The sequence below is a fragment of the Heterocephalus glaber genome, unplaced genomic scaffold, assembly GCF_053883595.1.
Source record: "Heterocephalus glaber isolate CG9 unplaced genomic scaffold, H.glaber_assembly_v1.0 deba00001523, whole genome shotgun sequence".
NCBI classification, from domain to species: Eukaryota; Metazoa; Chordata; class Mammalia; order Rodentia; family Bathyergidae; genus Heterocephalus; species Heterocephalus glaber.
Window position 1 is genome coordinate 23,753,265 of NW_028258327.1, and position 144,179 is coordinate 23,897,443.

At 37.3% G+C, this 144,179-nt stretch overlaps 2 protein-coding genes and 1 pseudogene across 10 annotated transcripts; 1 reads left to right on the forward strand and 2 right to left on the reverse strand.

The window, feature by feature from the left end:
* Positions 1–6,104: 6,104 nt before the first annotated feature.
* On the reverse strand, positions 6,105–100,437 carry Cyb5r4 (cytochrome b5 reductase 4). 9 transcript variants are annotated; one of them, XR_015441560.1, is made up of 19 exons: positions 100,203–100,437; positions 97,401–97,510; positions 93,805–93,958; positions 77,172–77,272; positions 71,571–71,652; positions 49,362–49,391; positions 46,228–46,288; positions 45,038–45,095; positions 43,427–43,520; positions 41,794–41,826; positions 40,178–40,300; positions 30,724–30,864; positions 29,024–29,176; positions 19,404–19,554; positions 18,927–19,013; positions 12,267–12,431; positions 10,913–11,099; positions 10,533–10,640; positions 6,105–6,830 (listed from the first exon to the last, which is right to left on the reverse strand). XR_015441560.1 is itself a non-coding variant. In XM_021240738.2 (17 exons), the coding sequence occupies exons 1-17, from the start codon at positions 100,275–100,277 to the stop codon at positions 6,776–6,778; spliced, it is 1,671 nt and encodes a 556-aa protein (XP_021096397.2). In that variant the 5' UTR covers positions 100,278–100,436; the 3' UTR covers positions 6,105–6,775. The 9 variants fall into 9 exon arrangements, 4 of the variants coding, with proteins under 4 accessions (XP_021096397.2, XP_021096396.2, XP_004860309.2 ...); XR_002388013.2 differs by lacking the exon at positions 97,401–97,510 and having other exon boundaries at positions 100,203–100,435; XR_015441561.1 differs by lacking the exons at positions 97,401–97,510; positions 100,203–100,437 and adding an exon at positions 88,995–89,037 and having other exon boundaries at positions 93,805–93,943.
* A 1,509-nt stretch (positions 100,438–101,946) lies between these two features.
* Positions 101,947–107,471, reverse strand: Ripply2 (ripply transcriptional repressor 2). Its single transcript, XM_013077953.3, has 5 exons — positions 107,089–107,471; positions 106,849–106,924; positions 106,475–106,539; positions 105,249–105,321; positions 101,947–102,836 (listed from the first exon to the last, which is right to left on the reverse strand). The coding sequence occupies exons 1-5, from the start codon at positions 107,469–107,471 to the stop codon at positions 102,807–102,809; spliced, it is 627 nt and encodes a 208-aa protein (XP_012933407.1). The 3' UTR covers positions 101,947–102,806.
* A 9,158-nt stretch (positions 107,472–116,629) lies between these two features.
* On the forward strand, positions 116,630–118,550 carry LOC101709680 (E3 ubiquitin-protein ligase RLIM pseudogene; annotated as a pseudogene).
* The last annotated feature ends 25,629 nt before the right edge of the window (positions 118,551–144,179 follow it).

Here is a 144,179-nt window from a genome sequence, read left to right on the forward strand (position 1 = left end):
GAGTACAAAATATATTAAGCAGGTACTATGTGCAAAGCACAATGTTAGCTGTACTAGAAATTTTTAAAAAGATAAACAACCAGTTTAACGATTATGATTATGGATTTGGACTCAGACAAAATTAAGTTCTAACTGAGCACTAGAGAAATATATTAAACTGTAAGGCTACCAGAAACCTGCCAGTAAATTCCATTTAGGTAATTGATAACAGGGATGAATTTGTTATGGGGTATCTGATTCATCAGAAGGCACACTTCTCTGCATTTAGCCATGTATTTTGTGTTCTCTCTTATAGATTTACCATTTTATTTTTATTTTTTTCAACCAAGGCATAGCACTATAGTTTTTAGTTTTTGCTTTTCTTCCTCTCTAATGTTTTCTGCAAGTGTTCATATATTGAATTGGAAAGTTCAAGTATTGGCTTAAAATGAAAACTACCTTTAAAAGCAAAACAAATTCTGAAGTACTAGGTGAGTAAATGCAGTTTTCTAAAGCAACACTGATTATGACTAAAAAAGAAAAGGGCAACAAAATGTTATCTGCCATTTGAAAAGAGGTGACTAGTTGTTAAAAGAAGTTTCCTAAAAGTATCACTATCTTTAAAGTGCATTTATTTCTCTGCTAATTTTCAGCCCCTTCTGTCTGCCAAGCTTCCCAAATGACAATACCTCTGTTGATGGTCAAATCATCAAGAAGAAAGAACAAGACACTTCTCATTTACACTGGTGACCTAATCACAACTTGAAGGCTGGTGTCCCCAGAAAAGCCTGGTCTTATAGAGGCTTCATTTTCATACTGTATGGGTATTGATTAAGGCTGTATCTTGAGACACATCACACACAGTTTGAATTCAAAATTTGATTAGATAGCAGTGATATGTTAGTCACATTTTGTGTAGTGCTGAGCATTCTTGCAGATGCCTGAAATTGACCCATCCCTTAGTTATTGCAAGAAATGGAAAAATAACTGTGTTCAGAAAAGAGCAATGTGGTTAAGCCAAGTATTGATTTGTATTGGGTGGTTATAAAGATGGTAAATTAAGTCATTTAGGAGAGCTGGCCTAAGGAATGAGAAGGTTGTGGACGTCTGTCTTGACCCCATATTCTAGGATAAATGTGTGGGACTTTTAAAGTTTACTTAGTTTTGAATGAGGAGCAACTGGTCTAGATCTGGTGCTTTTTAACAGACATGAGGTATGAACTGTCTTTGGCTCTATTTTTTGCTTGACTGCTACTCAAATTCCTCCTGAGATTAACATCTAGAGCGGTGGTGACAAATCTATGGCACATGTGCCTCAGCCAGCTGTTTGTTATCATTGAAATATCTACAAGGTTCACCATCACTGACCTACAGGGTTCATGTGCTTAACTCCCAATTCAATTCCCACTGTTTACTTGGATTTTAGTTTTGAACAGATTACCTGTCATAGTACAGTATTTTCTCAAGCCTGGTTCTCTCTCTCTCTCACACGCACACAAAACAAAACAAAACAAAATGTGAAGGTATGAACATTGGAAATTAACTCCCAATTCAATTCCCACTGTTTACTTGGATTTTAGTTTTGAACAGATTACCTGTCATAGTACAGTATTTTCTCAAGCCTGGTTCTCTCTCTCTCTCACACGCACACAAAACAAAATGTGAAGGTATGAACATTGGAAATTAACTCCCAATTCAATTCCCACTGTTTACTTGGATTTTAGTTTTGAACAGATTACCTGTCATAGTACAGTATTTTCTCAAGCCTGGTTCTCTCTCTCTCTCACATGCACACAAAACAAAACAAAACAAAATGTGAAGGTATGAACATTGGAAACCTTAACGTGCACTGCTAACAGGACCCCTTATTTCCATTGCCCTTTGTAAAACTTTACTCATGGGAGACACACTTTGCAGGATGCACTTGACCACTCAAAACCTCCCCTGGTTCAGATACAATTATTTTTGGAGAGTTAGCAGTCTTTAGGCATAAAGGGAAGTACTAGTGGATAAGAAAGAAAAAGAACTGTGACTGTCCCAAAGGGCAGTCCCACAAAATTATCAAGTTTTCTCCTTGGAAAAGATCTTGCTTGGTTTGAACCACAAGGGAGGTAGTACTGTGGACTTTGACTTTATTTTATAGACAGTTCTTTCAGATTTTTAGTGAAAAGTCTTCTCAAAGTCTAATTTGATTACAAGGATAGTTTTAATCCACTTCATTACAAAAGTGTTTAAATCAGAAATAGAAGCCAAAGATCAGAAGATATTTTATTTCTTTACTATATAGTTAACGCACTTAAGTGTACAATAGTTTTTAGTATATTCACAAGTATATGCAACCATAACCACCACCAACTTTAGAACATTTTCATCAAAAGGCAAAAATAAAAACCATACCCTTTTGCTATCATGCTACTCCATATCATTCCCTACTTCTGTAACCCATAAGCAACCACTACTTTCTGTATTTACAGATCTCCCTTTCTAGACATTCAATATGAATGACTCAGGTGTGATATTTTATAAGCAGCTTCTTTTACATCATCTACCTTATAGCACGTATCAGTACTTTACTCCTTTTTATGGCCAGATATTCCATTATATGGGTATATCACACTTTGCAAGGATGAATATTTGGGATGTTTCCATCTTTCAGCTTTATAAATAACACTGTGCCTAAGAGCCTCTGTTCCTTGAGAGAGGGCTGGACATTAGAGGGAATTTTAACTAAGAAAGGATTTTTAAATTTTAAATTTTAGATAATCACTCTGGCATTATTTTGAGGTCTGCTAAACTGGTAAACCTAGAAGAAGAGGACCGCATCATAAAACCCAAGCTGAAAGATACTATGAGACTGGGACTGGTTAGAGTTTCACTTTCTAACCTATTGGCAACAATTCTAAATAGTGTAGTAAACCACCCAGAGTCTGGCTCATCTGCACAAAGGCACTCTGTGACTACCAACAAATTCCACCCCAAGCTGGTTCAGGACTAAATTATGGGGCTGAGAAGGCAGACCACAGAGGTTATAATCCAAACCTTTGCCAGCATAAAGAAGTTGGGTATTCTGGAGTGTTAACAGTTTTTTTCACGCTCTGTTTATTAAGGCAAAAACTGAAGGCCTATAGTGAGATCTAAACAAAATCTAATCATCTTACTTTGAAGAAATTTGTTTTCTTTTTAGACTGTGATGAGACAACGTGGCCAAATATTTCAACTCCATAACGCACACAAACTTTTTGTATGTTAGATGGAAAAAGGGATTTTGCAGCCATAATTAAGATTACATATCCGAAAATAGGTAGATTACCTTGTATATCCGAGAATCTGATCTAACCATATGAACCCATAAAAACAGTGAACATTCTCTAGCTGAAGCAGGAAAGATGTGGCAGAAGAATTCAGAGAGCTTCCAAGTGTGAGAGGGACTTGATCTACCAATTTTTGAAAGGAGCCATACAGAAAGCAAGAGAAAGATGTGGGCAGCTTCTAGAAACAAAGATTATCTCCCTGCTGATAGCTGTCCAGGAAATGGGAACTCAGTCCTCAACTGCAAGGAGCTGACTTCTACCAACAACTTAAATGAGGCTTTAAAAACAGTCTTTGTCAGAGTGCCTAGAGTCCACGCAGCTGACAAGGGACTTCAGCCTTGTGAGGCCTTCTGCAAAGGACTCAGTTGAGTCATACATTGCTCACACTTTTGAGCCACAGACTGTGAGATATTTTTATTGTTGTTGTTGTTGCTGTTGCTTATGGCATCGGGGTTGAATTCAGGGCCTCTGCACTGAGCTACATCCCCAGTCTTTTTTATTTTTTATTTTGAAAAGTTCTTGTTAAGTTCTCCTGGCAGGACTCAAACATGTGATCCTCTTAAGTGCTAGGATGACAGGCATGCACAACCATTCCCAGATTAATGGGTGTTAAACCACTAAGTTTGTAGCAAATTGTTCTGTCAGTAATAGAAAATTAATAGGCATTTATAAAGAAAGCAAGCAGACTTCTCAAGCAATGGGACTTTGAGCATAAATCTCTTTCCTCATTGCAAATATGTTTTGATGCATCTTAAGAATTCTTTGCTCAAGAATAATAGTTAACATCTACATAGCCTTTGTACCCCATAGTATATAGCTATATTCAAAGGAAGACTGAAGCCCTTTTTCTCTCCAAGTCCTTCTCTTCTTGGAAAACAGTGGAATGGAGAATGGATTTCAGTGAGATCAAGACTAGGAGACGATGACTTCACCATAAAATCCAAGCTAAAAGATACCAAGAGACTGGGACTGATTGAGGTTTCATTTTTCTAACCTATTAGCAACAAATCCAAATAGTGTAAACTACACAAAAGGAAAACCAATTATCAGGCCACTGTATTAACTAGTTGACAGATGATAGGGCAGGGTTAGCTGGTGTGGAGTGAGTCAGACTAGACAGTGAGAGATATTAATGTTGACTCTTGAGAGCTCTAGAAAAGCTGAGTAGGAAGAATATAGAATTCCAGAAGAAGTATAGACTCGGGAAGAGATGATCATGGAGAAAGTTTAGTCTGGGACACGTTGAGGTTGAGGGGCTTCTGGAATATTGATTTGTAGGAGGTAACTGGATATTAAAAGTGAATCAAGAAGTTCAGTGGATTCTCAAATTAGAGACTAGTACTTGGGAATTATTAACATGTAACTAGTAATTGATAATCTTATGTGAGCAAAGATTAACCAAAAGATGCTTATGGGTTTTTGTTTTGTTTTGCTTTAAAATACAATAAGCTTAGTGGTAGAGTGCTTGCCTAGCATGCATGAGACCCTGGGTTTGAGCCTCAGCACTGCAAAAAAAAAAAAAATAAGCAAAATACACTAAACAAAATGCAGAAAGATATATACAGAGAATAACAAGAGAGTGCGGTAACTAGAAAAGGATTGGAGAAAAGAGAAAAAAGTTAGAAAGGCTGACAAAGAAAGATGGTTAAAGTAGAGCTAATTGATATACTACTAATAATTACAAAAAAAGAAAAATATTTTGGCACATGATCTCTTTTAGAGGGAAAAAAGAAGACGGTAGAGGGGCATGAAGCTAGGTGGCTCCTGTTAGCCACCAGAAAGAGATGCCAGCCTGAGACAGCTAAATTGCTGCCGGGCAAATGACATTAAGGGTGGAACTGGCTACAGAAGAGGGAAGCCCAGGAAACAGTGACTGTTTTCATCCAGCCATTTGCACACAGGGAACTTCATAAGATGGGTGTTTGTAATTTGGGGAATGTTAATACTGTGTTCCTCTTGAGTACATCATTATTTAGTGAAGCTTTAGCAATTTACAAAATCAGTTACAGGGAAATTGGAGATTCCTCCCATCTTCTACTTCTTGAAAACATTGCTGCTGCCTTAAAATGAAAAATCTGTTAGCTTATGTAGTAGCCACCGGTGTATTCAACAGTTTCTTCATGGAAAGCTCACAATGACTTTGCTTACACCTTTTGCTGAATCCCAGTCTGTGAAAGGATGTGAAGGTTGTCACAGCAGCAATGGGAGAAAGTAAGCTGCCCAACACACCAAAGCCTAGGAGGGCTCCCTGCTGAACAGCCAGCTGTGGGGAGAGCAGCCAGCCAGGGAAAGAATCTAAATTTAAGACTGAATAGTTTTCCTTTCCCAGGTGTTTTGGATGGGCTGAAAAAGAATTAAAATTTGATTTATTCCAAAGCACCAAATGATTTTAGGCCATGCTACACTTTCATTCTCTTTCTTGATGCCTTTGGTTTTGACTAAGAATCAAAAAGATCAAAAAATCAAAAAGATCAAAAAATCAAAAAGGATCAAAATTGATATGTGAAATAGGAAGAAAAAATCTAAAGGGGTAGGGGAAGTGGGAGGGATAGGGGAAAGGAAAGAAGGGAAAGGAATAAATATGAGAAAATGAAAAAATGGAAACAAAGTCTCTGTAAATAGGGAGGGCATGGGAATGGGGAAAAAATAAGAACCAAGATACATCATGTACAGGTACAAGATCCCAATGATGAATGTAACTGTATTGTATACCTAAAATGTACCAATGAACTTAATGAAAACAAAAAAAAGCATAAAAAAAAGCTGTCAAGTTTCTTTTAAGCTCTCTAACAGACCTAGTCCAAAACAACAGCATGTATGAAATGTCTCCAATATCTTTTATTAGTACCTTTTAAAATTCTCTTTTTAAGTCATTGGCCCAATATTGTTGCATTCAGCCACATTTTTACCACAAGGATTAAAAAGTACTTAATAATAGTATAATAATAGAATAATTTTATTCTACTGATTCAATGCCAAATGTATACACAAAATTATCTGGATAATTCAATAAGTTACAGCATTCCATGTCTTAACAATAACAAGGACATAAATGATCATTTCCTGAGTTAAAAGTGCAATGTAAAATTTAATCTGTATTGCTAATAATTTATAGCATAGAAATGTGATCAAAGTGATCATTTTCTTTATCATGTCATACAACATAGCTGCTTATTTTAAAACAGTGATACAATTTCAATAATAAGGAAATCTGTAATTCATAACAAAGAATATTTTATGTATTTGTTACTTATTATGATTGTTTTTCCAGGTCAAATATTAGTAGTAAAATAAGTTATGGTACAAAATAAAGCCAACAAGTTACCTGTACTCACAGAATATTTGATTTCATTTAAGAAAGTAAAGACTGGATTGTAGTTAACATTGTAATACATACAAAAATTTTCTCTTAAAAATTTCTAAGCAATCACAAATTTAGGTGAATAAAGGAAACTAGCTGAATAAAGGAAAACGACAGTTCTTCATTATGCTGTAAAACTGTGGATCTCGTCTTTGGAAAAGTAAAGATCATGCAGCAACCTGAAAAACAAAAAACACATGATTTGTAGGGGAAATGTTTGAAAGTAAATAAGATCAAGATTTACCATCATATCACTGTATCTTCCATTTTCTCCATTTCATATATATTTAAAAAACTCACATTGATCACTTCTAAAAATCTGAGAATTCTTAAAATCATCGAATATCTAGTCAGTGTTCAAATTTGTACAATTTACTTATTGTAGTAGGCTGAGTCTTTTAAGTATATTTCAATCTACAAGATATTTCCTCATTCTCAACTATTTGTGTTCTGTAATTTATACACTGGGAAAAAGATCAGATTTTTATCTGTTAAGTCTCCTACAGTCCTCATTTTGCTGCATCTCTGTGGGATTCCTTAATAACATGCTCCTATGTCCACTTAATTCCCATAATTTAATAACTGAATCTAGAAGCTTGATCAGATAGAGATTTAATTCTTTTTGGCAAGACTATTTCATAGGTTGTGTTCTTCCAGCCAGTGGCACACAATACATGATTACTTCTCTTGCTGGATGCTAGGAATCATTGATGATGCAAATATAGGCCCATTAGTTCACTAGGGACTAAAACTGGTAACATTCTATTTCTATTATTCTTTCTTCTTTAATCAGCTAAGAAATTCTATGTAGACAAAGGTCCACTCATTTATTATGTGGTTATCTAGTAGTATGGCTCATACAGAAAAGGCAGAACAAATGTTTTACTGTATTCTTCCCCTTTATTCATCAGTTTCAAATTGAGGAATTAATTCCCCTAGCATTTTATTTTCATTCTCTCACTGGACAGAAAAGCATATATACAGTACAGCTGAAATACAATTCAACTTGGGAAATAGTATAAAGTGAGACTGAAACCTCAGAAGTCACTCTGTTTAAAATGCTGCTGAAATAATAACCATTTATTTAGTACTTACTATAATAATACATGTAGTCACTGTCCTAAGCATTTCATATGTGTAAGTATTATTACTTATTCCTGTTTACAGGTAAGTGCACTAATACTTAGAAAGGTTAAGCAGCTGACCCTAGGACACCCAGCAAGTTACTGTAAGATGATTATACATGGTAGGGATGGGATTAAAACCCCAAATGACACTTTTTTAGAGCACACACATATTCATCCAAAGGGCCAGTAGAGTACAAAAGTTCTGATGCAACAGTCAAGCCTCTGACTATCTGAGCCCATCCTATCTTTCCAGCTATGCACTGTCTCCACGGGAAAGGGGCTGCATTCTAGCCAAGCCTGTGTAGTCTTTTGAATACTTCTATCCTTAATGCATTTGTTCCTTCTTTCTCACTGCCTGTACTACCTCTTTCTATCTCTTCTAACTGGTAACATTTTAGTCATCTTTCAATAGGTCTTTCCTGACCCCACTGTTCCTGTCTTTCCAATACACACACCCCTAGGTAAAAGTAATTTGTCTCTCTCTGAATTTCCTTAACATCTGGATTTTATCCTACTAGGAGTACTTATGAACTGAGTCATATTTTACTTACTAGTATGTGTATCAGTTTCCACCACTAGACAGTTGTAGACTTGCAAAGCTCAAGGTCTATTTAGACAGTGGATCAAAGGATCATTATTGTGTTTTTTAAAAAATAAGCTTCTGACTCTTACCTATTTTTTAAAAAACATGCTTCTGAGTTTTCCTCTGTTACTATATCATACAAATTGCCAGATGTTCACCAAATATGGAAAGTTTTTTTGTTTTTGTTTTTTTTTGGTACCAGGGATTGAATTTGGGACCTTGTGCTTGGCAAGGCAAGTGGTGGAACCACTGAGCTAAATCCCCGGCCCTATGGAGAGTATTTTTGCAGTGACTATATATTTGTTTCTCAACACTGAGGAGTGGGTCTAGGCCCACCCATGATCCAGTTCTTTATATAAAAGGGCAGAACATTATGCATTCTTCCATATACTTTAAATCATTTCTAGATTACTTGAGATTAACTTAAGGCCCTAGGAACAAGTATGTTAGAGAACAAGTCTTTTTACAGAAAAACAATAAAATGATACCATAAGAAATCCATGTAATTTTCAATTTAAGAAAGACATATTATATCCATCAAGATGGTAAGGACAAGGAAATCAAAGATATGAGTTCCAAACTAAAATTCACAATGTAGATGCTATGAATTTCAAGTACTGATTTGAAACAAGTTACACCTCAAAAGACAACTCTATGCAGCCCGTTCAAGGGTAATACCAGGAATCCCTACATAATGATTAATGACATTCCTTCCTGGGTAAATCAGCTAGCACAACATTAAAAAGTTAGCTCAGGGGCTGGGGTTTAGCTCAGTGGTACCACCGCCTGCACTGCAAGTGCAAGGTCCCAAGTTCGATCCCCGTTACCTCCCCCCAAAAAATTAGCTCAGAGGCAAAACTGAGAAAAGAGCTATACAGATTAAAGTTGATTAAAAAAATAAAAAAATAATAAGGTCATGACTACCTTCTTTTAGGTATAAAGCACAGCATGATGTTAAGCCAATTTAGCTTTTGGACATATGTGCTGCACTTCTGGCTGATAATGGAGAAAAATTCGCAGTTTACACTTTTAATCTATGTAAGTTGCACCCATCCTTTTAAATGGCATCAACATTAATGTCATCATCCTTAATGTGAAACTTCAGTTTCAACTTTTGGTACACTGGCAATCTGTTAATCTATCAACTCAATGTTCTCATCTTCATCTTCTTCACCACTATCAGAAGATTCTTCCTTTCCTTCAACCATTTTATAAATGGTTCTGCTGTGACATGAATCTCTTTGGCAAGTTCTTTTGAAACATTCTTCTTAGATGCCTCTTCTGACCACCTTGTGATGATCTCCTCTTCCAAATGGATTGGATCATTCATCTCCTTCAAGATATGTGGGATTGTGGAGAGGAGCTGAGCTTGATGCTTTGCTACCACACACTCCAAACCATGAAGAAGGACCACTAAGCTTTGTGGTTATTGTGATAGAATCTTAGGAAATGGCGCTTATATTTCTTAATTTGTTCTCTAATATTAAAAAGAACTTCAGTTAGAACAAAAGTCCATGGCTTTTACATCTAGCCTTTCTGCTTGAGCAACAATTTGTCAGATGATCCAATAATGTCGTATTCTCTCTTTTCCTTAACAAAATCAAACAGGATATTCACACACTCTTCTATGGTTCTTTCCAAATCATCACTGAGTGCCAGGCTTTTGCAAGGTCATTGATTTACTTCATCCATTCTGTACCTTTGAGCTTCAATTGTATCCTCCTCCTATCATCCTCCTCTTCTTCTTCCATAGCAGTGGAGGACTGATTTCATTTGGTAGTGACGGAGGTGGTGGTGATGTCTTCACTGCTGGATATGGAGCCATTTTCCTTGTCTTTGCCCTTTCTATTTTTCTTTTTTTCCTGTACCACTGTCACTATTTTCAGGTGAATTTTTTTGTCAAGCATGCCTTGATACTCACAGGCTTTATAAGAATTACCCATTTTTTGCTTCTTTGGATTCACATGCAGATCTGTTTTTAGGGTTCTCACACTAGAACAGAGAACCAATTTGTAAATGAATACATCTAACATGTCTTCCAGGTGATTTGCATCATAAGATCCACTGGCAATGTAACGGTCAATCATCCTTTATCTCAAACTGCATCTGTGCTCCCAGATCACAATCAAAGTACTATATTTTGTGGGATATATTGGAAGCCAATTAAGTACCTCTGCAAGTCCACCATGTTGACTATTACTGCCTTGATTCCATTTCCTTTGCCCTCAACCTTGGCAAACAGGGGCGGCATCTTGTAGTGACAGAACTGGTTGGAAACGCTGCAGTTGACAATGACAGACATTTTGGCTTATTAGTGGCTTATCAAGATAAAGAGATCATTAATTGTAACTTTTTAGTATCTTCTATGTGGAGAAGGGATGACATAAATGACTAAGGGTTCTTAGTCTCTGACATGAGAAAATTTTTGCCACTGAGGCTGTATCCTTGCTTGTGTGCTATGTTTTCCAAACACAGGTATCAGTGTCTGTGAAACAGCTCATTTTCATTAAAAAAAAAAAAAAAAAAAAGACATAAACTCAATGTGGCTCACCTGGGTCTGGGAGGAAGGTATAATGGAAACTGGTCCAGAGCAGGGGGGCAGGCAGCAAGCTAGGGGGGTCAAGCAGTGGGACCAGCTGTCCCAGTGACATCCATGTCCACACTGGTAGCACCAAGCCTGGCAAACTGCTGGGGATACAGCTGTAAGCTCCACAGGCTCCTGGGGAGCACCTGCCCTGCTGTAGAGTGGAGGGATGGGAGTGCTGAGCAGGGGTTCTCAAACTCATGATCCTTCTGGCTCAGCCTCCCAAGTGCTGGGATTACAGATGTGTGCCACCACACCTTGCAGACTACTGAGTGCACAGATACTGAGGTGCCAGTATACAAGGAGAGTACTATAACTTCCAGGGAACTACAATGAATTAAGACAGTACCAGCTTAGAAGCCCATCATTCATAGAAGAAAAAAAAAATCTAGTAATACTGATGCTTCCAAAAGAGATTCCTCCTCAGCTAGTCTTTCAATGCTGAAAGGTTTATGATTTTAATCATATAAAAGTATTATTATACTGCAATCTACAAAGTACTCATTGAGATACATTACTTCTAAGAAAGCAGTGTCACACTGTAGAAGACAATGTAGTTCTTAGCTTTTTTCTTCATAAAAAATTAAATTCTTCTATTTTTTGATTAGGGTCAATCTTTTTATAATTAAAAATAAAACAGCAAGCTAAATCTAGGAATTGTTAGGTTCAGTTTCATACTAACAAGATAAAATACGAAATTTAAGACAATAATATTTTAAAAACATCTAGTACTTCAATAACGGCTGTATTCAAACAAATATTCTAAAGTGTCATTTTAGAGTTAAATCATATCAAGGTGAATTTCAGGTACAGTAGCCACTACTATTGAGTTTTTCATTATCCAGGGCTCAACTGTTAGTCTTGCCTTACTTACTTTCCTTTATATCTTGTTGCCTGGTTTTGAATCACTGTTTTTATTATTTACTGATTTTTACCCAGTTGCAAAAAAAGAAGATTGAAAGCTACAATGAGACTAACACTGCTTATTAATTACTATTTATATTATCAAGCTCTGGTGGAAGAGGTTCAGCTTAATGTCCCAAATAAGATTGTGGCACCAATCTTATGACTGTCCATACTGCCAGTCATTGGCAGAGAACACTGACTGCTGGCTGTATGTGGCTATTGAGTCCCTATCTTAACACTATGCATAATCCTGGCCTCCAACCCTTTACCTGTATAAAGATTTAAAACTTTGTTAACAGATTATTAAAGTATAAGTTCATATGATCAGGAAGACCCAAGAGATAAATGAACCACTTTTATTGAAGATCCTCATTTCAGGGTATAGTGGATTGTTTCCTATCACAGTACTACTCACATTATTCCTTGTTCTATAAATGGCGTTGGTCCACAAATGCAGAGAAGGACTCTGGATTTTTCAAAACTTCGTTTCAGAAATCCAGAAAGAAGAGCTGGTGAAATGTGTCCCTGCTTGCTATTCCATTCAGATGTTGGTGCTGAGAGAACATATTCAACATCAAATCTAGGCAAAGAAAAATTTTAAAAGACTATTATTTTAGACATATTATTAGCATGTTTCAAGTTCAATGAAACACCTCCCCCAAAGAACAATTTAATATATCAAAACTGACACATTTGCCAGAAAATCCCTGGCATACAGGTAAACACATTAACTAAGGAATAGCTTTTGCTATAGACAAGGAAAGTAATTCAGTACTTTTTTTTTTTTTTTTTTTTTTGGTACCAGGGATCGAACTTGGGACCTTGTGCTTGTGAGGCAGGTACCAGAAACACCGACCTAAATCCCTGGCCCAATTCAGTATTTTTTATTGAACTCACTGAAAGAGAATTTCAAGGGATCTCAGAGAAATTCACATTTCTACTAATAATCTGCTTGTATAAATCACAGTAAAGAGTAATTTTCAGTGACATGTATTTTAATGTCTGGCTCAAAAATCTCCAATTCCAAACCCTTACAACCAATTTGACTAAGAAGCCTATTTGCTTGCTGTTGCTGTCTCCAAGACCAACAGCCTCAATTGTGCTCTCCCTTCTGCCTACCTGATGTTAACTCTGTGTTCACACAGAGTTCAGCACCACAGTCCACTAGATCACACAAGCCAGAAATCTAGGATTTATCCTGGGAATCTTGCTGTGCCTCACCACCCATATCCAATGTATTACCAAGTCGTAGTGCCTAATTCTTTGCTTTTCTCAATCTTTATTGCCATTGCACTGCCCATTCTTTATCTTCTTTCTGTAATGCTTCTACTACCCTCCACTCATCTGTTCTTAGTTCAAACATCATGTCCACAGGGAGGTGCTGCAGCCCCACTAGTCTAGGGTCCTTAATTACACATATTATAGAAATATTTTCCTTTTCTTCATGGCATTTATTTCAGGTTGTAAGTATGTAGTTCTATAATGATTATTTTATTGTCTAACTTCCTCATCAGACTACAGACCCAATGAGAGCAGGAATCATGTCTGCTTGTGCCTAGTGGTCAACACACAGGAACACTCAAATACTATGAATAAAACTGGCTGAAGAAAGTGTACAAAATTAATATGGGAAAGAATATCAATCTAAATCTCATAATGTAATTACAGACTATATCTTCCCACAGGCTTAGTAAACTATTAAGTAAACTGCTACTGAAAAGCTATAATAAATTCACAATTCTGTTGCACCTGTTCTGTTTGCTCCATTTTAGCAAACAAAATTATTACCATTTTCAGCAGCATCAAATCAAACACATTTCTGCATGTTCTAGTGAATAACTGAGATATTTCCTGAAGAGCAGTATTGTAAATATTGGTTATCCACTAATTTAAATCTTAAGAAAGAGTTGATGTGAACAGCTGCTTGTTTGAAAGGACAAGGGAACCAAATAAAAACACAAAAAGAAAATGTGTCTGCCTTCATATCACTGTGCCTCAGCTGGGTTAAGTTTCCCTAAAACTGGCATAGACCAACTAAGAACACCAACCAGGTCTAGAGAACTATCCTGGCTCTGCACAGCCTCTTAAGTCTTAGAGATCTACTTGTGGAAGAAGGGAGGAAAACTATGTAATTTCCTGCAATTGTAATATTTCCTGATTTTAAATTCAGAATACCTGCAGAACTATGCTTTATTTCTACCTTTGAGGTTCCGATTTAGTATTAGTATTAATCTACTCTATAGAGAACAGCTTTCCCAAATACAGGTTGAGCATCCCTAATCTGAAAATCTGAAATCAGAAGTGCTTCAAAATTTGAAACTTTTTGAGCATCATGTCAATGCTCGAAAAGTTCTGGGTTGTGGAGCATTTCAGATTTCAGATTTTCAGATTAGAGATGCTCCACAGTAAAGTCTATGCAAATATTTCCAAACCTCCAAAATCTAACGCTTCTGGTCACAAGCATTTTGGATAAGTGATAGTCAACCAGTACTTTCTTTCACTAACTTTTTTCTTCCTAGTCCTTAAAATTTGAATAATGTTAGAAAATCACAGAATGTGTGCTTGCTTAGGCAGCAGAAATACTAGAAAAGTACAGCATGTGGTATTTCCTTACTGCTCCATAAGGGGATAGTTCTTATTTATCTTGTTCAATAGTCTATACAGGCCTGGCTCAACAAAAGAGCACAAAAAATAAATTTGTTGAGGGAATAAAGGAATTTATTTACAAAGAAGCCATACTGGCTAAAATTTAAAATTGTACTTGGAAAAATAAGATTATGTGCTTTCATATATGAAATTACATACATAAATGTGAATTAATAAGTACATTTTTCTGGAAAGAAGATTTATAGTTTTTCATTAGCATAACAAGAGGAGTCCCAAAGCAGTTGTAGAGCTACTGTCTAAGAAATTTCTAATTATATATACATATTGGGATAAAGACGGTGCACGGTTACATTACAAGAGAACAGTGGTCTCCTATGGCTCTATTTTTAATGAGTGTACCACTGGAATAAAATGAGATATATACATTAATGCTGAAATCTATGTAATCTGTAATAAGTACCTATTCACAATTTTTATTTGCTGAGATGCTTTTTTTTTAAAAAAATGTCTAATCAATGACCTACTTTCTGCAGGCATCTACTAGGTGCATGGTAAGTAACTAGGATCTTTATATAAATGGTATACATTTCCTATGCATTTTGTATTTATTCACATAATGGTTCCTTGGTTACAATTTTAGGTACCTCATGGAAAAAGTGAAGAGATGGCATGAATACAATTTAAGGATATTGCAAAGAGGCTGCTATCCTGCATATCACCTTCACTGGATGAGAAAATAGCTTAAACTGGAGCAAGAATAAATCTAAGTTAAAATAAAGAATTCCTTAATGAAGGATTTCTTATATCAAGATATAGATCTTCTCTTGGAATTTTCTGAACAAAGGGCAACTTACTGTCTGAAATAATTACAGCACTGAGTGTGATGGAAAGAGCATATCAATAAACATCCTGAAATTCCTCTCTGCCCTATGATTTCAAAAGAGCCAGAAAAGACTAGGACTCTTGAGAAGGTTACCCAAAAATAAATTCAGAAAACCATAAAATGCCAAAAAAAGAAAAAAAGTCATGGGGGAAGAGGGGGTAAGAGACCTTCTGCTAAATGCCTCTGTGTTCTCAAATGCCAATGAAAATAAATCGCTTGTTAGCCCAGTGGTTCTGGTGCCTGCCTCACCAAGCTCAAGGTCCTGAGTTCGATCCCCAGTACCAAAAAAAAAAAAAAAAAAAATTTTTTTTGTTTTAAAGTAGACCTACAGTGATCTCAGATAAAAGTCTTGAAATACAAATCTATTCATTCTAAATCATATGCAGATCCTGCATATCCAGCAACTCATTTCCCCCTCCTTCTGCTTTAGCCATTCAGCTTCCAATATCTACCTCCTTCATATTGTTCACAGACCTACCCTGCTTCCTCATTTTTACTGCTACCATGCTAAATTGGGCCCTTACTTTCTATCTAAAATACCACTCTTAATAGTCTTCACCATAATCTGTCTGATACTGCACTGCCGTATTAGTTTTCCTAAAAACGCAGATCCAACCTTCCAACTTCTTTGTTTAAAAAACTGCAGTGATTCCGCATTGCGCTCAGATTAACATCTCACAGTACTTGGCTTACCTAGCTTTTCCTACTTTATCTAATGAAAAGTACTAAGGACAAAACTGAACTCTGCTCTGTCACTGAAATACTACAACATTCTGACCCTTGTGTTACTTGTGTACTACCAACACTTCTTTTCCTATTCACAAAAATGCCAATTTGTTCCCCAAAGCCCAGCTCAAAGCCCTTTCTTCCACGCAGCTCTGATATCCCCATTCTCACAAAAATACAATTACCCTTTCTTATCCCTAGACCTCCATGACATATCATATGTTCCTCTGAAGACATAGCTTCTATAATTACTGATATACGATTCCACTCTCCTAGGACAGAGAAGGTGAGCCAGTCCCAGCACCCAGAAGGAGGCTCCCCCACCACCATTACTGATATACTTCAGAACTCCACCACCAAGACTGAGTGAAAGGATGAGATCTAATTCTAAAGAGTGTTTCAGTGTTTTAACTATAAAATTTCAGAGAATTTATATATGCATAATTCAGTAATAATTTAATAACAATTACGATTTGACTGAAGAGCATTACCCACTCATCTATAAGCCTTTAAGGCTAGGGTTCTCCTATTCCCACTTAAAGCCGCAGTCTATGGCACAATTCTTGACAGTGTTCTAAAGCCATCTGTGTAAGCAGGGCCTTTTTCTTTCTAGCGAGTGCTTGAACTAACCTCACTCAAAAAAGGCCAGGAGTCTGCAGAGATCCTAAATCAAACAATGTCCATCTAGCACCTCAAGCAAGGAATGCTAAGTCTCCAGAAAAAGGAAAAAGAAAGTGGAGGAGGGAGGGAACACAAATAAACAAGCACAAGTGACCAAGAGGAGAAAGAGAAGGAGCAGAAGAGGGAAGATTAAAGGCAGGCCAGAATCACTTCTCTCAGCAAGCTGGAAAGTACCACTCACCTGGTGAGTGCTGTTAGAGCCAGGCATCCAGAAGTGAAAAAAAAGGGGTCTTTCCTCATCCTCAATACTCCAGCCTATGTACTGTCATCAAACCCAATTACATAGATCAAAACAAAACACACACACAGCTTTAAGACACTTTATGTTCAGAAGCTGTCAACACATTCCTTTTTACCTGTCAATTTGTAAATTATATTTTACTCCTATTAATAAATTGAAATTACAATGTCTATTCATTAAAATAGTAAGTTTCTTTTAAAATTTTATAAATGTCTCTTTAGGAGATATATCTTAAATAATACTTCTGTCAAAAACCTACCAGAAATATATTTTTTAAAACCTCGCTTAAAAAGTCTACCATTGTCTAAATATATATATTTATTTATTTATTGGCAGTGAAGATTGAACATAGTGCCTCTGTGCTGAGCAATAGTTTTAGCCTTTTTTCATTTTTAAATTTTGAGACAGTCTCGCTAAGTTGCTAAGTTATCCAGGCTGGACTCCAACTTTCAATACTAGTGCTTCAACCTCCCAAAGTGCTGGAATTAATGTTTGGGGAAATAGGAGCTCTAACAGTTGAGATAGAAACCACACATTTAGAGATCCTCTGTAACCACAACCCAAACATCTGAGCAAAGGCTTCACAGTTCTCAAAGCATTTACATTTTCTTCTTCAAACCTCACATTTCTTAATGAAATAAACAGGAAAGATGTCATTATTTTTTTGGAAGATAAAAAAGGCAAGCCCATAGAGCAAGGTAATTTTGAATAGTCTCCAGTTATAAAGCTTAAGAATGAGTACAATGGAAACTTGAATTTAGGTTTTAGGCTTAATAAAAGCTTCTGAGTGTAAAAAATTCATGGAAACCTAAGAACTAGTATTTCGTTAAGTCATTCTTTAAATTGCCATACAGTTACCAAAATATAGCAAATACTCTTAAATTTATGCTTTAAGTAGGTAAATAACAGTAACTATTCAGTAGGGATAAATGAGTTCAGGTTAGCCTTTGTGAAAATAATGTATTAAAAGAGAACAGGGAGGATGATGGGAGGTAACAGAGACTAAAAAAAAAAATAGAAAAGGTCACTGCATTACCTTATTATAGATATTCAGAAAGCATTTAGAAGAACTGGGAACCCCTTTGACAGATAAGTTCCTAAGGGCTTTAACTATAAAAAGGACTAGGATTTTACTTACATCAGACTATTGTTTTTACTTCAGATACTTTGTGCAACTTATAAAGCCCTGAATTCTCGCTTTTAATGATTATAAAAATGCTTTGAAAGTCTGATAGCATGTCCGATTCATTCTTGTAAAAGAAATTTATTATTGAGTTTCTTACTATTTTCAACACTTTCAGGGGAAGTTGTTGCATATGCTTACTTAAATTATCTTATTTTAGTTGATGGTTCTGGACTCTTTTTCAATACAACAAATTCTCAATTTGCTATCCTTTCTGTCTCTGAGCTCAGTTTCACTAGAATTGTTTTCTATGGACTACAGCAGTATTTCACAAGGTGTACACCAGTAATAGGGCTACATATAAATGTTAATGCAAACAAACAAAAATGAAGAAAATCTTGCTAAACAATAAAACTCCTTCTAGAAAAAAAATCACTAAGAAATCTTCTTCTAGGGGAGCCACTAAGAAAGGCTCTAAGAAATCCTGTAATATCTTTAATTTTGTTTAATCTCATCAGATTTATTTTATCTGCACCATTATACAAGAAAATCTTGAATTAGCAAACTGATTATACAGAACATTTTCAATGAAACCCAATTCAGTACAATATAAATTTACATATTACATACCTAGATTTTTCTCAGACAGTATTTCTTTGGGTGTAGGGGCACTGATGTTATTTACATTTCTAGAAGGGTGAATTAACTTAATATTTTTCTTTGAAGAGCTTCCTTGTCAATTCAAAACTTAGAGAGCCAAAGCCTAGACTCAGTACACAGGTATGATTATTTAGAGTTAACACCAGTGTGATACCTTTTATCCTTAAATGCTAATTTTTCCAATTGGTTTCTCCAGATTATATCATCCTCTGTTTTATTGAAGAACATCAACTTCAACTTCCTTAAAAGAAAAAAATGTATTAAATGTAACTAGTTACATTTAAAATATATATTACAAGTGGAACATCTAAGGTGAACTAGGGTGAATGCTTTTAGTGATTAGGTAACCAAAAATATCAAAAACTGAAATGAGATAAAAGAACCAAGTTAATAAAATAGCTATGACTACAGGAGGCAGAGTAAGAAATGACAAATGAGAGAACAAGAACAAATCTAATAAGGTCCAAGTAATAATCATTTAAAAATACCTTTCCAGTGATGGCAAACCTTTTAGAGCTTTCAATGTTAACAAACAGCTGGCTGCAGCACACATGCCATAGGTTCACCACCAGTGCCTTACACTAATTAAACAGCCTCACAAACAATAGTAATTAAAGGTAAAATTACATACCTGAGACTGGGTATGTTACTCAAAGCATAATTCAGTATTTTAACCATTGGTGTGAAGCCTGTTCCAGCTGCCACTAAAAAGAGATCTTCTAATTCCTGGAGTCTGGATTTTTTAAAATTGCCTTCGGGACCACTTACAGAAACAAAATCTCCTAAATAATGAAACATAAACTAAATCAGAAAAATAATTGAGCAGAGAAATTGAGAAAGCTGAATTTAGAACACTAATGATTAACAGAATAAATATTTAATCTGCTGACTACATATCAGTCTTTAATGTATGTAAAAGCAGTTTTAGAGATAATCATTAGGCTTCTAGTATGCCTGGATTATATCATTATAATCAAATTAAAAACAAGCTTTAATTATATCATTTCCCACCATTATTTCCACAATCTGTAAAGTCTGTAATTTATAAACTACTGCAAAGTACTTATTCACAAATGATCAATAAAGGGTTGACTATTAAATTTTAACCACCTCAAAAGCAGAGTCCAGGTATACCTGTCCTGCACAATAAATGGTACAGAATAGATACTGGCTATTCATATACTGATTATAGTGACTGGATTAATAGGAAAGAAGATTGAAATAGAAACATTTTCTAAATCTTACATCAGTAAATGTGCTAATTTCTCCTCCATCAAATTTTTGAAATACCTATGAATTAAAATAAGAAGAGCTATTCTGAGTTTAACTGAGTCAAAAGCAATGAGCTATACTTTGAGCATGCTTGTTTCTGATCTAGAATCAACACAGGTGAAAAATCAGTACCCAGCCTCTACAGTGCAGCTGATATCACCACCATGAAGCATTCACAAAAGAAAACTGTTGTCAAGGTCTACATTTGGAGATTTCCAATTTAACTTTAAAAATGAAAAAAATAATAGATACCCATTATTTTTAAATAATTTAAAATATTCTGGTTTATTTTAAAATACTTGGATGGTCAGAATGTTTCCTTTGTTTTCCATTGCAGAATAGTAAAAAAAAAAACCAAAACCCCATAGTAATCAATGAACCCAGTATTGGAAAGTAATAGAAACTCCTTGGTACAATTTGAAAGGGACCATAAGATCAGAATGCCCCTGGGAAAAAGCCAATAGATGACTGTTTACTAAACAAGTTTCACAGGTTGATAATAACTTGGTAACTTTTACCAACAGTTCAGTCCTTCCAATGGCACAAAATTGATTAGATTTAGTCAGGATAACTGATTTTAATCAACTTCACAAGAGTACACATGACAAGTACACATGACAAAATGACAACTGACTTCTTATAGGTGGCATCTAGTACACTGAACTTAGTATAGATATTTAGCACCCTAAACATTAAATGTCCCAGGCAGAGATCTTGTTTCTGTTGTACCCAGTGAGAGAGAACCAACCAGAGACTGATATTAAATCCACACAGGAGTTTATTACCAGCTGGGACCCGAGCCGAGCATGGGATGTGAGCCTCGACTGGGGGTTGACAAACATGTTTTATACACCTTTGAGGCCAACAGTTTCTAGGCCCCCCTATGAGATAGAACTAGTAAAGCAAGCAAAAGGTACAGAAGCAGAACGTCCTGCTGTTAGAACATTTGTAAAACAATAGTTGATTAATATGAGAAAATGGAAAAATAGGAACAAAATCTTTGTAAATAGGGAGGAATGGAGGGGTTGAAGGGAGGGCTGGGCAAGGGTGAAAAATAAGAACCAAGAGAGACTATGTAAAGGTGCAAATTTCCAATGATGAATGTCATTATATTGTATATCTAAAATGTACCAATGATTAGAATGAATAATCGATAATGCGAAATAGGAAGAAAAGGTCCAAAGGGGTAGGGGTAGTGGGAGGGGCAGGGGAAAGGAAAGAAGGGAAAGGAAAAATGATGAGAAATGGAAAAAATGGAAATAAAGTCTTTGTAAATAGGGAAGGGTGGAGGGCGTGAAGGGAGGGCTAGGAATGGGGAACAAAGAACCAAGATGCATTATGTAAAGGTACAATTCCCAATGAGAAATGTAATTGTGTTGTATACCTACAATGTACCAATAAAAGAATTTAATTTAAAAAACCTTGTTACAAAGCTAAAGTAATAGAAACAATATGGTCTATGTGTCTGTTTTGATTATTATAGCTTTGTAGTATATTTTTATAACTGTTAATGTGATCCCTTTAGCTTTGTTCCTTTTTCCTTAAAATTACTTTTGCTCTTTGGGAATTTTTGTTGTTCCATATATGAATTTTAGGACTTTTTTCTATTTCTGGAGAAAATGTCATTGGAATTTTGATGGAGATTGCACAGATCTGTAGATCACTTTGGGTAGTATGGTCATTGTTAGTTGAATTTATGACAAAGGTGCTAATCCAATGTAGCAGTACCATTCAACAAATGCTGCCATGCAACTATATAGCCACAATGAAAGTAATGAAGTTACACCTCTACCTCACACCATATACAAAAATTAATTCAAATTTAACCAAATACCTAAGTATAAAATCTAATACTATAACACTTTTTAAAGAAAACATGTATTACTCCTTATGACCTTGGGTTAAGCAACAAATTCTGAGATACAATACTAAACATATAAGCAATAAAATTAAAAAACAAAAAAAAAACAATAGTTGATTAATTGTTGTTTCTAAGAGACTCTCTAAGGGGAGGAAGTTTCTAAGCTTCCTCCTTCTGAGTTCATCTAAAGGGCAGGCAGGTGGGTCAAGCAGCAATATGGAGTCTGTCTTGCTAACAAGGGTCCTTCAGTTTCCATTATTAGAATATTTAAAAGGCTACATTACTCTTATTACAGGTTGCTGGTGAACATGGGATTAAAACAAAAAGATGAGGAAACCTCCAGATTGGCGCAAGATGGCTCTGAGCCCAGAGGAGGTGAGCCATGTGGGCACCAGGAACACACACCCACCCAACCCCCCCACCTCCACCTACTCCCGCATCAAAATGAGAAGACAGGTAAACAAGCCCCAGAACCAAACTTCCAGATCACCTACAGCAACCCCAAAGGGAAACAAGATGGAACACTCTGATACTCAACAACCTGGACTCCCTGAACTACCAACGAAAGAAGATCTGGAAGAAATGAAATCAGAAATAATTTCTCACATAACAGCAAAGATTGTGCCCATAGTGCAAGACATGATTAATCTAGAGAGGACACAGATAAAAAAAATAGAGGAGCTGAGAAACATGATGGAATGCTAACATGGGAAACCAATTGAATCCATAAAACAGATGCAAACAGATTCCAGGAGATTAAAAACTCCATTGAAAGTCTATGCAGCAGAATGAGCCAATGTGAGGACAGTATTTCAGATATAGAAGATAAGATTGCAATTAGTGACCAGGAAAAGAAAAAATTCTTTAAAATTTTAAGGGACCATGAGAAATCAATCAAGTAGCTGCTAGATGATGCAAAGAAAAATAACATAAGACTGATTGGAGTCAATGAAGAAACAGGAGGGAGTGCAGATAACATAAAAATCTGTTTACAAAAGTGATGTCAGAAAATTTCCCAAGCAGGGGAAAAGAACTTGACATACAGATAAGTGAGGCATATAGGACTCCAAATAGCCTTGATCAAAAGAAATCTACACAGAGGCATATAATTGTTAATATTCCATAAACCCAACAGAAGAACAAAATTCTACAAGTAGTCAGAGAAAAGAAACAAATCAAATGCAAATGAAAGCCAATCAGAATCACAGCAGACTTCTCAGTGCAAACCCTCAAGGCAAGAAGAGCTTGGAGTGATGTATTCCAAGCCCTAAAGGAAAACAGCCTCCAACCCAGATTGATGCACCCTGCAAAACTATCTTTCAAAATTGATGGAGAAATAAGATACTTTCATGACAAACAGCACTTTAGGAACTTCATGAATATCAAACCAGCACTCCAAAAAATTTTACAAACCATCCTAGGAAAAGACAATGGGGATCACAACCACAGGAAGCCCAGCAAAATGAATCCATCAGGCATGACAAGAAATTAAGGCAAAGGGGGAGAAGACAACAAAAAGAAAAAGTCATGACAATGATAAGTCAATACGTTTCAGTTATAACCGTCAATGTTAATGGTCTCAACTCAACAGTCAAAAGAAATAGACTGGCAGAATGGGTCAAGAAGCAAGATCTGACAATATGCTGCATATAAGAAACACACTCAATTGAAAAAGAAACTCATAGACTGAAAGTTAAAGGGTGGAAAACAGACTCCGTGCTACAGGAACCTGAGAAAAAGCAGGAGTAGCTATCATATTTGGAGATCAAGTGGACTTCAAACCAACACTGATTAAGAGGGACAAAGAAGGACACTACATCCTCATGAAGGGAACAATCCAAGAGGAAGAGATGACAATCACAAATATCTATGCACCAAACACTAGTGAGCCCAACTATATAAAGCGAACACTAACGGACATGAAAAATCAAATAAGTACTAATACAATAGTAGTGGGGGACCTCAATACTCCACTGTCAGAAATAGGTAGAACAGCTAGACAAAAAAACAAGCAATGAAATACTGGAACTCAATCAAACTCTTGAGCAAATGAACTTAACAGATGTTTACAGTGTGTTCCACCCCACAAAATCAGAATACACATTCTTTTCAGCCGCACATGGGTCGTTCTCCAAAATAGACCACATACTTGCTCATAGAACATATTTAAGTAAGTGCAAAGTAAGTGAAGTTATTCCCCTTATATTATCAGATCATAGTGGGATGAAATTGGAGAGCAATAGCAAAAGAATTTCATAAACATGTGGAAATTAAACAACACACTTCTGAATAACCAATGGGCCACAGAGGAAATTAAAGAAGAAATCAGACAGTTCCTACAATTAAATGACAATAACAATGTAACATATCGGAATCTATGGGACACAATGAAAGCAGTCTTATGAGGGAAATTCATAGCAGTGAATATGCATATTAGGAAAACAGAGAGAGCCCAATTAAACAAACGATGCTGTACTTCAAGCTTCTAGAAAAAGAGGAGCAGGACAAACACAAACCTCATACAAGGGAGGAAATTATAAAGATCAGGGCAGAAATCAATGCAACGGAGACTAAGAGACCAATACAAAAAATCAATGAAGCCAAGAGTTGGTTCTTCACAAGGATAAACAAAATTGACAAACCCTTAGCCAATCTTATCCAAAAAAGGGAAGAAAAGCCCCAAATCCATACATTTAGGAATGAAAAGGATGAAATTACAATGGACCCAGCAGAAATCCAGAGGATCATCAATACCTACTTCGAGGACCTATACACCAATAACATGGAAAACACAGAAGAAATGGACAGATTCCTAGACACGTATGAATTACCAAAGTTGAATGAAGAAGACCTAAAAATTCTAAACAACCCAATATCAATCAATGAAATTGAAATTATATTAAAAACGTACCAACCAAGAAAAGCCTGGGTCCTGATGGCTTCACCACTGAATTCTATAAGACATCTAGAGAGGAACTACTGCCACTACTGTTTAAATTGTTCAACGAAATCAAAAGGGAAGCAATACTCCCAAATTCATTCCTGGAAGCAAACATCACCTTGATCCCCAAAGCAGAGAAAGACCCAATTGAAAAACAGAACTATAGGCCAATCTCACTCATGAACATAAATGCAAAAATCCTTAATAAGACACTGGCAAACAGAATTGAGAAGATCATCAAGAAGATCATACACCCTGATCAAGTGGGATTCATTCTAGGGATGCAGGGATGGTTCAACATACACAAATCAATCAATGTAATACATTATACCAATAGAGCCAGGGACAAAAACCATACGATTATCTCAATAGATGCAGAAAAAGCATTTGACAAAATCCAACATGCATTAATGATAAAAACCCTACAAAAAATTGGAATAGATGGTCTCTACCTCAATTTGATAAGAGCCATCTATGAAAAACCAACAGCCAATATCATATTAAATGGTCAAAAACTGAAATCCTTCACCTTAAAATCAGGAACAAGACAAGGATGTCCACTATCACCACTCTTGTTCAATATAGTTCTGGAAACATTAGCCATGGCAATTAAACAAGAGAAAGAAATAAAAGGAATAAAGATAGGAAATGAAGAAGTGAAATTGTCATTATTTGCAGATGACGTGATACTCTACATAGAAGACCCCAAGAACTCCACCAAAAGTCTTCTAGACTTAATAACCAAATTCAGTCAAGTAGCTGGATACAAAGTCAACACACAAAAATCAATAGCTTTCCTCTACACAAACAACAGACTCACTGAGAGAGAAATAGGGCAAACAATTCCATTCACAATAGCATCCAAAAAACTGAAATACCTAGGACTCAACCTAATGAAAGAAATCAAAGACCTCTTCTCTGAAAACTATAGCATTTTGAAAAAAGATATTGAAGGGGATATCATAAAATGGAAAGACATCCCTTGCTCCTGGGTAGGAAGGATCAACATAGTGAAAAAGGCTACATTTCCAAAATTGCTATATAGATTCAATGTGATCCCAATTGAAATCCCAGTAGCATATTTCATAAACATTGAGAAAACAATCCAAAAATTCACTTGGAACAAGAGACCCAGAATAGCAAAACCAATTCTAGGTAACAGAGACATGGCAGGGGGTATCACAACCCCCAACTTGAAACTATACTACAAAGCTACTGTGATAAAAACAGCATGGTACTGACAAAGAAACAGATTTGAAGACCAGTGGAACACATTAGAAGATGCAGTAATAACTCCAGACACACTCAGCCATCTCATCTTTGACAAAGGAGCCAAACACCCTCACTGGAGGAAAGATAGTCTCTTTAATAAATGGTGCTGGAAAAATTGGGTTTCAACTTGCCAAAGACTAAAACTAGACCTATATCTTTCACCATGCACTAAATTAAAATTGAAATGGATTAAAGATCTAAATATAAAAACAGAAATGCTGAACTGGCTGGAACAGCAGTTAGGTAGAACTCAACTCTTCAAGACATTGGGGTAGGAAAAGATTTTTTGAACAAAACCTCAGTTGCCCGTGAACTAGCACAAACAATAAACAAGTGGGATCTCTTTTTACTAAAAAGCTTCTGCACAGCAAGAGAAACCATCAGCAGTATGAAGAAACAACCCACAATGAGGGAAAAAGTTTTCGCCAGCAGTCCCTCAGACAAAGGTCTACTATCTAGAATCTATAAAGAACTTACAAAAATCGGACCGCCCAAATTTAAAGAGCCAATCCAAAAATGGGCATCTGAAACGAACAGACATTTCTCACAGAAAGAAGTAGACATGGCAAATAAACATATGAAAAAATGTTCAACATCACTGGTCATTCAAGAGATGCAAATGAAAACAATGCTGAGATTCCACCTCACTCCAGAAAGAATGGTTGCTATCATGAAATCAACCAACAACAAATGCTGGCTAGGCTGTGGAGCAAGAGGAACACTGCTCCACTGCTGGTGGAAGTGTAGACTGGTGCAACCACTGTGGAAATCAGTATGATGATACCTCAAAGAACTAGGACTGGAAGTCCCATTTGACACAGCTATTCCCCTGCTGGGGATCTTCCCCAAAGAATTAAAAGAATCATACCACAGTGATATATGTGCACCCATGTTCATAGCAGCACAATTTGTAATAGCTAAAAGTTGGAAACAGCCCAAATGCCCATCAACTGGAGACTGGATAAAGAAAATGTGGCTTTTTAATAAAATGGAGTACTACTCAGCCATCAACAATGAGAAATTAGAAACATTTATTGCTAAATGGATGCACACTGAGGTGATACTCTTAAGTGAAATAAATAGGACACAAATGTGTAAATACCAAATAGTTTCTCTAGTGTGAGAAACTGAAAGTGTAAATAAGGACTAAAAGGTATAATAGGTAATGTGAAATAGGAAGAAAAGGGGCAAAGGGGAAAGGGAAGTGGGAAGGGTAGGGGAAAGGAAAGAAGGGAATGGAATTAATGTGAGAAAATGAAAAAATGGAAAGAAGGTCTTTGTAAATAGGGAGGGATGGAGGGGTTGAAGGGAGGGCAGGGGAAGGGGGAAAAAATAAGAACCAAGAGAGTATGTAAAGGTGCATATCTCCAATGATGAATGTCATTATATTGTACACCTAAAATGTACCAATAAAAAGATATACAAAAAAATAAAATAAAGCTTAACTATCCTAAACTAAATGTAAAAAAAACCCCCAAAAAACCCAAAAAGATGAATAATTTTATAGGACCATTCATTTAGGCCAAGATGAGGTTTTGTATAAATGTACAATTCTAAGTGACAGAAGTATTTGTGACATGTCTATAGTCCTTGGATGAAGTTGAAATAACACTTCATTTTATTCTCTGAAGAGTAACTCTCCACTCTGCTGTGTTCACAAAATCTTTATAAATAGTTTACAATACCATTCAGTAAGTTTCCACTTACTCTATTATAATCTGTATCAGCCCTTCACAAGGTGATAGCCTTCCGACTAGATCTGTGTGTATTTCAAACTACTTCAAGTTCACATTTATATATAGTATTTTGGTTTATGTACACTGATGACTAATCACATCTGCTATGGGTGGATTTCTGAAGTTTAATTTTCAGAAAGTAGCATTAGTTTCTTTGGTTCCAAATTTTGGTGATGCTCTTCACTGTTACCCCAGTATAATGCTAATGCTGCCTTATAACACTTTGAAAGTAGATAAAAAGCAGTGAAAAGGTGATACAGAAAAACAATTAGAGGCAAGAAGAAAAGTTTTAAAATCTTAACAAATCTCATTATAGTTCTTTTATTCAGACTTTCAAGGTACATCACCTGATAGCCTCGTATGTGTGAACTATCATGCCAAATGTGGAATACAAATATAAGATAATTTTCCTTAAATGCAAATCTTACAAAGAAGAAATGTATTTATCCTTAGAGCTGTAGATAAATTGTTACTAAGTGCTTTAGAGGAGGAAGGAGGCTTCAAAAAGGAAATGACATCTTGTCTGAGTCTTTTAAAAAAGGCACCTGACAGAGGGTTAATGAACATCCTGAATCAGGTATCTGTTTATATCTATGAATGCAGATGACAAACTAGTGAAACTGAGTAGCAGTATTTTTGTATAGCAAGAGATGAAACTGGATAAATCATCAAAGTCTTTATAGACCATGCAAAAGATTTAAGCAGTATAGGTAACAGGGACCCATCAGAGGTTTCAAAGTTGTGGACCAACATGATTAAATCTGTTCTCAGGGCAATATGTAGAAACAATTGGAAAATGCAAATGAACAGGAAGAGAAAGAGATCAGTTAAAAGTCAAATGTGAACAACCAGTTAGAGGTCATGCTTTTAGGGGGATAGGAAGGAATGATTAAAAATTCACATACACACACGCAAAATTCACTGGGAGGCCGACTCAATAGAATTTAGGACTGGACTGGGGAGATGCAAGGCTGAACCAAGTCTCTAGATTAGGTCAAGGGCACACAACAATGACAAGGGACATGGAGGATAGGACAAAGAGCAGATGACTTTGGTTACAGACATGTTGAGTTTAAGATAGTTAATAGACTCCCATATGGATCTAAGTAGAGAGTATTTGATCCAACCTAGAGCACAAATGAGGTTTAAAAAAATGTAAAATTACTAACCAATCTGAAGATGATCAAGCTCTGGTGTAAGGAGTCCAGCAGGATAGATTTTGATCAAAAAGTAGATGTATTTATTATTAGGAAGATCTGGTTCTTTGAACTCTGAGAATAAGGAATAAGATACAGGTGTATATGGCTTTACTATTTCTGTACCTAGAAAAAAGTTCAAAACAAAGAAAATGAATTTTAAAAACTTAAGCTCTTAAAGATGAAATATACAAATTTTATGCTATCAATAGTTAAAACTAATATGCATATAATTCTAATTATATGCTCCATATCTATTAACATATGATTGATATATATCTCAAGCCTGCAAGTGCTGTAATAATTTTACCAAATCAATACTTTAACCATAATACAGGCAATCTATTTTTATTAAAAGTGTAGCTTAAACTTGTAAGGATACACATTAACAAATGTATCTATTCCCTCAGCATATGAACTCTGTAATGGACCAACACAAAAGTGACACCAAAAATTTCCCGTGGAGATATTAGACGGTATTTACATAATCATTTTAATTATATACCAAATACTTAAAAATAGTTAGTGAAGGCTATGAGATCATTTTCAGAGAGAAAGGGAGGGATTTCACTTTTCATTTTATATATTTTGAATTATTTTAATGTTTTCACATATTGTATGTCATTTTGGTAAGTGAATGAAAGGAATATTAATCCAACTACTTCAAAGAACACATTATTTTTAAAAGGTAAAAGAAGAATTCATGCTATAGTTTTAGTTAGCCAACTTCCAAAGAGAAAAATCATCACACATCTTAAAGACCAATATTTAATACACTGTCCTTAACATATACATAATTTATATGTAAATTAAAATACAATGGCAATAAGTGCACTGAGGAAGAATCAGCTTTTGAGTGGTAATCTGGAATTAGTGACAATGAAGAGAAAAATTTAAAGGTACCATTGTGATATACCTTATCCACTAAAACCTAGCTAGTAATGTTAAGACTAGTTGGTGGAAAAACTATGATTAACATCAGAATTTACCTTTTGCAACCTCAAAAGGCCAAGAAAATGTTGGATATCAAAACAAGGGTATTTGGGGCCAGGGATTTAGCTCAGTGGTTTCACTGCCTGCTGCACAAGCACAAGGACCGGAGTTCGATCCCTGGTACCAAACAAAACAAAACAAAAAACAAAAGAAGGGTATTTAAAGCAATTAAGTGAGGGTAATCTGGGATGAAACTGAAGGAAAAAGAATTCACACGAGAAAGAATATAATATATTTTAAAGCTTCTTATACTGGTGGAACATGTAAAAAATAATGCATAATCAGCCACTTGTTTTGAATTTTAAGAATTCAACTTCATAAGCGATAAAGCCATAAGTACCAAGTAAGAGATACTACTATGAGTTTCTAGTAGTCTTCAGGAGGACCATTATAAATCTTGCCTTTTTCTTCAGGGTTTTCTCAGTAATAAATTACAATGCTGATGGAATCATCTCTCCACCTAGGGCAATTTCTCTCTTCCATATGATAATGGGACACAACCATAGTTCCAACATGTAGGAGACACTGCATCCACAAACCAAGATTGTGGCTAATGCTAAATTCAGCTGCCCACCAACATTTATTAATCACTTAAATGAATGTTTACAAAATAGACTGGTACTCTTTTGAACTGCTTGTAAAGGAAGAAAATGTTCCCCCAAAGCCAGTAATTGCCTTACCTGTGATAGTTACCTTGAGGTAAACATGGTGCCCAACTGGCACCTGGAGATGAGTGCTTGGTGGCAGCATCAAACAGAAAAGCTTTGTATCATGAGTGACATCTTCCTTGGAAACTAACTGGCACTTTCTGTAGTATAAACCTAGAAAGTAATGCATCCTCTTATTGATACATAAATTAATAAAAAGTAATAATAGACAACTAAGTGAAGCACATACTTAGTTTTTGTCACTAAAAGGTTTTAAAAATGCCACTAAAATGCCTATACATTTTAAAAGTTCATCAAAATTATAAGGCTATTTTTTCATTTTATTTCCTGAAATACTTCTATAATCTAAAAAATGAATTAATAAAATAAGCATTATTTTATGTCTCTTACCATAGCATGCCAAAACCATTATATTCTAAGAAATTAAAACATAATTTTTTGTAAATTTACTTTTTAGATAATTCCATCCTTTAAACTTTATGTTTACAATTAAATTAATTGTATATATGAAAACTATCTGGTAATTTAATGTACAATTTGCATTCTAAAGTCTTACACAGTAGAGAAGCTTTAAAACTGAAGTATTTAAAGCTTAACATTGGCACAATTAAATCATTTTAGAAATTAATTAAATTAATTAAATAATTTTAGAAATACCTTTGATAAAGGCAAGAAAAATATTCATTGTATCTATGTATGTATTTATGTATATAAATTTTAAATATCAAATTTAAATGTCAAAATTATTTTTTAAAAAATTAACTTATTTGTGGTACTACACTGAACCAATCTTTGCACTGAGCTACATCCCAACCTTTTTAAAATTTTGTTTTCATTTTTTAAAATATTTTTTGAGGCAAGGTCCTGCTAATTCCGGCTGGCCTTGAACTCACTATGTAGCCCAGGCTGGCCTTGAATTCACAGCAATCTTCTTGCCTCAGCCCCCCAAGTGCTAGGATGTATGCACTACCACACCAGACTAAATTTTATTTTAATCATTGAGACAGGGTAACACAAAGTTGCTAAATTGCCCAGGCAACTTACAATTTACAATCCTGCCTCAGCCTCCCAGAGTGCTGGGATTCCAAGTATGAGTCACCACATCAAGCTCAAAAAATAAACTTTTAAACTTAAGGGTATATGTTTTGGCATCTCAAAAACTAAGTGAAGTGAAAAACAAAAGATTCTGGTTTGTAGCACCAATATACATTAACTTCAATAAAATAATTAAGTATTTCTATAAATATTGAAAATCTCTAAAATTAATATCCTAAGCTCAGAAAAATGTTATCTATATACAAAGCAAAATAATACTATTTACATTAGAATAATTTAGTATAGAATTTATAAAAAGCACTAATATTTTGACTTATAAATTCTCTTTGGACATAAGTGGCATTTTAAATAGGTGATATTGATTTATTTATTTTCTCTCTCAAAAACCAGTATTTACAGAAATGTAAAGGAATTAATCTTGATAATAATTTCTTATCCTCATTATAGTCTCTCTCTCACTCTCACCTAAAAATATTTAAGTAGGTAGAAAAAAAGATTTACTCTAGATTTTGAAAAAAGCCCAAAGGTGACAATCATTAGCTGAAAACTGAAAATCACATATAATCCTAAGAAAACATTTTAGCCACAGTTGAATGAAAAAATTCCTTTTTTGTGTGTCCTCAAAAGACCTGAGTCATCCAATCTTTCCACTTGTTACCATGGTAGCTCAACAAGTACATATGTTTGGATGCACCTTTGCACATAAAAACCAGGAAGCATCACTTTAGGTTACCTCACGCTGATGCCAGGGCACAGGCTTGGATTAGAGTACAGCTAAGAGTACCACCTTAAAGTTATTGTAAAGGTCAACCAGTACTGAACTAACTACAGGGTCAAATGACAAGGCCCATCCATAGGGAAAAATGAAAGTTCAAATGAACTTCTTATACCTTCTCCAAACCCTTGCTGGGCCCTATGTTAAGAATACAACTAAAGACTCATGCTATATGTCTAAATAGTTATAAATCAGAAAAGTAACTATCAAATACAATATGTTCTATGCTGCACTGTGAAATATACACTTTCATAATGTCCTAGAAAGCTGAGTTCAAATTTAGGATTCTTAATGTTATCACACAGTAAGATGGCAGAGGGAGAGCAGTACCTCTACTGCCTGCCTGCTTTTTTCTTTTCTCACCTTCACCTCTGTAGAACACTGCATGGGGAATTTCACAGAGGTGGACACAGCAGCCCATACCTACTGCCTTCCAAGGGAGGAACCCAGGGAAGGTACCCTTTTTGCCCAGGTCGAAGGGCCATAGTGCTTTCCTCTAATCAAATCTTGTATGCATGTTTTTCTGACAACTTTACTGCTACATGAAACTGTTCATCTTTTGACTTGGCATTTTTTATTCTAGCATTTGCTAGAAAATATTTGCTAGAAAGGATTAGTATGCATCACTATACTCCCAGGATATCCTTGTTACAGTGATTTACTGACTTTCCTTGTTAGAGAGTTGACATGGCACTCTTGCCACTTAACACTACTGAGATAATTTCAATGTTTTCCTACAAAAGGCTAACATAATTTCAAACGAGCATCCTAACTATAGGTTCCAAAACTTCTAAGAAAAATTTAAGAGTATTTTCATCTTCAATTTTACTGAGGAGCAAGATGGTGCAGATAGCTGGGAACCGCAGCATATGAGGAAAGAGTGGCATAAAGCAGATGATGCTGGATATTTTTCTTCATAGGAAGTCAGTTTTCTAGGGAGAAATTGGCATCTGGAGTTTTCATAGTGATTCTAGGTGGGGCTGAATTATCAGTTCATCAAACTTCAATCAATCAGAGAGCAAGGTTCTAATCCCCAGAAAAACCTCAAAAAGTGAGAAATCCTCTTAATGAGCTTTGTGTGGTGCCCAGGTGAAACCGTGACCTCGAAATGGTGTCGCAGTCATATGAATCTCCTTCTCCCTCTCCTCTTTCCCTTTCTCTCCCTCTCCCACTCAACCCCCTCTTTCTACAGTACTGAAGGCTGAATCCAAGGTCTTCATGCTGAGTTGCATCCCCAGCAATTCATTCATGCATTCATTTATTCATTTAAAAATTTTGAGACAGGGTCTGGCTAAGTTGCCCAGGTGAGGCTCAAACTTTTGATCCTCCTTTCTTAGTCTTCTAGAGTGCTGGGATTACAGGCATAAACCACCATACCATGCTCTTAATACACCTTTAAATCTTTTAATCACCCTATTTTTCCTACTAGAAATATAGGCTTATTGAAGCTGAGAAGCTCACTCAAGATTACAGGGCTGCTGAAGATGTAAGACAGAGTAAGAAGTTATTAAGGATTCAGCTCAACAATTCAAGATTCCTGGTAGGTACCTCTCTTCTTTAATATTCCCATTCTCATAGTTCTGATCAATTGTATTTTTTCACAACATTCTTTACTATTTTCAGTTATTTAAATATCTACTAATTTACAATCTACTTTTCTCCTTTATTCCTATAAGAACTTCCTGAGTATATGCAGGACTTCCAATTAATGAGATTACACTTAAAAATGCAATCTACAGAAAAGATATAACTCAAAATACACTAAATAAAGTACTTAAAATCATAAATACCTAGACAAATCCACACAGAAAAAAAAAAACCCACATCCTGCAACTATGCAGTAGAAAAGACATCCAAAAAGACATCCCATTTAGATTTTGTCAGGCTGCAGTCAGGATAAGTTGGCTGACTTTGCCTTGCTGTTTCTAAGACAGTGACTTAGATAAGCAGTGAATATGATTACAAGAAAGATGTTCAGAACACCTGAGAAGAAACTATTTTTGATAACGTTAAAAATGTTTATGAACATTTTAAATACTGACAAAAATAAGTCAAATTCATGAAGTCATTAGGACACCTTTAAGCAACAGTTTCAAGTACTGTATACTTTTAAAAGTATTAAATAATGGCATGTATTTTGGGTTTTTATTTTGTTTAATTTTGAGACTGTCTCTGTAAGTTGCCCAGGCTGTCTAAGAACCTGCAATTTTGCCTCAGTCTCTTGAGTAGATAGGATCCACATTGCCAGGGTGTATTTTGTTTCTAACTATTCAGCCTTTTCATTAATAGCCTTTCACTTAATCTCCAGTAGTATAGTTTTATTATCTTCAACTCTCCTTTAAAGGAATATATTCACAACACATCTTCAAACAGTAAAGACGTAAGACACAATAAAGCAGAATGCTCAAAGACTGAGGATGATTTTTAAATTAGTATTATTCAGTTGACAAAAAAAGCACGGATCCCTTTTTATCTAAGATTGTTAAAAATATTCCTAAAGTGTATTAAGATGTTTTACTACTCCAAGTGGACAGATATAAACAGAATCATTCTTTCCAACTAATGATTTTGGAGAGTTAAACATCAAGCTTAAATTAAAAGGAACCTCTTTCTCAAAGACTATATTCAACAGAGCCTTTAAGATAACAAAACCATTTGGCAAGATTGTCACAAATTTGAACACTTATATGCTTAATACCTTACCTCTCATGTTCTAGAACTAATAATTCAAGCAATTTTGTAAACTAAAGTGCTTGAATCACTTGAATTCAAAGTTTCTAAACTTTTCTTTCATCTTTTAATATAATAAAGAATTTCTTATTCAGTTATTGCTCCATCTACTTTGTGTTTCTTCAGATTTCATATTCAGGCCATTACAATAAAAATGAATATAAGACAGTAGATATCAAAGCATCTTACAGTTACCATCTAAGCAACAACTTTATGCCACCTGGGCAGAATAGGCAATTTGAGGAGAAAACAAAGCACAGTGAAACTTTTATCTGCTATCCACAATATTTCTTCATTTGTAATAATTATGAATGCTTATTGAAGGTAGCAAAGAAATATGGCAGCACAGGCAAGAGCTGGGAGAGGTGAAAGCTATTCTTCTTATACCTGTAAGGTCTGTACAATATGAAGACAAGCAGGATCACATGCCCTCCAGAAAATCTGAGTCAAGCACTAATTACAGTGTGCAAAGAAGCACTGTGACAAGTATAAGCAGGAGTCCATCATGTGTGTGTGTGGTGTCAGTAGCTAAGAAGCCCTGATGAAAGTACAGGTCAAAAAATAGGAAACTGTCATTTTATTAGGTAAAAAATTGAAATATAAGCAATGTTGTACAGTTCAACTTGAATGTAAAAGAATGATATGAGGTGTGACTGACATAAATGATGAATGCTTAAGTTTTCAATCACATCTCATAGACTGCATGTATTAACCTAAAGGCTCATAAATGGTTATTGACTTATCAAAATTATGACACAATTAAAAAAACTTGTCTCCCAAGACTACTTTATTATTTATTGAGTTGTTTGTTGACAAATCTTTAAAACAACCCTTGCTTGGTGATTAAAAGCTCCATTTTAAAGGCAAAAGCAATTAAATAAAAGGTTGAGTATAAAAACAGCAACCCAATTTCCATTGGTTAGTGGTTTCTGATCCTTAATGGGTTTGTGAGCCCCCACCCTGGCGCCCCCACTACCACATAGAGTCACTCACAATCCTCACCTCTAGGGAGGAAAGAAATAATTGGAAGCATTATAAATAGTAGTCTGCTTCCATTCATGCAACTAAAGTATTACCTCTACATTTGAATTAAGGGTAAAAAAATGAAATAGTAGTTTCTATTTTCTGATTGATGCTCTTTTTTATAGTTGAATCTTTCACAGAATTCTAGATTTGTCATAAGACACTGTATTACTGTAAACGTTTTCAATTCACATGCTTATTTTCAAATTAAAATTCAGCTAAGAAACATTAATAAGATGAAGTCAGTACACTAATCTTTAAAAGTCAATAATTTTAGTAGTATATATATTGAGAACCCAGGAACCACATTATGGGCTGTAAATCTTCAAGGCTACTAGCAAAAAGTGAATTGAATACTTATTTTGATGATGTAAGTATCAGCTTTGCTACTAAATAAAATAACTAAAGTTTTTCTCATAAGTTAAAGACAAGAAAAAAGAAGAAATTATCCTTACAATTCAGTCAAATAAAAATAGCACTTAAACTGAGTCCTTTTCCAAAGCAGAAGACCTACCTCACTGAAAAATATACCTATGGCTCCAATTTCACATAAGAAAGCTAAAGCTTTTTCACTTGATTTTTCTCTTTCTTTTCTTTTTCTAAGGTCCAGATGTCTTTCTCTTTTTTCTTTCTCATGGTGGTTTAGAAGTAAGAGAAATTTATAGCAAGAGGGGGAAAAAAAAGTTCATGGAAACCTTCAGGAAATTACAGAGTCAAATACTTGAGCAATGGTCATTCTATTTCCAAATGGAGATCCACTTGGATTTTTGAGCTTGGCTTTTACCTAGTTTGCTAGGACTTTTTAATCATTAGATAAGTTAAATTAATTTCAGGGCAATAAATTTTGTTCTGTTAGTATCTCTCTTCATTTCCATTATCCTTTTCTTATTCTCTTCTGATTTGCTAGGTCACACCATGGCTTTCACCATCTTCTCTTCTTACCTAATACCACACAATTCATACCTCCTGTTTTGGTAAAATTAATCTACTTTAATTACCCACTATAATGCTTACATTTTTCTACCTCTATAACCACCACAATGTCAAGCACAGTATGTCCCAGTAACTATACGTAGCTCTACCTGGAAAGTTCTTCAGTTTTGTTTTTGTAGTTTTAGAAAGCCATAGACCCCATTTTCATAATACTTGAAATTTTTCTCCTTCAGGTAGTCATTCAAGATCAAATTCGTCCATGTCTGTTCACTTAAGCCTACCTCAAAAAGGGACTATATAACTCATCCTTACTGGCTTGTTTCTTTATGAAAAGTATTCTTCAATCTCATGTTTGTGTATGATCTTTTTTCCCCTGAGGAAATAATTTCTTACACTCTTTTTGTTTCATACCACAGTACGTAAAATAGCATTCAACACATAATGTATGCTCAAAATAAGTTTGACTTATACAAACATCTACAAATTATACACAAAGATTTTTATCATTGTGAAATAAGAAATATATACTAGTTTCTGCCTCTAGCTATGGACAAGGAACTCCTAAAACCCTGGTAGATAAAGGTGCTAAGAAAATCTTTTGTTCAAATATTTGGTCTTTGAACCCAATTCCTGATACAGAGTTCTTAAAACTTTTGTAATTTCCTATGTATAAGGTACGTATGACACAGAACTCCTAAATTCTCTGAATCTTCTGGTTGATAGGGTTATCTTCTGTTCTAATGAGGCAACTGCTGGTAGGCTAGAAGTATAGACAGCCAAAAGTGAACCCTTTAGTTTTTAACACAAAATCCGTTTAAGATTCAGAAACTGGCAGGACTGGGTACATCTGATGTCAGAGTCAAGTTTGAACTAAAACCACTTTCTGAGTGAAAGTTCATTTAAGAAGCTTGCCTATTCCCCCACACCCTGGAGTCCTCCCCTGCTTAGCAAAGCCATGAGACTGACCTGCTCTCATCCTCACAGAATAGTAGAACTTTACTCTCTAGGGAAGGTAAAACACAGGGTCTCTGGATTGGATATATGTTACAGACTGATTCACAAGATGAAGTCATAATACCTACTACCTCACAATGTGTCTGTACTTGAAGTGTCTTTTGAAAGGTAATTAAGAAATGAAATCACTAGGGTGGCCCTAACCTAATATTACTGGTGTCTTTAAAAGAGAGGAAATGAGGACACAGAGGAAAATCATGTGAAAATATAGAAAGAGGGCCATCTACAAAAGCCAAAGAGAGAGGCCTCAGAAGAGACTGACCCTGCCAACACCTTGATGTTAGACTTCCAGGCTCTAGTACCACAAAGAAAATAAATTTATATTGTAAGCCATTCAGTCTGAAGTAATTTGTTATGATTCTCTAGCAAACTAATGTATTTTAATTGTAAAAAAGGAAATTATGTATACCTCAACCTTTTTTCCCCACACAGCTTCCAAAAGGCTGGATGCAAGGAAAGAGATTGCAAGCTTGACAAAGTACTGGAATCACATATTTCCCAAAGATACGATCCAACTACATAGTAGTTGTTTCTGCCAAAGCCATCTCCACACATACAATTTCCAATCAGCTGAACACATAATTGAGAACTAGCAAACACTCAAAGAAAGCACCTAACATGAAAGACACCAAAACTAATACAACAAACAAAATTGGGGCCCATGGAGATCATATAGGAGAAGAAAACTCTAAAACACTATCAGTAATTCTTAATGAAATAAGAGAAGCTCATAAGAACGAGACAGTAGAACAATGGAACAGAAATTAAGAGTTCTTAGAAATTAAAAATATTAATAGTAATGAGTAAATTGGACAGCTAAAAGGTACAGCTGAAGAAATGTAGAAAAAGGTAGGGAAAAAAGACAAAATTAAAAAGTAAATAATTACATGACTGGCTATGGACATTCAGTTCAAAAATATGTCTGGAAAGCAAAAACAGAACTTGGAAGGAAGAAAAATCAATGATTTTTTTCAGAACTAAAGGCCCTAAATTTCTATAATGAAACATTGGGACAAAGGATGAGGACACAGCAACAAGGATTAAAAACAAATCCATATTATTATGGCCATATTATTATTTCATTGAGAAATTTCAAAACATCTGAAACAAGGAACAAATCCTCGTGAAATTGTATCAAATTTTGCAAAACTCTATCAAATAGACCACTTACACTATATATACCATGCTTCAATTGTGATTTAAAGCTTTTAAAAAAGGAGGCCCAGGGATTTAGCTCAGTGGTTCTGGTGCCTGCCTTGCAAGTGCAAAGTCCCGAGTTCAATCCCTGGTACGATCCCCCCCAAAAAAAGCTTAAAAAAGGAAATTAATATTATTACCCTTTAGGAGTAAACTGAAAACTGGCTTGCTTGTGCAGAAAAATATTAAACATATTTTTAAAAGAAAAAAAATCAGATGTGCACACAAGGAAAAAATTTGTCTATCTTGTTTTCATAAAAGGTCCTGTAGGAGTGGTAAATGGTTGAACAACAGTCTAAGCACAAGTGGGCTTCTTCTTTCAAAGTATTATTACCTGATGACTTGTTATACCTAAACATAGACAATAGAATCTGAAATTTACCTTTTTTTTTTTTTGTTTTGAGACAGGGTCTTGCTATGTAGTTCAGGCTGGCCTTGAACTCACTATGTAGCTCAGTCTAGCCTCAAACTTATGGCGACCCTCCTGCCTCAGCATCCCAAGTGCTGGGATTATAGGTGTGAGCCACCATGACCAGCTGAAATCTAATCTTTTGGAAACAAACAAATAAGCAAAAAAAAAAGATAACAGATACAGTATCTCTTTCAAACTTCCTAGAGGGAAATACAAGAAGCTTTCAAGCTCATCCCAAAGAAACCTTCCAAACTGATAGAATTCTGCCGCTAATACAACAATTTTACAAATATACATATAACACAAAAAGTAACAGCACAGCATACCTGTATCTTTCTTTAGAATAAGTAAATTATGCTTCTCCAGGGGATGTCCAAGGCATTTCCAAGAAATATTTTCCTTTTTTTTAAGGACAATCTCTATTTTTCCCACATTCTCAACAACTCTCACTGAAAGGAAGATAAATTACAGTTGTGTACTTGATATTACTTATAAAATTTTATTTTAAGACCAATTTTTCTCAGTCAAATAATCCTGATCTTTTATAATGACACTGATTACTAGCAGGAAAAATAAAAACTTGCCCATATATTTATTAAAATGATTGATGCCATATATGATGTTAAACCCAACTTAATTTGTTTAGATTCAGAACTCCTTCCAAAATAATTTAGATCAAGGGCAAAACTAATACTGTATGTTTTGCTAGTTCTCACACAATCTCAAATACAGCTCTAACAACTAATCAACATACAACCAAAAATGTGGGGGTGGGAGCCAGGCATATACAAATTACCACTGAATAAACCAACAAAAGCAAATTTAATTTTCTCCCCTTTTAATATTTCTTAGTTGGAATCTGAGGGGTTCTTAAAGAGTAATTTCAGTGGAAAAATACTGATCCTAAGAATACAAGATTAGCTTCAGGTTCGTCATAAGTCTCCAGAGAATATGGAATTAAGGAATAAAGCACCTGTGAATGTTTGATAGTTAATTAAAAACCTTTTAGATTATCTTTTTCCTTTTTGAATGACTAAAACAGTTCAGACTATGTGGGCATATTAAAAAATATATTGATTTATTTAAATTGATTTAAATTTTGTGAATTGAACATTAAGGATACAAAACAGATTTCATTTTTTAGAAACACGATATCTGTTCCTCCACAGAATCCAAAAACAATTTAACAACTTTAAAAATACATTAGTCAAATGAATTCAATTCTTTGATCACTGTTCTGAAGCATAACCAAAATAAAAACATGATCCTTGATTTTACAGAGTTTACTACATTATATAGAAAAGGAGAGATATTGAACCAGTGTAACTTATTGTGAGGATACTAGAAATAATAAACTCCTGTTCTATGAAGAGTCTTCTATTTTTTTTTTTGTTACCAGGTATCGAACTCAGGACCTTGTGCTTGCGAGGCAGGCACCAGAACCACTGACCTAAATTCCTGGCCGAGGCTTCGATTGTTAAAGAGCTGTGTAAAATCCACACTGCAAAGATATATGCAGCAACTGTCATAGTTTCAGTATGCTCTGTTAACATTAACCATTTAAATAAACACACCTAGGAAAAAACTGTGTGGTGTAGTGTATATCTAAAGGCTGCATATGATGAGGAGGGCTTAAGTGAAGGAGGAAGGAAAAATGGAAAAGATACAGGAATCTTTAGTTTCATTTTTGTAAGAAGAGAAAAAGGAAAATAAAGGGCTGAAAAGAACGAAAAGAAAGAAAAAAAGGGGAAAAAGCAGAAACCAGGAGTATATTTTGAAATTAATGTATTTGTTTATATAGAAAATATCCCACTTTTTTTTGTAACATGAAAACATACATATGAAAAATAAGACAAATGCTGAGTTCTTTCTGCCTGTGTGCGTGTGTGTGTATGCGCATGTATTTGAGTGTACCCACATATATGAAGTTTTGGAAGCTTACCAGAAAAATCTTCCTCAACCTCGTGGCTTAGCCCTGAAATAGAAAAAAAAGTATTTTGTTAAAAATTTAAAATTAGTCCATACAGTTTATGAATACCATATAAGATCATTTTTATGCACTATTTCAAATCCTTCAAGTCAACAGAAACATTCTGAGAGACTAAAAGAAATTATATATAAATGAAATTGAGTCAGATTATTTAAATATGTATTTTTCTATTTTTCTATTTATCTGCTTATCAACTGAAGAGTAAATACTGAACTACCCATAGGCCAATAACTCATACCAGTCCAGCCATGGTCCCATACTGACAGTGTTACAAAGCAAGAACTGAGTAGGCCAGAGTGGAAGGCAGCAGCACCTGAAACATGCACACCCAGTGCGTTTTCATATGAACATAGATCAGGCCTAAGTCTAGACTATTTCTTTTCTTATTGTTCTCTTAAGCTAAATGCCCAGTTATTTAAAAAATTTTGTCTTGAGAATCTAGACAATAATACCAGTTACTTTCCAGGTATTATAAATACAAAGATTAATAAGAGAATAATATGACTCTGTCTTTATGGAACTTACATTCTAGAAATGGGAGATGTAAGAAATATTTTTACAAATATTTGCTCTGGCCAGGGGTGGTGGAGCATGCCTGCAATCCCAGCACTTAGGAGGCTGAGGCAAGAGGATCATGGCAAGTCTGAGGCCAGCCTGTGTTCCATAGTGAATTCAAGGTCAGCTTACACAGTGAGACCTTGTTTCAAAAAGAAAAAAGGTTTGAGGTTGGTGAAACTGACAAATGGGGATGGAGGGAGGTGGGAATCAGCTCTGACCAAATTCAGAACTAAAGACACTTCATTAATGTTGCAAAGTGGTAAGCAGAAACCTAAGTCAACTGGGGTATGGAGAATTTCAGCCTATGTTTTGCAAATTAACCAAAATTTCCTTTACGTAAAAATGCATGCTTAAAGCACCGTGACTTTTTTGTTTGTGTTTTTGAGTGTGTGCTATTTCTATCTTACTAAAAAATTCATCATCATATCATAAAAGGAAAAAACAGTGAAAACCTTAAGTGCAGTTCATTACAGGTGAGAAGTGGATTAAAATGTCCTATCTTGGACTCTAGATTTTAGCTCTGATTGCTTTCTTCTGATAGATCTGTAATTTTTCAAAATTGACAGAAGTGAATAATATGGGTGGCTCAGATCATAAGGAGACAAGAGGCTGAGGGAAACAGTACAAACTTGAAGCCCAGGCTGTTTTGTCGCAGCCTCAGACTTCCTATGGCAAAGCTGGCAAGATACAGGCCAGTGGAATGGGTCACCTAGTGATGACTACTCAGGAGGAGCATGTGACCACCATGCCACCAAAGACTTGCTAAGTGTCAAGTACTGGAAAGTTATGAAAACTGGTCCAACTAATTTATTATTGATTCCAACTGCATCTAATTGCTTTAACATGAAAAGGTAAGATCACACTGTCATTTGCTAGCACTTGTACTAGTATAAAGAAATTAATATAAAAAATTGATCAAAAATGACAAATCAAAATAAAAACAGTAGATAAAATATTATAGCTACATAGACTATAGAAAAAGTGATTGCCATAATCATAGACAATAGGAGCTCAATAAGGTACTCACCAATATGGATAAAATACGAATAATCCTTGATAAGTGTTTCTGCTCTAAAGGAGTCATCTTGATGATCAACTATTACTGAATCTAAACCCATTTCCTTAAACAGAAAGCAAAGCAAAGTTAGAAAAATTAAAAGTAAGTTTTCCCCTAAACTTCCACAACTCCTCCTTTAAGGTGAAGTGTAAGCTCAAATGGTACTATTTTATAGAACCCTGAATTTGAATAGATGTTAATCCTGTTTTGATTTTTTTCTGTCATACAAATTAGTTCTTCTTCAAAATACTTACCACAATTTTAATTATATATATATATATATATATATATCTGTTTAATATCACCTTATCCAGTAGCCTAAGTTATAAGTTAAGGGAATACCTTTAAAGCATTGTTTGGCATCTAGGAGATACTCAATAAATATTTGGAGAGTAAGCAATATGGCAAAAAAGTAGAATCAGACCAAAACCCAAGATTTTTGTGTTTAATTATTTTAATTATTCCTCTATTATGTGATGCTGGGGAAACTGAATAACCGTTCAACCTCAGCTTACAAAAAATTAATTCACTAACAAATTTTAGATGTTTCTAATTTCTACATTGTCTTGATGCAAGACATTTCAGTACCTATTATTTACAAAATATATTAAATACATTATTCTCTATGGAAACCTTTCCTCTTCCCTTAGCCAGATACCTATGCATCCCCCCATATTATCAGTGAGAACGGACTCCAACCTCCTGGACCCTGCCATCTTCCTTATGGATGTTTGATGAGGAGACAATAATGAGGAGTAGGAGGTGGGCCAAGTACTTTCTCTGGCTCTCTTGGTTATTTCAGGCAAAGGCTGGTCACTTCTACAGAATGGTCAAATCATGCTGCAAGTCATAGGAACTCATGGGCTCAGATGTGGTTCTGCTACCACAGAAGCAGGATACTCTAAATTCCTAGCTGTCAAAACTTGTCTTTTAATCTACATGTAGGAACCTCAATAGTCACTGGAAAATGTGTTTGAAGATTTTAAGTTATCTGCTTATTTATCCAATTCTCCAGCTCAACTGTGATCTCTGTGAAAGCCAGTTCTCCATATATCTGGTCCATTACTAGATCCTGACAGTACCTTATATAAAAGAGGTATTACGATAAAGACTTACTTTAGTTTAAAAAGGGCATCTGAACACCATTAGTGGTTTAAAAATGCTAAGGCACAGTGGTGCAGTCTTTCTTATCCACGTTTATGTTCCAGAAAATTTATTCTTATGAACTTAACTATGATTCACTTTTGTCATCCATGTTTTTTAAAAAAATCACAGAGAAGCATATAAAATACTTTCTAGTCTAGTTTAAGAGTCCATAGCATGGTTGATAGGAACATATGAGGCAGGAGCCAGACTGCCCTGGTTCCAACACTAGATCAGCTATCTAGTGTGTAATTTTGGGTAAATTATTTAATCTTCCTGCTTAATGTGTAAAAGAGTGAGAACACTATCTACCTCACAGAGTTGTAAGGAATAAATAATGTAAGAAAAGTGCTTAGAAAAGGACTTGGCACATGAATAACATTTTATTAACATTTATTAAGTGTTTACTTTTTTCCTGATTTTTAATGATATATTTACCTTTTGTTTAGTATATATGACAATGGTGACTAAAAAGTCTGTTTGGAACCAGTCATAGCTGCAAAATATTAAGAGAACAAATAATTATATTGATGATGGTGTCCATTAACACATAACATCATTACATGTTTAAAATTTACAGTGAGAAATACATTTCTCTAAGCTTAAACTTTTTCTAAATAAACAATTACCATAGCATTTTACATGCTTTATTAAATAGCTGAAATTATTTCTAAATATACTTCCAAGTTTTTGAGTAAAAACAATATAGTTAAGACACTTTCTTTTTTTTTTTTTTTTGGTACCAGGGATCGAACTTGGGAACTTGAACTTGCGAGGCAGGCGCTGGAACCACTGAGCTAAATCCCTGGCCCTAAGACACTTTCTTGTGAAAAGTTAAACATCTTCCTACTAAAACCTTCTTTTATTAGAGCAATAACAATATATTATGTTTTGCGAAGAACAGAATAATCTATACTGGTGGAGAAAGGCAGTAAGAGAAAGAACTATAAAGAAAACGTACAACTCTGAAGGTATTTATCATTAGCAAAAATATATATGCATTATTAAATTTGGTGTTAACTACTTAAGATAATTGGTGTCCAATACACTTTGAAAGAGTTTCATTAAAATTTATATAAATGAACCAGATATACAAAAATTGAATAAAGTTAAATGAAATTTATACACTGGTCATATGATGAAATGCAAAAAAATGCTTTCACAGAATATGTAGTAAAACAAAAATTCCTCAAAGAAGAGTATAGTATAATATCAATATTATAAAAATAGTATAATGTAGACACATTGTATGACAAACTAGATGGAATAAGTCAAATATTAAGAGTATATATCTAAGGTTAGTGAGCCACATGCATTTATCACATGCTTTTGTATTTCTTTGTATTTTCTAAGTTTTCTATGATGAATGTTTATTTAAACAGAAAAAAATTTCAAATAAATTTTTAAAATGCTGTAAAATGGATCAAACTTCAGTTACATTTTCAATTCACATTTTTAGAACAGCTCATTCACCAACATCTAATAAATAAAGCACTGTATAATGCAGTTGATGTGTTAAAAAAGAATGATTAATAATAATCAAACCTAGAGATCCTTTCTTCTTTAAATGCGTGTAATTTTTGTGTAGAACTGATTTAGCTTTAAAAAAGTAAAACAAGAATATATACCTTGGAGAATTAGGACCTTCTTTGGCAAGTGTACCTGCTACTTGGGTCTTGGGAAGCATACCTTCACAGAGAAAACAACAAAATACCAACAATTCAACTACAAAGCACTTAAAAACGTTTTTATCTTTTCAGTTAACTTCTTGAGCTATTATATACATATGTAAAAGTACATAATTATAAATGTAGTTCACAATGAATTTTCATAAATTCAAACACACTCACTCATGTAACCAATACCCTCTGTGTCCCTCCAGTAGTGCCCCTCTCCAAAGAGTATCCACTATTGTGACTTTCAACACCATGATTAGTTTTTGCCTACATATAACCTTCATATGAAATAAATAAAATGTGTCCCTTTTGATCTGGCCTTTTTGGCCAACATTATAGATATTACAAGCTTTTGGCAAATAAGCATTGTTGATAGTAAGCAATAAACCAAACCAAGAACTTTCTGAGATTTTATCAATGCTTTTGAATGGATCACGAGTTTGTTGCTTTTTATTACTGAATAGCATTAAATCATATAAGTACATACTTTATTCATTATATTGATGGGCATCTGGACTCTTCCAGTTTCAGGCTATTATGCATAATGCTATTATAAATATTCTTGTATATGCACGTGTACATTCCTATATGTACATTTCTGGTGGGTATATAGGGTGTTAGCTTTAGTACATACTCTTCAAAGTGGTAGTACTAATTTATACTTTTGAGTTCCAGTTGCTCTATTACCTCACCAACATGTGGTGTTTCTCTGTACATTTTACTCATTCTTGTGGGTCTGCATCAACATAGCATTTTAAGAGTACACTGAAACTGATTTTAAAATCATTTCAGAAAGCTCAGAGACATGGATGAACTCTGAAACATCAATGTCTGAAATATTAATTTCCTCCCATCACAGAAGTGCATTGTTTTTAAATGCAAGATTCAGTTTGGAAAAAAACTATTGCTACTAAATAACTTTTGTAAGTCAATACATTAATTATATTATTTCCCAAACTGCAGAAAAAAATTAATGGTTAGTATAGTGGGTGTTAAGAGTTCTCAAATTAGGCCAGTGATTTAGCTCAGTGATTCTGCCACCTGCCACGCAAGGGCAAGGATCCGAGTTCATCCCCGGTACCAAAAATAAATAAATAAATAAGTAGATAAATAAATAAATAAATAAATATTTTTTAAAAAGAGTTCTCAAAGTAATTATATAAAGTTAGAGTTGGGAGACACCATAGAGACAAGCTAGGTTAGCGGTTCTCCAGTCTTTAGCCACAGAAGCCTTTGCTTACACACAAGCTTAGATGCAGTCACAGGTGTATTTTTCAAAATGAGGCTGAGGGTGAGGTTTGAGCCTAGGCCTTATCCATTCCCAGTAACTGTAGAGCACACTAAATTTTCAGACAAACAAAGGACGCCTCAGAGATGTCACAACAGGACAAAAGGCGTGAATTAACTAGGTGTGGACCCTAAAAGAACAATGTTTACTACAAACTATAGGTATAAGAAACCAAAGACTAAAAGAATTCTTTCTCCAAAAATGGTAATAGCAAGAAAGATGGCTACTGAATTATTTGAGAAATACTGAAAAATATTTTATTAAGAGAATAACGTCATTTCTCTTTTGGACATGTGCAAAGTATATAAATAACACATGCATCACAGTCTAAAAATTTCTGTGAGAAAAAGTCATCAACTGAATTCATAAATTTTAAGTCAATTTTGATCTTGTATGACTTGATTAGGACTAAAATATCTGGATTTAAGCTCAAGTGTTCACACTATGAACTTATGTAAAGCACTATTTCCTCTTCAAACCTTATGAAATCACAAATGAGATAACTTCCAGATATCTTTTATTAAAAAACTATACTGTACCATAAAATATAACTTATTAGAACAAAATAATGTCATATGCCATAGAATGTGTCTTAATTTCATCATTTATAGAAAGAAAACCAAAGAAACAAACCTTATATAATATTCTTCTGGATAAGATAAAAGAATATGGGGTAAATATGAGATGGAGAAAAACAAGTAAAGTGGACTGAATGAATGTTCTTCTTCCAAAAGTACAGACTAACCAACTGATACCAATTTGAAAGGATCAGGTTTCTAATGGAATACAAAAGTAGTCTATCCCACTCAGTATTTAAAGCAGCTTTTGGAATAATGAAAGAAGCCAGACAGATCACATTTGAAAACAGACTTAGCACATAGACATAAATGACTCAAATGTAAGCTGCTGCAAACAATACATAATATTCCAATCTTTTAGGGCCCAAGTTCCAGAAAGTGCTAGCCAGATCAATGTGGTGTGCTAAAATCCATTTTTAACTCCACCTCTGACTGTGACATTAGTTAAATACAACGCATTCAAAGGAAGATGAACAGAAGAGTAAAGCCACATGTGGTGGGAAAGAAGGTTCATTAATAATAAGCAATGATTGTTTTCATAGTATCACAAAAGAATCAATCACCAGGTGAAACCTGAGCTCAGTCTTTTGGTTAACACAGTGTTAATCAGATAACAGCTTCAGGTATCATAAATTACAACACAAACCATTTCTTTAATCAAAAAAGACACTAACTCATCTGGTAATCTGTGAACTGCACTTCTATAGCTTTCTTTTACAAATGGGAAAAAATCTATTTCTAAATGGACAATAATATAGTTCAGTCAGAGAAGCTGCAAGCATTTCATGAGTCAGTAATGATCAGCACTTCAAATTCTGGGAGAAGGGGAACAATGTCAGTCACAATACCAAGTCACACTGAATGGCTGGGGAAGCCAGGGCTGCTCAGCTCAGAAGAGTACATTAACACGCTATTCAGCATTTACGTACCAACACTGGAGGTGAGCTCACATGCCTGAGAGAGATGACCTGTTCAGTCTTGTTTTAATCATTAGAATTATTCAAGCTTTGGGCAGATGAACATGTGCTTAGCAATGCCACAGAAGGAATTATTTTAAGAGTAATGGATGATCCAAGGGGCCCATAAAGTTCTGTCATTCTCTATGCTTGGGTAAATAAAGATATATCTTTTGTACTGAAAAAATCTAAATACCCCAGATAATTCTGTAAAGAAATTTTTATTAAAAATTAATATGACTTAAAAAGATTAATGTGACTTACCATTTAAGACTCTCTTTTCCTCATGATAGTCTGTATAGTGATTTGGGGGAAAAAATCAGTTAAGAATACTATAATGTCAAAGAGAATATCAGCACATTTTACTGGTTTAACCATATTAGCCCTTTTTTGAAGGGCTTCTAATGTCTGAAGATACAACCGATGGCCTTTGATTCAAATAAGGAAGGTTCACCTCTGAAAATTCCCATGCTATTTCTCTAGATGTTTGTCTCTTATTTCAGTGGGATTTTTCTACTTCTTCAGTCTACTTCTTTGGTATTTTTTTCTAATGTTTTGGTTACTCTCTCCCACTCTCACCCCAGTATTGAGAATTAAACACAGGGTCTCAGGAATGCTACATAAGAGCTTACCATTGAGCTACAGACCCCCAGTTATTTTCTTTGAGAACATATAAACCCTAAGTTTTGTCCAGGATATCATATTCTAAATTAATCTAAACAGAATTTATTAGACTATACTCTCTATAAAACAGAACACACATGTCAATAACCCAACTAAAGACTTTATTATCTTCCTTTTTATTGATAACAGTACTTAAAAATAAATATTGTTACTACAAGTTTAAGATGGCTAAAATGATGAAAATATGTTAATAGGCTCATATGCAAGTATCAGTTAAGGCCCAGAAAAAAAAATTTTTTTCTTTCAGGATGGCAGCAAATTCACAAAGTTATGCTATATTTAAAAATCACAAATATTATACCACTATGGTCAAGATAAGCCCTTAGCAACTTGTTAGAATTTTTAAAAACCTTAAAAAGGATAATAAGTTAACATAAAGTATCTAAGTAGTTAAATTGAAAGACATTAATTGTTAACATTAATCACCATGTTTTATAGAAAAAGAAAGTAACATACTCAAAGCTTTTAAATGTTTTGTATTCTATTTTCTAATCACTAGAAATTTCATAATTACCTCTACTTCACTCATCTGTCACAAAATAATCACAAGGAGCCCAGATGACCATTCTTTTTCATTTTCCCCATTATACCAAAATTTAATAATTAAAAGGGATCTTAACACAGAGCAAATTATCATCCAATCCTCTAACTTAAGAATAAAAATTACAAGATCCCATCATGTAATGTAGAGACAGCAGTATTTCCCCTGAAGGTGCACCCTGGGAAGCATTGGTACTTGGAAATGGGGGGATGAAGAAAGACCCGAATATGGGAAGGCAATTTGAAGAAGCCTCCCAGATGAATTCCAGGATCAAGGATATTTAGAATAAGAAGCAGGGCCAACCCTTGATATATGGAATTTACACCAGGTCTAGAAAACAAGCCATCTTGGAAAAATATCTAACTGAGGGGCAAAGCCTAGTATAGCAGCAGCAACCAGGCTGCTGCAACTTGAACCTAGCCCAGCAGCCACTGTCCAGTGCTCTTCTGTCCTAACTCCCTCCTCACTGGGTCAGGGAGCCTGGCAAAGGAGATATTCGCAGATCAGGGCACTAGAGAAACTGAGAGCCAGGAAATCTGGACCCTCAAGCCTCTCCATTCACTGGCAAGCAAGAGAAGAAATCCTAAGAGGGGAACAGCTCAAGCACAAACAAACACACTTAACTTCCATGACTTAATCCCTAGACTTCAGGCCCTCCAAACTGCTGTAAGTCAAAGTTTCTCCATTTGTGAACACAGTGGGTATAGGACACTGGTCAAATTCTGACTGTAGTATGGGGAGGATTGAAAGGATTCTTTGTATATGTGTGGTTCTGTCTCTCCCTCTCTCTTCCTCCCTCCCTCCCTTTCTCTCTCCCTTCTTCCTCCCTCCCTCCCTTCCTCTCACTCCCTCCCTCTTTTATTTTTTTACCCGTATAGGTGTTTGCATATGTGAAAAGGGGAATAACAATTAGTGTTTTAGTTTAAATAGTAACTTCATTGGCAGGTCAGGTTACTTCTCACAAAAAATTGTGTACAGAGGATTCAAACACAAGCTTTCTATAGCACATTAATTGGTTCAGACCTTCTCACAACTTCCCTTCATCTCCAATTATACTTGACTCCCTCTTCTTTTTCTTCCCCCTGCAAGTAACCTCTCAAACTCCCTCTCCACCAGTCCTGCACTCCAGATATAAAAATATCAACAAAGTCCTATCTCTTTTATTTCTTTCATTTATTATTCTTTTTTCTACTCTCCTACTTTCTGAACTATTCTCTTCCTTTCCTTCATCCTCTATATTCCACCATACTTGTCATTAATACTGTATAACACAGACTCTTTGGGTTATTGAAAAAGTGGTGTGATTGTTAAATTTTAAATTACTTGATTGATATATGGTTCATTCTGTAGATGCTGAAATAGCCTACAGTGATTCTCTCTTTACCACACAGCAACTGTGACTGATTTGATTACACTGAGTAGGTTAACAAGGTATATAAACACCAAAACATAACCAAAGACAAGGTCACACAACAGGAAAATATATACTAACAAAAGAGATTGCCACAGTAGTGACAGAATTTTCCTACTCTAATAGATCCTCAAGCCTCAGCACAAAAACAACAGAAATATGAGAAAATAAAAGCTGTTCTCACAGAAACCAAAGTGGAGGAAGTCACAGGCAAAGAACTGTTAAAAAGCCAAATGGTTAAATATTTGAAGAGATCAAAGAAGAAACAAATAAATCTATAAGATGTTCAGTCACCTTAAAGATGTAAAGAGATAAAGGATTTAATTAATAAAATATGATCTTAAAGAAGATACAAAGGCTGACTGAATTACACAAGATATGAATGACTATTTTAGTAAAGAATCAGAGATTATGAAAAGAAATTAAGCAGAAACCCAGGATATAAAAAGCAGGATATAAAGAAGTAGAAATGGCTAAAGTGAGCAGAAAGTATAAGAACTAGAAGATAAGGTTGATATAACAGATCATGTACTTAGTAATACCATAAAAATAACAAAATACCATGGAAACTTGAGCTAACAGTTGCAATATCACTCAAAAAACCAAGCTAGGAATTGTACAAATTAAGGAAAGCTTAGAAGATAACACAAAAGGTATAATATCATAGCAAAAGATTTCTAACTCTAAGGAAAGGATTCAACTTCCAAATAAGTGAGACATATAAACCACAAATAGTCATTATCAAATAGTTAAAATCTCAGAAAGAAAAGATAACAGCCTATATTACAGAAAAATACCAAGTAGCTTATAAAAACAAGCCTATTAACTTTACAGTTGATTTCTCAGAACAAAATTTAAAGGCCAGGAGAGCTTAGAAGTTGTCAACCCCTTAAAAACAAACAAACAGACAGACAAACAACTGCCAACCTATATTAATATTTCATGAAAAATTACCTTTCAAAATTTATGGAGACATATAATAAAGGCTTTTGATGAAAATAGCATGTAAAGAAATTTATAACCAAGTCAGCATTGTAAAAATACTCAAGAGAATCCTACACAAAGACAATGAGACCAACATCACCAAAGAGCCGAAAGAAAAGAATACATGTTACTGGGAGAGTAAACAAAAGGGAAAAATAAAGCAATCAGGAATGGAAAAACAATGCAATGAAAGGATTTAGTAAATACGTTTCAGTAATAACTCTCAATGCAAATGGTCTTTATGCCCCAATCAAAAGATACAGACTAGAAGATTAGATCATAAAACAAAGCCCAACTATATGTTCCCTACAAGAGATACACATCATCAAAAACAAAACAAAACCAAACCCCATTTAGATTGAAGTGAAAAGATAGAAAATGATACTCTATGCAACAGAAGCCCAGAAGCAAGCAGGAATAACTATCCTATTTTAGATAAAGTGCTTTAAACCATATTTTTCTCAGCAGCACATGGAACTTTCTCCAAAACAGACCACATTTTAGATCATAAACCATGCTCAAATAAAAAAGAATTGAAATAATAGCATAGTACAATGAAAGTAGTAATCAATAGCAAAAGAAACTACAGAAACTTTGCAAACACTTAGAGATTCAGTAATTCACACTTGAAATCAATGGAACACACACACACACAAAAGAAATCAAAGAAGAAATTAAAAAGTTCCTAGAGGGCCAGGGATTTGGCTCAGTGGTGCCACCATCTGCCTTGCAAGTGCAAGATCCTGAGTTCGATCTCTGGTACCAGAAAAAAAGTTCCTAGAATCCAATGGCAAAATGTACATAGAAGGCGTTATAGGAGCACAGAGAAGTACCTCTACTTGGAAGAAATTTAAAAGGACTCCATTGAGGAAGTAATATTTTAGCTAAGGTTTGAAAATACACTATGTAGATATTTGTTAGAATGTCTTGAAAAAAAGCATTCTAGAAAGAAGATCCTGAGAATTTATATTTGAATGTTTTATGTTTAACTTGTAGCTACATATCTCATCTCCTGTTCTTATTCTAAAAAGTTAGTATCATTTAACTATCAGATAAGCTCAGTCTTAACATGAGGGATCTTATTCAAAACATCGAAAATTTACCAGGTTGTAGATTCCTTTTTTCATCCTTGCTAGAAGGTTCCTTGGTTCTCTACAAGGTGTTTAATAAGCATTTTTTCCTTTATAAATTCTTTCATATCTTTAAACAGAACCCCTAATAACCCAATGTAGGTTTCATTCTTGTTTTTGTTTAAAATTAGTGTATTTATTCCTTAATCCATTTTTCTTTTGTTTTGTTTGGTTTTGGTTTTTTGAGACAGTATTGCAGATTAATTAGATATCTTAGGGACAATCAAGACACATTCACTGAAGGCCAGAATTGTAAAAGGAGAGAAACTACTATACCACTGTGCTCCCTCTGGGGATAAATAGCAGTGATTGATATTCTAAATAGGTATCAATCACCTGCTGGTGGGCCAAGGTCTTAGCCCAGCCTTTCCAGGAAATATCTCTTAACCCCACCCTTACCAAAAATCCTTGTATGCTTGCTGTGTGACTTGCTCCCCCATTTGATCCCCATTTAATCAATATTACCTGGGTGACTGTACTTACAATCTTATTGACTGGTCATGGCTTTGTCCCACCTCATGCTCACCTTGTTAATTTCCATTGGGTCTTATAGTTTTGTCCCACTTTGTACCCACCTCACCACATGGCTTTGCTGTATAAAATATCTTTGAAAAGTGGAGTGAGCGGGCAACCCACTTTCCGGTCCCTCTTCTGTCTCTCTTAGGCAGAAGCTTTCTTTCTCCCAATAAATTTTTCCTACTCTTAACCTCTGTTGTTCCTAGAATTCATTCTTCGATTTTAGAGAGCATGAACTCGTGTTTTGTATATTTAGCAGGTTCGGGAGTTACATCTCTTCCCCTATATCAACAGGGTCTCGCCACATAGTCCAGGCTAGCCTCCAACTCTCCGAGATGCTCCTGCCTCAGGCTCCCAAGTGCTGGGATCATAGGCATGGGCCACCATGCCCAGCTTTCTTAATTCTGATAAAATTGATTAATTTCTATATTTTAAACTATCTTTTTTTTTCCAGTACGGGGATCAAACTCAGGACCTTGCACTTGCAAGGCAAGCACGGTGCCACTTGTTAGGTATTTCAGAGCCCCCACAGAGCAAGCCCCTCTCCTTTCCCCCTGCCCCACTCCGGCCACAGGGAACAGGGAACTTCCACATAACTAAGGCATGACCTCCCTTTGTTAGTGACTCTCTGCCTAGATAAGGTCTTTCTGCCCCACTGGTTCTGTGGTCAGATGTTCCAGTAAGATAGGGGCTTCCTGAAAGCAATTACTCCATCCCCTAGACCGAAACCTGTTGCTACATACCCCAGCCCCAATCACCCTCCCCCACCAATGGACTAGTGCTCTCCCACCTGCAAGATCCCTATATAAGCTTCCAGCTCAGCCCAAGCAGTTGCTGGTCTCCATTCTGTGAGTCAGTGTGGCAGGCTGCAGACTGCTGCCCCAATAAAGCTTGCTTGAACATCCGTGTGTGCCCTCCTTCTTTGGCGACCCTTACACCACTGAGCTAAATCCCTGGCTTATTAAAAGCTATCTTTAACTTCTTACTTTGTTCTATTCATCTTTATAACCATTTTCTAATATCCTTTAAATTTTATACATCTTCCAAACTTCAAAAACTCAGACTTACTCATTCTCCTAGAAGCAATCTAGTAATAGAATTAAAACAAAGGTTTAACAGTTCAAACATATACTCTAAAAAGTCTCAAGATTAAAACTTTAAAAGTACTGGAGTACTTATTTAGGGCCAGTTTCTCCTCCACTGCTCATTCACCTATCATGACATATACTGCATTTTCAGGAGTTTGTTTTTTCCCTAAGTTGGCTATACTTGTCATTTTTAGAGAATTCTCCACTTCACTATTTTCTATTCCTAGCCTATCATTTGAGGTACTAATGATTATGTATTTGGAATTGCCTGCACATGAATATATACATGTTCAGGAATCACCTTTGTATGAAAACAAAACAAATGTTAATCCAAACAGAACAAGTCACACCAATACTGTGAGACACATTTCCTATTCAGGTATGCTTCTGCCTCTTAGCCAGGGATTTATCACCACTACTTTCATAGCCAGGGATTTATCACCACTACTTTCAATTACCCTTCTCTTACATGTTCCTGGCAAAAATTACCTGGAAAATGGACTATACAGCAGCAAATGCAAATTACAGCAGCCAGACTGAGACAGCAAGTTTGCTCATCCAATAAAGTCCACTTCACTATGAACACCTTCCCCTCTTGCTCCACTAGTAACTGTTGTGCCCAGATTGCAAAGTCCCCAAAGACCACCAGGAAGCCGTTTCCGATGCAAGCGCATGAGGGTCATTTATTCAAGCTTGAGCAGGGACTCTCAACTGTCACCGACGCAGTGGGTCAAGATTGAGAGTCCCGACTTTAAAACACCAGGGGTTTTTATAGAGGTTACAGCAAGGCGTGGGGTTTCAAATCACACATAAATCACACGATTGGCTAGCATTTAGCAAGTTTTGAAAGTTTAAACCTGATTGGCTGTGTCTTGTGCGCTGAACTGCAAACGGCTGTTCAAGTCATCGAAAAGAACATCTGGGATACTGGGGTATGGGGTAACTACTGATTAGCTGTCGCAGGCCATGAGAAGAGCATCTGGGACATTGAGGCAGCTACTGATTAGCTGTTGCTAGGCTAGGTGCTAGGGGACTGCTGAACATTATCACAGGCAGGTGGCTAAAGTACATCTTGTGGTTTTTCTTGGAACTAGAATTTATGTCCAGGCCACCTTACTCTAAGATGGGGCCAAATTTTAAAATGGAGTTTCTCAGGTCTCACATTCCCCCCTTCTCATGATGCTATAGAGGACCAATCATGGGCCTCTGGGGGTTGATTTTATTAGGTCTGTAGAGACTGGCTGGTATTGGGACCTGAGTACCATCAGCTGTACAGTGTTAATGCATTCTCTGATGAACGAGACTCTGGCAACACTACAGCTAGACGACTCAAACAGCAACAGGTCTTGGTTAAATTTGCTGGAATATAATTAAAGGTTATTTTTTTTCACAGGTATAAAACCATCTTGTGGGCAGGGAGATATGGCAATTGTTACACACAATTTTTTGTTCTATATGGCAGGACATCTTTTCTGACCATTTTATCCTCAGACATTTGGTTGTACAATTTTTATACATAGCACATTTAGTTTTGTTTGACATAATTACCTTGGGTGTATATAATTTGACAGCATTTTTAGGTTTACGGCAGGTGTTATGTCCCCAATTATAACTATCCAGGTAAGTAAGATTTTTTTCCTGGGATTTCTTTAAATAGGGTATAGGGTCATATTAATTTTAAAGAGGTGCATACCGGAATGAGACAGCTTCCCAGCACATAATGGAAATTTACATCAACATTTGAGCAGAATTTAGACAAGTTAAGCGAGTTTGTCAATTGAATCTATACATTTTTGTGTGTGTGATCTAGTCCTTTTGGGGGCAATAATGTCAGTGTCCCAGAGAATATTATCATGAAGACGAAACATGTCTAACCCACTCCAATCTTAGCTTTTGGTCGCCTAGTTGGCTGATAACCTTCTATTTGTCCTTTTTGATGTCTACGGGGGGTCCTGCTTTTAGATGGTTGCAATGTATCCAGGCAGAATGTCCAGCCACCTTTACCGCCAAGGGAGTTGACAGGACAGCAGGAACCAGTCTCTTTCAACGAGGTTCCAGGGTCTTGGAATCAAACCTGTGAATTAAAACCAAATCTCCCAGCTTATAGGGTAAAGGTTGTAAAGGTTTTTTTTTATTTGGACTAGTCATTTTTTTTTCATAATGTCTGATGTAGCTCTGACTGAAGCTGATGAACTGCTTTTAAGGATTTAAGGAGTCAAAGGTGGGAAAATTTTTCCTTCAGTTTTACATCTATTAATGGAATGATTGGGGGAGATTGTCCATAAACAATCTGGAAGGGAGACAGATTGAGGGGAGGCTTGGGAGTGCACCTCATTCAGAGGAGGGCAAAAGGGAGAAGCTCTACCCAACCTAGTTCAGTCTCCAGGCATAATTTAGTCAGAATCTCCTTTAAAGTTCGATTTGTTGTTTTTTTTTCTACCTGTCTTGAACTTTGAGGCCTATAGGCACAGTGTAGATTCCACTTTATTCTAAGGATATTACTAATTAACTTAGATATTTTAGCCGTAAAGCCTGGACCATTGTCGGACCCCAGAGCTAAGGGCAAATCAAAATGGGGAACTATTTCTGTCAGGAGCCTTTTAACTGTTACTTCTGCTGTCTTCTTCTTAGTGGGGTATGCTTCTACCCATCCTGAAAATGTATCCACAAAAACTAGCAGGTATTTGTACCCATACATGCCAGGCTTCATTTCAGTAAAGTCCAACTCCCAATGTTCTCCTGGAGTTAATCCTCTGTGTCGGACCCCAGGGGGCCCGGTTACCCGATTAGCATTTACCTTGAGGCAGGTGGGGCATCGTCTCACCATGTCCTGGGCCTTTTGGGCTGATCCCTGGCTGACGAAATGGGGTTGTAAGGCAGCCATCATCTTTTTCTTGCCGAGGTGGGTGGACTCAAGTAGTTCTCGCAGCAATGTGTCTGTTACAGTGGCTGGGAGCATCACCTTTCCCTCCTTAGTCGTCCACCACCCATGTCTTCCTCGAGTCCAGCGTCTCCTGCTCATTTCCATTATCTCCTTGTCTGTATATTCAGGTTTTTCTGGGAGTACCGGTGTGGGAAGCAGAACCATTTGTTTCCCCACTAATTTTTGGGCAGCTTGTTTTGCCGCCTGGTCAGCAGCATTATCACCAATCATCTCGGGGCTAAGCCCCTTCTGGTGCCCGCGGCAATGGATGATGGCAACCTCTCGAGGCAACCAGATTGTTTGTAGCAATGCCAATATCTCAGTCTTATTTTTAATTTCCTTTCCTTTAGAGGTCAACGGTCTTCTATTCTGATAAATCTCCCCATGTATATGGGCGGTGGCAAAAGCATAACAGCTATCAGTGAATATATTTATCCTTTTTCCTTTTCCCAATTCCAGAGCCTTAGTTAAAGCAATCAGCTCAGCCCTCTGTGCTGATGTCCCTTGAGGTAGCCCCGCTCCCATTCCACCTGTTGGTCCTGGTTGACCACCGCTGTTCCAGCATACCGCACACCATCACGAATGAAACTGCACCCATCGGTATAGAACGTTATCTCTGCGCGGGGGAGGGCCTGGTCCGTCAAGTCTGGACATCCTCCCCTCGAGTTTTCAAGAGTCTCAAGGCAATCATGGATGGGCATTTGTTCGTCAGATTCTGGGAGTAGAGTAGCCAGGTTGAGGCCAGCGGTGGTGGCAAACTTAATGCGTGGCTGTTCTAATAAGAGTCCTTGATATTGTAACAGTCTGGCATTAGACAGCCATTTGCTAGGGGAGCTATTTAACAAGGGCTCAATGGCATGGGGAGTGATCAAAGTTAAATCCTGTCCAAAGGTCAATTTGTCAGCCTCTCGGGTTAAAGCAGCTGCTGCTGCTATTGTCCTCAAACAATTAGGCCACCCTTGGGCCACTGGGTCGAGCTTCTTTGAGAGGTATGCCACAGGCCGCTTCCATGGCCCCAAAAGCTGAGTAATCACTCCCTTAGCCACCCTATTTTTCTCTGTCACATACAAGGTAAAGGGCTTGCTTAAGTCTGGCAATGCCAGGGCTGGTGCCGATGCAAGTGTAGTCTTAAGCAATTGAAATGCCTGCTGGCAAGCCTCAGTCCATTCGAGGGGTGTATTTCCTCCCGCAGTGGCCTCATGCAGGGGTTTGGCAATCTCAGCAAAGCCAGGAATCCAAATTCTGCAATAGCCAACTGCCCCTAGGAACTCTCACACCTGTTTCTTTGAGCCTGGCTTCAGAATCTGGAGAACTGCAGATACTCTCGATTCTGCCAGCCTCCTCTTTCCCTTTTCAAGAATATAGCCCAAGTAGCTTACCTTGGTCTGGCAGAGTTGAGCTTTCTTCCAGGACACCTGATATCCCAGTTCCTGGAGGGCTTTCAGGAGGCTCTCCGTGGCTGCAATGCATTCTTTATTGGTTGAAGTCATCACCAGGAGGTCATCAACATACTGAAGAATAGTCGCCTGGGGAAACACTTTTTTACCTCTTGCAGATCTTTGCTGAGAGCTTCTCCGAACAGAGTGGGGGAGTTTTTGAATCCCTGCGGCAGCCGGGTCCATGTCAGCTGTCTGGTTGTTCCGGTGTCTGCGTCAGTCCTTTCGAAGGCAAAGAGGGGCTGGCTCACAGGTGCTAGAGGCAGGCTGAACAATGCATCTTTAAGGTCTAATACTGAGTACCACACATGACTGGGAGGGATGAGACTCTACAGAGTATAGGGGTTTGGTACTGTTGGGTGAATGGTCTCCACCTGGCTGTTTACTTTTTATAAATCCTGTACTGGTCTGAAGTCTGAGGTGTCGGGCTTTTTTTTTACGGGAAGTAGTGGTGTATTCCAGGCTGTCTAGCAAGGGATCAAGATGCCGGCTTTCTGGAGTCAGTGGATGTGTTTGGAGATCCCCACCTTGGCCTCGTCAATCTTTTTTTATCTACTAGAAGAACCCCGTCTCTTTCTTTCTTAGTCTCCTTCTCTCTCTTTCTTTTCAACTTTTTACAATCCCTCTTGTAATGGCCCTTCTCTTTGCAATATGCACATTGATCCTTCTCTAACAAGGGCCACACTTTACTTTTATCCTTTTTTTATTTTCTCTGTATTCCTTTCAGATAAAACCTCCATCTGCCAAGGCTGTAATGTTCGCCTTTCCTATCTTTTTAGTCATTTTATCCTCAAAAGGATCCCTATTGTTAAACACCTTCCTTGCCACACTCATCAACTTTTTCCTATTCTCTCTCTCAAATCCTTCCATCCGCTGCAGTTTCTTTCTAATATCTGGGGCCGACTGAGTAACAAAAGCCAAATTAATTGCCTGTCGATTTGTAGGGGCATCTGGGTCAACTGGAGTATACGTACAGTATGCTTCCAACAGATGCTCCAGAAAGGCAGAAGGGGATTTCTCAGGTCCTTGAAGGACCTTGCTTACCCTGCTCAAATTGGTAGGCTTTCAAGCGGCTCCCCTCAAGCCGGCTAGGAGATGCTGATGGTAGTTTTGGAGAGCTTCTCTCCTGCCTGAGGAATTAACTTGCCATGGGGAACGGGTGGACAGAAGGTGTGCCTTAACATGGGCCCAGTGTTGCTCATCAAGTGGGCCCTATCACTCTCAGCAGACAAACAGTAGAGTGTGCCGGGCCTGCCGGCGAGGCGGCACGCCAGTGGCAAGTATTCTGGGCAGGGCCATCATGGTTGCCGGCACCAGGGGCCGGCCCTCCTTCCCCAGCTCCGGCTGGGGCCGGATCATTTTTTTTTTCTGCCTGCTGCCGTTGGGGAGAAGAGAGAGAGTGGTGGTGGTGGGGGAATGAGATCTTCCTCGTCCCTCCTTGGAGGACCAGCTAAAGCAGCGCGGTCGGCTTGGTTTCGGTTTGCCTTTTGTTGTCGCGCCCTCTGGGAGTCTTCTCACAGGCTATCAGGATTACCTCTGGCTGCTGTTTCTGTGGAGGCAAAAAGGGCTTGACCCATGGGGGTGGGTCACAGATTAGACCCTCCCAAGTGACAATGTAGGGAACTTGATCAGGGTGTCCCGTATGAGAATGGAAGACAACCTTCTGGACTCTCTTTGTGTTCCCTAGATCAAAGGTCCCCTCGGGTGGCCAACCTACCCCAAAGGTGGGCCATTTTGAGTTACAAAGGGTGATGAATTTAGTCTTTTTAATTTCTAAACTTAAGTTATGAGTGCACTCTCTAACCTTTTTTTAAAATGGTTCCTCATGAGGGATAGAGAGGTAGTCACAGTCTGTCCCATCGTCTCAGTCCAAGTCACCACAATAAACAGACAAACAAACACAACAAAAAAACAAAAGAAAAACAAGACAAAACTGTCCTCCGCCCGATCGGAGACAGCACTGGAAGTGGGACAACGACCTCACGCCATACCGTGGGAGCAACCCGCACCATCCCTCCATGAGTCCCAGCGACTCGTGCTCACGGGGCACTCCATCCCCACGGGGCACTCCGTCCCCCACCGAAGGATCCGGAACGTCTTCCAGGATCCTGGGTCGGCGGCCCTCGCAGCGCATCCACCTAGACCGTCTGCCGACCTTCCCAGAAAAATGGGCCCAGACTTTACAGACACAAAAACACTCACCAGCCAGCATCGACCCTCCGGTACGGGGATCCTGAGGGTCTTGGGGATCCCGGACGAGCCCCCAAATGTTGTGCCCAGATTGCGAAAGACCAAAGACTACCAGGAAGCCGTTTCCGATGCAAGCGCATGAGGGTCATTCATTCAAGCTCAAGCAGGGACTCTCAACTGTCATCGATGCAGCGGGTCAGGATTGAGAGTCCCGACTTTAAAACACCAGGGGTTTTTATAGAGGTTACAGCAAGGCGCGGGGTTTCAAATCACACATAAATCGCACGATTGGCTAGCATTTAGCAAGTTTTGAAAGTTTAAACCTGATTGGCTGTGTCTTGTGCGCTGAACTGCAAACGGCTGTTCAAGTCATCGAAAAGAACATCTGGGATACTGGGGTATGGGGTAACTACTGATTAGCTGTCGCAGGCCACGAGAAGAGCATCTGGGACATTGAGGCAGCTACTGATTAGCTGTTGCTAGGCTAGTTGCTAGGGGACTGCTGAACATTATCACAGGCAGGTGGCCAAAGTACATCTTGTGGTTTTTCTTGGAACTAGAATTTATGTCCAGGCCACCTTACTCTAAGATGGGGCCAAATTTTAAAATGCAGTTACTCAGGTCTCACAGTAACTATCTTACTTCTTCCCTATCTTCCTTATATCCTCTAAGCCTATGCTTTGCCTATATAAATTGTCCTCATCTTAGTAATGAAGAATCTGCGGTTCCTAAAAGAAAAAATTCTGACTGAGACTACAGAAGCTGAACCTCCACGTGGCAGTCAGCCCATTCAATAGTTGCCTTATGCTTGCTCACAGTGCCAGTATAGTAACAGGACTCCTTAAAATTAATGACTCAGCACTCTAGAGGTTGTATTGTCTACCTGTATGGCGGACTCTACAGATGCTCAAGTTTGCCTGGGATGAACCAGAAAGTTGTCCACAGTCTACATACCATCTTAACCTATATGTGCCACTAATATAATTTTTAAGAATAAACAACCACTACACATAAGAGGGTTTCTCCATTTTTAGCACTGTTAATATTTTTAAGTTTTTTATTTTTATTAGTACATGTTTGCAGTAAATAATGATTACATCCATTTTGGGGAACTGGTATAGGTATACAAAGGATCTCAATTCTTTTTTTCCCTTCCCCACCCCCATCCCCACCTTTTGCCCAACATTTTAAGCTGGAAAATTCTTTGTTGTGTAAGTCTGTCTTTGCCCTGTAAGGTATTCAGCCTGGCAGGTGAGGCCCATCTCCATGGCAGCTGCACGGACCAGAATGCAGCACCCAGCAAGGCCCAATGGCCATTAGGTGTCAGCAGCAGATGTACAGGAAACCTCAAAGAAGAACAAAGGCAAGACACTATCTGTCTGAGAAGCCTGACCTCATTCTACCTGCCCCCCAAATTCCTCAAGGCAGTAACTCTTCCCATTCCCTTTTAATTGTTCTCTGTTTTGTGGGCTGATGAATCCCCTTTCAGATTCACTCCACTCCCTGCATGCCCATGGGTAATAAACAAGCCTCCTGGCTCACACAATGCCTGCACAGGTGGTCTCTCTCCTCTCTCCTTCTAACACATTTGGTGTCAAAAACTCAGGATAGGGTGACCTACCCTGTAGGGTTTTCAGCCCTATCCTAAGACTTTTGTCCTGAAGAGACCAGCTGCTCCTCAGACTGAGCCTCAGACCTCATTCCAGACAATCCCTGCAATTGTTACAGATCTGGTAAGACTTTTCCCTCTATTCCCTCACCTGTCTAAATTGGCTCCTGAAGCTTCTCCCTGCCTCAGCAGCCCACCTGTGCCTGGCCCTCTGCACTGTGCCTTCACCCATGCCCCTGGCCCACAGGTGGTGCCACCATCCTGGGCACTGGGTGTGGGGGTCTCACCTTGGGGAACCCTGGACACTGTCCCCGTGCACTTGACTCCTTCCATCTTTCAGAGAGCTCAATTGATTGTGCAGGGGTGTGCCCATGTGCACCAGGGAGCCCAGCTGCCCCCCCCCGGGCCACCCTGCCCTGCCTGGCTCCCCATCCCCTCCTTGCCCCAGTCCAGGCAGGTATGGGAGAGGCGTAGACCTGAGCAGTGTACTCTGGGTGGTCTGACTGAGCAGACCCACCTTGTACCCTGTGCTTCCTGCCACTCTTCTCAGGCAAACTCTGCTGAGCCTCCTGTCTATCCCTGTTCTCCCCAGGCAACCTCCCCAAGCCTCCTGTGTCTCCCAGGTGACCTCCTACAGAGCCTCCTGCCAATTAGAAGCCAGCCCCAAACTCTAAACCTCCTCCATATGCTCTATCCGGCCCTTGCACCAGGTCTTCCCCTCTACCCATTCCAGTGGCCCCAGTCCCCTACCCCCCACCCCCGCCTGGCTCCCAGGAGGTGCTATCCTGCCCTCTGCCTCCCTTTCTCCCTCCCTCCTAGCCAAGGAGCAGAAAATCAGAGCCTGGGCAATTGCCATTCACCACTCCTCTAAGCAGGTTCAAGGACAACTGGGTGTCCCAGACCCAACCCCATGTGCCTCTGCAACCTCCACCTCACCTGTTCCACTGCACATTCCATGGAATACCACACACCCCTGGGACCCTTGCATAACCAGGGTATTCAACATAACCTGAGACCCCACACACCCTGGGGTCTTCATGCTGCCCTAGCAACCCCACATGACCCTAGACCCCAGCACAGCTCTAAAACCCCTGCATGCCTTGGGATCTCTGTGCATTCCTAGAGCCCTGGCACTTGGCCAACTGGGCTGTGCACCCTGGTGAGGGGCAGGGCCCTAGCGGGATTAACCAGAGGGCCCCCCTCTTCTAACAAATGGGGCCCTACCCCAGAGGGACCCCCCCCAGATCCAACAAGGATATCCAGCCACACCCAAGATACTGGACTCAGTCATATAGCCTCACCTAGACTGATTTAACTGTCATCCTTAGTTCTGCTTTCTCCTCAAATAAACAGAAACAAGTATTTTCTCTGGCCTGGTCCTATGGGGACAACCGAAGGCACCTGCATCCTGACCTTCCAGAGGGTCTACGGCTGTCCTCTGAGAGGATCCAAACTGGATCTATCAGGCAGGGTCCCAGGACATAGCCAAAATCACATGGTTTCCTACCCAGTAGAGAGACTTCACAAAGCCTATAAAGCAGTTAATTTTGATAAACTCAAAGAGACTACTCAATTCAGAGAGAAAAAATTTGCCTTAGTTCATGGCCTTCCTGGCCACTGTCCTTAGGTGATTCACAACACTAGATCCAGAAAGGCCAGAAGGGCAACTTATTTTCAAAATACCCTTCATCACCCAGTCAGCCCCAGCACCTGAAGAAACTACAGTAACAGGAGACTGGCCCTTAAACCCACAACGAGAAAGTGCTCAAAAGCAGCACATTTCTGGGTTGCAGATGCTGGCCTCCACTGTAAGAAACCATTCAAGGTCAACCACCAGGTTGACCACAAAGGAATCAAGGTTACCCCAATCAGAGGCACCCCTCCAGGGTCATGCTTCAAATGCCACCAGAATGGTCACTAGGCTAAGGAATGCCCACAGCCCAAGATTCCTCTCAAGCCACGTCCTTCCATTTAGAGTCCCTACTCAAAGTTAGACAGCAAAATGCTGCCAGACCTTTGGCTCCAAACCACATTCCATTCATAGAGCTACTCCTGCCTTAACTGTTTCAGTAAGCTTACTAATTAAACCATGACAACCTTTGGTCAATTCTGTTCCTTCTGTAAGAATGCCTCACCCAGGCCAGGATTTAGCTCAGTGGTGCCACCGGCTGCCTCACAAGCGCAAGGTCCTGAGTTCAATCCCCAGTAGCCCCCCCACAAAAAGAAAAGAATGCCTCACCCTCCCTTCTACAACCCTTGCCTGTGTCAGCTGATACCACTGGATGCCACACACATCCACCTACCATATTCTTACCTATGCCTGTGTAATCAATGAATACGGACAGTCCTGGATGCTTGGGGTCCTCACCATATGCTCAGCATCATCACCACATGTTTGGCATGGCCCATCTCAGTCCCCACTTTCATTTTAAGTCTTGTTTCTGTGTCTTTCTTTTGCCTTGCAGGAGATTGAGATTTGGCTGAAGCTTCGATACCTAAATACCCCACCCCTACCTATCCTGCCGCTTCACCCACTTCCCTCATTAGATCACCCCTGATGTCCCTTGGTTTCAGGTCTCTCTTTAAAAGATAGATCAATGCTTAATAGAACACTATGCATTCTTCTGTAGACTTTACTTATAATCCTGTTAGGGTTCGAAATCAATTGCCTTTTGCCTCAAGGATGGAATCACTTCTCATGCTCATGCTTACCCTTGCCCTGATTAGGTTTCCTTCCTTTTCCTTTCATCCCCTTGCCCACTGAGATAGAGGCTCATTCCACTTTCTGTGCATCTTAAACTCAGTTCTGGTCATTCTCCAGAAAGGCAGCATTCCCTTGGTATCTGACCAACCAGAGACTTCTGCCTTAGTCACCCACACATGTCACATTACAGTCCTGAGTCCCAACTGGAGATGTTCGTTATGGACCTTGTTGCCACTCTCATTACCTCTTTCTGCTCTCCATGGGAAATCTCCCTCCATTTATTTCCCCTTCCTCTCCCCTAGCCTGCCTGTTACCATTAAAGCACCAACTCTACCATGTAAGGATCTATTTATTACCAATACCCTTGCTTTCCAATCTATGGGTTGCCACTGCTGCAGGGACAGGCATAGCAGGTCTAGCTACCTCCCTGACCTATTATCGCTCCCTCTCCCAAGATCTTTGTGACAGTCTCAAAGAAACAGCTAAGTCCATTCTTACCTTACAGAACTAGATAGACTCCTGGCAACAGTAACCCTCCAAAACTGTAGGGCCCTAGATCTTCTCATAGCCAAAAAAGGTGGTCTATACATCTTTCCAAGAGAATAATCTTGCTTACCAATGATTCAAGCATAGTACAAAACATAGCAAAAAGGCTAACTGAAAAGGCTTCAAAAATCAGACAATGCCTGTCCTACTCTTGGACAAATATTTGGGGCTAGGCCTCATAGCTCCTTCCATTAACTGGGCCTCTTGTCTCTATTTTCCTCCTCCTCATTCTCCTCCTCCTCTTTTGGCCATGCCTCTTCAGGGTTTTTTCACAATTCCTACAAAATCGAGTTTAGGCTATCACCAATCAGTCAATGTGACAAATGCTAGTTCTGACCACTCCCTGTACTGTCCTATCCCTCCAAAATTCTCTCCTAATTAAAGTGTCCATGTGACCCCATATCCCCTAAACATAAAAGCCATGAGAGACAACATCCCTCTCCTTAATTCTCCCACCTTTTATAACAACAAAAAGATGGGAATGTCATGCCCAAAAGGTGAGACCTATCATCATTGCAGCCTCTTGGGCCAGACTGCAGCACTGAGTGCAGCCCAGATGCCATCAAGCCTCAGCAGCAGATGTTCAGAAACCTCAAAGAAGAAAAAAGACAAGATACTGCCCATCCTGAGAAGTTTAACCTCACTCTAGCCACCCCGCCACAAATTCCTCAAGGCAGTGACTCCTCCCCTTCCCTTTAAATTATTTGCTGTCTGCTTGCAGGCTTCTGAATCCCCTTTCAGATTCAGCCTGCTCAACACCTACCCAAGTGTAATAAACAAGCCTCACTGCCCACAAAATGCTTGCCCAGGTGGTCTTTCTCCTCTCCACATCTAACAGAAGCAGCATCTCTGATATCTATCCACCAGAATGCCAATATATCTACTTAGGTGTGATATTCAAATTGTCTTTATGGCACTGCCAAGCATCCTTCAAGGAGGAAAATCAACCCCAGCTGATTGTCAGTGGTTAAGAACCAAAGGAAAATAAATTATTCCCACATTAATAAGGTGATCCTATGCCTCACAAAGAGATACAATATTTTCAAATGGAGGGCTTCTCCAACTAAATTATGGTGTATCCTTTACTATGGTATGTATGCCTTTAAGCCTTAGTATCTACGGAGGATGAAAAACAGCTCTAGATTTCTAACAGTTCAACTACTCTATGGTTCTAAATTGTTTACTTTCATTAACTGCTGGGAAGTGGACATGAAACCTAAAAACAAAGTAATGGAAACTCAGACATGAAGGTTGATAGGTCTCCCACTACCTCAGCAGCTATTATGTATAGTAGCTGCCCTCTTCCTATCGTGCCTTGCCCCCTCCCCTGTGTGATGTTATGCCAAGATGGTTGCTCCCACCAAAGAATAAACCCTTCTTTCCAGCATGCCCCTGTTCCCGCCTAGAAAGTAACCTAATACTCACTCACCTCCTACCAGCTAGTGACATCACCGGCTCCTCCATTCCCTAGTCACTACCTCACTCAACCCCACCTCAGCCCCTACAAACCCCACCCCAGTCTCTATAAAAGACTCTCCCTGCCCCGGCCATATTGCTTTTGTCTCTCCTTTGTTCAGAGACAGCCTGGCAGATCTATTCCCCTAATAAACGTTTGTTGTGGACTGGTCTGGTCTTGGTTTTCGGCCCTTTTACCTGATAAAGGTAGGGCATGGCTAAAACTGACTGGGAAAGGAGATGTGACAAGATCCTGAAACACATGCACAGAACAGTTCTCAAAGTCCTTTATGTGGACTTCTTTTAAGAACTCAAGCAGCTTTTCAACAGGATGCCCTGCCTAGACCTGACATCAGCCTGAGGAATGGATGATACAAAAAGGATGGTCCACATTGAGTTTTGGCCATTGTGTTTTCTTCTGCATGGTGGCTCCCCATCACACTGTAAGTATACTCCTTTTCCTACTTTTACTTGGCCCAAACTTGCTCTATTCTGCCTATTTCTTTTCCTACCTTTAATAAAACTTTGCTACTGATACAGGGTGTATGATATAGGGATGATATACAGACCTCCAAATAATATAAGGGAAATATTATAACTCCCAACCTGCTTGATGTCCAATACACTGAGTTTTTGTTCTCTAAAAGTGAAGAATGAATTCTAGGTACAACAGAGGTTAAGAGTAGAAAGCATTTGAGAGATAGATAGCTTCTGTCTAAGAGAGAAAGAAGGGGACCCAGAAAGTGGGTTGCCCATGGACCCTGCTTCTCAAGGGAGTTTTATAGAACAAAACCTCCAGATGAGGCAGGTATAAGGTAGGACCAAACTATAGTCAACTAATAAGATTGTAAGTATAGTTGCTCAGGTAATATTGATCCAATGGAAAATTACAAGGTGGGTATGATGTGGGAAAAAACTATGGTCAACTAATAAGATTATGAGTATAGTCACTTAGGTAGTATTGACTAAACAGGGATCAGATGGGGAAGCAAGTCATGTAGGAAGTGTACATGGGCCGAACAAGGACTTTCCGGGAAGGAATGGGCTAGTGAGGTTTTGGTCTCTGCCCAAGGTGTTTGATGTCTATTTAGAATATCAATCACTGCTATTTATCCCTAGGGGATATATGTGGGTGTCATCGAAGCCTGACCTTCAATGAATGCACCTTCAGCCATAGTTGTAATATATTCTTCTGCATTGACTCTCTCAATAGCCCAGCCCTGTCTGATTGCTTGTAATATTTTAACTAACTTAGCTGTCTATGATACATTTGTGCTTGTCCTGACCAATTCTTTGCTTGGGATAGAAAGAACCTAGAAATCACCTCCAGATGGAGACTCTAGCACCCCAAAACCTGGTAACAAAACTACAATAAAGTAATGAACATTCAGAAGCAATACTGAAGTAAGGGAAGAAGTGAAAACTAGATAGAAAGGAGACAAGGTAATTGGGATTTTTTAGAATTGTATTTTAAAGAAAAACTGCAGTTTAAGAACACAAACCCAGTTTATTTACTTTTTCTCTCCCTTCTCCCAAAACAGAGTAAACCTGGGCAACTCCCTTTCATCTACAAAGGGGTTTCCACCCTTCCTTTTTTACTTGCAAATGGTCCTCTATCAACCATGATTGGGCCACCCTTTTAGGATTTCCCAGATGAATGGACCATTATCACACTGAGTGGGCCATCTTCTCCAACCCACTAGAAAAGACTAAGACTATAGATTACTGAATTTCTCAGACGCCTACCACTAAAAACACATAAAAGATCCCCAGTTTCCAACTGTATCATGACTCATTTTTCTGAGCACCTGCACTCCTCTCTAGTGTGTCCAATGTCTACCTCTAATAAACCCTTCTCATGTCTCTTAGTGACATGTCCTTTTCTACAATGGGAGTCAGTGAACCTCCAAACTTATTTTAAAAGGGTAGATTATTCTTAATTCTGCTTAGAGGACCAGACCCAGCCTGGTGACAATACCTCTAAGACTGTAGTATACTGTTGGAAAATATAACTATTTTTAAAACTATGGCATTAAATTATAAGTACATTTATATCTAAAACAGTATTGTACAAAAATGAAATATAATGTAAGCCACAAGTATATTTAAAATTTTCTAATAACTTAATCAACAAAGAAAAAACTAGGCTAAATTAAATTTAATAATGTTTTTACTTTTTTGCTTTTGGTACTGGGGATCGAACTCGGAACCTTGCACTTGCGAGGCAGGTGTCAGGACCACTAAGCTAAATCCCCGGCCCTGTTTTTACTTAACATATCCAAAATACTATTGTTTCAATGTGTAATCAATGAAAAATTATGAGATTCAGCATATACATTTATAGTATATATAAATTTGCCCTAGGCACATTCTAGCATTCAATAGCCACATGCAACTAGCAGCTACATTAATGACAGCCAAAGAATAAGGCCAGATGAAGAACTCAGTTTTCATCTTTACCAAAGAATGAAATGTATCATGTACATAGATTACCCATATTTGAAGCTTACCTTTCAAGCACAGTTTCTCCTTTATTCATGAATAAGGAATCTTTGTAAACATAATACATATCACAATACCTTTCAAACAAAGGATTACAATAAATATAGTTGATGTTTTGCTTAATAATTTTTATGTTTTAATCTTAAACATATACCCAAAATTCTCATGTATTAATCTATTGATGACCTACGTAGCTGACTGTGCTGTTATGAGGTAGGGCCTGGTAGGAGGTGAGTCCCCGGGAGTGTGACCTGGAAAGGTGTATTATTGTCCTGGGCTCTTCCCTCTGCTTCCTGGCTGCCTTGGGGTGAGCAGCTTTCCTCCATTAGGCCCTTTTACCATGCCATTTCGGCCTTGGAACCTGCTGACTATGGACCTAACCTTCTAAGACTGAGAGCCAAATAAACCTTTCTTTCTTTAAGTTGTGAGTATCACATATTTTGCCCCAGTGATGGGAAAGCTGACTAATAAGTATGATATATTTATAATATTTTTTACAGTAGAATAGTTTTACTAATGTAAAACTTTTAGAAGTAGAAAAGTATTGTGATGTATTTAAATCTATTTGTTGAAATCCAAGTTAAATTTTGAAACAGTGGGCCGGGGATTTAGCTCAGTTGTTTCACCACCTGCTGCACAAGTGCAAGGACCCAAGTTCGATCCCCAGTACCACAAAAAAAAAAAAAAAAAAAATTTAAAAAGTACTAGTGCATCATCCATTAATTATGCCAGTTTAGCACCAGCACTTACTTACCTTTTGGAACTGCAGGTTTAATTGCCATTCTGCCAACCAGGCATTCTTTCAGCATGGATTCATAATTGACCCAACGGTGAACCTGGCATGAGAGACAAATGGCAGAGAAGTAACATGACTAATTTCACAGGATGATCTTATTTTATCTTGAGCAAAACTAAGCCTTCTTGAACACTCTGAAACAGAAGCAGTGTTCTTGGATTACAGTCTATAGACTTTTGAAGGTTTCTGATACTGTCAGGTACGCCTGCAGTCTTGATTAGTTCCATGAGAACACCATGATGATGCAGCGGAACCTCAGCTGACAAACTTATTTGTTTTATGATTTGGGGGAAGATGGGTGCATTTGTGTTTGTGTGAGAAGATGGCCAGGGTTGTTTGTCACCCGATGTAGAGTTTGTAAATGGAAACAAAATTTTGTCAAACATTTTGTTTTAGAACCAAACTGTTTGTGAACAGAAGCGTTTGTGATCCGAGGTATTACTATATTTGCCTTTTTCTTGGTTTTCACATTTGCAATAATTCTATATGCAGTGGTGGGTAAAACTGCTAGTGTCTTAGCACTAATCAAGGCAATGACTCCAAACCATACTGGTAATCATTCTTCACCACTATGGGTTGGAGGAAGATTTAACAATGTTCTTCACAAAGTAGAAAAATTATTAATTTACTTAAATCTAGACAGTCAGGACAGGTCGCTTTTATATTCCATGTGACAAAATAGTAAGTTCTCACAAACCATTTCAATGTTAAGTATGGTAGTCATCTTATGAAAAAACCTTAGCAATTGTTTGATTTGCAAATTGAATGGGATTTCTCTTGAGCCATTAACACATGAAAGAGTAACTAATGAACAAACTGGTTATTCCAATTTTGGTACTGATTTAACAGCTGTTTTCTTTTTTTTTTTTTTGGTACTGGGGATTGAACTCAGGTCCTTGTGCTTGCACAGCAGGCGGCGAAACCACAGAGCTAAATCCCCAGCCCTAACAGATGTTTTCTTGAAAATGAACAAAGTAAAATTATTACTTCAAAGAAAACAACTCATAGCCATTTATTGCTACCAGTAGGAATTAAATTTAAACAACCTTTCTGAAAGGCCCCTTTTCAATATATCTAAAAGCCTTAAAATGTTCAGTGCTTTCACTCAGATACTGTATTTAGGAATTTAGCCAAGAAAATATCTATATATACATAACGATGCAAGTATTAGTGTAGAAAATAGTTTATTTAGTTAGCTTCTGAGAAAGGCAGCTAGCTAGCTGAAAGGCCTGTGGTACAGATGGGTGTCCAGTCATATCGATAAAAACTAAAATAAGAAAGAACAGTGAACTAGGACTTTGAACAAAGAATGAACTTCCTCAGGCAGCATGGAATTCAGCCTACTCCCTACTAAAAGAAGGTATAACCACTTCCTACTAAGCTCTTAAGTTCTGAGAAACTTAAAATGCAAAATAACAAGTTTTCTTCTCTAAAATCCCAATTTCCATTAATCTCTATATGTTGAAGAACTGGCTTAGAGAGCCTAAATTCCAACTGGTCATTTTAAATCCAGAGCTACCTATGATAGGTGGCCACTAAACAAATGACCAATTCCTGTGCTCTGCTTATCTATAAGTGGCTCTGGACTGAGAGGCTAAATAGCCACCCACTCAGGACCCCTCCTGGAAATGCAGGCACTATCCTTCTCATTTCCAATAAAACTCTCCTAACCTCCTCCTTTGGTCCATGACTTCATTCCAAGATGTTGTGAGATTACAAACTTGGCACATCTGATATCTAACAGGTTGAGAGTTATTTTTGTCATATTTCTAGGATACTCATCATACCACTACTTCAATTAGGAAAATACTGGAACAAACTTACTCTTCAATTATAGAAAAATCAGAAAAGAAACATTCATAAAGTGTTATACAAACATTAAAATAGGCAGGTCAAATATTGATACAAGAGGACTGAGGATTTAGCTCAGTGGTTTCGCCACCTGCTGCACAACAGCAAGGACCCGAGTTCAATCCCCGGTACCAAAACCAAAAAAACATTTAAAAAAAAATATTGATACAAGAGTATTTATATTACTCAGCCATAAAGAATGAGAATTAGAGACATTTATAGCTAAATGGATGCACATTGAGCCGATACTCTTAAGTGAAATAAATAAGAGAGACATGTAAATACTAGTTTCTCTGGTGTGAGGAAGACAAAGTGTTAATAAGGATCAAAAGGCATAATAGATATTGTGAAATAGGAAGAAAAGGTCCACAGGGGAAGGGGAAGTGGGAGAGACTGGGGAAAGGAAAGAAGGGAATGGAATTAATCTGAAAAAATGGAAAGAAAGTCTTTGCAAATAGGGAGGGGTGGAGGGGTTGAAGGGAAGGCAGGGAAATGGGGAAAAAATAAGAACCAAGACAGATTATGTAAAGGTACAAATTTCCAATGATGAATGTCATTATATTGTATACCTGGAATGTACCAATAAAATGAATTTTTAAAAAAAGTTATTTATGATATGATCCTGAGTAAATACATAACATTAGAATAGCACATGTTTTAAAAAACACACGTGTTTATAAACAGGCACTCATCTAGCAATATACAGTACAATGAAATTTTATTTGCCAGATTTTGTATGGAGCAACCACTAATATGTAAAGCACTATCTTTGAGAATATGAGGTTAGGTAGAATTTAAGTCAATACATAAAGGAGAAAGGTATTCAAGCAGAGCAAAGTATGGGGTCAATCATGGGAATGATTGAAAAACAGCAAGTATGTTAGTTTGGTCAAGAAGAATATTTACCCTGATATACCTTCCTTAGGTTCTCATATACTTAGCAAATGACTAAGTTTATTCCACTGCTACTAGTAAGCCACTGAGAGCTGATCCTATGAAAACAAATCTAGCTATTATATTACCTAAATTGGTACTGAAGATAGGCATCTCAACTATATTAAAATAGGGCTACAGAAGATGATGATGACTTGAACTAAGGCAGTGGGAACTGAGGTAAGAAACAAGAAATAAAGATAAGTAGAAAGGAAGTATGGAAAATTGTAAATTTAAAATTCCACTTTTAAGGAAACTGCAATTTCAAGATACAAAGTTACTCAAGATTATCCACATCTTACTCCCTATCTTTACTCCCAGGCTTGTTTGTATTTCCTAGGCTGTTTGTTGTCGTGTTTTGTTTTTCCAGGCCCATCACTCCCAAATCTCTTAAATATACTCTAAATCTATAAGTTAACCTAGTTGTTAAAGTAAAAGGGCAGCAACTTTGATCTAATTAAGTAAAGAAACAGATTGAAGGGTTCTGAAAATGTTTTTAGACAAAACATCTTACATCATCCATTTTAAAGGATAACTTCAATACCTACATATCCCAATCCTACAGGGTGCATCTCTCTTGAGGATGCTAATCTATTTTACTTGAGTGTGTACTTCTTTAACTCTTCCTAATAAAATCTGTGTATGTCTCTCACTAATGAATCCTGAAGCTCTTTTTTGGTGATGAGAAAAGGTGGAGTTGACACGCTGAGTTGAAATCCCAATCTCTTCTTTGGGAGAATTTCTCAGACTTCGTCCAGTGACAAGAAGGAAGAAAAAAGTGTAATGTTTAAAGAAATACCATAGGATTTGGCCAGTGACAGAATACTGAGGCATAAGGTAATTATTCACAGGTTCGAGTCCCTATTATCAGAAACCAAAATTAGGAAAAAGAGAAAAGAAAATAAGTTGATATTATTTGAGAACACACTAAGTTGAAGAACTGCTCACAGGTAATCAAACTGCTCATCAGGCATTTTGAAATTCAAGACAAGAGATCAGGACTGGGATTAAAACTGGAGATAGAAATATGACAATAAAAAGATTAATACTTTTGGACAATTCAAATACTGGCCACAAGTAAAGTTTTATCCTGAAAGATCCAAGAAGCTTCACCAGTTTTTCAAATACAAAGTTGCTTATTTACATGGTAAGTAAAAGCCATAAATATTGGTCTTATTAGAGCCAAGGAAAATGCAGAATCTATGTATATTTTTACTACTAAAGAACTTAATATAACACTCCCCAATGCCCCCCCACGTTGGTACCAGAGATCGAACCCAGGACCTTGCACTTGCCAGGCAGGTGCGGCGCCACTGAGCCACATCCCGGGCCCGAGCACTTCTTGTGACTTCTCCCAGACAAGTTTTCCTTAAATAAAGCCCATATAAATTCACAATACTGAGGACCATATAAACTCATGACTCTGTGGAATATAAATAAGCCTAGATTATACTGAAAATTATTCTTGTGGAAGAAATATCAAAACTTACAAGGCAGATAAAAGACAAACACATGGCAGGCCAGTTTTTAGGCAAATGTTCCTAAAACCTTTCTATCTGGCTTGCCTTGCTAGATAATGACAAATATCAACTGACATTGGGAACTTGCTTTAAAACAGCAATAAGAACCCCCTAATGAGAATGCTATCATGACCAATGGGCAAACATGACTTAAACCCAGGAAGAACATTAAAACAGTCAATGAGACTTTGCCATTTAAACAGCTGCAAAGTACTACTTCTAAGTATAAAACAAATTATATTTCTGGAAACCTGGTCAAAAAACACATACATAAATGAGAAGACCATATGAACAGAAATCAAATTGTATTTGATCAAAAACAACTATAAAATGACTCAATCTGGTTCAGGTATCTTCAATCATAAAACCTAAGTAGGATAAACCAGGTAAGTATCATTAAAATACAAAATAAAGCACAAGTAAAGACCAAAGGCAAATTTCTCTCCTTCTAAGGATTGTTTGTTATCTCAGAATACCAGTTCAGCAAATTGATAGTAACTCACATATTCTGCACAGCTCCTAAATAGTATAAGAACTAATGCTTATGAAAATATGAGGGAAAGTGATTAATTTAAATATCTTTTGAGATACAAGAATCTCTTGTATCACTCTAGGAAAAAATAAGGGTTTTTTTCACTAAACAGCTTCAGCTAACTTTCTGAATGATAATGCAGATTCAGCACAACAAGCCAATATGAATGTATAGCAATCCCAAATGAAGAAAGACTAAGAGCAGAGAAGCATGATTCAGCAAGTTAGCAGCAGATCATAGCAGCAGATCACAGTGTTCCTTCTTCCAAACATTACTGTTTCCCATAAGTCAATTATCATCATTATTAAAAGTAATCAAGACCAGGCCAGGTATGGTGCTGCATGCCTGTAATCCCAGCACTCTCGGAAGGCTGAGGCAGAAAGATCGCCGTGAGTTTGAGACCAGCCTGGGTTATATAGGGAGACCCTGTCTCCAAAAACAAACAAACAAGCAAACAAACAAAGTAATCAAGACTGAGGAAACACTAACAGAGGAGACTAAAAGCATGCCAGAGATATGAAACCATCTCTAAATTTTTAATAAAACAATCCAAAAACAAGTTAAATGAACAGCTGCTACCTGTGAACATGTGCCTATATTTAAAAGTTCAAGACAACACATTTGAGATACATAAGTGTCTTTTTTTCTATCTACAAATATCACACTGCCAAAGCTATGAGCACTCTTCCATTATAATAACTTGGATTATTTTCAGCACTTTACCTCATCAAAAAGGTCAGTACCATCTGATCCTGCTGCTCTCATTAGTTCATCTTCTCCACCAGGATGATATTCCATATATGGACTGACATTATAAACATACCCTGTAACAAAGCAAAGAGAAAAACTATTCTAAGTGACCTTAAAAATTATAAAATCTATAAACGTAAGTACCAACATATCTTTCCCAATACATTTTACGTAACAAATCTGTGTTAGCATATAAAGCCTGATGTAGCCCACATGTTCTCTGCTACTTCATAGCCCTTTAGACTGACTCTTAGCCTCTCATAATTCTACCTCCTTTATGATACACTAGGACCAATCCACAGCTGAGAAGAATATGGTTAGGGCTTATATTTAGATGTCACCCCAAAGCATCATGTGCTCATAGGTGAGGCTTTTGGAAGTCACTGGATCATAGGTGTGCAATACTGGATCACTGCATGTGACACTGAATTAGTCCACTGACTGACTGAGCATAATGCTGAGTATGAGTGGTGGATTTTCTGAAGTGGGAAGACCCATCCTGGGAGTGGGTACCACTGACCAATAGCCTTGTAGCCTGGATGTAATAAAAAGGGAAAGAAGAAAGAAGTTTCTCTGCTTCCTGCCTACCATGCTATGGATTGTTTCGCCTCTGCCATCCCCCTCTGTCATGCCCCCCACCACCTTGAAGCCAGCTGACTTTGGACTGAAAACTCTCTACAAACTGTAAGCTAAAATAAACTTTTCTTCCTTTAACCTGTGGGTGTTGGGTATTTTGTCCCAGCAATGAGAAAGTAACTAAGACAAACATTCCATCCTCTTCAGACAGAAAAATACTATAAAGGCTTGTAAAATCCCTCACTAAGCAGTTAAAACTACTGGATAGCATTTTGGTCAAAGACACAGTAGATCCAACTGCACTTGGAATTTGTTAGCAATTTGCTAATTATAAGATTTAAACCAGTCATAAAAGGATAACTGGTCCACTTACAGAGGTGCTCCCCCATTACTCTACTGGGAATTGAAACCAGGGCCTTTGCACTGAGCTACATATCCAGCCCATTTTTATTTTTTATTTCTACACAGTATCTCACTAAGTCAGTACCTTTCTTCTCTCTCCTATCTCCTTCATTTATTTTCAAAAGCATTACCTAACAATTAAAAATTTGGACCCCTGAATGTGGTACAAGAAAATAAATACATATTATCCTTTTCTTTCATGCTTTATTATTCTGTCTTTGTATTATACATGGATTTTATTAACAAACTCACGTACGAAGTTCTAGCCTACTATGAGTTCTAGGTACCTGGTTTTTAGAAACTAATCTTGTAACTTCTCTATTTTTTCTAACGACATAATTTTATTAATTTCTTCCTACATAGCTAATTGCTCAGGTGTGATACATTTGAGTACCAGATTGTCTATTAAATAGAAATAATATTTGTGAACCAATAGACTTGATCTTAAATTGATGCTAGGTTCTTAATAGTAACATTGGGAACAGAAGTGGTTAACAACTAAGGTATTCCTATCACAACACAGTTGGTAGATTAGATCATTTATGTGAGTGACCTTCACTGGCACAAAAGGATTTAAGGAAGATACCTACTTCCATTCATCCATCCAACCCCTTCTTTATGCCGGTAATTTATTTTGTGTGTTTTGCTTCTTCAACAATAAGCAGGAGTAGACACAAGAAAAGGATTGTCCAAGTACTACTAATAAAAATAAGGTATTAAAACTAAAACACAGCAGTTGTATTAGGAAGATGTACTCCAATGTTTAAATACATCATTTTCAAATATTCTAGCAATATTCAGGGATCTATGTATAGCTAACTCATCACAGTACAGTTGTCATACAATTAAAAGCACATATTCAGAACAATAGCTAAACTCTTTAAAGATATGTACTGGTAGCCTGGGATTCTCTGGCTCTTCTGCTTTGACCAACAATTTACTTGAACTTGTCTCTTCAGCCTGTTTTCCTGTCTTCGGCTGTGTATTTGGGGGCACTTTTGATTTTGGCCCCACATCATTGAGGAAGCTGGCCCAGAGTTCATCTTTTTTTTTCTGTGCATCCTCTGACCCAGTGCCTTTCTCCTGCTCTTCTATTTCATCCTCCTCACTGCTGCTTCCTCCAGATTTTGCCTTGGCATCCTCCTCTTCCTCTTCTAACAAGAGGCCACTCTGTTTTCTCTTCCTGGCTGGAATGCTCTTTCTTTTTTTCCCTTTGATTTTCTGTGTCTGCTCTTCACTATCCACTTCATCTTCCTTCACTAATTCATTTACATCATCTTCACTATACTCTCCACTCAATGGCAGGTAGTCTTCATCCTCCTCCAAGAAGTCTTCGGAATTGAATTCTTCCACGTCGCTCCCACCAGAGGCCAGGCAACCCACAGGATTACAGCAGCTACACTAAATGGCCAAGCCCTAGGGAGAGACCACAGAGCCATGGTGGCAGCTACTATGGCCCTAGTAGCCTTCTGCATATTCTTTCAAAAGTGTAGAATTTTCTTGAGACTACATGACACATGATAAAATATTGACTGGAGAAGGTGACATGACAATATAGTTGTCATCTATTAAGCCACATATTAAAAATACTTGCCAAAATGTAAGACAATGCCACTTTTTGTTTTGGAAAATGCAGTTATTTTTCATAAATAAAAGAAATATTTGTGAAAATATATAGTGGGTTTATTATTTTTATTTTGAAGTTAATTTAAAAATATTCCTTGAATTTCTTGAAATTTTAAAGTAAATATCAATAGATATCATAAATAAAAGCATGCTGGAGTCCTCAAAGAGATCCCTCAAAGGGATCTTAAGAACTGCAATTTTGAGGACCAAGTAAAAGTGGGATTTTTGCAATCAGATTAGCATATTTTGGGAGATTTTAAAATTCAAATATGTAATTCTAAAGCCCCATGCTATATTCATTCAACAAAATTTCTTCAATGGCTATAATGCATGTCATTACACTGTACTATGTTTGTTTCAATTAACCACTGTTCATTTTGTTGGCTTCAAAATAATAGAGGGAAAAAGATGTTCATATGGTAAAATCATGGCATACTTTATAAGTACTATGACTACTTTGCCATCTTCTGTTCAGTAAAGAAATTGCAAGTTATCTTCATTATTTTATATCTACTGATTTTTATCTAGTTTTAACAATTGCTAAAAGGTGTGGAAATATGCAACTATAACTGTGGATTTCAATTCTATCCTTCAGTTCTACTAATGTATGCTTTGTATATTCAGAAGCTTTGTTTTCATGCAGAAACACAGTCTTCCTAATGAACTAATTCTTTTCATCATTATGAAGTCTTTTTTGTTCCTTTATCTCTGGTGAGAATCTTTGGTAAAGCTTTTTATCTGATATTAATATAGTCCAACCAAAAGGTCAAACCAATAATGTACCTTACTGTTGGTATAGTATACTTTCCCCTACACATTTACTTTCAACTTATTTGTCTTCAAAATATCTTTCTTATGGATATCATATAGATTTTTTTTTCTTTATCAACTTGACAATACACATACATATAACACACACAGCAACAATCTAGCTTTTAGTTAGAATGTTTGGTCCACTAACATGTAACTTAATTACTGAGACTAAATTTATGTATACCTTTTTACTAGTTCCCCAGGCCCCAAGTTTTCTGTTTGTGTTCCTCTTTTCCTTACTTTTTTTAGGTTAATCAAATTTTCTGTAGGTTCATTTTACCTATTGACTTTTTAGTCTTCCTCTTTGCCTTTTTTTAATGATTGTTCTGAGAATTATAGTACATATATCCTTAACTTTTACTTGCAATATTTAGAATTTGGAAAGCCAAATAGATGAGTCATAACATAGTTAGCAGAATGAATAAAGGTGAATATAAAAGCCATGTGTAAGATTGAGGGGAATCTATTAAAAAGCCAATTTGCTCATTAGAGTCCTCAAAGGTGCAAGAATCTTACACTCCAGGTAGTCATGAAAGCCAAAGCATGTAAGCAGATCTCAAATTCAATATAAGAAGCCATACAATCCCTGGCCCTCTTTATATTCAATACAACCTAGTGACAACACTCCTAAAGCAACCCTGTGAAAAGTACAGTGTCATGCCCTGGAGAGAACAAATCAGAAAAACACTACACCCAAGAAAACAGAAACACCTGGAGTAGTTTTGAACCAAAAGCAAAAATCTACATGTCAAAACATTAAAATTCCTAATAACCTGATGCTGCACCTCAAGCTTCTAGAAAAAGAAGAGCAGGACAAACCCAAACCTCATACAAGGGAGGAAATTATAAAGATCAGAGGAGAAATAAATGCAATGGAGACTAAGAGAACAATACAAAAAATCAATGAAGCCAAGAGTTGGTTCTTCAAAAGAATCAACAAAATTGACAAATCCTTAGCCAACCTTCTCAGAAAAAGGAAAGAAAAGGCCCAAATCCATGCAATTAAGAATGAAAAGGGTGAAATTACAACAGACCCAGCAGAAATCCAGATGATCATCAATACCTACTTCCAAAACCTATATGCCAATAAGATGGACAACACAGAAGAAATGGACAGATTCCTAGATACATATGAATTAGCAAAGTTGAACGAAGAAGAACTAAAAATTCTGAACAACCCAATATCAAGCAACGAAATTGAAAATGTAATTAAAAACTTATCAACTAAGAAAAGGCCGGGCCCTGATGGCTTCACTGCTGAATTCTACAAGACATTTAGAGAAGAACTGCTGCCACTACTGTTTAAACTCTTCAATGAAATTGAAAGGAAAGCAATACTCCCAAATTCATTCCTGGAAGCAAGCATCACCTTGATCCCCAAAGCAGAGAAAAGACCCAACTGAAAAGGAGAACTATAGGCCAATCTCACTAATGAACATAGATGCAAAAATCCTTAATAAGATACTGGCAAATAGAATGCAGAAGATCATCAAGAAGATCATACACCCGATCAAGTGGGATTCATCCCAGGGATGCAGGGATTGTTCAATATATGTAAATCAATCAATGTAATACACTATATCAATACGGCCAAGGACAAAAACCATATGATTATCTCCATAGACGCAGAAAAAGCATTTGACAAAATCCAACATGCATTTATGATAAAAACCCTACAAAAACTTGGAATAGATGGTCTCTACCACAAACTGATAGAAGCCATCTATGAAAAACCAACAGCCAATATCATACTAAATGGTCAAAAACTGAAATCCTTCACACTAAAATCAGGAACAAGACAAGGATGTCCACTATCACCACTCTTGTTCAATATAGTTCTGGAAACATTAGCCACAGCAATTAGACAAGAGAAAGAAATAAAAGGAATAAAGATAGGAAATGAAGAAGTCAAATTGTCATTCTTTGCAGATGACATGATACTCTATATAGAAGATCCCAAGAACTCCACCAAAAGTCTTCTAGACTTAATAACCAAATTCAGTCAAGTAGCTGGTTACAAGGTCAACACACAAAAATCAATAGCTTTCCTCTACATGAACAATAGACTCACTGAGACAAAAATAGGGCAAACAATTCCTTTCACAATAGCATCCAAAAAACTGAAATACCTAGAAATCAACCTAACAAAAGAAATCAAAGACCTCTTCTCTGAAAACTATGACACTCTGAAAAGAGAGATTGAAGATGATATCAGAAAATGGACAGACATCCCCTGCTCTTGGGTAGGAAAGATTAACATAGTGAAAGTGGCCATACTTCCAAAACTGATATATAGATTTAATGCAATTCCAATTGAGATCCCAGCAGCATACTTCATGGGCCTTGAGAAAACAATCCAAAAATTCATTTGGAACAAGAAGAGACTACAATAGCAAAAACAATTCTAGGTAACAGAGACATGGCAGGGGGTATCACAATCCCCAACTTGCAACTATACTACAAAGCTGTGATAAAAACAGTATGGTACTGGCAAAGAAACAGACCTGAGGACCAGTGGAAGATGCGGAAACAATGCCAGACACACTCAGCCATCTCATGTTCAATAAAGGAGCCAAACACTCTCACTGGAAGAAAGATAGCCTCTTTAATAAATGGTGCTGGAAAAATTGGGTTTCAAGTTGCCAAAGATTAAAACTAGACCTATATCTCTTGCCATGCACTAAACTAAAATCAAAATGGATTAAAGATTTAAATATTAAAATAGAAACTCTGAACCAGTTGGAACAGAGGTTAAGTAGAACTCTTGAAGACATTAGTATAGGAAAAGATTTTATGAACAAAACCTCAATTGACCGTGAACTAGCACGAACAATCAACAAATGGGATCTCTTCTTATTAAAAAGCTTCTGCACAGCAAGAGAAACCACCAGCAGTGTGAAGAGACAACCCACAATATGGGAAAAAATCTTCATCTGCTCTTCCTCAGACAAAGGTCTACTATCTCAAATCTATAAAGAACTTAAAAAGATCAGACCTCCCAAATTTAAAGACCCAATCTGAAAATGGGCATCTGAAATGAGCAGACATTTCTCAGACAAAGAAGTAGAAATAGCAAATAAATACATGAAAAAATGTTCAACATCACTGGTCATTCGAGAGATTCAAATGAAAACAACACTGAGATTCCACCTCACCCCAAAAAGAATGGCTGCTATCATGAAATCAACCAATAACAAATGCTGGCAGGGCTGTGGGGAAAGAGGAACCCTGTTCCACTGCTGGTGGGAGTGTAGACTGGTGCAACTACTGTGGAAATCAGTATGGAGATACCTCAAAGAACTAGGACTGGAAGTCCCATTTGACCCTGCTATTCCACTGTTGGGGATCTTACCCAAAGAATTAAAAGAATCATACCACAGTGATATATGTGTGCCCATGTTCATAGCAGCACAGTTTGTGATAGCTAAAACTTGGAAACAGCTCAAATGCCCATCAACTGGAGACTGGATCGAGAAAATGTGTTTTTTTAATAAAATGGAGTACTACTCAGCCATAAAAAATGAGAAATTAGAGACATTCATAGCTAAGTGGATGCACATTGAGGCAATACTCTTAAGTGAAATAAATAGGACACACACGTATAAATACCAAATAGTTTCTCTGGTTTGAGAAACTGAAAGTGTAAATAAGGACTAAAATGTATAATAGGTAATGTGAAATAAGAAGAAAAGGGGCAAAGGGGAAGGAAGTGGGAGGGCTAGGGGAAAGGATAGAAGGGAATGGGATTAATATGAGAAAATGGAAAACTAGGAACAAAATCTTTGTAAATAGGGAGGACTGGAGGGGTTGAAGGGAGGGCTGAGCAAGGGTGAAAAATAAGAACCAAGAGAGCCTATTCAAAGGTGCAAATTTCCAAAGATGAATGTCATTATATTGTATACCTAAAATGTACCAATGATTAGAATGAATAATCGATAATGCAAAATAGGAAGAAAAGGTCCAAAGAGGTAGGGGTAGTGGGAGGGGCAGGGGAAAGGAAAGAAGGGAAAGGAAAAATGATGAGAAATGGAAAAAATGGAAATAAAGTCTTTGTAAATAGGGAAGGGTGGAGGGGGTGAAGGAACGCCTAGGAATGGGGAAAAAATAAGAACCAAGATGCATTATGTAAAGGTACAATTCCCAATGAGAAATGTAATTGTGTTGTATTCCTAAAATGTACCAATAAAAGAATTTAACAAAAAAAATAAAATAAAATTCACCTCCTACCACTATCAGCCATTCCCAAGTGAATCCTGGGACATGAATTTGCAAATGATTGCAGAATTTCTCTTCCTAGGAAAACATCAGACCAAGATTGATGGCAGTAATTGAGAAAATTTAGACCACCAACAAAGAGAAAGAGTAGAAATAAGAAGCAGAAAACTGGAAAAATCAACACCAAAATTAGTACTTTGAAAAAAATAATAAAACTGATAAACTCCTGGGAAGAATGATCAAGGAGGCTTGAAGCTCCCTGGCCATCTCGGGCCCTGCACACGCCATAGTGAGGTCCCAGCGGGTGTCTTGCAGCCCTATCCCCATCCAAAGCTCTCCAAGCCTGGACTAGCCAGGTGAGACAAGCAGCCTGAAGCTCTGTGGCTGTCCCTGGACGCACCCACTCCACGGTGAGGTGAGGTCTGCTTAGCTGCCAGTCGCAACCCCCCGCCCAGCCCCGGCCTCTGGCCTTCTGGCTTTTCTGATACCTGGTCCCACACTACAGAGGCACAGGAGATTATAAAGACCCTTGTCCTGAGCGTCACAAGATAGAGCAGAAGTTAGTAACAGAAAGAGGGCTTCTCAGGCTCCTCGATGAAAATTGAAGCTCAGCAGAAAAGTAAAGATAATCTCTACAATAAAGGCACATCAGACCACTGTACTTGGTCTGCTGCTGGCTTGCTGAGACTCATTGATTCCTATATGCACACGGATTCCTATGTTGCCTACTGTGACAGCAGAGACATACCCTGAAGGAGGGCCATAATTTTATTACTATTTGCAAAAAAGAAAAAAAAATTTTTTTCTCTAATTTTTAATTAATTTTTATTTTTTTTACTCTTCAAATTTTTACTTTTCTTTTTCTTTCTTTTATCTTTTCTTTTGCTCTCTCTCTCTCCCTCACTCTCTTGCTGTGTGTGCCACATTGCTCTTCATCGCCTCATTTGTTCCTTTCTGCACTGAATTCGGATTTCTCCCTCATTGTTCTTTTCTTCTCTTTTTCCTTCTCTTATTATTAGGTTTAAAGGAAAGTAAATTCCTGTTGCTGTTAGATGATTCTATTCACATCTTTGTTCTTTCAGTCTGCCTTTTTCTCTTGCCTTTAACAACTTCTTAGAGTTTGTGTGATCTTTCTGTGTTTTCTGGCTTCACTGCTAATCTTACCTATTCTTTCTACCTGTCCCTCCCTCCCCAACTCCTTTTAACTCCCCGCCCCGAAGGGTAAAGATGCTATATTGAAGAGTTTATTCATTATAAACTTATGTTGGGTTGGTCCTTGGTTTTAATTTAACTCACATAGTTAAATGTGATAGATTAATAACTACCAAAAATTGTCATTTTCTAAGCTGTGGTTGATGCTACAGTATTGCTGACTATGTCATTTGGGCTAACATGTTGTGATTGATCTAATCAGTTTTCCTTCCAGGTATAAGGAAAATAAAATAACCTCAGAGTCATTAGAGTCTCCAAGCCCAAACACAAGCTATATCTGGAAGACACCTCTGAAAAGCAATCATTCCACAAGGGTTTTAAACACAAACAACAAAGATACCTACACTAAGCAATTTTGAAATATCAACCCAGGAATTAAACCAAGGACAGTACCAAAAACAAAAAAGAGAAGACACTTAAGCAAGGCACAAACGCAGGCTTCCATGCCACAAAAAGGAAATTCTGGGGGAAATGAGGTGGAAAAGTTTGATAAGCAACCACTTGGACACCCTGAACTGATAGCACAGGAAGTAACAAAGCAGATGCACGAGGCTCTAGAAAAATTCAAAACAGAAATAATTTCCCAGATAAATACAGACATGGTGAGCAGAGTGAAAGTCATGATTAGAAGCTCTACAGCAGAAACAGATAAGAAAATAGATGAGATCAGAAACATGCGGGAAGCCAGGAATGCCCAGCATAAGAAAGAAATGGAAACCATGATCACCCAACATAAGAAAGAAGTGGAATCCATGAAACAGATTCAAACAGATATTCAGGAGATTAAAAACTCCATTGAAAGCATGCAGAGCAGACTAAGAGAATCTGAAGACAGAATATCAGATACAGAAGACAGGATTGGGGGTAAGGACCATGAAAACAGATTTCTTAAAGATAGCAAGGGACCATGAGAAATCAATTCAACAGCTGCTAGATGATGCAAAGAAGAATAACATAAGACTCATAGGAGTCCGTGAAAAAACAGGAGAAAGTACAATTGACATAAAAAAAACTATTCACAGAAGTAATAGTAGAAAACTTCCCACACAGAGGAGGAGAATTGGACATACAGATAAGTGAGGCATATAGAACTCCAACCAGCCATGACCAAAAAATCTACACCTAGACATATAATAGTCAAGATCCCAGAAACTCAACAGAAGAAGAAAATCCTACAGGCAGTTAGAGAAAAGAAACAAATCACCTACAAAGGAAAGCCCATCAGAATCACGGCAGATTTCTCAATACAAACCCTCAAATCAAGGAGAGACTGGAGTGAAGTATTTCAAGCCCTGAAAGAAAATAACTTCCAACCTAGACTGTTGTAACCGGCAAAATTATCTTACAAAATCGATGGGGGAATTAGAAACTTTCATGATAAAGAACACCTGAGAAATTTCGTGAACACCAAACCAGCACTCCAAACAATTATACATAATGTCCCAGAAAAAGACAATGAAGGTCACAACTCCATGAGGCTGAGCAGAGAGAAGGCACCACGCAAGGGAAGACACTAAAGCGACAGGGGGGAAAATAAGAAATAAAAGAGCCAACAACAGTAAAATATCATGACAAGGATGAGTCAATATCTCTCAATTATAACTATCAATGTTAATGGCCTCAATTCACCAATCAAAAGAAACAGACTGACAGAATGGATTAAGAAGCAAAACCCAGCAATATGCTGTATACAAGAAACACACCTAAATCAAAAGCAAATCCATAGACTGAAAGTAAAAGGATGGAAAACAGTTCTCCACACGACAGGAACCCAGAAAAAAGCAGGCGTAGCAATCTTATTTGCAGACAAAGTAGATTTCAAACCAAAACTAATTAAGAGAGACAAAGATGGTCACTACATCCTTGTGAAGGGAACAATCCAAGAGGAAGGGATGACAATCCTAAATATTTATGCACCAAATATGAATGCCCCCAACTATACAAAACAAATATTAATGGATATGAAAAACCAAATAAGCACTAATACAACTGCAGTGGGGGACCTCAACACCCCTCTATCACAAATAGACAGATCAACTAGAAAAAAAATTAACAATGAAATTCTAGAACTGAACCAAGCTATTGAACAAATGGACTTAATGGATGTTTACAGAGTGTTCCACCCCACAAAATCAGAATACACATTCTTTTCAGCTGCACACGGGTCATTCTCCAAAAGAGATCACATGCTAGCTCATAGGATATATCTAAGTCAATGTAAAAGAAATGAAGTTATCCCCTGTATATTATCAGACCATAGTGCAATACAATTGGAGATCAATAATATAAGAAACCGCAAAACTCCCACAAACACATGGAAATTGAACAACACCCTCCTGAACAAACAATGGGTGACAGAGGAAATTAAAGAAATTAGACAGTTTCTACAACCAAATGATAATGCCAGTACAACATACAGGAATCAATGAAAGCAGTTCTAGGCAGGAAATTCATAGCAGTGAATGCCCATATTAGGACAATAGAGAGAACTCAGTTAAATAACCTAATCCAGAACTTCAAGCTCCTAGAAAAAGAAGAGCATAACAAACCCAAAGCTTGTACAAGAAAGGAAATTATAAAGATCCGAGCAGAAATCAATGCAATGGAGACTAAGAGAATGATACAAAAAAATCAATGAATCAAAGAGTTGGTTTTTTGAAAGAATGAATAAAATCGATGAACATTTAGCCAACCTTACCAAAAAAAGGAAAGAAAAGGCTCAAATCCATGCAATTAAGAATGAAAAAAGTGAAGCCACAACAAATCCAGCAGAAATCCAGAGAATCATCAATATCTACTTTGAGCACTTGTACTCTAATAAAATGGAAAACACAGAAGAAATGGACAGATTCCTAGATACATACGAATTGCCTATATTAAATGAAGAAGATATAGAAATTCTAAACAGCCCAATAACAATGAGTGAAATTGAAAATGTAATAAAAAACTTACCCACAAAGAAATGCTCAGGTCCTGATGGCTTCACTGCTGAATTCTACAAGACATTTAAAGAAGAACTAATGCCATTACTCTTTAAACTCATCAAGCAAATTGAAAGGGAAGCAAGCTTCCAAATGCATTCCTGGAAGCAAGTGTTACTTTGATCCCAAAACCAGGGAAAGACCCAAGCCAAAAAGAGAACTACAGACCAATGTCCCTAATGAACATAGATGCAAAAATCCTCAACAAGATACTGGCAAACAGAATACAGAGTGTCATCAAGAAGATCATACTCCCTGACCAAGTCAGATTTATCCTAGGGATGCAAGGATGGTTCAACATCTGTAAATCAATAAATGTAATACACTATATTAACAGAGTCAAGGACAAAAACCACATGATCATCTCAATAGATGCAGAAAAAGCACTTGACAAAATCCAACACCCATTCATGATAAAAACCCTAGAGAAAATTGGAATAGAAGGTTTTTATCTCAACCTGAGTAAGGCTATCTATGAAAAAGCAACAGCCAACATCATACTAAATGGTCAAAAACTGAAAACTCTCATGCTAAAATCAGGACCAAGACAAGGATGCCCACTATCACCACTCCTGTTCAATATTGTTCTGGAAACATCAGCCATAGCAATTAGAAAAGAGAAAGAAATAAAAGGAATAAAGATAGGAAAGGAAGAAGTCAAACTCTCATTATTTGCTGATGATATGATACTTTACGTAGAAGATCCAAAAAACTCAGTCAAAAGTCTTCTAGACCTAACTGACAGATTCAGTAGAGTAGCTGGATACAAGGTCAACACTCAAAACAAAATAGCCTTCTTATACTCAAATAGCAGACCCATTGAGAGAGAAATTTGGGAAATAATTCCTTTTACAATAGCATCTAAAAAAATGAAATATCTAGGAATCAACCTAACAAAGGAAGCAAAAGACCTCTACACTGAAAACTACAGCACCCTGAAAAAGGAGATCAAAGAGGATATAAGAAATTGAAAAGATATCCCTTGTTCCTGGGTAGGAAAAACCAATATAGTGAAAATGGTCATACTTCCAAAACTACTATATAGATTTAATGCAATGCCGATTGAAATTCCAACAATATACTTCAGAGAACTAGAGAAAACAATCCAAAAATTCATTTGGAAGCAGAAGAAACCTAGAATAGCAAAAGCAATTCTAGGCAACAGAGACCTGGCCGGCAGTATCACAATCCCCAACTTGAAACTATACTACAAAGCTACTGTGATAAAAATAGCATGGTACTGGCAAAGAAACAGACCCAAGGATCAGTGGAACAGATTAGAAGATGCAGAAACAACTCCAGACACACTCAGCCACCTCATCTTTGACAAAGGAGCCAATCACCCTCATTGGAGGAAAGATAGCCTATTTAATAAATGGTGTTGGAAAAACTGGATTTCAACCTGCCAAAGATTAAAACTAGACCCGTACCTATCACCATGCACTAAACTAAGATCAAAGTGGATTAAAGATCTAAATATTAAGACAGAAACACTAAACTTGCTGGAAGATAAGTTAGGTAGAACTCTTGATGACATTAGCATAGGAAAAGACTTTATGAACAAATCTTCAGTAGCACAGGAGCTAGCACAAAGAATCAACAACTGGGGTCTCATCATATTAAAAAGCTTCTGCACTGCAAGAGAAACCACCAACAGAGCTAAGAGACAACCTACAATGTGGGAAGAAATTTTTAGCAGCTGTACCTCAGACAAAGGTCTACTATTGAGAATATATAAACAACTTAAAGAAATCAGACCCCCAAATTCAAAGACCCAATTCAAAAATGGGCATCTGAAATGAACAGACATTTCTCAGACAAAGAAGTAAAAACAGCAAATAAATACATGAAAAAATGTTTAACATCACTGGTATTTCTAGAGATGCAGATGAAAACAACACTGAGATTCCACCTCACCCCACAAAGAATGGCTGCTATCAAGAAATCCACCAATAACAAATACTGGCAGGGGTGTGGAGAGAAAGGAAACCTTCTCCATTGTTGGTGGGAGTGCAGACTGGTGCAACCACTGTGGAAATCAGTATGAAGATACCTCAAAGAACTAGGGCTGGAGGTCCCATCTGACCCAGCTATTCCCCTACTGGGAATCTTCCCCAAAGAATTAAAAAAATCATACCACAGCGATATATGTGCACTTATGTTTATAGCGGCACAGTTTGTAATAGCTAAAGCTTGGAAACAGTCCAAGTGCCCATTGACTGGAAAATGGATAAAGAAGATGTGGTTTTTTTAAAATAAAAGGGAGTACTACTCAGCCATAAAGAATGAGAAACTAGAGACATTTATAGCTAAATTGATGCATATTGTGGCCATACTCTTAAATGAAATAAATAGGACACACGTGTAAATACCGAATAGTTTCTCTAGTCTGAGAAATTGAAAGTGTAAATAAGGATGAAAATGATTAAAATGAATAAGTGATAATTTAAAATAGGAAAAGGTCCAAGGGTTTGGGGATGGCAGGAGGGGAAGGGGAAAGGGAGGACAGGAAAGGAAAAATTATGAGAATGAAAAAAAAAATGGAATCAAAGTCTTTGTAAATAGGGAAGGGTGGAGCGGGTGAAGGGCGCACAGGTAATGGGAGAAAAAATAAGAACTAAGATACATCATGTTCTGGTACAAACACCCAATGATAAATGTAAATGTACTTTATACCTAAAACGTACCAATAAATATATATATAAATTAAAAAAAAGAATGATCAAGGAAAAAAAGAGAAACCAAACATTTAGCAATATCGGGATAAAAGAGGATAAAGGGTATGTTATACAACCTGAAGACATTAAAGAGATAATAAAGGAATATTGGAAACAAATTTATGTCAATATATTTGACAATTGAGAGGAAATAAATTCACTGAGTAAAGCATAATAATTGACACAGAAACAAAAATTTGTATATCTCTTTAAATATTTTAAATAAACTTTGCACAAGCAATTTTTTTTTCAAAATACTGGCTGAATTTTTTAAAGCACTATGTCAATGAAGCAAAATATGTAAAGGTTAGATTAAGCCAGCAGAAACCAGGTCTCCTGGGATCATGACAGGAGAGACCTCTGAGGGCCTGGATGGCTGAGCACCATGAAATGAATCTGGGAGTACCATTTCCCTAGGTGGCCCTCCTGAAGCCAAAGGCCCAAGGGGTTCTCTTCTCAAATGAAAGGTTTACACTTTTGCACACCTGAGCCTGTGATGAGTAGGGTCCTTGCATCTATTTTCTTAGCCTTATTGAAAGATTCAAAGTACTTGGTTTCATTTTAATGGCACCAATCTCTTCAGCAATCACTTCTTTGTTTCCAACTTTACATGTGCTTCTTCTTGAGCCAAAATGTAAATTTTCCAAATTGTTCTGCTCTGTTTTTACTCCCAATTCTCACCATTAAACTGGCTAAATGCAGCCAGCAGTACCCATGTCACAGCAGAAATTTGGGCTGCCTTGAAATTTCCTCTGCCAAAGCAATTAACCTATATCCTTTAAACTCAGCCTTCAGCAAAGTTTCAGGACATGGGTAAAATGTAGTCAAGTTCTTTGTCAGAATGTAACATGCATAGCTGACAGTCGAATTCCCAATAAAGTTCCCATCTGAAACCTCATGAGCTTGTCCTTTCCTGTCCACATTCTTATGAACATTCCAGTCTTCTGAGTTCTACCAGAATCACCCATCAGTCTTTTCAAGTTGCATTCTAGGGTTTCTCTAGCCCACATCTCCAAACTTTTCTAAATTCCTCCCAAAAACTAGTTTCAAAGGCTTCTTGAACCATACAGCAATGACTCCCTTCTCTGGTAGCAATTTTCTTCATTAGTCAGCTTTCTGGTCACTGGAACAAAATACCCACAACTTAAAGGAGAAGAGGTTTAATTTGGCTCATGGTTTCAACAATTTCAATCCATAACCTACTGGCTCTGAAGCAGAAGCATGATGATAGGCCATGTCAGAACAATGCTGCTCACTTCATGGCAGCCCAGCAAACACAGCGGAGGGGAAGAGCAACTGGGAGGGTTATACCTTCCAAAGGCACATCCCCAGTAACTCACTTCCATCTGGACCCCACCTCCTACCAGCATACATAGCTATGAATATGAGTGGATTAATCCACTGATAGGCATAGCCCCCCTAGGATCCAATCATCCCTGAAAGAATCTCTTAATTTAGTCAAGTTGACAATTAAGATTAACTGGCACAATCAGCTACTCTTGTCTCTCTACTTATTTCTTTCAACATTTCCATTCATAATTTGGAGTTTCTAATTTACTATGAACTAGAAAAAAATCAGGAAAATAGTATTTCTAAGAAACACACAGTAAGTAATAATCCTAGATATAAATGAAAACTGAACATTTAGGTTTAATGTAAGCTTTCTGGTCTCCTTTCATTTTTGTCTAACAGAATTCAACTAAAGACGCTGAGGTAGAAAGTCCCATATAGACTGGGTGCTACTAAATAATTTGCTATATGACTTTGACATTAAATTGCCAGGTTGACACCTATTTCCTTTTAAAGGGAATACAGTACAGAGATGCTAAAGAAAAATTTATTTCTGAAGTTCACTATTTTCTGCATCAAAATGTAAATGGTTATATAAGGAAGAGGCACTATCCAAAGTCAGAACAATGTTATTCATTCATTTTCCAGTATAGGCACATTTTAAAAAATCTAATTCTGAATCCTATCACAAAACAGCATGACTATAGGATATGGCATTACAATTAAAAAGTCCAAGCAAAAATTTTTAAATACTTAATGAATGATAAAACCTACCTCTTATACATATCCAACAGTCATCTTTTTTATTATGTTTCCTAAGTTCTTCTTCAGTTACTTCAATTAGCCTGCCTTTTAATCCTGTTAGGTCTTTCCCACTTTTGGTTAGTCGAATCCAATCCATAAGACTTCTGCCTTGTTTTAAAGGTACCTAAAAAATAGAAAAGAAAAATTAAATGTGACTTCTTATTGTGTTCTCTTCTTCCTAATACTTGTCTTCAGGCTACTTAATTATGTTTATTCTCATTTAAAAAGACAGAAATTAAATCTATCAATTCTACAAATGCTCATAACTTGTATCAAAATTATTTTTGCTACACTAGAATTATAAATGGGATATGTATAAAAATCCTAGGAGCTGGGGATGTAGCCCAGCAGTGCCAAGCCTGCCTGGAAAGCACAAGGTCCTAAGTTTGATCCCCAGTACAAAAAAAAAATAAACAAACCCTGGGCAATAAGGTAGGGTTCAGAAATTTTTTTTCACAAAGTTTCATTAATAAAAGTACCAGAGTATAACAGGAAAGTATTGAATCCAGTCAGAATACATGTCTTGGTCCTGGGTCTGTCACTAATTATGTTAGAGTCATCAATTAGGACCAAAATTTCTTCACCTTAAAAATCAAGAGACTTAGCTGGGTGTGATGGTGCATGTAATCCCAGCACAGTGGGAGGCTGAGACACAAGAATCTCAAATTTAAGCCCAACCTGGGTAACTGAGTGATTAGGGAGCCTGTCTCAAAATTAAAAGTGGTAAGGGAAGAGCTGGGGATGTAGCTCAGTGTAAAAAGCTCTTGGTTCAAACCCTAGCACACAAGAGAGATTTGATGTAAGAAAAGATACACAATTGGCATAAGTTGACTTTTTCTGAATTACTGACATAAGCAGAACATTAGAAATTATTATGTAGCAATGCAGCAATGGATTTTCTAAAAATCCAGTTCTTATGGTTTATATCTAGCTGTCCTCAAAAATCCTTATGCACACACAGGTGGAGCTTTTAGAAGGTGACTAGATCATGGAGGCTTCAAACTCATAAGTAGATTAGTCCACTAATGAGTTTATAGTTAAATGTGATGTTGAGAAGTGAAGCCTGGTCAGAGGGTTAGGAACAAGGCCTGGAAGAGTAGATCTCCCTCTTGCCTCCCTTGATCTCACTCTCTCTGTTTCCCACCACTGTGTCACGAGCCACTTCTCTACCAGCTGGCTATGGACTGAAACCTTTACAAACTATGAGCCAAAATAAACCTTTCGCCCTTTAAACTGTCAGTGTCTATGAGGGCACTGGCCAGAGGTATATGTGAGGCGGACATGCAGAGATAAAGGATCATTTAGAGCCACAAGCCCAGACCTCCCAGAATGCATGGCTCAAAATTAAAAGACAGCCTACAGGGTCACAGTCCAAATAGGATTAAAACACATTGCCTTAAGAAATGTATGCTCTGACCCTTGTTCTCCTCATACTCCAATTAATTACTTAGATTAGCTCGAAGATCAGTCATGTAACAAACCACCCTGTCCTTTCCCTGTTCTCTGTCCCCTACCTGAATTCCTGCACAGGTGTCCTTCTTTTGTCCTTTATCCTTGCTTCCTGGTTTTAGCAATAAAAAGCCACAGAAGCTTCAGTTTGGAGCTATTTTTTCCTGAGACTCTCTCATGTTGAGGGGGTCTCAGTTAATGCAATCCCTCTAGGCCCTCTTGGAATATAAACTAGACATGGACTCTGAGTAATCTCTCATCCTTTGTGCTACCAGTCATGAAATGTGACAGGTATCATCAGGTACTATGTCCCAGCAATGAGGAAAGTAACTAAGACAGATTTTTGGTACCAGGAGTAGGGCTGTTGCTGTGATGGTACCTGATCATGTGGTTCAAAAGCCTTTGGAGTGCCTTGTGGAAAGAATTTGGAAACATTAGGAGACGGGGTCTGGTGAAACAGACCTAGAATGGCATAAGCCAGGGTTGATGGAAGATTCTGGTAAGAGCTTATAACACCAGAATGCTGATAGAAATGCAATGGTAAAGATCAGGCTCAGGAGGTTTGCTTTGGGAATAAGAACTATATCGGCAGTTGGACTCTGGGCCATGCGTATTATGCTTTGACAGAAAATCTGTCTACATTTTGCTCATGTCCTGAAACTTTGAAGGAGACTGAGAATAAGAACTAATTAATTTGGCAAAGAAAATTTCAAGGCAGCCAAATATTCAAGCTGTGGCTTAGATACTGTTGGGGGCTTTTAGCAAGCTCTACATTGAGAATAAAGAGAAAATAGCCCAGAAGAATGATTTACAAATCTTTGAGTTTGGCCAGAAAGGCAGCTCCCGTAAAGCTGTGGCCAGCAAAGATGTAGCAGAACTCAGTTGCTAAAAAGATTAGCATTAAAAAGCAGCCAAATAACTTGGAAGAGGACAATAGGAAAAACAGCTAAAGGGCATGTAAGGAACCATCAAGGCCCCACCTTTCCAAGGCTCAAAATTGCAAAAGTGAAAGACTTTGCCTTGAAAGAAAGCCCCAGGGTACTCTGTTGAAGAAAGAGTGCCTAGGGAATTGACTCCCAGGGATTCAGTTTACTATGCTCAGCCAGCCAGGAATTCAAACGCCTCTGCAACCACCACCAAGATGCAAAAGGTCTCAGCTACTGCTCTTGCTTGTGGAAGATCTTGGTGCCATCCACGTGGTGCCGGTTTTATGCCCATGAAGAATGTAAGAATGGCAGAGTCATAGAAGCTTCTACCCAGATTTCAGAAGAAGGCCTGAGAGGACAGGTAGTGTGCCCAAAAGGGCAGTGTCTAAAGCTGTGAGGGTAAAGCCAAAAGTGTAGTAGAGATTCCAAGATGTTTGAAATGCTAGGAACATGGAACATCTGAGAAAAACCACAGGAATAAGCAAAGCCAATCTAAGAAAAAACCCACGAGAGCTATGACTACAGGCAGTGCAATATGGGAGAAGTCACTCATCCAAGCCCTTTGGACTCCACATCGTACCATGATTTCCCCAGGATGCTGAACACGGAAGTACAGGATTTAATATTTGTCCTGCTGGATTTTGGTCTGGCTTTAGTCCCATTCTTTTCTACCCCCCCCCCATTTCTCCCTTTTGGAATGGAAATGTTTATCTTGTGCCTTTGTATGTTGGAAGTGTTTAACTTCTTTTTCCTTTGTACTAGGGCTCCCAGCTAACAGTTTGCCTTAAATCTCAGAGACTTTAGACTTGGACTTCTCAGCAATGCTGAAACTGTTAAGACTTTGGAAACTCTTAGAGATGGTCTAAATGCATTTTTGCACAAAGGGATGCAAATGTGTCTTTTGGGGGCCAGGTTGGAGCGTTCTGGTTCATGTCTAGATGTCCCCTCCAAGTCTCATGTGCTCAAAGGTAGGGTTTTAGGGAGGTGACTGGATCATGGGGGCATGATACTCATCATTGGATAAGTCCACTTCTGAGTTTATAACTAAATGTAGTGTGGAGAAGTGAAGCCTGGTCAGAGGAGGTGGGCTGGGGGCATGGCCTGGAAGGGTGTATCTCCCTCCCTTGTCTCTTGATCTCTTCCTCTGCTTCCCCACCACCATGTTATGAGAACACTTCTCCTCTGCCATACCTTCAGCCATGCTGTCTTGATGTGGAGCCAGCCAACTGTGGAGCCAGAATACACCTTTCCTCCTTTAAGTTGTAGGTGTCAGGTACTGTGTCCCAGGAACAAGAAAGTAACTAAGACACCAACGAGAAACAAAAGTTTCTCAAATAAGGAGTTCTCAGAAAAGGGGTTGGAAAACTATAAGGGGCCAACTCTGCCCATATTTTTACACAGCCCTGAGGTAAGAATAGTTTTTACATGGGGTGGTAATGAAGAAAGGAGGCTCTCAAAGCCTAAAATACAGTAGCTTCCCTTAGCCACAGGGCATGCAGTCCAAGATACACCCCCCAAAAACTAAGGCTAGTACCAAATCCAACATATATTATGTTTTGTTCTATATATACACATTTCTTTTCCCTTAACAATTTCATGAATAGATCATAATTACTGTAGATCTTAGCTATCTCAGAACGTGATTTTTTCCTTTCTTTATTAAGTTAAGAACCTTCACAATTTCACTTAAAGGAAGGACTTCATGCCATACCAAAATTCCCCACATCGCTACTCTTGCACTTTGGGATCACTACCGAGGAAAAAATAATTGTTACACTGTTATACTGCCAGAGTCAATCTGATAACTGAGACAGCTACTACTATGTAACTGACAGGTGGGGTAGTGCATATAATGTAGAAATATTAGACAAAGGGATGATTCACATGCCAGGCAGGACAGACCAAGACAGCCCAAGACTTTGTCATACTACTTAGAATGGCATGTAATTTAAACTTATGAACTCTGTATTTCTGGAATGTTCTAATATTTTCAGATTGCAATTAACTGTGGGTAACTGAAATCATGAAACAAACTGTGAAAAAAATGAGTAAAGGGTACTACTTTATTTACTATTAGGCCCCTTGTAGAAAAATTTGCCAACTCCTCCTAAGAGGATTTAGTATCAAGATGTTTGCAGTCTGAGCTGTGTTTTACAAAGCACATTTTCAAAGTTTTTAGATAAGATGTTGCTATGGCTTGAATATCAAAAGGCTGTTATAAAAAGGCTTGAGCTTGAGGCTACAAATTCTATCTCATGCTATCAGTATGTGATACTTTCTGTCATGTTATGGCATAGCAAGAACGCCTCTGCTAGAGGTAGGGCCCTTGACTTTAGAATTCCCACTCTCCAGAATCATAATAAATAAATTTCTGTTCTTTATTAGTTATGCAGTGTCTGGTATTATATTATAGCAGCACAAAATGGACTAAGACAGGGGTGTTATTCACATTTTAAACAGTTAAGACAATCTAGTATAAATTTTTCTCTTTGGACCCAAAGACTCATTTTCACCATCATCTGTGCAACTCTTTGTCTTTGCCTCAACATTTTCTCCCTTAAATAGATGTTGAGAACATGGCTGGCAATTTTAACGGAGAAAGGCAGCAACTCATATTTTAATTCTGGAAAGACTGTACTACTCAGACAAGTACTGAGTTAAAGGAGAAAAACAATTCAAACATCAGGAAGGAAAAGACAGGACTGAATGGCTGTATAATAGATACACAGAACAATAAGTGAAACGTCAGACAGAATTGCATCACAAACCTGTATGTTCTAAGGCAACATTTCTGAAAACTAGTTTCCTTTTCTGTGAAATGGATAATAAACGCTCCCACTTCACAGGAGCATTGTGAGGATTAAGCAAGCTAATACAGGAAAGGAACTAAGGGCCGGGGATTTAGCTCAGTGGTGTCGCTGCCTGCTGCGCAAGCGCAAGGACCGGAGTTTGATCCCTGGTACCAAAAAAAAAAACCTGTTAGGAAAAGAACTAAAACAATACATGGTCATAGTAAGCATTTAATAAGTCTCAGTATTATTATAGTCAGAGATACACATTTGAAAAGCAAGGGAAAATTACAGTTTCTCAAACCTAAATTCTGATCTAGGATCAGAACCCCAGGTATCAGTAGAGAAAAATTAGTTAGTGAAGGTCCCAAATGATGCTAAGACTCAAAACAGTGCAGAAATGAAAAAAAAGGAGTGGCCCGAGTAGGTGGAAGTCTCAAAAACAAAACAAGATGTGGTTACTGATAAAGGAAGCACCAAATAACGGGACCAAACAGCATCCACGTTGAAACGAACACAAAACACGGTTTTTATTAAAATTTGCAAATATAAAATATATTTGTGTTCCACTTGTGCTAACAGTAACTATTCCTAACAAATACTCAAAGACATTGCATTAGTTTCAAAGTCAGCAATTGCTATCAGTAGAAAAGGCAACGTTGAAGCAATGAAGTATCACAGAAAGGCAGTATGACTTGAAGAGAAGTGTCCGTAAACCTGAATGGAGAGTTGAGGACCTTTGTCTTCGCTTATCCGAACTTCCCTAGCTCCATCTCACCCTTGCGACCATGTCTCTTGTCGCCACTTCTTAGCCTCCCCTTCTGCCAGTGAACTCACATTATTCACAACTCCTTCGGACAGGGAAGAACAAAAGATCGGAGACAAGGACAGGCTGAAGGAAGGAAGCTGATATTGAGTACCTACAATAAGACAAGCACCGGTCCTGTTCTACAGATCTGAATTTAATTAGCAGGAAAGAACTGTGAGAAAGGGAACTGACAGCAGGAAAGTGGGGAGAGCAATGAGAAGATGGGAGGGAGTTCGAGAACTGGAGAAGGCGTGGGATCAGAAAGCGGTCGTCAGCAAGGGCGGGAGACAACGAAAACTTGAGAGGGGCACAGGAGGTGGGAGCAAGGACAAAAGGAAAGAATACATTGTGTGGAAGGCACGAATCCTCGGCGTGAGAGCGCTTGGCGAGACTTACCTTGCTACGCCCCCCGGAGGCGGCGCGCTGCTGAGAACTGGGGGCCGGGAAAGACTGAGAAGGGACATTTAGCATCCTGGACCTCCTCTGGTCCGGGCCTTGCCCAGGGCCCACTGACCGATCGGCACGATCCGGCAGGAGCCCCCCTCCCCCCGGCCACCACCTCCCGCTCCGGCTCTGGGGCGGGGAGAGGCCAAGCCCCAGACCCACTTCCGGGGTCGCCAGGGGTGAGGCACGTCATGCCGCAGCACGTCCGCGAAGGGCGGAGCCAACAGGACTCAGGGAGCGCAGGCTAGGGTGGAAGTGAGAAGTACGCATGCTCAGTGAGTTCTGCTCCCTAAACTTCAGCACTTGAAGGAAGTGACAGCTATTTCGGGGAAAGATTACTGAAGCTGTTCCTTAGCCCTGGTGCTGATAGAATACGAGAATAAATTCCTACACAGTCCTGTTAATCCAGAACAGCAGTGTTTGTCCATTGATAAGCAGAACCATCACACTACTTGAAATATAGACTACAATAACGTTATTAAAACCGTCTGACTTCCCTAAAATTATGTCATGTAAGGTACAGGGCTGTACCAGAAAGAGAACCTCACTACTTTAAAAGCTAAGGAGTCAAATGCAAACAGCCACTACAAGAGGATAAAAGATTTTATCATTAAACACCCGGTCTCCTTGCGCTCTAACTCAGTAACTCACAAATTCTTCCTCCTCGAGTAACTTTTCACCTTCACTGAAACATACAGGGAGTTGTGGAGCTGATGGAGCTCTGACGGAGCTGACCTCCAATTGTGGTGGGGAAGAGCTATGTTTAAGAGACAGACTTGGTTTTGATGCCATCCCTGCATTTAATAACTGAGCTGTCTTGTGCATGTTAGTTTCTCAAAGCTTCATTTCTGCATCTGTATAATGGGCATACGTTTTAGTAAGGATCAAATTATCATATCTAAACTACACAGTACAGTGTGTGGTTTATTATAGGCACTCAACAAATAGTAGTGGTGGTTCTTTGTACTATTGAAATGTATTAACAAAAGAAGCACAAACGCTGGGCAGACAAACACAACTCCCTAATTCTCAAGATCCGTATCGGTGAACTGCTGGGATTTTTTTTTTTCTTGCATGTCCCTCAGGGAAAACACATTCTTGAGAGTAGAATCCAATCAACACAGAAAGTTTTCAGGAGAGAAAAAAGTTCTAAATAACCCTTCTCATCCTTCTTGTATTATTAACCTTCCTGGCTCTGAATACATTGTCATGGTTTGAAATTTATTACAATTATCCAATCCTCAAAGTGCTTGGAAATGAAAGTTACATTTGCAGTATTTTTATATTCTAAGGAAAGTGTGTGATATTTGTGGTTGTTCAAACAAGAAACATATGTTAGCTAGTAGCTAGCTACCTCTGGTCTTCATCTCCACTCATTATTATTCTGGGATATTATAGGAATATTTTTACTTGTATTGAACTGTTTATTGTGAGAAGATTGTATGTATATGAATTGAAAGAACTCCATGACTGGAGTTTACCACATTACCTTAACCTTGCAAATTGCTCATTTTCTCTCTCATTAAATGAAGTATTTTTCTGCAAGTATGTAAGAAAAACTAATCACTGAGGATTTATTTTCATTTTTCATAGGAAAAATTTCAAATGAGAGTATCAAGAACGGGGAACTAGAGCAAAAGCAAAGTTGATAATATTAAAGAATGTTTCATATCTACCAAGTATCTTAGCTCCTCCCTGGACAAAAGTAGAAAAATACTTTTGAATTCTCGTCATTGGGCTTCAATTTTTTTAGATTCCATGTAAATAACTCCCTTGAAACATTTTGTTTTAATTATAGAAATCTCTCAATGTAATATAGTAAATATTGAGCCCCCAAGCTATGTTACTACTAGATTTAAAAATAGCAGAAAAGTAGGAAGTGAGAATTACTCATTATTTATTTGTAATCACTAAAATTTAGGACCTGTAAAATTGATTTCCATTCTCAATTATAGATAATAATTTAAAGTATTTTTCACCATCTTCTAGTAAACACATAACAATAAATGTGTGATTGGTAACATAAGATGATTCCTTTGTTATCTAAGAAGATAATTCTATCTATAATTACAACATCCAGTTGAGATCAATAGGAAAGAGCAGATGTTACAAGGTCAAGTCATGAAAAATTAGATATTATGTTTCTTTGTAAAATTATAAAGATAAATTTGTAATTTAATGGAGACCAAAATTATCCTTTGTAAGCCCCAACTATGTATTTATAACAGAATTAAGGCATTTATAAATGTCACCTATTTTAAATTCCAACATTCAATTCTAGTGTAGAGATTTTTTTAAAAGGCCACACTACCATAGTAATTACAAAATATTTCCTTTTATTAAAAACTTATATACAAATAAATTAGTTTTTTTTAATTATGATACATTTGTACACTAAATTTAAATCCTACTAGCTTTAAATATCATCAAAAATTAGCTTAGTTTTCACAGGTCAGCTCTTCAATTTCATCTTCACTATCAGAATCTTCATAAAATGAAATTGTGGCTTGAATTGGAAAATTTTTCAGAAGAGTTTCTGCCTCTTGATACAAGTAATCATAACGCTTTGATTTTGGCCATAATAGTCTGAAAGAAGCAGAAAACATAGTATGCTTTATTTTTTCACATTCAGAATCGTTATATTCATGAAATGATCAAATTTCAAGTGTTCTATATGTTTAACAATGTATTAGATACATTGTATTAGATACAGCCTTAATATAGAGTTTTTAAATACTACTATCATAACTTTCATGGAATCTATTTGCCAAAATATCAATAAATGTGTGATTATTTTTAATCTTTATCCAACCTACAAATTAGATCAAACAAATTCATTATATACCCTAAATAAGCATAAGATCAATTGTCAGCTTACTTCTAGCATTATGTATATACTTATTCTTTCAAAGTATAGGAAAAGGTCTGTCTTTCATCTTTCGAGTTTCTTGGGGGAAAAATGAATTCTACCTCTATGTTAAAAATTCTGATAAAATCACCCTTATAACAGTGACAAAATATTATACATCCTAAACAAAGGCAGTAATCATCTACAGTCTTGTTTTAAACTCACAGTTTTAACTTTTAGTTATAAATGTAGCCAATTTAAGTTTAGAAACATACTGAGAACAGTATTTTTAAGTTTGTTTATGCATTCACAACTTGACACAGAAAGGCTAACATGACACCAATTACTGAGGACCCCTGAAACATTACTAGAAACCTCTGCAGTAGGCTCCAGTCTCCTACTCAGTGTACATGCAAGCCTAAGCGGGGGGGGGGGGACTAAAAGACAACTAAGAGAGACAGAAAGTGGGGCGCCAGGACAACCAATGCCGGTACAACTAACAAAGGCACCGGCCAGTCCAAGCCACTGATTTTTATTGGTAATCAATTGGGGTAAAGGCGAACTACGTGGAAGGGCAGAACTACATGCAAGGATACACAATCGTGTGGTTTCTATGGAAATTAGTGTAAGCAAGGCTCATGAAGGGCAAGACAAAGCATTCTTGAATTAGGAACAGAGTAGATAAAATATATGGTTGTAATTAGAACATTGTCCTTCTAGTTAGAAGGTTTTAATTGTAGAAACAGTATTAGGGTGGGAGTTACTCTGACTTCGGCACATAGGCCTCAGCCGGACTCACTTCTATAAACAAGCCAAGTGTGAGATTAACTTTTTAGAGCCTGCACTGCTTACAGCCTGCTTTGGGACATAATCAATATTGTGGTCCCCTGCAACCAATCTTGGTCCCATCTCCTTTCCTTGTCCCCATTTAACCAAATGTGGGAGTGCATACTGAGATATTGAGAAATGATACAGGCTTCACACAAAAAAATGGCATATAAGCATGATTGCCTCAGAGTTTTAAAAATCTGACATATATTAATTTTTTCATTTCTGTTTTTCATCCAAGGAAAGAAGAGGGATAAGTCTGAGTCAACAACTAAAGTGCAGTCATTTTAGTGTAGAATGAATAGTCCCATACATATATGTAATTGAGTGATGCTTATAAAGATTATATTATTTTCAGTATGTTCAATTTTAAAAGGAAGAAAACTAAAAATGAAATTTTAAAAAGTTTCTAGCAAGAACATTTAGAAACTTTATAATATTGATGCTTAAATAAGTAACTATCAATTAACCAATAAATATTGTAGTGATTCTTTGTGCCAATTATTCATAATTTGAAGATGAATACATCAAGAGCCCTACTCTCAAAAAGTTGGCAATTGAGTAAAAATAATAAGAAACATGATATTAGCCAAGATAAAAATTTTTAAAATAAACTTAAGTACAGTAAAATTTTAACAATAGTTAAGAAACGAATTGCTTATAAAGTTAAGTCTATTTCTAATATGTAACTGGAATTGCCAAACACAAGGAATAATGCTTAGCCTTCATCATCATACTCTGCCCAGAATTTCTCACTGTGTATTGTTTTTATTCCATGGACTCCATCCTTTCTAAATCCCTCCCTGTTCCAACTCTTCTGTCTCCTTTTGGACCTTTCTTTCTTCACATACTTGTTAGAGGTTGACCTTCCCTCACTGATCCCTCACTGAGAGTGATCAGCTCTCCCCTCTACACTGCCTAGGATGACCTTACTGTCATGATTTTCCCAATCCTTTATTCACCACAGCCTCCCAAGCCTGTACTTACAAGATTTTAACTCTAGGCCCCTGACATATTATGCTGCTCCCTATCTGATATCTACATTTGGATGTTCCATAGGTATATTAAATATAACAAATAGAAAATCAGACTCAATATCTTGCTTCCCAAGTGTATTTTAAGTCCTAATTTCCATCTTTTCGGTACAACACTCATGCAGTCACAATTCACAAACTTGGGAAACATTCTGGCTTTTGACCTCTTCTTCACTATATATATGTCAAATACCTTATGAAGCCTAGTTGTCCCCTAAATATTTCCCAAATTTACTTATTTCCATCCCCATTTCCAACATCTTAGAGAAGCTCTTTATCATTTCTTACCTGAACAATTGCAATAGCTTCCAATTTCGCTTTTCGTGTTCTAAGTCTGTATATCATTTCCTTAGTGCTTTTTCTGAAAGATAAACCTGATCACACTACTCTTCTGGTTAAAATCCATTGAGAAGCCCTCAATACAGAGTAAAACCCATGGATTTTATTCATCAAAGTCTACAGGTTCTGGCTTCTGGCTACCCTGCTGGAATGAACACAGTTCCACACACCCAAATTCCAGTTCCTTGCTGCTCATTAGCCATGCTGTCCCAGGCACCTGCATGGTGATTCAGCCAGCTACAACCTAAGATACACACTTCCTGAAACTTCCCCATCCCCAGCAGAATTAGTCACTTCATGCCCTGCCCATACTTGTAAAAACTGACCAAAGTAAACACTCCAACACTTAGTAGGTGCTATGATTACTTTTTCCTACGTCCTTCAACTAGTGCTAGCTCATGGTGGGAAATTAATATTAACTAGTACATGCTTCTTATAAACACTTCAGAAAGATCATAAGGCTCTTCGTTTAACAGCTCTCACAAGCAGGAAAACTGCATAATTATTAACTTTTCACATGAATAAAACCAACCTACATAAAAATCTCCCAGAAAGGTTGACTCCTGTGGCAAAAAATCCAGTAAATATTTGCTCTTTTTTTTTTTTTTTTTTTTGGTACGGAGGATCAAACTCAGGACCTTGTGCTTGCCCAGGCAGGCATCAGAACCACTGAGCTAAATCCCCAGCCCTAGACATTGTTATTCAAAATAAGTTTTTGAATGCTTTTAGGATCATTCTTATCTTTATGGTTTTCATTACATTTCCATTTTCTCCTACTGATCAACCTTTGATTTTCTGTAAAACTGCAACTGTTAACCCCATTCTTCCTTCTGCTTTGCAAGAGAATAATATACATACTCTGATGTAAAGTTCAATTTCACTGGGACCTTTAGGATTTTTAAAAACAGTTTTATTCAATTTCAAGAGGATACAGTTCTTCTTTTACTATATCATATACTTTCTCTGTTCATAACATAATCTTTAAGCATTTACTGGGTATTCACGTATTAACAGTTTAGTAAACGACCTCTTTGAGTCAGACAAGAGTAACCTTGAAGAAAGATTTTCCAAGAGAGAAAAACTGCAGGACCAGCTGCGGAGATGGGCTGTAGGAGGCCCCAGCTCCTCCCTGGTGCTGGAAGAGCAAGAGACCTTCGGTGAGGCCTGCCACTCACCTGACAGGGTGCCTGTATTGGGAAAGCTTTCCTGGGGCTGCGGTCATTCCTTGGCCACCGGGCATCTGGGTAGGAAAGGAGATGAATCGCTGTTACCTACACGACCTTCTAGAAATTGGAAACGTGAGGCGCAGCATCCCTAGCCCCTTTGGGGAATGTGACCCAGGGCATCTCAGCAGCCCCGATCTTGGCCTGATTCCTGTGACCCAGTCGTTCTGGGGGACACACCCGGCCACGTCAAAACCGGCCGGGCCACCATCACGCTCGATTATAAGCTAGGGGCAAGCTGCGTGCACGCGTCCTTCAGGCCTCGCGTCCCTGGCCCTGGTTGATCGTCTGCACCGCTCGAAAGAGCGCCCGCCACCCGCGCTCACCGCCTCCGTAGGGTGGCGAGGCGCCTGCTCCTCTCGCTCGCCTCGAGCTTCCCACGGTCTCCAGAAGCCTGCAGATCTGAGGGTTGGGAGCACAAGCAGCATAGAGGAGAGTGAGCCCCACCTGGGAGAATCCACCAAAGCCAAGCGCGGGGAGTAGGGTGGAAAGGGGAGGGGAGGAGCCAGGCCCGGCAGTAGGGAGGGACTGGTAGGGGCCCTCAGGGCTGCGCAGAGCAGCTGTACCCGGAGTCTGCCGCCCCGCACTGCGTCGGGCGGTCTGGGACTTGGGACGGCGGGGGGCGGCAACGCGCGCTCCCCGCGCTCTCCGCGTTTTCCATGGCTTGGCGAGGCTCCGCAGAAGGCCGCTCCCAGCTCGCGGACAGCCTTGCTCTCTTCCACACGGTCTGAGCCCCGGGCTTTATATAGCCCTTTCGGCCTCCTGCATATTTAAAGGTTCCCACCCTCTCCGCCCCTCTGTCTTCGCATAAACAAAAAGGCTGCGCGTGAAGGCGGACCGAGCTGAACTCCGGGGTGTGAAGCGTGCAACTCCCAAATGGCCTGGGAAGGGGTTTTGTTGAGCGAGTGTTAATCGCCCTTCCACACATGGCTGTGGTGAAAAACAACATTCGCCCGAGCGGCCAATTTCCATGTGAACAGGTTAGGAGGGGATAAAATTAAGCGATTCTACACGTTTTGTGTATTTCTACAAAAAGGCCAAGTGGCTGATAATTGCTTAACTCGCACATCTCATGGCTTTTTGGTCTTTGGCAAATGCAGCCGGTTCTGCATCCCGTGTTCTCAATGTTGGATGTGGACTGAAACGGAAAAAAAAATGGATTTAATTCCTCTCTCTGGAACAATTTTGGAATAATGGATGAACTTCTTAAGAAAAAATTATTGGGATTTTAAAATGTATTGATAAGCTAGGTTCACACACATGCCTGTTACTATTTGAGGATAATGGAAAAATATGGACAACGAGAGGTGAATTGGAAAAGATTGAACAGGGGCAGAGACTAAAATAGTCTGATTTAGTCCTATAATAGCTCTGGATCTCTTCTCATATCTGTGTAATTCCTCAAATCTTACCAATAAACCCATACGATAAGTCTTAAATTTCATCTGTACATTTCTGTCACTTACTCAATGATAATGTGAAAATTCTTTTGAGGGGTGGTGTATGAAATAATAATGAAATCTTGGAAAGTTATATGAAACAAGTTAGGAATTCTTTCTTTCTCCTGGTTCTCATGAGTTACCCCCTTACTTACCTATAAAGGTCCATTAAACTTGGTAAAAAATGTTATGCTTCAAATGAAAGATGATTTATAAGGTTACATTTTTCCAAATTGTTTTAAATAATGGAGCTGAATTATCTCTTAAAGGTGGTAAGTGAAAAACCTTCAATGTAAGTTATAGTGTCTCTGCTATACATTCACTCATGTACTTCATAAGAAAATAATCCATTCAATTACTACCTAAGGGCCTAGAATGATCTGCCAGGAGAATGAGAGCTGATTTTCTCAGGATAATAAAATCAAGGAGAGTAGATACCTTGTGCATGTCTCAATGGCCGAGAGTTATTGTTAGGCTATTTGTAAAGCAAAGCTTATTGAATGCTTGCTGCATGCCTGACGCATAGCCCTCAACAAATTATTATTATTTTTTGTATATCCTTTTATTGGTACATTTTAGGTGTACAACATAATGACATTCATCATTGGAGATATGCACCTTTACATACTCTCTTGGTTCTTATTTTTCCCCCTTCCCCTATCCTCCCTTCAACCCCTCCATCCCTCCCTATTTACAAAGACTTTGTTTCCTTTTTTTCATTTTCTCATATTAATCCCATTCCCCTCTTTCCTTTCCCCTTCCCCTCCCACTTCCCCTTCCCCTTTGCCCCTTTTCTTCCTATTTCACATTATCTATTATACCTTCTAGTCCTTATTTACACTTTCAGTTTCTCACACTAGAGAAACTATTCGGTATTTACACATGTGTGTCCTGTTTATTTCACTTAAGAGTATTGTCTCAATGTGCATCCATTTAGCAATAAATGTCTCTAATTTCTCATTTTAGCCCTCAACAAATTATAAGCTGTGTAAAAAATATAAGCCCTTTACAGATGTTAGGTTGTCTATTGCAATGACTTATTGTTTCAGTTTCATAACATTTTTTGATGTGGCTGTAATGTGATTAAATACTGTACTTTCAATACATGATGGTGGATAAGATATTCCTTCATCCTCAAGATTATAATCATTACAATATCTACCCATTACAATGGCCCCCAAAGCAAATATTTTTCTTTTCTTTTTTAGAAAGAACACATTCAGTAATAAAAGCGCATTTTAGGCAGAGAAGTGACACAAGGGAGGGACTTAAGAAGTCTTTTGGGGACAATCTTCTTAGAGTAAATGAAACCTAAGCTTAGAAGGATCAGAGGAAGAGTATTATTGTTTGTATGTGTATGTGTGGGGGGGTACAGGGGCAGAAAGAGTAGAAACAAGGTATTGTTGAACCAGAGATGTGGCTGAAAAGATAGAAAACCTAATATGCCATGCTAAGACATTTTGACTTTATTTTATAAACAATGGGGCAACATTTTAAGCAGGAGAGTGGGGTGGTCAAAGTTTGCACCTTATAAAAATAATCTTGGAAGCCTCACAGAAGATGGAATTAGGGAAGTCTGGTATTGGAGAGAAAGAGAACATTTTAGTTCTCTAAGCAAGATATAATAAGATGTATACTCAGAATGCAGACAGAGGATAGATTTGAAGGATTCTTAGAAAACAGAATCTCAAAAACTTCCTGAGTCATAAAATGCATGGGAACATGAAAGTGGAGTCTAGATATGCTCCCAAGTTTCTATACTGGTTAAATAAATGATAGTCATGGCTGAGGCCAAGATAAAGAAACAGGGAATGTAGGATAAAGAACAGGTGAGATACTTTCATGTTTTTTTATTCTGATAATGTGCACAGGGAAAAATAATAAATTTGGTTTGGATCTTTTAACAGTCAGGACCTATATGGCAGTAAGAAATAGCTCTAAAGTCTCATGAGTTTAAAACAACAAAGATTCATATCTCACTTGTGTTACATTTTTGGTTAGTGAAAGAATAGCTCTGGGTTAAGGATGTAAGCTGTTGGGGCCTTTCTGGAGTGCTGCCAGTTAACAGGGAGAAAGAAATAAATTTTATGTTCATTTTCAAAGATTTCTGCCTAAATTGACAAACATCACCTCCAATATACTTCACTGGTCAAAGCATGCCTTATGACAGACCCAATTTCAAAGGCACAGGAAAATGCATTTCTACATATTCCTCAAAGGAGGAGAAACAGAAATAAGCAGTATATAAAGTACTATAATCTGACCTGTTGGCTATGGAGAAAATATTAAGATTTTTTTTCCTTCCTACATATAGTCACTCCAAGGAAAGGAACCTAGAAGAGATCTAATAGATTTCAGAAGACTTAGTAACATGTAGACAGAAAAGACATTCAGGGAACAATTAGAGACAAACGTTCTGGAGTTCAGTAGAGAGTTTAGGGCTAAAGATTTAAATGTGGAAGATATCAGCAAAGATATTAAAATAATTCACTTGGTTGTTTTCCCAGGATAATTTTATAGCTTGAGAAAGGACTGAGGACAGAGCTCTGGGGATTCACCGTTTGATTGTAAGTCAAGAAAGTATACCAAAATAATTTTTTTCACTGAAAAGAAAAGATTATAGCAATAGAAGGTGAATCAATAGAGCAGGTATGGTGGAAACATTGGGGTAAAATAATTCCAACAAAGAAGAGATCCAAACATTAAGTGCTACCAAGAGCCCAAGTAAGACAAGTCTTAATTGGACTTAGCAATTAAGGGTTTATAAGTGATTTTAAAACGTCATTTGAGTGTATATGGACAGAACTTTTTTTATAGCAAGTTGAATTGAATTGTACATTAGAGATGAAGAAAGAAAACAGTGAGTTAAGGCTACCCTTCTTAGAACAAAAAAGAGAGATGTGGGGGAATTCTGGGGTCAGTAGAGGGATTTTTAGGAGTGCAAGAGTCAAAAATATGGGTCTGGGATTTAGCTCAGTGGTGCTGCTGCCTGCCTCAAAAGCAAGCGCAAGCAATCCCTGGTATCAAACAAAACAAAAAACAAACAAACAAACAAGTCAAAAATATGTTTTTAAGATGAAGAAAGGAGTGAGGAGAGAAGGGGCTTCTGGAGAGGGGGGCTGAATGATGGCTCACGGTCTCTAAAGAGGAAAGAAGAAAGATCTGTAGCCCTGGAGAGGATCCTCATGAGGTTGAAGAATAAGAAATAGTAACAATAATAACCCAGGTCTGGAAACTCCTAGGAAATCAGCTTAATTAAGATTGACTAGATCTGGGGTGAGGAAGGATCTGAGAGAACATCAGTTGTCCTAAAATTGTGAGGAAAAAAAAGAACATTACTAGAAGGAAAAAGAGGAGAAACAATTAATAAAAATATAGCAAGATTTATACTTCATCAAATTAATGGTAAACTGAGAAATAGAAATATGGACTACTAGAATTAGAACATCCTATAGCTTCCATTTATAGACAACTTCTATTTTATGTCACCTGTTTGTACAGATCTTTGAAGCTGGTTTCTACGGAGGCTATGTCAAAATGCTATACTGCATTTCTTTTTGTTTGATTTGGGTGTGGTTTTTGTATATTTTACCTTTTTTGGGGGGGTACGGGGATCAAACTTGGGACCTTGCACTTTCGAGGCAGGTGCCGGAACCACGGAGCTAAATCTCTGGCCCTATTTTATCGTTTTTAAATCAAAGATGGAATCTTTTTGCTAAATAATGGAAGAGAATATTAATTTTAAGAAGTACCAGAAGACAAGAGCAGTCAGTGTAATTTTCAGGGACATCTTTATTTTAGAATGAATATATATATTTTATAAGCAAGCTTGATGCAGTACAAGGATATAAAGTCTTGTAAAATAAATATAAAAAGGTATAGAATCATAATATAATCCAAAGTATAACATATTTTGCTGTTTAAATTTATTTTATAGTGAGTTATACTTAGGCATTTAAAATATATACTTTATATATCATATCAGTATACTCTTCATAACACATCAATGAGTTAGACCAACTAATAATCCATTAGAATTTAAATATGTAGAACTTCATGTGCTGGTTAATCTTAATTGTGGACTTCATTGGATTAAGAGACTCCTGGAGAAATGATTGAATCATGGGGACAATGTCCTCATCCATGGATTAATCCAATGGTGTTCACAAATGAATGTGCTCTCTTAGGAGGTGCTTTCTGGATAGAGGTGGGGCACAGGAAGGATGCCTTTGGAGAGTATATCTCTCTGGGGGGTTCTTCCCTCATGTTGTGCTTCCCTGCTGTCATGAATTGAGCAGCTTTGCTCCACCATACCCTTCTACTAGGGTCTTGAAGCAAGCTTACCATGGACTAAAACCTCTGAAACCATGAGTCAAATAAACCATTTCCTCCTTTGAGTTGTATATGTAAGGTATTTTGCCACAGGAGTGAGAAAGCTGACTAATAAATTTCATTTATTCAACAAGTATTTATTGGACAGCAATGTGTGAGGCACTGTTTAAGGAGAGCTTGGGCTTTATCCATGAACAAAACAGACGTGAATGTAATACTTTCATGGAGCTATATTCTAACAAGCATCCAAGCCACCAAGCTTTATATTTTACTAAGAGAAAGTATTAAAAATTTACCTTGTGCATTGCACATATAAGCCTAATGTCTTTTTTAAAAAAAAATCTTGCGATTTTAGTGAAGTTATAAGATGAAATAAAGAAAGTGTATCCTGAAAAATTTTTTTAGGTGATCCTAGAGGAGGAAAAAGGGAAGAAAACAAGGTCATACATTTTTGGAGGCAGGTTCTCAGTAGGTAGTTTAGGCTGGCCTTTATCTTTGAACTCACTAGGTACCTCAGGCTATCCTCTAATTTTTGATCCTACTGCATCAGCCTTCCTAGTGCTGAGATTACAGGTATGTACAAACACACCCAGCTATGGCCATGTTTCTAAGAAATGGATATAAGCACATACATTACTCAGAAAACAACAATCAACAATTTAAAATGACAGCTTCAACTAGGTTCCCATTTTGAATGTGACATAGTATTCCCCAACACTTTCTAATGGACAAGATGACCTCAGCTAGGGTATGACTTATTTCTCACTTGGAAACTGAGGTGAAAAACAAAAGTGTAAAAGAATGCAGGGAATATAGTGACTCACAGCTGCTATTGCCACCATGTGCCTCCTGATAATGCCAGTTTTCTTACAACAAGAGCAAAGTTGATAATATCACTGGGTTGGGTCTGAGGAGCTTCCCAAGGCTAAAATAAGGGAACTTAACCCACCCTTTTGTAGAATAAGTGTGGATGTTTGTTGACTTCCATGGCAGAGAAAATAATTTTTAGGTTGTATCAGTAAGAGGTATAGAAAGGGTTCATTAGGCAGAGATTTAGGATGCAATCAAGGACTCAGAAAAATGAGGCACATTATTTCCTGGAACAGGGAACATTTAAGCTTCTTTTGAAGGAGTGTAAAGCCCAGGAAAAGGTGACGAACCCTCCAGACGGGTGTTAGCCCATTCTACAGGTATAGACACTTTTTTGATTTTGTTTTTTGTACTGTAAATGTTTTTTTGGATTCTCTCAACATGCTCCTTTATCTCAGGATCAGGTTCTTCTCTTTACTTTCTCAATTTAGCCAATTAGTGAATTTTCAGTGTTTCTGAGGAATTTTGGGTGTGATGGGTTTGCTAGGGAAGGAGTCCAAATTCAACCAAAGGAAATGCTGATACGGATTAATTTGGGTGACTTCAGCTAAGGCCCTAAAGTTGCAGTCTTCTTAAGAGTGCAGTTTTTAGTTATGATTTTCTTGACTCCTTTCTACCTATCTAATATTTATTCTTCTATCCTATCTCAATAAAATCCCTTATTTTTCATAATTTTTTGAATATTATTTAAAGAAGAATGTAATAAGTACCAAATTAGCTAGACTTCTTATTCAAAAATTACACACACAAAAATGTACTCCTTTCCAGGCAAATTTTGCATTTGTGTCTGAATGCCAGCAAAGTCAAATTTATTAATGTTTTTCATATTTCTGTTTCAATTATATAATTATGTTTTCACAGAAAATTTGTGAAAAATTGCATATAAAACCCTAAAGAGAAGGGAAAAGAAAAAGAATTAAAATGTGTTAGGAACATGTACCAATTTCCTAACAGTAAATGCAATCATACAGTAAATATATACTAATAAAGGTAATAAGTAGCCTACACATAATATATATCGGGGATATTTTGGGGGTGATAGAATGTTCTAAAACTGGATTTTGGAGGTAGCAGCACAATTCTATTAGATTACTAAATGTCATTTACTTACACAATTAAGCTTCATGATTTTTATTGTATGCAGAGTATAGCTGAATATAAAAACTTCAATATGACATTAAGGGATTGGTTCCTAGCCATACTCAGCCTGAGCTTCCAGAACTCAACATCACAGTCAGAATCAAGACTATTTTAAGTGTTTCTTGTTTGCACTTTTTTTTTTATTTGCATCTTTGTTAGAGAACATGATTGTAATGTCTCTTATTTGTCTTGAAGTACACATTGCATTTACATTGGTCTCTGGGCAGTGGTAGGTAGTTTTCCCACAGTGCAGTCTTCTAAATGCTCCAGGTGGATGCTTTGATTGATGGTGATCACAAGAAGTCCTTCAGAAATGATTGTATTGGATCTGCAGTAAAAACCTCTGTTGCCAGGCTATACAGTGCATTATTTACTGTCAGGTCTTTGTTAGTAAATCTCCACTATTGCTGATTTGCCAAAGCCAGGACCTAACATGGAGGTGGTTACAGATGAAAATTTGCATCCTTTAACTTGAGGTTGAACTATAGAGCAAGAAAGTGAGCTCAAGTGACTAAGAATTTCAGTTTGGATTGTTAGGAGATTAAACACATGAATATGTTTGAAAATCATTAGAAAATCAAAGTATTCTAATTTTTCTCACAAATGGATTAGAATTTCTGTGGTTAATATTTTATGCCAATGAAATTGTGAGGTAGTTGATTAAATAGAAATTTATTTTAGCTCAAGGATCAGATTCTTAATTAAAAGTGGCATTTCCAAGCTTCACACACTGGGGAATGTTCCCAGGTTTAAGATGAAGATAACAGTTGTGGAAAAAACTGACTTAGAACTGAGCAGAGCTGGCATGTGTTGTTTTAAACCAAGAAGGTGCTCACAGATGGCTCAGAGAGAGATTTGGCAAGTCTGTGCTAATTACACGAATACATGGGAATATCTCCACTGAAAAACAGCTATACTTAATCTTGTCCTCCTCATGTAGTTTTTTAAACTCGGTTAATAACTACAATAAAATATAATGTGCAGTGGCCTGAAATACTTCATGCTTCATATTATGGTTATAAATGGATGTCTATTATTAAAACCACAAGGAGAGAGAGTTTGTGAGAGATAATTCCAATTCAAAGTCTACTGATCATACAAAATATTTTCAGAAGTTCCAGTTTGGACAAATAAACTATTCTTGATGGCTTCATTTCTAGACATTTTAAAACTTGTGATAGCCTCAAGCAGGTTAATTTATTATAATAAATCATATAAAATAAAAATATAGTATATGTAAAAAGGAACCATCTGAACTAAAAAGAAATTGGTCTTTCCCCTTATAAAACTTAATTTTACCATGTCTTACCACATCAAACATTTCATATTGATGTCTATTAACTATACAAATTTACTATTTTATATTGTTAAATATCATTGGCTAAAATATTATAAACACCAAGATTTATCTATTTTAAATTTTGCTTTCGGAACATAATATCAAATCTCAATGAAAGATGATTTAGAGAAGAAAATGATTTATTTAACAAATATTTATTTACCAGCCATTATAAGCAAGGCACTGAATAAGCTTTGAAAGATGTGACATGTTTTCCAGCTCTCACAGTGCTTATATTCTAGTGAGGAAACAGAAAATAAGTATATAAAGGATAAATAACCAATTAACAAGAGTTCTGTAGAAAGAATTAGAAGAGTGATTTTATATAAAATAATCAGAGGAGGGCACTTCTGTACAGGTTGGTCAAGGAAGACCTCTAGATGTATTCAGGTTGAAACGTGAAGGAAAATGATTGAGGGTCATTTTTTAAATTACCTATATGTTATCGCTACTATAGAAAAATCATAGCAGAAAATATTTTCCTGATCTAGTTGGCTCGTATTATTAGTAGGCAACCAGATAGCTCATCTGTGGGTTGTTAACAGGAAAAGAAGGCCATAATGGATAATTTATTTCTGTATTTGTTTCTGACTTTTATTAATTAGATTAGTTACTTGGATTATGGGATAAAGTTTATTTTCTTTAAATGTACAAATGACTGTCAATTTAATGGGAGGTCAAAATTTTAACTGAAAGTATAAGTTTAAAAGATGCAGATCACTTCCTGTTGTGGGCCATGGTTTCCTGTCGCTGCTTGGTAACAATAGGGAAGATAATGGCTGCCTGAGCAACGTTTTGGAGCAGACACTGGGTAGAGGCAGGTCTCAGCCAGCGACTCATTTGAGGGAGCTTGAAAGCAGTGGCAGCAGAGGCGCGGAAAGAGCCTCAGCAGAAACGGCTGAACTAACCGAGTCAGATCCTGACCTTAAAACTGAAGCAGAGTGAAGAAAACTAAAATCCAGTTTATTGTATTTCAGTACTATGTCGTAAAAATCAGATAATTTTCCACTTGTTCATCAAGATGGAAAACTCAGATTCTAATGATAAAGGAAGTGGTGATCAATCTGCAGCACAAAGCAGAAGTCAGATGAACTGATTGGATCGAGAAGAAACTTTCTATCAATTTGTAAATAACTTGAGTGAAGAAGATTATAGGCTTATGAGAGATAACAATTTGCTAGGCACCCCAGGAGAAAGTACAGAGGAAGAGTTGTTGAGAAGACTACAACAAATTAAAGAGTGTCCATCACCACAAAACTCAGATGAAAATAGAGTTCCTTTTTCTCCCTCTCTCCCTCCGTGGTTTTAAGCAGGCAGAGACTCTTCAGAGGATGTGTCTAATGGTGACTCTATAATAGACTGGCTTAATTCTGTCAGACAAACTGAAAATATGACAAGAAGTGGGCAAAGAGAAAACCAATCTTGGAGAGCTGTGAGCCAGACTAATACAAACAGTGGTGATTTCAGATTCAGTTTAGAAATAAATGTTAACCTTAATAATGGGAGCCGAAACCCAGAGAATGAAAATGAGCCATCTTCAGACTTTCTAGTGGAGAAATTACAGAAAACAATAGCCAAAGGCCAGTGGAAAATCCACGATCTGAAGCAACATCTGCAAGACTGCCTAAGTCAGAACGAAATTCAACTGAAACATTAACAACAGAAATTCCACCTACTAGATGTCAGAGGAGGGCAAGAAGTAGGAGCCTAGACCATCAGAGGACCAGAGCCAGAGCTGAAAGAAGTAGGTCACCTCTGCATCCAATGAGTGAAATTCCATGAAGATCTCATCATAGTATTTCATCTCAAACTTTTGAGCACCATTTAGTAAATGAGACCGAGGGAAGTTCTAGAACCTGGCACCGTGTGACATTGAGACCACAAATAACTGGGCCTGAGCTGTTAAGTAGAGGTCTTTTTGCAGCTTCTGGAACAAGAAATACCTCTCAAGGAGCAGCTTCTTCAGACAGCCATCTGTGGTGAATCTACAGGACCAGGACAGAGACCTCCAACCATAGTCCTTGATGTTCAAGTCAGAAGAGTTCATCCTGGAGAATATAAATAGAGAGATAGCATAGCTAGCAGAACTTGGTCGAGGTCTCAGACACCGAATAACACTGTTACTTATGAAAGTGAATGAGGAGGTTTTAGGCATACATTCTCACATTCTGAGCAGACAGATGTGAGAACCTATGTCAGTACCATCATGATTCCTATTCATAGAATTTTAAATACTGATTTAAGTGAGACTACATCTGTTGCAATTCAGACCATGTTACAGCAGATAATGACAGGTTTTGGTGAATTAAGCTACTTTATGTACAGTGATAGCGATTCAGAACCTAGTGGCTCGGTCACAAGTGGAAATATGGAAAGGGCAGAGTCACAGAATGGAGGAGGAAGTTCTGTTGGTTGTAGCAGTTCTGGTTCCAGTTCAAGTTCCAGTCCTAGTTCAAGCTCCAGTGGCTAAAGTTCAGAAACTAGCTCAGAGTTATTTGAAGGCAGCAATGAAGGAAGCTCATCAGGTACCAGACGAGAGGGTCGACATAGGGCCCCAGTCATATTTGATGAAAGTGGCTCTTTACCCTTCCTTAGTCTGGCTCAGTTTTTCCCCTTAAATGAGGATGTTGATGATCAACCCAGAGGACTCACTGAAGAACAGATTGACAACTTGGCAATGAGAAGTTTTGGTGAAAACGATGCATTAAAAACCTGTAGTGTTTGTATTACAGAATACATAGAAGGCAACAAACTTCGTAAACTACCTTGTTCTCAAGAGTACCATGTCCACTGCATCGATCGCTGGTTATCTGAGAATTCTACCTGTCCTATTTGTCGCAGAGCAGTCTTAGCTTCTGGTAACAGAGAAAGTGCTGTGCAGTTAACATCTGAACTCTCAGCTATGTAGCTGGTGTATTGATGGGCAAATAGGAATCACTTGCTTTATGTCCACTTTTTCAGTGGTGCTTAGCTTAAATGTAAAGTAACAACTGAATTGAGTCATTTATTTCTGAAAGAATCATGTACTTTCTCCAGTTTCTGTTTCAGAATAAAAAGAAATATTTAAAAAAATTTTAGGACCTAAAAATCTGATTTCAATACCATTTCAATTGGTAGCATCTCTGTTACCGATAATTTATACTTGTCAGTTTCTCTTTTGTTATCTTAAAAGATCTGCCTTAGCGATGGCTCTTGTCTGTTTCATGTTGATCTTTAAAGTTTCCCATACCATAGGAGAGAGAAGTTAAGGAAATTCCCAGATAAGACTAAGTTACAATATATGTTTGTTTCATAAGGGATTACTTAAAGTTATACCAGTCCTAGCTATTAATTGACCCAGATTCAGCCATATTCTGAATATTTGTTCACCTTTCAGACTCAGTGATACTGGACATGTCAGTGTAAATAACACTAAAGATAGAATCTTCTAAGTATATGACTGTCTCCTAAGCCCATTACTGTGGCACCCTATAGAGTGAGCTTATAGTTTGAGATATTTATTTTGTGTAAATATTAAAAAGCCTATGCTTGTGTACGTGAAGAAATCACATTCATTTGTTCAAAGATCTGAAGCTATTTTGTAGAGGCTCAGTACTTTTCCACTGCACTGTTGTATTGATGCATGAAAAACTGTAAAGCACCATGCTTAAAAAAAATAAATAAAAGATGTGACATGATAATATGTCACCAGTGACAAATGCATGATAATTTAAGAAACAAAAATGTAGTAGTACACTATTGAATAGAACTACTTTTTATTGTTATTGAATGAACTATAAATGGGGATTTATAGAAAACTACTAAGAATTGAACTGTCAAGATTTAAGAAAACAAAACTGCACATTTGTAATGCTATGAAGCATTCATTAGGTTTTCAGTGACAAAAGGATTAATTGACAAAAGGAACACAAGCAAGTATGATTATTATAAAACGTCTCTGAATTTTATCCAGTATTGATAGTTACTGCTTTGAGACATTCCAAATGCAGTGACTGTATGTTAGAACTTACTGGTTGGCAATCTCATATTCTACTATCCCATAGTTTTCTTCACTCCTCCCTTCATTCTTGCCAGAAGAACCCCAGTTATGTACAGTTTTTCAAAAGCTGGTTCCTTCCTCAATCACAAGGAGACAATCATGGTTAGGTTAAGCCAATAATAATTTCATTCTTCTAGCCTGTACTTGCTTTGAGCAATCAAGTGGTCAAATTCTAATCAGTGATACTTGAAAAGGAGACAGTGTTAAGATGTCAGTGTGCTTCCTGGAATAGTCTTGCTTCCTGCCTACAATGAAAGCACAGAAGGAAGCACTCTATTCCTCCATATTCTACCTCTCAATCTTGTATCTACTTTTGATGTCAAGATTTGGACTTTGTTTATATGAGCCAGATCATGAAACAAGCAAATTGGATGGATGTAAAATCTTGGGAATATTTTGATGTGTTGAGCTTATGGAATAGCCATTTATGGGAATATCCAACACTTGGATTTATTAGTCTTTTTAATGAAGTTGATTTGGTCTTTCAATATAGATAGGTCAAGTAACCCTTCCCAGAAAAGGGATGAGTTTTCACAATGCTCCTTGTATACACAAATACAAGTTCTTGCTATTATCTCATTGATACTTATAATCTTCACAGAGACAATGTTGCCTAATAATTTTTTCCTTTAAAATATTAAGTTGAAATTTACCAAGCAAGTATTAATACACAGTAGTTTCCAAATCTTTTGGTTTTAGAACTGCTTTAGACTCTTAAAAAAATTATTGAGAATAATTGTTTCAAAGTAAAAAGTTAAAAGAGAAATTACTAAGAATTCCAAAGTCTTAGAGTTTATGTTGATTCCATTGATATTTATTGTACTCAAATTAAAACTGAGGAAATTTTAAATATATATGTTACACCCAGCGAGAGAGAACCAACCAGAGACCGATATTAAATCCACACAGGAGTTTATTACCGGCAGGACCCGAGCCAAGCATAGGACCTGAGCCTCGACTGGGGGTTGGCAAACAAGTTTTATACACCTTTGAGGCCAACAGTTTCTAGGCCCCCCTATGGGATAGAACTAGTAAAGCAAGAAAAGGTACAGAAGCAGAACATCCTGCTGTTAGAACATTTGTAAAACAATAGTTGATTAATTGTTGTTTCTAAGAGACTCTCTAAGGGGAGGAGGTTTCTAAGCTTCCTCTTTTTGAGTTCATCTAAAGGGCAGGCAGGTGGGTCAAGCAGCAATATGGAGTCTGTCTTGCTAACAAGGGTCCTTCAATATATAACTCATTTAGGGATGGGGAGAATGGGAGGGAGAGGAGAGGAGAGGAAAGTAAAAATGATTAAGATTCAATATGTATATACACCAATTCTAATTTAAAAAGAAAATTATTCACTAAGTGAATAGTGCATACCTGTAATCCCAGCTACTTGGTAGGCTGAGGCAGGAGGACCATAAGTGTAAGGCCAGCCTGAGCAACTTAGCAAGCACTTCTCTCAAAAAACTAAAAAGGGCTCTGGATGTAGCTCAGAGATAGAATGCAACTGGGCTCAAGCCTCACTATTGAAAAAATTTTTCATTACATATTACCTTAAAATATGTATTCATATAAAAGTATTTTCTAGAACTAATTTCCTTTGCAAATCTCTTTAATTTCTGGTTTAATAGAAGATGATTTGATTCTAATGTCTTCTCTATATTCAATATGTTATTATAATATGTTGTCTTGGTTGAAGGACATGGAGAAAATATGGTCTCAAATAGATATGTTTGGAAAAGTAATGATTTTAAAGAATCCTAAATTGCTTTCTGGAGATTCCTCAGTAGTCCTACACAGTCCCCAAACTGTGATAAGATCTAAGACAATGATCAGATTACACTAAGACCTTGAAAAATCACAATGATTTCTTTTTCATCATGTCACAATCAAACACTGGCAGACTAGAAGAGTTGAATCGAGTCCTCTGTCTCCTCAGAAAATTTTCATTCTACAGTCATAATAAAGGTAGCTGGCTCATTCTATTAATCAACAAAATCTTTACCTTTAAAAAATCACTGAAAGCAAATCTATCTCTACACATATTTTTCAACTGGTTCAGAGTACATTATAGATACCATGCCCCATTTACCCCTTAATACTTCATTATACATATCCTGAAGTCAAGGACAATCTCTTTCATAACCACAGCATGATTAACAAATTGACATTATTGACACATTGATATAATGACTGGTGTCTAATTCCCAGTCAATATTTTAATTTCACCAAGAGTACCAATATTGTATTTATACATTTTCTTTCACTGCCTTGTATATATCTAGGATGATGCATTGAACTAGTTTGTGTATTTCCTTATTCCCCTATTATCTTTGACAATTCTTCAGCCTTTCTTTGTCTTTCATGACCTTAGCAATTATTAAGAGTATTGGCCCACTTTTTTTGGCACCAGGGATTGAACTCAGGACCTTGCGCTTGCAAGGCAGAGAGTGGCACCACTGAGCTAAATCTCCAGCCCTTGGCCCATTATTTTGTAGAATACCTGATTACATCTGATGTTTTCTCATAATTAATTCAGATTATAAAATATAGGAGGAATAACTCAGCAGTGATATTGTATGTTTTTAGTGTATCCTGACAAGTGGCAAATGAATGGACTTCCTCTATTATTGTCATATTAAATTTAGTCACTTAGGGAACCCGAAAAAAAGCAGGAGTAGCTATCCTCTTTGAAGATCTACGGGATTTCAAACCAACACTGATTAAGAGAGACAAAGAAGGACACTACATCCTTGTAAAGGGAACAATCCAAAAGGAAAAGAAGATAATGATAAATATCTATGCACCAAACACTAGTGCACCCAACTATATAAAACAAATACTAATGGACATGAAAAATCAAAAAAGCACCAATGCAACACAAGTGGGGAACCTCAATACCCCACTGTCAAAATTAGATAGATCATCTAGACAAAAAATAAGTAATGAAATACTAGAACTCCATAGAACTCTTGAATAAATGAACTTAACAGATGTTTAAAGAGTGTTTCACCCCACAAAACCAGAATACACATTCTTTTCAGCTGCCCACGGGTCATTCTCCAAAATAGACCACATACTCGCTGATAGAACATGTTTAAGTAAGTGCAAAGGAAGTGAAGTTATCCCCTGTATATTATCAGACCATAGTGTGATGAAATTGGAGATCAATAGCAAAAGAAACAGCAAAAATTTCAGAAACACATGGAAATTGAACAACATACTTCTAAATAACCAGTGGGTCACAGAGGAAATTAAAGAAATCTGACAGTTCCTTCAATTAAATGACAATGACAATACAACATATCAGAATCTACAAGACACAATGAAAGCAGTCTTATAAGGGAAATTCATAGCAGTGAATACGCACATTAGGAAAACAGAGTGAGCCCAATTAAACAACCTGATGCTGAACCTCAAGCTTCTAGAAAAAGAAGAGCAGAACAAACCCAAAGCTTACACAAGGGAGGAAATTATAAAGATCAGAGGAGAAATCAATGCAATGGAGACTAAGAGAACAATACAAAAAATCAATGAAGCCAAGAGTTGGTTCTTCAAAAGAATCAACAGAATTGACAAACCCTTAGCCAACCTTATCAGGAAAAGGAAAGAAAAGGCCCAAATCCATACATTTAGGAATCAAAATGATGAAATTACAATGGACCCAGCAGAAATCCAGAGGATCATCAATACCTACTTCCAGAACCTATACGCCAATAAGATGGAAAACACAGAAGAAATGGACAGATTCCTAGATACATATGAATTACCAAAGTTGAACGAAGAAGACCTAAAAATTCTAAACAACCCAATATCAACCAATGAAATTGAAAACGCAATTAAAACCTTACCGACTAAGAAAAGCCCAGGCCCGATGGCTTCACTGCTGAATTCTATAAGACATTTAGAGAGGAACTACTGCCATTACTGTTTAAAGTCTTCAATGAAATTGAAAGGGAAGCAATACTCCCAAATTCATTCCTGGAAGCAAGCATCACCTTGATCAACAAAGCAGAGAAAGACCCAACCGAAAAAGAGAACTATAGGCCAATCTCACTAATGAACATAGGTGCAAAAATCCTTACTAAGATACTGGCAAATAGAATGCAGAAGATCATCAAGAAGATCATACACCCTGATCAAGTGGGATTCATCCCAGGGATGCAGGGATGGTTCAACATATGCAAATCAATCAATGCAAAGCACTATATCAATAGAGCCAAAGACAAAAACTATATGATTATCTCCATAGATGCAGAAAAAGCATTTGACAAAATCTAACAGGCATTTATGATAAAAACCCTACAAAAACTTGGAATAGATGGTCTCTACTTCAATCTGATAGAAGCCATCTATGAAAAACCAACAGCCAATATCATATTAAATGGTTAAAAACTGAAATCCTTCACACTAAAATCAGGAACAATACAAGGATGTCCACCATCACCACTCCTGTTCAATATAGTCTTGGAAATATTAGCCACAGCAATTAGAGAAGAGAAAGAAATAAAAGGAATAAATTTAGGAAATGAAGAAGTCAAATTGTCATTATTTGCAGATGACATGATACTCTATATAGAAGACCCCAAGAACTCCACCAAAAGTCTTCTAGACTTAATAACCAAATTCAGTCAAGTAGCTGGTTACAAGGTCAACACACAAAAATCAATAGCTTTCCTCTACATGAACAATAGACTCACTGAGACAGAAATAGGGCAAACAATTCCTTTCACAATAGCATCCAAAAAACTGAAATACCTAGAAATCAACCTAACCAAAGAAACCAAAGACCTCTTCTCTGAAAACTATAGCACTCTGAAAAGAGAGATTGAAGATGATATCAGAAAATGGAAAGACATCCTTTGCTCCTGGGTAGGAAGGATCAACATAGTGAAAATGGCCATACTTGCAAAAGTGCTATATAGATTCAATGCAATCCCAATTGAAATTCCAGCAGCATACTTCATGGACCTTGAGAAAACAATCCAAAAATTCATTTGGAACAAGAAGAGACCCAGAATAGCAAAAGCAATTCTAGGTAACAGAGACATGGCAGGGGGTATCACTATCCCCAACTTGAAACTATATTACAAAGCTACTGTGATAAAAACAGCATGGTACTGGCAAAGAAACAGACTTGAAGCCCAATGGAACAGATTAGAAGATGCAGAAACAACTCCAGACACACTCAGCCACCTCATTTTCCACAAAGGAGCCAGACACCCTCACTGGAGGAAAGATAGCCTCTTTAATAAATGGTACTGGAAAAATTGGGTTTCAACTTGTCAAAGATTAAAACTAGACCTATATTTCTCATCATGCACTAAACTAAAGTCAAAATTGATTAAGGATCTAAATATTAAAACAGAAACACTGAACTGGTTGGAACAGAGGTTAGGTAGAACTCTTGAAGACATTGGTACAGGAAAAGATTTTATGAACAAAACGTTAGTTGCCCGTGAACTAGCACAAACAATCAACAAATGGGATCTCTTCTTATTAAAAAGCTTCTGCACAGCAAGAGAAACCACTAACAGTGTGAAGGGAAAACCCACAATGTGGGAAAAAAATTTTCACTTGCAGTTCCTCAGACAAAAGTCTACTATCTAAAATCTATGAAGAACTTTAAAAAAATCAGACCTCTGAAATTTAAAGACCCAATCCAAAAATGGGCATCTGAAATGAACAGACATTTCTCACACAAAGAAGTAAAAGTAGCAAATAAACATGAAAAAAATATTCAACATCACTGGTCATTCAAGAGATGCAAATGAAAACAACGCTGAGATTCCTCCTCACTCCAGAAAGAATGGCTTCTATCATGAAATCAACCAATAACAAATGCTGGCAGAGCTGTGAGAAAAGAGGAACCTGTTCCACTGCTGGTGGAAGTGTAGACTGGTGCAACCACTGTGGAAATCAGTATGGTGCTACGTCAAAGAACTAGGACTGGAAGTCCCATTTGACCCAGCTATTCCCCTGCTGGCTATCTTCCCCAAAGAATTAAAAGAATCATACCACAGTGATATATGTGTACCCATGTTCATAGCAGGACAATTTATAATAGCTAAAACTTGGAAGCACCCCAAATGCCCATCAACTGGAGACTGGATAAAGAAAATGTGGTTTTTTAATAAAATGGAGTACTACTCAGCCATAAAAAATGAGAAATTAGAGACATTTATAGCTAAATGGATGCACCTTGAGGCGATACTCTTAAGTGAAATAAACAGGACACACGTGTAAATATCGAATAGTTTCTCTAGTGTGAGAAACTGAAAGTGTAGATAAGGACTAAAAGGTATAATAGATAATGTGAAATAGGAAGAAAAGGGGCAAAGGGGAAGGGGAAGTGGGAGGGGTAGGGATAAGGGGAAGGAAAGAAGGGAATGGAATTAATATAAGGAAATGAAAAAATGGACACAAAATCTTTGTAAATAGGGAGGGATGGAGGAGTTGAAGGGAGGATAGGGGAATAGGGAAAAAAATAAGAACCAAGAGAGATTATGTAAAGGTGTAAATTTCCAATGAAGAATGTCATTATATTGTATACCTAAAATGTACCAATAAAATAAAATTTTAAAAAATAAATAAATACATTTAGTTACTTTCTTAACACAGTTTTGCCCAGATTCTCTACCATTTTTCCTTTGTAATTAATAAGGAATTCTAGGGAGATATTTTAAGACAGTATAAGTATCCTGTTTCTCATTAAATTTTTCCCTCTAGTTTTGTCATCCATCAAAGTTTCTTGCCCAAATTTATTACAAGGACAGTTTCTAAATGATGGCTTTCTAGCTCCATCATTCCTTCTAATGCATTTGTTGGCATTCTAGGCCTTAGTATTTAGATTTTTAAACAAGAAATCTAGTGATCCTATTCTTAATCACTGTTTTCTGCATCACAGAATAATGTTTGATATTTAATTCTATGGGCAAGGGAAACAATAAAGCAATATATTTATTAATGCATTCCTTAGTCAGCTTTTTGTTACTATGACAAAATACCTGACTTAATTAACTTATAAGGTGGACAAGCTTAGTTTGGCTCACAGTTTCAGAGGTTTCAGTCCATTGTTGCTTGTTCCTGTGGCTTCTGGGCCTATAGCAAAGCAGTATGTCATGATGGAAGTGCATGGTGGAAGGTTGCTCACCTCATAATAGCCAGGAAACAAAGAGTAAGGAAGAGAAGGGGCTGAAGACCCTATATCTCCTTCAATGGCAACCTCTCAATGACCTAAATGACTCTCATTAGGCTTCATATGTTAAAGTTTCCACCACCTTCAATAGTGTCATGCACTGGGGACAAAGCCTTCAACACATGGCCTTTAGGGGACATTCAACATCCAAACTATAGCACCCAAGTATTGAAAATCTGGAATATATGGCAGTATATTTACAGTATATCTAAAGTTGAACTATAAGACATTTCCATGTGATGGGTACATTTGAAGTCTTCATCATTTCAGTACCAGCTCTCACCTACACCTCAAATCCAAAACTTGTCAGGGCTGACCTTTCCAGTTTCCAGCTGTGTGGAGGGAGAACATTTTTCTGGTTTATGTGCTGGGGAGAGTCTAACTGTTCTAAGTAGACTGTCAGCTAATTCTGTTTTCAGCATCTCTCTACATTCTCATTTTTCAAAAATAATAGATACCTTAAAACCTCAAGCTTTCCCAGATTCTGCAACATGAATCTGCTTGTTTCTGTCTGTTGTGTTCTCCCACTGCTGGTTTAGGTACCAACTTTCTTCAGACTAGTCACTCAGTTATGGGTCCTCCACCCACTCCTCTTCTCTTTGTCCTTGTGTACTTATGACATTTTTTGTCCCTTTACTGTTATCTGAGTAGGATTTAAAAGAGAACTGAGACAAATGTGTGTGTTAAATCCACATTTATAAATCTCTTTAGTTATATCATTAAAGTTAAGTTGGATTAAAGCAGAATCAAGAAAAGCACTGTTAATATAATCAGAAGTGTATATTCTTACTCTAATCAGACTATTACTGATAAATAGCCAAGGCAGAAATTAGAGTGATTCTTTTTTTTTTTTTTTGGTACCAGGGATCGAACTCCGGTCCTTGCACTTGCTCAGCAGGCGGCAAAACCCCTGCGCTAAATTCCCAGCCCCCTTTTTTTAACCAATGTTAATTAGACCAACATGATACCAAAGATGAGTTCTGTATGCAATTATTTCTACTTAAAAATGGGGAACAATACACATAACACATTTTATGTACATATTATACATAATACCTATTGGACTTTGAATCGAATGGTTTATTTACTTGCTAATTTATTTATACATATTTGTAGCACATGATGTTTACATCCATCTTACGGAGTAGGTACATGTACTTAACATATCTTGATTCTTTTTATTCCCCTTCCCCTTCTCATCCTCCTCCCTCCATAAATCTCTAGGCCACCCCCTCATTTTCTCCTTCTCCTCCTCCTCCTCCTCCTTCCTCCTCTTTTTCTTCTCCTCCTCCTTCTCTTCTTCCTCCTCTTTCTTCTTTAGTTCATGTTTGCAGCACATATCAATTTCATTCATTGAGGGTAGTTGGTACATGTATATGACATTTTAATCCTTTCATGTCCCCTTTCCTCTTTCTCCATCAGTCTCTTGGTCCCTTTTTCATTTGCAAAGGATCTATCTTCTTCTTTCCTTTTAGCAATCTTTTAGTTTGCTCTTTATTTGTACTTTCAGTTTCTCACATGAGAGAAACCATATGGCATTTAAGCTTGCGTGTCTGACTTATTTAACTTAACATATGTTTTCAAGTTGCATCCATTTTCCTACAAATATCTCAAGTTTATCCTCCTTTGTATCTGAGTAGTTAGATACCACATTTTCTTTATCCATTTGTCTATTGATGGGTATATAGGCTCCTTCCAATATTTAGCTATTATGGATTGTGCTGCTATAAACATTCATATGCATATATTGCTGCAGTAGATGTCCCTAATTCTTCTGTGAAGATATCTAGAACAAGTACAGCAGTATTGAATGGAATTTCTATTTTTAATTTTTTGAGAAATCTCCATATTGATTTCCATAGTGGTTGTGTTGGTTTAAAATTTTACCAGCGGTGTGGAAGGATTTCTTTTTCACCACAGCCTTACCAGTATTTGTAATTATTTTATTTTTTGGTGATTGATGTTCTTTCTGGAATAAGATGAAATATCAGTGTTGTTTTAGTTTGCATTTTTCTAATAACCAGCAAAGTTGAACAATTTTTCATGTATTTATTAGTCATTTATATTTGTTCTGAGAATTCTCTTTTCATTTCAGTAGTTCATTGTTTGATTAGATCTTTTATTTTGTGGAGCTAATTTTTTGAGTATTTTGTATGTTCTAGATATTAATCCTCTGTCCAAGGAGTAACTGGAAAAAAATTTTCCAGTTCTATAGATTGTCTCTTCACTCTTTTAGTTGTTTCCTTGGTTTTTTTTAATCAAATGGTTTTTATTCTTTATTTTTATTACTACATGTTTGCAGTACCTAATGTTTACATTCCTGGTATGTATGGGTTGTTTCCTTTTTAATTTGATATGATCCCATTTGTTGACTCTTGCTGATATTAACTGTGCAATTGGAGTTCTGTTCAGAAAGTCCTTGCCTACACCTATGTCTTCAAGAGTTTTACCTATTTTGACTTCCAGCTGATTAAGTGTGTCTATTTTAATATTTAGATCTTTGATCCATTTTGATGTTAGGTTAGTACATGATGAAAGATATGGATATAGCTTCAAACTTCTGGATGTGGGTAGCCAGTTTTCCCATCACCATTTGTTAAGGAGGTCACTTTTTCTCCACGTGTGTTTTTGGCTCCTATATCAAAGTTCAGGTGGCTGAATTTATCTAGGGTTATTTTTGCATCTTCTATTCAGTTCCATTGATCCACATGTCTGTTTTTGTGCTCATATCATGGAGCTTTGTAGTATAATTTGAAGTCCAGGGTTGTGGTGTCTCTTGCATCGCTCTTCTTGCTTAGGATTGTGTATCAGTCAGTGCTTACTAGAGAATCAGATTTAATGCAAGATATACAAATACATAAGAATTCACAAGATTGGCTTACAATGGCCACCCACAGAGTCAGATGTGGAAGAGTGAAAAAGATCTGTCTGCACACCGGAGATCCAAAGGATCCAGTTGAAGGCCTGGAGCTCAGTGTAGTGTGCTGTGTGAGTCCATATCAGGAGGATGAAGGGTCTGCAATAGAAGGCCGAAGGGTCTGTGCTGGAGGCTGAAGAGTCTACACTGGAAGACTGAAGAGTCTGTGCTGGAAGCCAGAAGATGATGTCCAAGGTAAAAGCACAGACTAGAGATCCTCTGAAGAAACAGGAGAAATCTTTCCTTCTTCCTTTCCCTTTTGTACCATTCTGGCAACAATCGTCCCTGGGGTGGGTCTTCCACACCCAGAACTATGCTGAGTCAATTTAGTTGGGCATTTCTTATTCAAGTTACAATCAGTTAACTATCACAGATTGATTTTGCTATTCTGGGTCTCTTCTGGTTCTATATGAATTTTAGGATTGTTTTCTCTATTTCTGTGAGAAATGTTGTAGGTATTTTGATTAAGATTGTGCAGTTTTGGAAATATGGCCATTTTAACAATATTTGTTCAGGGATATCTTTCCATCTTCTGATGTCCTTTTCCATCTTTTTCAGAACACTGTATTTTCATTGTAGAGTTCTTTTACTTCCTTGCTTAGATTAATTCCCAAGTATTTAATTTTCTGATGCTATTGTGTAGGTTCATCTTTTTCTTTGTTTTGTTTTGTTTGTTTTTGGGGTTCTTTTTGTATCGGGGATGGAACTCAGGACCTTGCATTTGTGAGGCAGGTGGCGGCACCACTGAGCTAAATCCCTGGCCCTCTGATGCTATTGTGAATGGTATTGTTTTCCTAATTTCTTTCTCAGCGAGTTCATTATTGGTGTACAGGAACGCTATTAATTTTTATGTGTAGATTTTAGACCCTGATACATTCCTTAATTTTTTATTAATCCTAAGAGTCTTTTGGTGGAATTATTTTGATCTCCTATGTAGACAATCATGTCATCCGCAAATAATGACAAATTAACTTCTTTCTTTTCTATATGTATCCTTATTATTTCTTTCTCTTGTCTGATTGCCTTGGCTAATGTTTTGACTACTATACTGAACAGGAGTAGTAATTGTGGACATCCTTGTCTTATTCCTGATTTTAGAGGGAAACCTTTCAGTTTTCCCACATTTAATATGATGTTTTGGGGAGGTTCTCACATGACTTTTATCAGACTGAGGTTAAATCCTTTTATACTTATTTTCTTCAACGTTTTTTCCATAAATCGGTGTTGGATTTTGACAAACAGCTTTTTCTATATCTATTGATATGCTCAGGTGGTTTTTGTCTTTGCTTCTGTTCATGTGGTTTATTACATATATTGATTTGCATATGTTGCACCATTCTTTCACTCCTTGGATGAAATCTGCTTGGTCATGATGTATGATCTTTTTGATAATTTGTTGCATTCCATTTTAGCCATAAAGAACAAGAAACTAGAGTCATTTATAGCTAGATGGATGCATATTGAAGCCATACTCTTAAGTGAAATAAATAGACACAAGTGTAAATACCGAATAGTTTCTCTAGTGTGAGAAACTGAAAGTGTAAATAAGAATTAAAAGGATTGATAACTAATAATAGATACTTTGAAATAGGAAAAGGCCCAAAGGGGTAGGGGTGGTGGGAGGAGATTGGGAAAGGAAAGAATGGAAAGGAAAAATTATGAGAAAGGAAAACAAAATGGAAATGAAGTCTATGTAAATAGGGAAGGGTGGAGGGGTGAAGGGCACACAGGTAATGGGGAAAAAATAAGAGCCAAGATACATCATGTACAGATACAAGCACCCAATGATAAATGTAAATGTATTGTATACTTAAAATGTACCAACAAAAGAATTTAAGCAAAAAAAAAAAAGAATTTTTGCATATATGTTCATTAAGGAGATTGGCCTGTAGTTTTCTTTTTTAATTGGGTCTTTGTCTGGTTTTGGAATCAGAGTGAATCTGGTTTCCATAAGTGAGTTTGGAAATACTCCTTCCATTTCAATTTCATTAAAGAGCTTTAGAAGTATTAATGTTATAATCTCCTGGAAGGTCTTGTAGAATTCAGAGTGAATTCATCAGGTCTTAGGCTTTTCTTAGTTGGTAGGTTTTTTAAAAATATTGCCTCAATTTCATTACCTGCCATTGGATGGTTCAGAACTTTTACGCCTTCTTGGTTCAGTTTAGAGAATTGATAGGTGTCTAGGAATTTGTCCATTTCCATAAGATTTTCCTGTTTCTTGGAGTTCAATTTATCATAGTGATTGATATAGGGCACCAAGTATTCAAAAAATGATATAGAGCAAGTAATCCAAATAAGCAAAAGTAATCCAAACAAGAGAGATATTATAACTCCCAACGTGCTAGATATCCAAAACTTGAGTTTGTGTTCTCTAAAATCAAAGAATGATTTCTAGGAAAAACAGAGGTTAAGAGTATGAAAAATTTATTGAGAGAAAGATAGCTTCTAAGAGAGACAGAAGGGGACCAGAAAGTGGGTTACAAGGGGCCCCATTTCCCAGGGGTTTTTTATAGAGCAAAGCTACAAGGTGAGGCATGTACAAAAGTGACCCAACTAATAAGATACAGTGGAAATTCACAAAGTGTGTGCAAGGTGAGACAAACCCATAATCAACTAACAAGATTACAAATACGGTCACCCATGTAATATTGATTAAATGGGGATCAAATGAGAAAAGAAGTCATGTAGCCAGAGTACATACAATGAAGGAGGAATTTCTGGAAAGGAAATGGGCTAGGGAAATTGAGGTCTATTTAGAATATCAATCACTGCTATTCATATCTAAGGGAAGTAAGTAAGTGTGGTACCTTTTTTCTTTTTTATAATGCTGACCTTCAGTGAATGTGTCTTGTTTTTCATATTGATTCCTCAAGGGCCAGTCCTATCTAACTGCCTACAAGATATCTAATTAACTTACCTATGTACAATAATAGTAGTTACTATCTTCTGGATTTTGGTGATATTCTTTATGATTCAATCTTTTTCATTTCTAATTGCATTGATGTGAGTCTTTCTTTCTTTTGGTAAGTTTGGCTAAGGGTTTACATATTTTTTCTTTTCTGTTTTTATTTTTGCCTTGATTGATTCATTCCATCTGAACCTTTGGCTTTTTCTGCTTCGTTGTTTCTGTCTAGAATATTCTTGAGTATATTTTGAGTGCTAGTTTGGTGTGCATGTATCTCTTAAAGTGTTCTTTGTCATAGAGTGTCCTTCTCATTCCATCTGCTTTGAAAGAAAGTTTTGCCGGATATGTTCTTGGTTAGAAGTTGTTTGCTTTTAGAGCTTGAAATACTTTACTACAGACTCTCCTGTAATCTTAGTAGGTTGACTTTTCAATGGGATTTTTTGCTTTTCTCTGACAGTTTTTAAGATTTATCTTTTTGTTAGACAGCTGGAATTTTGACTAAGATGTGCTGTAGGGAGTTTTTTTTTTTAATCATAGTTAGTTGGTGTCAAATAGACTTCGCTTTCCTGTATGTTGAAATCTTTCCTCATACTTGGAAAGTTTTCTATTGTGATTTCTGTAAAGAAAATTTTTATTCCATGTGTGATGTCTTCTAATTTCGCTCTGACTACATTTAGCCATAGGTTGATCTTCTTAGCATTGTGTAGCAGCTGTTAGATGAAATTTTTCTTGTTATCTTATCATTTTTAAGCTTTCTCTGAATAATTTGTCATAAGTTACAATTTTGTTCTATTTCAGAAACCCTGTCTTCACATTGGTCATTTCTGCAATTGATGACACTATAGCATTTCTCATCTCTGGTATTTCTTTCTGACACCTTTTTATGGAGTCTATATCTTTGGTAAACTTAACTTTCATGTTTTGTACCATTTTGATCAGCTCTTCCAATTTTTTCTTTCTCCCATATCCACTCCTATATCCATCATTTTGTATATTCTATTATTTGGGGGTTATGGTTATGGTCTCTCTGAACTCACCAAGTTTCTTTACCTATTCCTTAATCAGTTCGTACAGCTGTGCTACCTGATATTTGTTTTTCTGTCCATTGGTGCACCCTGGATCTGCCTTGGTAGAATGGGAGAGCTTGGGAGCCTTTTGTTGCCTTGTTGTCATATTTATATAGCATAAATTATATTTATGAAACTCTCTCTCTCTATATATATATATATTTGGGGGGGTGCTGGGGATTGAGGTCAAGTAGACTGAGGCAAGATTGTAGTTGATACGAAGATCTTTTTAGTTAGAGCATGTCTTCCAGTGATGTGTTTGTGGCTTTATTTGACCAGAGATAGTGTTCTCCTTTTCAGCTATTCAGTTTAAATGGTTTGAACCCTATCACTGTGTTGTACGGAGAGAATTACTACTGGTCATAACAGCATCAATAGATATGATCAGACATCACTTGTATTTCTTAAATCTTGCATTTATCTTTTGCCCATTAGCAGCACCATTTACAGTATATTCTATATTATTATTAACAGTTAGTTTGCAGTGTGAAAAAAGGGAAGGGAAGAGATGAAAGAACTAGTGAAAGAGGGTCATAAGCCAGTCAGAGGAAAGATAGGAGAAATAATAATAGGTAAAAACATTAGATGGGTTCAGACTCTGTTGGAGGTCTTTTATAGTTAAAGTAAAGGGTAAGTATAGAGAGTTTTAAGATTATATTTGTGGAAATGGAGGTAGAATGTAGCAGAATGGAGGTTTAATTTAAGATTGAGGTAAACTATAGGATTGTTAGAAACTGTTGATACATTTGTATACCTGAAAGGCAGAAAAGAAGCAAGGGAAGAAAAAGGAACAGGTAAAATAAGTAAGAGTATAATGAAAAGAAAAAGGAGCACAGAAGGTTAATACAGGACTAGATAGGAAATACAGAAGGGGGGAAAAATATAGAAGGAAAACTTGTAATGAAGAATTGAAAAAGTAGGAGAAATAAGTAAAAAACAATAATATTGACACAGAAGGGAGAATTGAAGAAAAAGAATGAAAAGAAAAGTGAGAGTGTGCAAAAAACCCCACACAATTACATCAAAGGAAAAAAAAAGAAAAAAAGAAAGAAAAAGAAAAACAAACAAACAAAAAACAAAACCCGGCACTACAAACACTACACTACAACAAGAATATGTACATGCAGTTCCCATGTGACTACTACGCCATAAAGCCTGAGTGTCCACAAACCTCTCTTCTTCCTTTAGTTTTAGACTACTTTCAGGCAGCCACAGCAATTTCCCATTTGTCTATAGGCTGTTTGCCAGCCTGTCCAGAAATGATGAGGAATATCAGTTTCTTTGAGCCCACTTTCATGATGCAAACTATGCTCAGGGCATGGTTAATTGCAGCCTTTTTGTCTGTGTCCCAAGCTCCAGCCACCTCAATTATTTTGAGAGGAGAAGAAGAATGTGAAATAATTTTCCTAACACCAAGCCCTCCTTCACCTTCTGCCAATGTCCTGTGACTCCTGCTTCCCTTGCGTTGGAGGAATCTCTGTGTTCTTGCTTCAGATTTTTTTCTGACTTGTTTTTTTTGACTGTTTCAGCCTGTTATATTTTTTCCTTTGCACTCAAATCCCAAACTGGCTGTCTCAAGAATTCCCCTTTCTGGCAAGCAGAATCTGACGTGGTTCCTGGGCTTGGTTTAGAGCCTCTCCTCCCACCCCAAAGCATGATGATGGTTGCTGTTCAGGATTTCCTACTAAATCAATCTTTTTTTTTTTTTTTTTGGTACCGGAGATCGAACTCGGGACTTTGTGCTTGCAAGGCAGGCGCCGGAACCACTGACCTAAATCCCCAGCCCTACTAACTCAGATCTTTTGGTCTTTGTGGAAACAAGGAAGAGCTTGCTCTGGACCAATTGTCCAGTCTTGCTCCTTCTCCTCAGATTCCAGGGATGTGATCTGTGGTGACTCCCTGCCAGTGAACTCTGCCAGTGCCATTCACCATGGTTAGCCTGTTTCTGCCTAGAGTGAGGGGCGGGGCTTCCCTTGCTCCTGGTGACCACTGGAGGGAATGTCACTGGGATACAGTGTTCCCCAGTGTTTGGGGGTGATGATGTTGAGAAGCAGCCAACATACATACAGTCTGGCCCCTGCAGCACTAGTTCATTCCCTTAGGCTATTTGGGGTACTTCATGATAGCTGCTTCCCAAATGGAGCAGGCGCAAGGGGTGGTGGAGACTAGGCATGGGGGCACCATTTCTCCTTTTTAATGATTTGGATGTTTAGTCTGATCTACCTGTATCACTTTTCAGATTAATTTTTTATGTTCAGGGTGTGATTCCCCCCCTTCCCCCCATTTCAGAGTACTTGATTTTTGGTAAATCTCTTGAGTATCTTCTACAAAATACCTTCTCTGTTTAGCCATGTTGGATCTCTTGAATCCAGAGGTTCTTACATAGGTTAATAGAAACTGCTGTGATGAGCTCAAACCTGGCTGTTTGAGGGTGGTGGTCTCACCTCTCCCCTTCCCTATTCCTATGTTTCTATTTTGTCAGTCATTGGTCTGTCAGAGTCTGGCTACAGCTCGCTTACCAAAAAGCTTAACTATTAGAAGGTATCAGGGGCTCAGACTCAAAGTGAAGCTGGAATTCAAGCCAGGGAATGACAATAACAAAGACACTCTGGAAGGCTGATTCAGGCAGAAAGGATTAGACTGTCACACAAAGGGGATAGCCTGATCAGAATGTTGTTGTGGAGGCCACCACTGTGTAAGCCTGCTTGTCAAATTGTCCCTATCCTTGCTATACTCTCCCAAGGTTCAAGGTCGGGCGGCCTTGACTCAAACTAAGACACTACCAGGAGATGATACCAACTTGTGTACTACTTTAGGATATTGGATTTGTCCCTAGGGGGCCTGTCTGAGGTTCGTACAACCTGCCACTCAGAATCATTCACTCACCAAAAGACATACTTGTGTTAGGCAAAGGACAAATCTTCGCCCTTGAGTTTCAGGGAAATGTGATATCAGAGGAAGGAATTCCCTGCTGCAAGAATTTTCCTTAATGAGATTAGGGGCCGTCAGGAAGGGCACTGTATATTAGACATCTATAGGGCCCTTCTTTCATTCAGCCCCTTCACTGTTAGCAGCCTTGGCTTTGGCAAACAAAAAAGAAAGTTGACTGGGTTTTTGTATGATAGGCTAAGCTGTACTGCATTAACACATAAATCCCAGCATTCAGTAGCTTCGCACAATATAAATTTGTTTCTCTTTCAGGCAAAATCTAATACAGATTCTCTGCATCAGACAACTTTCCACAGTGGGTGTCCTCAAAGATTTTTCTATCAATGGATGATGCAGATTGACCATCTTCATAATTCTAATCCCCAAGGTAGGGGACAATGAAAGAGAAAGTAGAATCAGACATAGACTATTTCTTCATGTTCCAGGTCTAGAAGTAAACTTCCCTGCTTCTACCCATATTCCTTTGGTTAGAACTAGTCACCCTGTCCCACTGAGTTTGTCAGGGCTGGAAACTCTGTACCCAGGAGAAAAGTAAAATGGCTTAGTAAGCCCAAGGTTATCTCTGCTGTTTTTGGTGAGAGGTTTTCCTCAGTGAGAGCTGGGCTATCATAGAGGAGGACTGACATCCCTCCTCGTTCTCTTAGCACTGGGCCTTTTTCCTTTATAGTGTGCTTTCTCCCAGATCCATTCCCCAGCCTGTGGGATCCTATCTCTTGTTTTTTTCTTCCTCAATTTTCCCTATCCTCACAACCTCATTATCCCTCTTTGTGCCCCAGGTCCTCTTACAACAGACCTCTGTGACTCATTAAATCTACAGTCTACATCAAAAGCTGCAGAAAGAGTCGGTTCCCTTTCTTCAAGGGGATGACAGATTTAGGCTTTGAAAACTCCTAGGGAGTGAGAGGAAATAATTATAGTCCATCCCTCTGATTCGGCAAAGAAAGGGCAAAAGAAGAATAAAACATTTTACAGTAAGAAAGCCTGAATATCCATGGTCCACTGAATATCCATGGTTACTTTTCTGTTGCTAGGGCAAAATGCCTAACACCCACAACTTAAAGGTGGGAGTTTTAGTTTTGCTCCTGGTTTCAGTCCATGCATGGTCAGCTGGCTCCTAGGTAAAAATGACATTTTGGAAGGGCCTGGCAGAGGAAAGTTGTTCAGCCCATGGTAACTACAAAGCACAGAGTGAAAGCAGAGCCAGGGAATTTTTAGTCATGTGCACATGGATTCTAGTCAAAGTCTATGACAATAATCATACTTTTGTGTTAAGAATTACTAAAGTTTTCTATGGTTAATGTCGTAGTTTGGATTGTAAATGTATCCAAAGGACCCATGTGTTTTAGATTTTTTTTCCCCAGAGTGGCACAGTTGGAAAGTGGAAGAAACTTTAAGATGTGAGGCCTAGTGGGAGAACTTCAGGTCATGCCCATAAAGGAGCTAGTGTGGCTCCAGCCCCTTTCTCACCCCCTACTCTCCTGCTTTCCAGCCATAAATAAGAGGATTTTTATTTTCTCTCATAACTCCTGTCATGATGACCCACCACAGTCCCAAAGCAATGGGACCAACCCAATCATGGTCCAAAACCTTTAAAACTGTGAACCAAAATAAAACTTTTCACTTATAAATTAATTTTCTCAGGTACATGCTGGAAAGTTGACTAACAGTGATATATTTGTTTAGAAATGGCCTTTATTTTAAATGTTCGAAATAGTTCTGCATACACTCTATAATGTAGATGTGTGTTACCTATCGCACAAGAACAAAGGAGATGTTTAATGGTAAATTAGTTCTTCTGCTTGATTCTGATAGAAATCATGAATCTGCAATGTGCACTGCTAGTAGAGACCCAAATGCCACCAGTCAACTCCTAGAAGTGATTAACAAATTCAGCAAGGTAGCAGGATACAAAAATCAATGCACAGAAAAATCAATATTGTTTCTATAGACCAATAATGAACTCATGGAAAAAGAAATTAGGACAAGAATACCATTCACAATAGCATCAAGAAAACTAAATACTTAGAAATTAACCTAACCAAGGAAGTGAAAGACCTCTATAATGAAAACTGTAGTACTCAGAAAAAGGAAATGGAAGAGGACCTCAGAAAAAGGAAAGACATTCCCTGTTTCTGGACACACAGAACCAATATTGTCACATAGCCATACTTCCAAAATTGATATAGAAATATAATACAATTCCAATCAAAATACCAAAAGCATTTCTCACACAACAAAAGAAAATAATTCTAAAATTCATATGGAACCCAAAGAGACCTAGAATAACAAAAGCAACCTGGTCAACAAGAAGAAAGCATGAGGCATCACAATTTAGGATTTCAAGTTATATTACAAAGCTACAGTGATAAAAAACAACATGATATTGGCACAAAAAGAGACATGAGAATGAAAAGAACAGAATAGAAGATGCAAAAACAACCCCAGCCACATTCAGCCAGCTGATCTTAGAAAGTGGCCAGAAACACACACTGGAGGAAATACAACCTCTTTTACAAATGATGCTCAGAAAACTGGCTATCTACATGCACAAGATTGAAGCTAGACACATTTCTTTCATTGGTACTAACCTAAAATTAAAATGGATCAAAGATCTAAATATTAAAACAGAAACAATCAGCTAGGAGGTAAAATGAGTAAAACTCATGAAGACATAAACATAGGCAGGGACTTTCTGAACAGAACTTCAGTTGTTTGAGAAATATCAGCAAGAATAAACAAATGGGATCATATCAAATTAAAAAGGAAGCAACCTGTGCATACAAAGAATACAAACATAAAGTACTGCAACTATGTATTAATAAAAATTAAAACCAATTGATAAAAGAAGGAAACAGCATAATAAAGAGACAACCTACAGAAAGGGAAAAAATTTTGCCAGATACTCCTCATACAGAGGACTAATACTGTATCTAGAATATATAAAGAACTCAAAATATTAGACCCCCCCAAAATAAAAACTTCATCAAAATGGGCCACCGAAATGAATACATACTTCTCAGAAGAAGTATAAATGGCCAATAAATATATGAAAAAATGTTCAACATCTCTGGCCATTAGAGAAATATCATCCAGAAATCAAATAAAAACAAATGCTGAAGAGACTGTAGGGAAAAAGGAATCCTTCTATTTTGTTGGTGACAGTGTAAATTTGTATAATCATGGAAATCAGTATATAGACTTCTCAACAAACTAAAACTAGAAATTCTATTCAAGCCAACTATTCTACTTCTAGGTATCTTCCTGAAAGAGTTAAAGACATATTAAAGTATTATATGCACACCTATGTTTATAGCAGCATAACTCAAAATAGCTAAATCTTGGGTGTGGCCTGTATGTCCATAAAACATGAATGGATACAGAAAATGTGCTGTTTATAAACAATAGAGTACTACCATGTTATAAAGAAGTATAAATTTCAGTCATTTGTAAGGTAATGGGTGCACCTTGAGACCATAATGTTAAGTAAAATAAACCAAACACAAAGGCTGAAATATCACATGGTTTCTCATACATAGAAACCCAAAGTATAAAAAAATTAAGAGCAAAATAAAAGATAGATAATAGGAAACAGGGAGATAGATCTTTTGCAAAGAAGAAAGAGACCAAGAGATGGATTAAGGGAGGAGTAGAGGGAAAAGGGATATAAAAGAATTAAGATGTGTTATGTATATGCACTAACTACCCACTATAAGTGTAATTATTATGTACTACAAACACATACTAATAAAAATTAAGATTTAGCCAGGCATGGTGGTGCACACATATAATCCCAGCACTCAGGAGGCTGAGGCAGGAGGATCATCATGATTTTAAGGCTAGCCTGGGCTATATAGTGAGTTCAAGGCCAATGTGAACTACACCAAGACCCTATCTTTAAAAAATTGAAAAAAGAACTCAAAAGTAAAAACCGTGTTAGACATCCAATAATATTGAGAGTGCTAAAGGACATTATATGGTCATTTAAAATCTTGTGCTCCATGAATATTTAGTAACATGTTGAAATCTCATTTTACAGTGTCCAGTGAAGTTAGGGACAAAAATATTTAGGATATCAACTCAAGTTTTAAGTAAATAACTATCTAGATATTGTACATAAACATACATGCAAACATAGATAGAACATGGACAGGAATAGACCAAAATACTGAAATTTTTGTAGCTGGGGTTGCAACTACAGTAATTTTTACTTCTTAATACTTTTGTACATTTTCTATTTTTCAATAATGTTCATGTGTTCTATGTAGGACCAGGAAAAAAACAGTAGTTAAACTAAAGAAACATCAAAAGTAAAAAGTGAGTCCTGGGGATGTAGCTGAGTGTTAGAGCACTTGCCCAGCATGCATAGGCCCTAGATTCCATCACCAGCAACACAAAACAAAACAAAAAATAGAAGATGAAAATTTACTCTAGCTCTTTCTAACTAGCATCAAACAGATAAATACCTGGCCATGTTTGCATGGTATAACGATGTTTCTTAGTGAAATATGTTAGTAGAGCAAAGTTCAAAAAAGCCAGTGATGTCTACTTCTAATTTTCTACAAGCTTTCATGTGGAATATCTTGTGTATTTTTAAAATTTTGGACTGCATAGTTCAAATATGCATATAACTGCTTTGACATGTCCATTAATATCTTTATAATACAGCATCCAGGGAGTTCAGCTGGACTGCACCTTCCCCACAGCACCCATGTATGCAGTCAGGTAAAAATTCTGTTATGGAAAATCTGTGCTGGGACAATTTGGCTCCACCTCGGCTGAAGCCCTAAACTGGGACAGGGTTTTGAGGAATCACCTTTTTTAGATCCTGTGGATAAAAGAGTTCACTTTATCTCACCACACTCTCCAGGAAACAAATGTTCCAGATACAGTCCCAGCATCAGCAAATGCTTCCCAGTTGTTTCCACTCATGCCTCATCTTTGTGTAAATGTTACTTTTGCTGAGAGTTTTTTAAAAAAAAAAAATAAGAGGAGAAAAGATTCTCAGGGAAAATGCTTTTTAAAATTATTGCACTAAAAAAGTATTTCTTAAAAACTTTAAATTGTATACTTAATACAGTTTATCTTACACAGTCACCATCCTTCGGAGGAAAATTCCTGCCAATTTCCTCATTCCTGAGAGGCATAAATCACAGGAGGAAAGGGATGGAAATGAATCTCACAGTTTTCTATCCCAAATTGTTCTATTCATATCAAAACACATTTAGGAAAACAACAGAAACCACAACCATGCTGGTTTGGAGATCAGGGTGTCTAGTCCAGGTTTGGCAAACATCTACACTTTGCACTTCCCTAAAGTAAACAGAGAGCTCTGCTGCTGTGGGAGATTTGCCTCTGAATGCTAATGAAAACACTCCACATGGTCCAGGGCTATGTGCCAGGCAAGTGTTACTCCCACATGTACCTGGGAAAATATAGTGCACCCACAGACCAATGGCAGCAAGATTTGTGCCACTGAATACATGGTTTTTCAGGATGCTTTGAATTTAAACCTTTAATTTCTCTAACCAATCCCACTGTGTATTTCTCTTTGTTTCTGATGTCCTACCATTCATCCCTTTCTTGCTGTCTCATAGAGTTGGAAAAATTCTTTTTTGGGGAGATAAAATAGACCATAGCTTAAAAGACACCACATTACTTCAGGTGTCTTTTTTACCATAAACAGCTTTTCCTAAGCATTATTTCATTAAAGGCACTTCCTAGTAACTTTTATTACTATTTGTGCATTATTTAATGTCTAAAAGATGTAGTCAGTAGCACAATGATCTCAAAAGGAAGCAGGACAGTTAATCAAAGCATGTAAGATCTTAGCATTTGCTGATGTTACATGGCATGTTCACAGTGTACCTTTGTTGTAGCATCCATATATATGTGATGTGTGTGACAGGTGTCAGTGTTCAGGCCACCCTTCTGCCATTGGGCTAACCTGTGGTTTAGAAAGGTACTGGCTCCAGAGCATGTGACCTTTATTCACCTGTTTTATTTTAAGGCTCTTTGAATATCTTGAGTGATCAGAACCTCTTTGAAACCGTCTGGATTCTGTTCCTATTGGATTATATAAGTCTAAATTCATCTTTTCTGTTTTGATCACAATGTTCTAGTTAATCAAATAAAAATGCATTTTATGAGAGATATTAGATTTTGGTATAATTATAGCATGATACTTTCTTTCTTAAAATGAAGGTTTTCAACAGCCTATGAAGACTTTCAAACTCCTCCTGTGTGACAGCTGGCCAGTACCTGGTGCAGACTTTCTGTTGGAGGGGGCCTGTCTGGCAGACTTGGCCTGCTTTATAAGTGACTCACTTCTTACTTCTTGCATGTGTTCATAGCAGTTACACTGTCCTGGAAGCCTGTCTTTTTTTTCCTTTAGTACTGGGTTTTGAATTGAGGTAAGGTAAGGTACAGTAAGTAAGGTACATGGACTTGACTAAGTCACTAAATTACCCAGGCTGGGCTTGAATTTACAATCTTCCTGCCTCAGCCTCCCAGAGTGCTGGGGTTACTGCTTTGTACCACCACACTGGGCTGGAAGTATTTATTCTTTTCTTTCTTTCTTTCTTTTTAATTTTTCTGTGTGGTATTGGGAATTGAACCTAAGGCCTCCATATGTTTGGTACCACTAAGCTATGTTCCCACCCCTGGAAGTTTTTCTTAATCTGCGAGGTTTAGACACTTACAAAAAACCCAACTCCATCATTCTGGGCTCATTTCTCTTATCTCCAGAGTGTGGAAAATACAAGATGGAACCTGATTCTGCCATGAGTCTGAACACTACTTAATTTTACTTACAAAGCCTCAGTTTACTGATTTATAAAATGCCTGTCAGGTCTATGGTCAGAATTAAATGACACAAGATTTTGAAATGATATCACAAAGATATACAATTGGTCATCATACATTTGAAAACTTATTCAGCATCATTAGTCATTAAGGAAATGCAAATCAAAATCACAATGAGATATCACTTTACATCCAGAATGGCTAGAATTTCTTTGTAAAATGGGGAAATGACATGTTTGGAGAGATGAGGAGAAATTAGAATCTTTATACATTGCTTGTGATAATGTAAAATGGAAACTGAAAGCTTGGTGATTCATCAATATTTTAAATATAAAATCTGAACCAGCAAATCTATCCCTCAGTATATACTTGAAGGAATTGAAAACAGGAGCTGAACAAAAATTTATACACAAACATTTAGAGCCCCACTATTCATGATAGCCAAAAGATAGAACCAATCCAAATGTCAACCAATTGATGAATTGTAAACAAAATGTAGAATATCCATAAATCCAAAAAATGGAATATTATTCAGCCATAAAAGGAGTGAAGTACTGACATGCTACAATGTGGATGAACCTTGAAAATATGTTTATGTAAAATAAGTCAGATGTAAAAAGGCACATATGGTATGATTCAATTTATATGAAATGTCCAAAATAGGTAAATTCAT

What these genes read in the sequence shown, in the direction of transcription:
- Cyb5r4 (XM_021240737.2), bottom strand. Translation starts at nt 100,277, where the DNA reads ATGCTAAATGTCCCTTCTCAGTCTTTCCCGGCCCCCAGTTCTCAGCAG. An exon ending in CCTCAAGGTAACTATCACAG is followed by an intron (nt 29,177 to 30,723) that starts GTAAGGCAATTA and finishes ACTTTTTTCTAG; the next exon opens with GTACAGAAATAGTAAAGCCA. An exon ending in TTAGCATTTAAGGATAAAAG is followed by an intron (nt 12,432 to 18,926) that starts GTATCACACTGG and finishes TTCTTTGCCTAG; the next exon opens with ATTTGATGTTGAATATGTTC.
- Ripply2 (XM_013077953.3), bottom strand. Translation starts at nt 107,471, where the DNA reads ATGTTGTTTTTCACCACAGCCATGTGTGGAAGGGCGATTAACACTCGC. An exon ending in CTCGCCACCCTACGGAGGCG is followed by an intron (nt 106,540 to 106,848) that starts GTGAGCGCGGGT and finishes TTTCCTACCCAG; the next exon opens with ATGCCCGGTGGCCAAGGAAT. An exon ending in AAGCTATTGCAATTGTTCAG is followed by an intron (nt 102,837 to 105,248) that starts GTAAGAAATGAT and finishes TGCTTCTTTCAG; the next exon opens with ACTATTATGGCCAAAATCAA.